General features: G+C 34.5%; 3 protein-coding genes and 2 long non-coding RNA genes across 7 annotated transcripts; 3 read left to right on the top strand and 2 right to left on the bottom strand.

Moving 5' to 3' along the window:
- Positions 1–25,375: 25,375 nt before the first annotated feature.
- On the top strand, positions 25,376–26,626 carry LOC119066029. The gene has a single exon (XM_037168247.1). The coding sequence runs from the start codon at positions 25,376–25,378 to the stop codon at positions 26,624–26,626; it is 1,251 nt and encodes a 416-aa protein (XP_037024142.1).
- A 14,981-nt stretch (positions 26,627–41,607) lies between these two features.
- LOC119066147 (protein O-mannosyl-transferase TMTC2) lies at positions 41,608–114,868 on the bottom strand. 3 transcript variants are annotated; one of them, XM_037168442.1, is made up of 12 exons: positions 114,194–114,868; positions 113,595–113,840; positions 59,655–59,741; positions 53,857–54,406; positions 52,685–53,630; positions 49,401–49,515; positions 44,205–44,290; positions 43,808–44,052; positions 43,601–43,741; positions 43,453–43,537; positions 42,960–43,117; positions 41,608–42,902 (listed from the first exon to the last, which is right to left on the bottom strand). In XM_037168442.1, exons 2-12 carry the CDS (start codon positions 113,624–113,626, stop codon positions 42,726–42,728), a joined length of 2,622 nt encoding a protein of 873 aa, XP_037024337.1. In that variant the 5' UTR covers positions 113,627–113,840; positions 114,194–114,868; the 3' UTR covers positions 41,608–42,725. The 3 variants fall into 3 exon arrangements, with proteins under 3 accessions (XP_037024337.1, XP_037024338.1, XP_037024339.1); XM_037168443.1 differs by having other exon boundaries at positions 114,411–114,868; XM_037168444.1 differs by having other exon boundaries at positions 114,529–114,868.
- On the top strand, positions 46,185–58,957 carry LOC119066160. The gene is made up of 3 exons (XR_005085710.1): positions 46,185–46,197; positions 51,583–51,588; positions 58,777–58,957. It is a non-coding gene; the product is annotated as an uncharacterized LOC119066160 (long non-coding RNA).
- On the top strand, positions 80,521–84,076 carry LOC119066148 (probable glucan endo-1,3-beta-glucosidase ARB_02077). The gene is made up of 14 exons (XM_037168445.1): positions 80,521–80,665; positions 80,795–81,155; positions 81,224–81,303; positions 81,366–81,495; positions 81,563–81,660; positions 81,723–81,779; positions 81,852–82,098; positions 82,160–82,372; positions 82,432–82,671; positions 82,735–82,904; positions 82,965–83,147; positions 83,241–83,355; positions 83,414–83,599; positions 83,829–84,076. Exons 1-14 carry the CDS (start codon positions 80,597–80,599, stop codon positions 84,032–84,034), a joined length of 2,355 nt encoding a protein of 784 aa, XP_037024340.1. The 5' UTR covers positions 80,521–80,596; the 3' UTR covers positions 84,035–84,076.
- A 14,978-nt stretch (positions 114,869–129,846) lies between the features above and the next one.
- LOC119066158 lies at positions 129,847–131,504 on the bottom strand. Its single transcript, XR_005085708.1, has 3 exons — positions 131,312–131,504; positions 131,159–131,240; positions 129,847–130,180 (listed from the first exon to the last, which is right to left on the bottom strand). It is a non-coding gene; the product is annotated as an uncharacterized LOC119066158 (long non-coding RNA).
- Positions 131,505–144,179: the final 12,675 nt, after the last annotated feature.

Genomic DNA, 144,179 nt, shown 5'->3' with positions numbered 1-144,179 from the left:
TAAGTGAATTTCGAATTTTTATGAATAAGCACCTCCAACTAAGGAGAACTTATAAATATAAAATGAATCCATGTGAAATAAAATCGCTGATTTAGCCTATCGGTTTAATCAATGGGAATTTTTGAAAAAAAAGAAAGACAAACGAGAGGACAAAGCACTAGTCTTCAGTTTTAGGACGTGTGCTGAGAAAATCACTTTTCTGTTGAGGTAGAAACAACTATTTATGCACAGGACAACTGAAATAGACAAACGCCCAAATGAATCAAGACTCGAATTTATGCTCCAGTAGATCCAGTAATCCAGTATAGCTCCAGCAATCCAGTATATTTGAGTATATCCACTGTCTATAAATGTGTTGACAGAATCGTCATATCGTTGATTGTTTATTTAATTTAGAATTTTTGTCTACAACGTGTGTCTCTGAACATACATAGATTTATTGAAATCTGTAGACTAGAACATTCTGAAGCTAGTGGAAATGAGATGGAAAAATTAGCTTGCCTTTTGACGACACAATTTACAGAACAAGTTGTGCTGTGGTGAGAATAACCTCACAAACAGCACGTGGAGCACATGCTCACTCGAAACACATTTTTTTTCGGGTAACTCCCTTTACCATTCAAATAGACACGTTGTAGACAAAAATTCTAAATTTGTAAGTTGTCCCAAATTTTCTAGTTGTAAGACAATTATTATTGAGAGTCAAAAATTGCGCAACCAATCAGAGGATGCGATTTTATATTTGTTCCAAGTGGTTTATGAAACAACAGCATGAGACAAATATAAAATCGCACCCTCTGATTGGTTGCGCAATTTTTGACTCTCAATAATAATTGTCTTACAACTGGAAATTTTGAGCCATAAATAAGAAGTTAAATAAGATTGTCCACATAACAGATTTTTATGTAATTACACCCGCTACTCGTAAAATTCACCAGCACTGCAAATGAGGTATCAATGGAAAGCTTACAACTAGCATATTAGGTTCACATTAAGCGTCATCAGTACCAGCCCAGACCTGTCAAAAGTTCACACAGATTTTGAAAATTTTTGTTGTACATTTTTTACAACATCTATCAATGAATCTAATGAAACTAGACATTCCCCGAAAGTAGTTGAACTCAGCTTTATAATGAGCCCACTCTCACCCGGAACGATCGCCAAAAAATTAGGTTAAAAACACCCTTCATCTTAAAAACACATCCATCTTCGGATATCTTCAGCCAGGAACCAAGTGTAGCTCGAGACTGTGTGATGCCTGTGTTGAGGTCTACTGGCAAAGACCTTTCAAACCATGTGTATATTCATCCCAGACGAAATAATAGCACTTTTTCACTGCTAAACTGCTATTATTTCACCTGAAAAAGTGAACCGAAAAACACATTTCAACGCTTCCTTTTATGAAAATGACGCTATGTTAGAAAGACCTCCGCACTTTCCATTTTGAATTTCGACCGCACTTACGGCGTGAATTATATTTTTCTACTTCAATTTAATTTCTGTTAAAGTACTTCATAAGTATTTTGAATTCTGCCACCACATAACACACCATGATTTGTGAACATATTTACCCATCCCGCCTCATTCACAATGATAAAATTTTTCCGTGTCAATATCGTTTTCGTTATTGTTGGAAATTATTGGTTTTGTCGTTATTGTGTGATTTGCTAAAGTTCTCTATTATCGAAAGAGCACACACAATACTATACTATACATATACCGACGATGTTATAAAGTACACTTAAAATATTTAAGATTGAATTCTTGAGTCAGGATATATAAAAAAACGAAACGAGAACAATTTGATGATGTTATGAAGAAAAGCAATAAAAATTCCATTTTCCCAGAAAATGTTAAATATATAGAAAAAAAAATGTTTAGTGTTCTGGTACTTCCCATTTCAAACGAATGAAATTGCCAATTAGACGGCTTCTTATTAGACATTTCGAATGCGAAGTAAGATTATCAGATTACAGCAACGATGTTTTTTTTCGTGTGTATTGTATTGTATGTGCTTGGCTTTTAACGACATTTGGAATTTCTATAGAGAAGATCATGGGGAAAAATGTGAATTGAATATGCCAAGTAAATCTGGAACCGATGTCGAGAGGATGCCAACCATTTTAAAATGAAACTATAAGATCTACGACCACTCTCACGATTAGTGATGAATTTACTCATTTTATCTGGACGGAAATATTTTACGTAACACTCATTATCACACACGCGCGGTGTTCGGAAGTCAAAATTACTTAACTAGAAGAATAATTCAAAAATTACGCTTCAGGTCGATGTTGTTGTCTCGTTTTTGCTTATGTGATAAAATAGAGTAGACACAGGTCACTATCAGTCCCGGCAAGCCTCAACTTTGTCATGACAAGTGTGTAATATATATTATGTCTCTGGGGAAAACCTATTTCGATACATCTGACCTTGGCAGATAAAATAGCGTTCGCACCTCTGTCTAAAATGTTTGTTTTGAGGATTTGTATTTGGACGTATTCGGCTGATAAATGTATTTTTAGGCGCTACATTCATTTTCTCAACTCAGTGTCGAAAATTAAACCTTTCGCTGCCTTACTGAGTAATAGTTATTTATGAACTAGGAATCAAATGTAGGTATCGTATCGCACTAGATGCTGAGTGTAATAAAACGCCTAGTAAAATCCTTTAATACACTAGGGCAAGGTTACACTAGCGTCGCTAGTCATTAGCGACGCTACTAGCGTCGCTAGTCATTAGCGACGCTACTAGCGTCGCTACTAGCGCCGCTAGTAGTGACGCTAATTTTCAAAATTTGTCGCTACTAGCGTTAGCGCTCGCTAGAATATCATTAGCGAAATTTTTTTCGCTGATCGCTAATCCCTTCGCTAATGAAAAATAGAACATTCTAGGTATTGAACAATTTAATATTGAATTATTAGAATTGTTATTTGCATAACTAGAAGTGAAGCGTTGAAAAATTGAGTTATGTACTTCACATTCAAAGTCCGCTGAAAGTTTATGAAATTTCATGTATTAGACCAACTCCAACTCGCAATCGTGTAAAATACTTTTCATGCTTTAGATTAACAAAATTCACATGAAAGCTTGACTTTCCAATTGTTCATTCTCATACTCAATCTTTTGCAACTCCCGTAAAAAGATAAGCTTCAACATAAATCTTCAACATAATCATAAAATCTAATAAATTTTCCTCAAAAAACGATTGAACAAAATGCAATCAAAGTTCATCAAAAACAATATTTAAAAAATTATTGATATTTCATCATGTTCAGCATGATCCAAAATGTTAATAAATTTATAAATTAAAAAATCGTCTTAATCATGAGATCTCTTAGCGAAACATTAGCGATCGCTATTAGCGGCCGCTACTAGCGCGCTAACTTTTTTTCGGTTAGCGAATAAGTTTAGCGACGCTAACATTTTTTGAAATTAGCGTTAGCGTTAGCGTCGCTAATAAAAATCGTTAGCGATCGCAACCTTGCACTAGGGTGATGAAATACGTTCATATGACATTGCACGCAGATGGCGTAAGTGTATGGAACAATTGGATGAGGATGGAACAACTGTGTGGTCAATGATAATTATGACTCTACGCAAGGAGTGTGAATTCTACTTCTGCGGAGAATGTGACAACCAGTGCTTAAAGCCAATATTCCGTTATTAAAAAAGAAATATCGTAGTGACTATTCGCAGGCGAATGCCAATAGCCAAATTATTACTAAAGATGCTATTGGCTATTGGCTATTTCCCTTATACAAAATGCTATTGGCAGGCGAACTTACCTGCGAATGGTGTTTTTCCTTTTACGGAGGCTATTGGCAGGCGTCTGCCAATAGCATTTTCTCTTTTACACAGGTTATTGGCAGACGCCTGCCAATAGCATTTTTCCTTTTACAAAGACTATTTGCAGGTGAAATGACCTGCCAATAGCATCTACGAAGAAATATTTTTCCCTTCGTATATGTTGAAGTGATTTACGGTAGGTCCTAAAAGGTATGCGTAAGTAACATTACCGGTATTTGACGTTTCAATTTCGTATTAAAATTGTGTGCTTTCCTTAAAATATAATTTCATTAAAAGTCTTGCATTGACCCTAAGACAGTATCGTTATTTAGTGTTAATGACGTACTAATCAGCAGATCGAATTTATACCATCAAGATATTGTGTGCATTGTCCATAGAAACTTTCTTGTGAAGGCATTATGGTTTCAAATATCTTCACTCATATTATATCAAACATCAAATGCAGGAATTTCATGAGCATGGTTTCCAATTAAGTTAATTACAAAAGGATTTACATGCGATCCGGTGGTAATAAAATCCAATCATATCAATATCAGCAATCAGCAATCAGCAAAGCTCCTTTTCCTTTGCAGATTTGTAGAATTGACAACCACATATTATATGCCAATTAATGTGACAAATATAAGACGGAGCAGCAGGTATTACAATTGATTTAATATTCAATTTGACAAAGGCATTTCGTTTGTATCAAAAACATTGTTTAGCAAGACTCAGGTAAAATAGTAGATCCGAAAGCCACTTTGAGTATTTTGATTTAATAATCCGAGTAGTTGGATAGGGATACGCACAGCTTTTATTCCATAACCTGTTACATACGGCTATTCATCTGTTATCGATAATGACGACAAAAATAATGACAAGAGAGTCATTTATATAGTAAAATGCATGTTAAAAAAAATTGAAGTAAAAGATTTGAAATCAGCAGATTAAAAATATTTTGATCGATGGAAGTAATAGACTCGATAATAATACTGGTCATGTGTTTGCCGCCTGTAACATGATAATATTTCCAGAAATTATATAGCGACTCTCTGTGCTAGTTTTAGAAGACTATAGAACATAGTACGTTAGAAATCTTTTAAAATTTAATTTATCTAAAACACCAGGGTGGGAACATTTTTCAATTTCAAACGTCAGAAATTTTTCTGGAACTGGACCCTGTGTCCAATTTTAGGTCGAAAAAATTGCAGAAGTACAAACCACTCTTTGTGACATGGAGCCAAAAAGCTCAAACAATTCGCAAAACACAAGTTCATTCTTTGTCCTAATCGTAAAATAATAACCTTCCTTTGCAACCAACTCTTAATAGATGCATAGCACACGTGCCCTTCCGTTCCGCAACGGTATAGTGAAGTAGATTTGCAAAATGATGCTAGATTTTTGAACGCTAGTTGTTCACTGAGGGGGGCAGTTGGAAGGCTAATCACTTCCAAATCCGAATTAGTGCAATATAAATGAAAGTATACTCGCAACCTAGGCAGGGAACTTTTTACATTTACGGACGGCTATAACTCATCTGCTATCGACAAGGGAATATTTTTAAGCAATGAGCTCTTTCTAACGTCGTCCTATAAATAACAAAATATATGTTAAAACAATTGAAGTAGTAGATTTGGATTTGGATGGGATCGGAAGATAAGTACAGTAGACGTGAGTCAAACTCTCAGACCTACAATGTTGTGTGAAGTATTTTTTTGAAAGGGATATAGTTCATAAAGTCTTACGACTTTTACGAGGATGGGTACTCCACCTTAATTTTTATCGCTATTTTTGAACTTATTGCTAGGAAGGTCATTGTTCGAGTGATGTTGAGTTGAGTGATTTTCTAAAGCGTAAAAATTTGAATATGGTTTCCCGTCTGCACACTGTTTAATCCTCATCTGACACAATTAATCGAAAATAAAAGCGATAAACAAATGCCATAAACAAAAATCGATTTTCGACATGTACAACCTGGTAAAACTATAGTTTGAAATATTTATTTTTTCTTGTTCCACAACCTGGCTACTGACAATGACATTTGAATTTCCCATCAATCAATGTTCCAAACTCAATCCTCTATTAATCCATATCCATCATTAATTAATTAGCCTAAACAGAATACTACACAGCAATTTTAAATAAAAGAATTAAATTTGAATTGCTCGCTGCTACACAAAATATACATAAACTTCACTGGCAGCAGCAACAACAACAACAACAACAAAAAATATAAATCCAATTTCGCATTCACAGAGAAAATCCGCGATGATATCTCGAAATTAATTACACGCTTGTTGCTCAATGGTTGAGCCAGAGGTAACCGACATTTCTTGTTGTACATCAAATAAAAACCTTACATCAAGGCACTATAACTGTAGTATTGTAGAAAATTCATGTATATAGCCGATATGGAATGGAACAGAAAAGAAAATTAAATTCATTAAAGGGTTTTGAAAACCACATTACTTTATCGTTTCAACGCACGCAATTGTTTTTCATTTTGTTAAATAGTTTTATAAGCCAGAAGTACCTAAACCATGTATCCCGTACATATAACCGATGACTATATATCATTTTGAACAGAAAAACCCAAAGGACTCTTTTTGCAGTGTACGTTTCTTTTTTGCCGAGTTCATTCTCGTGCTGAAAAGAAAAGCCACTAACTTACCCTCATTATTAAACGGTATCAAATTGTACAATAAATATGTTAAAATCATAAATATTCCGCTTCCGACACTAATAATACGTTTTTTTATTAGCGTTTGCACTTTGATAACGTAATATGCGAACAAAAAATGTCAGCGAAAACATGGCTAAGTAAATAATTCTAAGTGATTTGCAAGTGCAGCGTATTGTTCATGAAGTGGATATAAGTAAGAAAATTGAACTCACCTAAAATGGGGGTAAAATGGTCGAAATGAATGCAATCACAGAGTGTGGTGTGCAATTTTATGGTATAAATTCAACTGTTATTATTCACACACAGAAAATTTAGTTAATTTGTGCATGTAGTTGATTGGGAGTATTCTGACCGGTAATTGTTATTACCTTTTAGATCATTGTATCTGTTACTGATTTTGTTGAAAGTATCGCCTAAATATCCAATATGGAAATTCTTCATTCGACATACATTTCGCTATACAAAACAATATAAGGTATTTCTTCAACTTAATTACGCAATTACCAATCGGGTTCCATCGAACATGTCATGAGCAATAAACAAAATTGATGAAAATTGGTCATGTAATTACATGAAAAGTCCTGAGTATCGCTCAGAGTTTCAGTAAACAGCCTCGATGAAGCGGGTAACAGTGGCAGAGTCGTTTTGTCGTTGCGTCATATTGCGACAAAGTGGTACAAGGAAAAAGTGACAGTTGAGAAAATTCTAAATTAAATTTCTTGTTTTGATGTGGTTGATTCTGATGATTTTTCGGTTTTCTTGTGAAAAAGTGTACAAAATTATGATTTTATTTATAATAATTGTTTAACAATGTACCATCCGTGTACAGTGTTCTCATAAATATTAAAATCGTTGTTCAATGTTTTCAAAAACATAAAATCCGTGGCAAATGTTCTCGCTTCCAAAAACATTAAATTTGGTTTTATGTGAATAGATCCAAATAATTTGTTTTATTGAGATATGTACCAAGGATAGCACACGATCTGATTCATTTCTGTGATCTAAACGGTCTAGATTCTAGAGCTGAGATTTTTTCTGAATCAGTTTATGTGATGATGATATTTTCGCTGATTCAGTTCCTGTGATCAATCAATTCAAAGCCTAAACCCAACCTGATTTAAATTAGATTTTCTCGTTTCAGGCGAGGTTTGAGCTGTAGCGAGCATTAATTAGGAAAATTTTGATTATTTATTGTGTTCAGTCAATTAAAATCGAATTCTTAAATATTCAAATTCAAAAATGTCGCGCTAAGAAAATGCAAACTTTACGACAGAACCACTTTGTCGCATTTTCTCATGTCGCATATTTCTTTCTCTGCCACTGTTACCCGCTTCATCGAGGCTGTTTAAGTTTCAGCGGACCCAAAATGTATAGTTTAAACTCAAGTGAAACTTACATAAAATCAAAGAAGCAGCCATCAAAATTTAATTCGTCGGTTAATTGATTTTTCAGATTCTTTTCGTTGATCAATTGGCATTACTGATCCAAGTTTATATTTTAACTAGGAAACACACGCACACATAAGCACTACACATAATTTTCATCAATAAATGAACAAACCATACAAACCGGAGGAAATACCGATTTCAAACAAAGTCACCATTCAATGATTTTCATTGATAGGTGAGTTTCTCTATATGAAATCGCTATAGGTTTGTTCCAAGGCCATATGAATTGTCAAATTTCATCCATATAACCATAACCTCAATAATACCTCTGTGTAAATCGCGTAGGCGACGTTGGTCGATTTGTATGAAATATCACGTAAGCGACGTTGCTATGGATGAAATTGTCGTTGTTCGGGTTGTCAAAGTTCGTGTTTACAGTTACTTGGAACAAACCTATTTCCTCCGCTCCATTGAAATTTTGACATTAGACCATACTTCCATTCATTTTCATAACTGTCAGACATGTCGAAAAATATCGAATGAAGTGAACGAACGATTTTCATGAAACCAGTAAATTGAACGTAGTTAACGTCAGTTAATTGAGGTTAAGGACTACTTGACGAAAAATTAAGTGAGGTCACGTTGACGAGTACCGTATAATGAAAATGATCTATTATATAATATAGGACTATTCCATTCATTTCTATATATTCAATATATCGAGTATACTTGCGTATCGAGTATACCTGGAAGAAAATGATATTTTTTACGTGACGGATTTTGATAAAACAAAATGCAAGTGTTCAGTCTCGTTTCAGCCGTCGGCCGGTGAGTTCTTGCGGCACTTGGTAAATGCTTCGGGTTCCCAGGTTTCCTCAGTGGAGTGTCGTATGTTTGAGCCAGTCTTGGGGACTGGAGCGAGCTCAAATTGTGATGTAGTCATGGTTAGCCATGATGGGCCGTGAATTGGACTTTGGTTATCCTACCATCTAAAAGGGAAATACGTGAAAGACAAATAATTTAGACTTTTGTTTTACAAAATGGCGGTGACGCCATGCCATCTTAAATTTTGTGAAAATTTGTACGCGTGATCGACGTAAGCGCGTACGATATCTTAGACTCTTTTTTTGTAAATTGACCTCAGGAATCCGTCAAGGTAATTAGTTTTTCAATCTTCTGAGCGATAAGACTTTGGAAAAACGATGTTTACAATGTGCAAAAAAATTGTTTCCAAAGTCGTATCGCTGATTTTTGTTTTACAAATTTGCATACAAAATATGACTCTATTTGGCAGCTGTCACTACGATCACTCATGCTTGCAGTGCGTTGGTGTCAGTTAAATCAAAGATCTTTTTTTTCAAACTCTGTTTGCATCAGCAACACGATCAAGTACTTAATATAATTGTTGTTTGCTGCTGCTTCCTAAGACGCAATACTGGAACATTAACGACCATCATCATTTCGAATATTCAAAGATTGTTTTAATAACATCCAGAACACATTTGAATAATTTGACAGTAAAACTCGAGTTTCGAAAGACGAATACTTCCGTGTACATCTGTTACAATCGTAAATATTTTATAGCTAAAGAGCTTTTAAAGCAAATTGAACACATTTCGGTCTACCGGCAATATTATTCTATCACTACTTTATTGCATTATTCAGGAAAAATTTTCCATGTTCACATGGTGGATGATGAAGACTATAGAAAACTGTATGTGGTGTAGAGGTGTTGCATATACATATACCAGTCGACATAGTTTTATGTGGAGAAAGCATAATATTCAAATGAAATTAGGTTATTGTTAGTGTTTCAGTTCTTTGCAGAATATTCCTGTGATTTATTCAAATGAAACAGTAGTTTGATGATTATGGAAATGGAAGGAAAATATATTTCAAGAAAATGCAGATGAAAATAACGTGAGTTAAGGAAACAAATCATATAAGTGTTTATGGAACAGGCAGCGCAACTAAATATTGTTTAACGGTTTGTGCTGAAATACTAACCTGGAAAGTGTAACGAATATAAATGAAAACTGAAACGACCAACGTGCCCATAAATCTCAATTAGAATATAAATAAAAGAAAACGAAATTGTCTGTAAAGACATCCACGGCAAGAACCAATTTTCCACCATACAAAGCACATAATGCACATGCAATTGCAATATGATTTTCACTTGACCTAGTTGCGAATGACTTTTCTTAATTATTTTTCTGAGTTTCCGTTTCCATTGTTGCTGTAATGACTCTGCTGATGTACAATGGGAACATTGACTGAGGATTGTTATATTATTTTACGAAATCACTTCATATATGTCGGAGACAGACTTTTCACTATTTTCTCTGGAGTGAAAATATCACTCTTTAATTCACGACGAAAATATTCAAGAGAAGCTACGAATTCAATTTAAAATTTAGCAGAGCGAGCAGATATCAGTTTGCTGATGATTACAACGTGTATGTATATGTGAGTGTTTGACGGTAAATTTCATTTAATAATTTTTAAATGAATTATAATTGTTGGTGTGTAAAGTGAACAATTTCTGGGACATTTGTTAAGTTTTGATTTATTCGTAATTATAGGGAAGAGCTCATTTGACTACATTTTTGAATTATGGTAACAGTCCCTAAAAGTGCGTGCGGTAAATTTGGTGAATTTGTTGTATTTAGCAATGAAATATATGTGTGTGACGGTCTGTCGGTCTTCAAATAATTGGTAGTTTTAGATATCAACAAAATAAAAATAAATATCCAAGGAATGGGCTTACTGACACTAATTGTTATTATTCGCAGATTAGAAAATCTTTTCAAATCCACGATAGGAAAACGTGTCTTTTCATGACTATTTTACGGCGTGAAATTGCCCCATTCTTGTCTCTTTTTTGAATCCGTAAAAATCTTTTGCTGTGCTTTGTTCCATGTCGAAACTTTCTATTTCAGTGCACCGTCATACTTAACCTCTACATCTGATATCATCTGATTTCAAATTTTTACAGACCATTACATCGAAACAATTGACATAATAGTTATTTACGCAATGAGTGTTTAGCTTATACGAGGCGAAGCCGAGAATGATAATCACACGTATACGTGACTTTTCAATTTTATATCTAGTTATGTAAAATTTACATTGTAAATAACTATTACGTCAATTGTTGCGTTTTGAGAATCCATCACACCACTGCATCACTCATGAGAGGTGCAATAGTGTTATTTACCTCACAAAGACCGGTAACTTTCGCGTGACGCATCAAGTTTTTCATTCTTGTTATGGGAAGCAAAAGTAAAAAAATTGACATTTTTACTTTCAGTTCCCATAACAAGCATGAAATAGTATTTTACATATGCTACATACGTCAAAAACCGTACTTTTCATGTTTTAAGCACTTCTTTCGACGCCCTCAGCATGTAAAATCCATTACATAACTCGGGATAAAAATGAAAAGTCTCGTTTTCGTGTGTTTATTGACCTCGGCTTCGCCTCGGATTAACAAAATTCACACGAAAACTCTACTTTTCATCTTTTTATCCCTAGTCATGTAAAATACTATTACATATGCTACATGCGTCAAAAACCGTACTTTTCATGTTTCAAGCACTTCTTTCGAAGCACTCAGCATGTAATAGTTTAATTGATTACGTCCTTGTGCGGAAAATCGTTGTTTTGAAGAGTGTGGAGTTTGTATGCTGAGCCGAAGTGTACAATCACACGAGTCAAAACAACGATTTTCGCACAATTATGAAAGTTATTTTACCTCTTAAGTGCGGCAAAAGAAATTTTTCTTTTCCGGGCCCCTGCGAAAAATAAATTTTCGCAGCACTTAGCATGTAAAATCCATTACATAACTCGGGATAAAAATGAAAAGTCTCGTTTTCGTGTGTTTATTGACATCGGCTTCGCCTCTGATCAACAAAATTCATACGAAAACTCTACTCTTCTTATTTTTTATTCCTAGTCATGTAAAATACTATTGCGACAACCTGTTGAAAAATGATGTGTCTGCCGTCTGTGAAAGATTAGAAGCTGAAACACGCGAAAGTCGTGGTCGAATAATGCTTTCCCAATGTAAATTTTTATATTTTTTTTTTAATTTTGTTATTTAATTCTCCGTCGCGCCAGTTGGTATACACAGAGTCACTATGCTGTGGTGTCATAATAAGGTGGATTATTTTCTAATCTTCTTATAAACACTTTGTACACGAAAAGCTCATTAACGCTAAATAGCCAGCTACGAAGGCAATATTTACCGTTGTGTCAAAAATATCTCCTGCAATGATTTATAAAATCGTCTGCAACCAATTTACTATGCATAACCAGTAGCTGTGCTTTATCTCAACATGAAATTATGAAGATGAAGAAGAGGAGAGAAAAAAAATCATAAATAAAATAGTTAGCCTCCATTCATTGGCCTTCATATTCGAACCCGAAAATCTGTGCCAAAACATGACGATATAATCGGGGCCAAAAACTAATTTCTATTCAAAGCAACCTTTCGACACTTCATACATAGTTAATTCATGAGATCAAATATTTCATCAAAACTTTTCCAATAAATTGCATAATGTTTTTCCCTAACCCAGCAAACGTTTTCTGGCGTGTTATGATGATATTCGGTTTTTATGTTATATTAGTAGTGGGTACCGACAGTAAATTTTAGTCATTCGAGATTAATTCTTCTCTTTTCTATTAGAATAAATTTTCGAAATTAGACGATTGGTAAGGGCAAAGCTGAGTTTGTACTTTAATTGAAGAAAGTTACGTTATTTTTTTAAATTACCCAAGGGGTCATTTCGTGCACAAGTAGGGAATTTCACTGTCGGACCGACAACTGAATATAATTGCCTTTTGCATAAAAAACTAGTTTCTCTGGAAAAAATCTCACTTTGTCAAGAGTTAACCATCGCGATTAGCATTCATATTATTTTAAATAGGAGTACTATCTTTGTCTTTACTTTATACATTCGCTCATATTGTTCAAACAGAAAAAAAGCTTTTCTGTACGTGCTTTTTCATCAGCTTTTTTTTCCATGTTCATGAAACTCTCTTGGTTGAATGTCTCGCACAGAACATTTAATGGAAATACAATTCTGAACACGTAAAATGCATTTGTTCTTTCCTTATGTTGTGTTTGTTTGTTTGCTTTTTTATTATTTGAGGAGTAAAGAAAACAAATGTTGAATGTACACATTATATTACATATCACATCACTACGACGTACATACCAAACGTTGAACTGAACGCTGGTTACATACCTCAATCTTAAAACAAACAACTTGGTGGGTTTTTCGGCATACATATTCAACGTATAAGGAGGAAAGGAAGAAGAAGAAAAAAAACACTAAACACATGTCCTTTTTAACGTTTCACTGTGTAGTACCTCATGCCGAATTTACAGTAAAAATAAATTTTTATTCAAAATGAATTTCAACTTAAAGGAATGGGAGGGTTGATTTTAAAAATTATTTGTCTTGTTTAGTGTGCAAGTTAGAATACAAATTCGAACAAGGATATTGCCTTCGTGCTGCTTCTGAAAGTTTGGAATTAGTCAGTCAGTGGGGCAAACAATTATTCTTTTCCCATATTTCTTGTACAATTACTCACAATATGCATCAAGCAATTGCGAATAGAAAGTCATGAAGTTAATAAGTTTAGGTAGAATTAACAGACGAACATTACCTTTTAAGAATCGGCTAGTCATCTGTTATTGTTAGCGACGGCAAGAATGTACGTTAAATTCTGGTTATTGTGTTCTTACATACAAGCGAATAAATAGCTAATGAAGTAAAAGATTTTACATCAAATAATAGGCGTTACTATAAACAAACGAAGTAATAGATCAAATGGCTGTATTGCGATACGTCTACAGTTTATAAAAGTTGAATGTGTACAAATGAAGATTTTAGAAACAATTCGATTTTCTCTGCTTCACAGTTTTTCAAAAGTAGAGTTTGACGCAGTGCCGATTTTTGCAATGGGCCAGGTGAGCCCGGCCCATGGTTCTGGAGCACTTAATGGAGCACTGGGATGTGAGAAAAACTTTTCAATGTAAAAAATCGCACGCGCACATTTAACTGCTTTATAAAGGTTAATGGCCCAGGACGATGTACTGTAACTAGAAATGCCAGCCCTGGTTTGAGAACAAATGACGACGATTTTTCAATCGGTTTGATAGTCTGAGAAGAAGTGGTGAACGAATTTTTTCATCAACGGGGTAAGTTTTTGTACCGATCGGTAAACGTTTCCTTCTTACACTCGCGGAATTTTGAAAATCGACACTGTGTTTTGTGTGACATTCATACTGTGTGACATTGTGTTTTACTGGTTTTTTTTTGTGAATTTTGCACGTCTTTTTATATGGAGAAGTCATAAACTCAAGTAAAACACAGAAAATGTGTCAGTTTTCAAAATTATGTTCATGTATGTACCAACGAATTTAATTTCTAGTTTTTTTCCCACTCATTTTGCTAGTTATATTAACTAAACTTAAGTGTCCGAGTCGATACGACTTCTTTGCAAAAAATTAATCTCGTCAAGTGTAATTTGGCTTTTAACAAATCTAAATAACTAAATAAAGAGTGGAAAAGCACTTGATTTATGCTCTCGTCATTTCATCAACAGATTCTGTTTGAACATTATGATCGCACACAGTATAGGCTAAGAGCCTATGTGGAATACCTCTTTGTAATCATTTCAATGTTTTTAGTCTAATAGCCTCGCGCTGTGGGTGAGTTCTACTGTTGCATTTAGTCCGTTGCTAAATCGTAACGTAAAAAAACCCGGCACTGGCCTTTCTATTTATTTATGAGGCTATGGTTTCTTACTGACAGTCTAGTTTTTGAGTTCTATGTGTTACCCTAACCAGAAACGAGTCAGGCACCTATTAAGAAAACAGATGGAAATAATCATCTGTTACCGACATTTACAACAAAAAGAAGAGAAGTGCTCAGACTGGTTCGGTCTTGAAATGAATGTTAAATCTGTTGATGTAAAAGATCTTCTAACAATCGTACGAAATTGTTCAGATCAAAAGGAGTACCAGATTCGATTTATTTATCGGCAGACTGTGAAATGGTTATTAAAAGTCTCTTGAATCTCGCGAGCCGAGCGACCTTAAAAATGACTGATTGATATAACGATTGGTTTTCTCTCATGTACACTGACAAAAAATCTTACCTGTAGCATATCTTTATCTCCAGGTAATGTACATTATCTGCCACAGCTGCATTTTTTGTGTGGGGCACTACAGCAGTGGCACTCTTTTTTGTCAATGTAGGCTGCTCGGCACACACTCTACTACAGATCAAGAACAAATGTACCTGAACGAACAATTCGTCGTCTTGTTTGTGTAGCAATTCGGTATCGGTTTCAATCCGTGTAGATTTGAAGGTCTATTATGTACATAAGCTCTCGGACTAGTATGTAAACCACGCTAAATGTTTTTTATTTGTAGGTCGCATATGTATGGATGAAACAAATTCGAAAAGATTTTGCGAACAAAGTTAAACGGTGCCTGTGTATGATGAATTACACATTTTGTAAACAACTCAATTTATTTCGTTTAACAACAATGAAAGAGAATTAGTGTTTCACTTTAGCATAATCTAAATAAATAAATTTATCATCGCGCCGTGCATCCAACAGCAAAATTGAATTAGTATTCTGTTGAACGTAATTGAGTTAAGATTTTCGTATCCATTGGTCTTGTGAAAAAAGCTACTGTTGCTGATAAAAATTTTTTGGAAGAAATATGAACTTGGTCAAAATCAAATGGTTTTTTGTGGTCTTCTTGATGGTCCTTGCCAGCGTTTGTGTGGTTGAATCAAAAAGAGGTTCGGTTGGCGGCTCGGTCAGGGGATCCTTGACCTTATCATCATCGCATCGCCGCAACAACAACAGACGTAAGTCCTAATCAACTGGAGGATAATGCTCGTTTAATACCAACCCTCGGTTCCTGTTCAGTTAGAGATTATTAAACAAAATATTTAACATGGATCGACAACGGAGAAACTAAATCAACCGTCAACCATACAAAGTAACCCTGAGTGAAATAGAGTGCATTTTCCATTTTATAATTATTATTTTTGAGTGTTTCAACCTTTCATTGGTGCAATAGTGAATTCCATTACTATTAATTGTTATTATTATTATCTTCAGTTGAATAAAAATTATTGATGCTTTGAGGCCGACTACATATTTTATCAATTTCGTACATTTACGGATGGCTGTGACATCTGTTATCTGCGATATCAGTCTTTTAAGGTAAACTGTATGTTTCAATTAATGAAGTAAAAGATTTGGTTTCAATTTGCCGGAAATACTTCAAACAAAAGAATTAACAGAGGCGATACTGCAGATATGTTTGCCCATCTGGAACAAGCTTCTCCATTTGCGACCACAAGAAGGTCTTAAAAGAGGTTTGTTTGAGAAGTTTCGTTTTATCCGAATTTACCTAATGACCACGGTCAATTACTCCCGAAATAGAGTAATAGTACACCAATTAGTCAGGAAACAATTTTTTTTTCTATTTTTATTCGATGCTACTTCGATGCGCAAAAAATTGTTCTACGTCATGTCTTGAAAATGTACCGTTATTTTTGAGGGTGATGTAAACGCCCTCATGTTCAATTTGTTCTATAAAAAAATCGTTAAGTTTTCGAGAACAATTTTTTAGTTAGAATGGAGCATTTCTACCGATAAAGATGGAAATTTCTTGTGTGAGAAGCCGAGGTCGGGAAACACACAAGAAGTACCACTTCCATCATTTACTCCATTGCCAAGTAAGGTACTTTATTCGAAAACTTGAGGTGAACTTTACCTCACGTTTTTGAATAAAGGGTTTTTATTTGGAATTTTGATTCTGAAAATTCGGAATAATTTCGAATAATTCTGACAGAATTCCGAAAAAAATCAGATTTTTTTCGGAACTTTCTCAGAATTATTGGAAATTAAAATTCCCAATAATAAGCCCTGCCTCAACTTGAATAGTGGTTTCATAGGTTTATTTAAGTTGTCGAAAGCAGGTCCATCCACAGCACTGCACCTAGCATGAACACTGAGTTGATAAGTGTCAAATTTGGAGGCATCCATCTAATTATTTATCATCGCAAAGTCTCATAGTATTTGAATCTGTGCCTCTCAATATTTATCCCAACCTTTTTTCTAAAAGAATTTTTATATGGACGGTACACTCACTTAGATGAATAAAAGTTTTTTTTTAAACACAAGTGGAGTAATAATGAGCTAAAATCCTGGCAGTATTGATAACACAACATACAAACAGCTTGTAAGATAACATTGTTCAATAGTTACTTTTGATGTAATTGTACGCTTGTAATACATGTCGTCTCCCTACTAAACTAATTTCGACGATGTTCAAATAAAAATTGGTTATTCTACGCTACATATATAAATCACAATAACCGAGTGTTTATGTCCAGAAAATAATTTTCAAAATTGGATTGCAGTACTTTCTGAGGACTCATATATTTTCCAACAATTCTGGTTTCATTTCAAGCTGCAGAGAATCATTTTGCTCAAAAATATATTAATTTACATCAATTGCAAAACAGTGAACAAACAGTAAGTTTTGGCATCAAAATAAAAGTACAAATAAATTCCATTTCATATACTCTCTCGAGTTAAAATATAAACAGTTTTCGTTTTGACCAGGATAGTTGTCCGGAAGGAAGTCAAATACAAAATCAAACACATCAATTTAATTCCGAATTGAATTTGTTGCCGTAAATAGTTCGTTAGTAAAGTTGTATTCAAACAGTTTACAGCTTTCGTTCCGTTCAACATAAATATGTATAAGTTCAGTAGAATTTATGAACTCAATTTTTTTTTTTCATTCAGATAACTTTATCGGATTATTTTCGTTTCTCTTTTTTCAAATGGAACAGCATATCAAGCAAATTAAAGCTAATTTGTGTCAAAGAATTTTATTTATAATATTTTTTTCATATTCGAATTAGCTTAAAATGCGACGAATGTATCTTTTGAAAAGGTTCTCCTTATACTGTGTTTGCAACTCTTTCAGCGTCATAATCATTATGCACATTTCCACGTTTTATAAAAGCAAAATTCAGACTTCAAAGTTCAAAAGATATTTTTTTCCTTGAACCTTTTACGCCATTCATGGGCAATGGTTGAGAGTACACCATGTGTAACATTAAAATGACGAAATATCAATGTAAGCAATCAAAAAAGTGCAGAAAAGTCGCAATCTTTTTTTTTTGCTCTTTTTCCATAAAATGAAATGGTTTTTGTACATCTTTTTTTTGCTGTTAATAGGAAGAGTAAGTATATGAATGTGTACAAGAGTAATAGATATGCAAAAGCACACAGTCTTCGTTGAAAAAAAAAAATGAATAACAAAATGGTATGGTGTATGCTATGTAAAAAAACGAGTTGATGACAAGTTTTATACATGCATTCATGTAATGAAGCGCAAATTACTCTAATGGATGGATATGGATAGCCTTTTTATCTGTAAAAAATGTTAAAGCGGGGTACAGACGAGATTATACTCGACGAATTGGCAATGAAGAATTCAGATCGGCGAAGTTGTTGTACGCTTGTAATTTTAACCTTTCAGCGGTCAGGTCAATGAAATAGATCGGTTTTCGAAATGCGATATTAACTAGACACAAGTGGCGCTTCAACATTATTACAGACTTGGCTTTTTATCATGAGTAACACTCGGGAAGAAGGCTATCTCCAGACTTTTTTTAAAATATTTTTTCTCGTGAAATCGAACAATTCAGTTGTTCATTCCTACAGTACCATTCCCATTATTCACAACCTTTGTTGTCGCTAACAATACCTCGGCTTACAATTTTAGAATTGACTACTCACTTGGTTTTCAGAAAATTGCTGCTATGCATGGAAATTTTCAACGACAGAAAAATCAAACCTCCACGAAAGTATTATATTTGTGAACTTAAGGTGGATGAATGTCGTGTATAAATATAGAATAAAATGTGTTGTACCGTACTACGCCATTGGTATTGAATTTCGAGGATTGTGATAGCGGAGAGAGGGAGAGAAAGAGAGAGATGAAAAAAATGTATTAATAAAAGTTCCCTTTGGCGGTTTTTATTACTTTTTCAATCAGAATTCGATATTGCAATCGGTTTTATACGTCTTAACTTCGATGTGCTGGTGCTGGTGCACTCTACAGGACTCTTCTTATTGATTTAAAATATTTCTTACAGAAATCATGAAATGGGTGGTTACGACCAGCAAATCGATGGGTTGAAAAGTAACGAGAAAAGATTTTTTTCATTAATGTCTAGACATATTGCATGTATCTTTATATCCTAAAGTGTTTCTGAATGTGCAAAAAAATCTCTTCCTGTCTTATTATACGGGCTCATATTGAGAATGGAGTGGATTCTTGTGGGAGTGTTCGATAAATCTTGAATCTACTTTTCCGTTCTTTTTTTGAGTTTTTTATTTGTTTTAAAAAGGAACAAATACAAAATGAATCTTAAAACAGAGTTAATGGACAACAAGTTCTACTTTATGGTGGAAGTGCTTAATGCGAATTATATAATATCACAAGAGCTATAATTGAACAGAAGACTGGGAAAGGAGACGAAATAGAAAATTAACTGTGGAGTGCAAGTAAAGCTGAGCACAAATTAAATCAACAAACCCCAAGAATTCGTAGAGACTGTACCCAAAACTGGCACGACCGAGAGGGAAATGGTGTTTGGGAACTAAAGCTCAAATGGAAAAGATTTTCGTAAATTTCTATTACATTTCTAGTGCATTTCGTCATAAAATTACTAATGTCATCGATCTTTTTTTTGTAAACCAACTTCACTTCGATGATATTTCATAGATATTTACCAGAGTGAAGATATTTAACCCAAAAATAAAGCGCAATGAATGAAGTACTAGAAAAAATTGTGGCGCTTCTGCAGGCCAACCGAAGTTTCCTATAGCTAAATGGAATCATTGGTTCGAATTGTAGACTCGTTGACAGAATCATTGAAAATAGGTTATTGGTCCATTGTCAATGAGCGACAAATTCAATCTGACTACACTTCGAGAGTGTAAGGCTTTACGGTGAAAGGATACAATTTATCGGTATTGGTTGAAAGTGTTTCACTGTTACCCGATACTCGTTCGTTAATCATACCCAAAAGATAAACGGTAAGTCTACAATAAAAAAAGAGAATTGTCACCCAGACAGTACATAATCGATTCGGGCTTGAAATATTTTAACAGACCTACAAAGCCAACAATAACAAAAATATGATAACCATCAAAAAATAATGTGTGGCATCATAAGAAGAATTTTTCTTTTTTTTATACTGTCTGGGTTTATGAAGCAATTTATTAAATATAAGAGGACAAACGTGTGCAATAAAAAAGAACATTTTCGACGTAGGATGTTCTTTATAGTTAGCTAGAACCTAATTTGTGCCAGTGATGAAAAAATAGATGAATTTCATAACATCAAACGAATGTTATGTTCCTTTTTTGCTTTTCTAGTGTAAATATGAGTGGATGGATGGAATAATGTTTTCATCTTTTTTTGTATACTTTTAACAATGCATCCATCCCCAGCAAAATTCGTATTTGAAATGAGATTCGAGGTCAGTTTTCTTTTGGGAATATGAAATCTAATGCATCGGTAATTTAAATGATAAATGTAAAGAAATACAGCGAGTCAATATAGTTCACTATAGGAAAGTCCGTGTGGGCGCCGTAAATCCGTAAATTAACTATTAACAAATGATCGTCAGCATCATTTTCTTACATTGGAGTACGATGGATTGCTCACCGAACAAAAAAAAAACACTTTTTTGGTCGAATGCAAAATGTAGAAGACACCATGATCATTATGGCTTTATGGTAAAAAATCCATTTTACGAATTTCTCGGCCAAAAATATGTCACCAAAATGTCTTTGAAAGAAAAACGTCTTAACCCTCTCCAAATACACTGACATGAAAGTTTCGAAAAACTCAGCTGTTGCAGGTAACTTTGTCTCCAGGTAATCTACAATAGCTGCCGCAGCTGTAGCGCCCATACAAAAAATACAGCTGCGGCAGATAATGTAGATTACCTGGAGACAAAGTTACCTGCGACAGGTGAGTTTTTTGAAACTTTTTTGTCAGTGTTGGTCCAGCAAGATTTAGCTTCTTTCCATCCATCTAATTCTCTTTTACACTGCGATATTATAATGAATCAAACTGTAAAATTTCACATCAAGAAGAACAAAAATTCACACCAAAGAAGAGAAAAAATGGAAGATTTGTAATATCTGTAAAAATCATTTTCATATTCTTGAAAAGAATAGAAAGAGTACTGATAACGCACTGCCTTCTAGTTGAGTGATGTCAAAGTCAGCTTCGGTGCTTGACAGTGCTTTGGTACAGCGCGAACCGCAACGCCAGATCCAGCCTTTAATGCCACTTTCTTAAGTATCTATAAATTTTACTAAAATTTGATTCGACGACGCTGTTTGCACCTCCGAGTGTGGTGGTGGGCACAGGAAAGAATACGAATGTCCATCATAAGTTGCTTCCATCACACTCGTTCAACCATATAAAATTACTAATAGTAATTTACTATGAACAAACCTGCAACCTATCACAAATAAATCAGTCAACCAACCACAAAATCGGCTCCTTCAGAAAAGTAAACCAAAATCTCATTTTCTGTAAGAAGTAAAGCCGGGAAAATTATCATTGGAAAGCAACTTTGTAAATTAAATTTACATTTTAGACATTTTAGAAATATCCCTATCTCTTATAGCCAATAGACCCTCCAGCGCAGGTTTATATATTTTTAGGAATTAGGGAGTCTAGACTTTCCAATGGAACCCTTGACAGCCAGGATTGTTGGTGCACGCAGGCGTCACTGGTCAGAGAAACATTTTTCTTAATACAGTCAGTGGAGCCAGTACAGCCAACGGTTTGACGTATTCGATGTCATGTGTGATCGGTAATCCCCTAAAATTTGAACGGAATTTTTCAAATAGCTCTACCACGAAAATGACAATAGGAGACGAGAAATACCTCGTTGAGCTCGTAATGAAGCAAGGATTTCATGGGTACGTTGGATTTATCCTCCATACAAATTGTTCGTAATTTCATTCTTAAGATTCTTTCAAAATTGAAAATGAAGTCTAAGAAGTCACCTCAACTAGTGTGAAAATAAAATCTAGAAACGCGAAACATGGATACAAGGTAAAACGTGAAAACGTACTCAGTTTATAAATATGCTGGCAAGAGAGGCAGAAGACAACACAAAGAAATTTTTTTTTTTTGGTGTATATATACAGAAAATTTATTAAAGGAAAATAGTGTAAATATATAGATATTAAAACTAAATCTACTACTTTATTAGTGTTGGCATAGATTTTCTGTATTAAATAATATACTGGATATACTCAGAATATACGCGATATACTCGATATACTCAGCATATTTAAAAATGAAAGGAAGAGCCCTAACATTCGCCAGCTTACATCGAATATTTTTCGTGTATATCTATTTCGCCTTCATAGCTGTTGATCACTAACCAATACAGATTGCGTTGATAGTTGACATTTCTCATTCACTCTTTTCAATTTTGTTAATGTGTCCGGACCAATGTGGTATTAGCGAAGGATACTGAAAACGAACAGAAAACAAACGGTTTTACACACATTAAATAAAGAATTGTAAAGAGAGATACATCCATATACGTACATGGTACACATAATACACTTTAAAGACTTAGTCCCGTAAAAGTATAATCTGCTCTGAAAAAAATCTCCTAATCTTTATTCAATCCATTAAATTGTAACATTGTAAATAATGGAACTGATATTCCTCCGGGTTCTTTTTTCTGATGGATTATGTTCCATTTTCTTGATGGTGTAAAAATTACCGTGCTACATATGTTGTGTCGTATAAAATGACATAAAAAGCTAATCTTTTCTCAGTGTTAGTACTACATGCATTAAATAAATCTAATATAAAAATGTGTGAGTAGTACATATACATTTTGATGATAATCCATTTTACCCTATTGAAAACAATTTTTTTTTCTTCTTTTTAACAACCAAAAAGTAAGACATCAGAATTGTATAATAGCACGCTTCCTTTCGGATAAATTTGCTTTATGCTTTAATGTGAATGCGAATATATACAAGGCAGAGCCTTTTAAAAGTCTTCTTACTTCTAATTTCCGTGAATTTATTTTCCCTCGGTTTTTTCTTTTCTCTCCTTCTTCTTTTCTATGAATAAATAGCAAAAATATTCTTTCAGTGTGTTATGTGTGTAGTATTATAACCAAATACCTAATATCGTTTCGCATTTTTTTTTCTCTGCTTCATTCATTTGAAGCAAGCTCTATCTGCGTTCGCTGGTTATTATAATTTTTTGCTGTTGTTGTATGTGCTGGCTGCTACCACATATAAAACCATTTACGCTGCTGAATGTATATATATGTTCTAATGGTACAAGTACACCGTGCCACACATAATAGACGAGTAACAGAGGAAAAGCATTTTCATTTTGTATAATGACGATGATTGATGAAAATTTTACATATAATAAACGTAAATGCGTTCCAATGGGTAAGCAAGCACCATAATTTCTTGATATAATATGAAATTAAGGAAGAGTATAATTTCCGAAAGTAGGAACTGGTTCACGGCGCGGTAGAATATTCAAATGTACTGTAATGTGCTGGAGGACTTATGGCGTATTGTTTCACTGTGGATTAATACAAGTGAATGTTCCGAACTGACGATACGTTCAAAGAACGGAATGGTGCATTTGAAATGGCTTAAAGGTTTACATTTTATTGGATTCTTTGTGAAGAGCAGAACGTTCCAGGTAGACACATTGCACAAATGATCTTAGTAAGTAGACAGTAATAACTCTTGCAGAATAGTCCTCATTGTTTTTGCTTTACGTTATTTTCCCAGTTGAGGCTGTCATTTTAGTTGATTTTCTCTAAATGTCAAATCAACCGTTAGCCCTACAATTATCTTACGTTTCACAGACACTCATTTGTTATGGACAACGATGACAAGAAACGATTAGTTGTCCTACATAACCAGATACATTTTAAGCATAGTTAGATAAAGCGCATCACATACGGCTATTGATCTGTTATCGTTAAAGACGACAAACATAAGGACAAGCTCTGGGTAATATGGTCCGTTATATAGTAAAATGTATGTTTAAACAATTGAAGTACAAGATTTGAAATCGACTGATTAAAAATAACTTGATCGATGGAAGTAATAGACAATAATACTGGTCAGATGCTTGCCGTCTGTAACAGGTTAAAGTTTCTGAGATCAAAAGAAGTCACAGAAAAAGAATATCAAACGGGTACTATGCATACCGTCTGTGAAAGATTACGCAAATGTGCATGAACGAAGATTTTTGTTCTGGCGCAACAACTTGAACAATTTGTCATCACTAAAAATCCCAAGATGGATGGGTAGCATGGATGGAAGTAAGAAATCACTTCACATATTCACTGATGCAAGCAAGAGGGCATACGCAGCAGTCGCCTTTCTGAGATGTGAGTTAGAAGGTGAAATAAAGATACAACTGTTATTGGCAAAATCAAGGGTCACGACAATAAAACCAATAACAACACCAAGGTTGGAGTTAGTAGCCTGTGAATGTGGAGCAAAAATAGCAAACTACCTTCAAAACATTATGGGAACAACAGAGATAAAGCTATATCTTTGGTCAGACTCGGATAACGCACTGAGTTGGATAAAGAGAAAGGAAAATTGGCAAGTTTTCGTCTTTAACCGCGTAAAAACCATAAAACAGTTTACCGATGCCAATGACTGGAGACACATTCCTGGACATTTAAATCCGGCTGACCTTCCATCAAGGGGATGTACAAGTAGACAACTAGTGGAAAATAGATGGTGGGAGGGTCCAGATTGGTTGAAAAGAGAAGAAGAATTTTGGCCGAAATCTGTAATTAATTGTGATGAAAAAGTGGTTATGTCTGAAAAGAAGAAGATTGTTGTGTCACATTTAACGCAAGAGCTCGAATCCGTACGATATTTTCGTAAGTTCAGCAATTTGAGGAAGACTATTCGAATGATTGCTTGGATGAGGCGATGGATAGCGTACAAACGGAATCAACCACGTCTTGGGGACTTATCGATGTTGGAAGAAAACGAAGCAGAAACATGTCTTTGGCGAATGGTACAGAAAGATGCTTTTATGGAATCAGACAAAGTGCTAACTCAACTAAACGCGAAAAAGGATCAATCGGGCATATGGCGAGTAGAAACAAAGTTGTTATTTAGAAAAGACACAGAAGGCTTCCGACGTCCAATATTGTTGCCAAAAGATCATCCTGCAGTAGAACGACTAGTTCAAAAAGAACATCTCGACATGAGACATTGTGGTACACAAATACTAAGAAGTACTCTTCGGGAAAAATTTTGGATTATTAATGCACGAGTAATCACTAGACGAGTAATACACCAGTGTAAAAGGTGTATTCGGTACACTGCAAAGAAGATGACAGCTCCAGAACCATCATTACCAGAAAACAGAGTGAGAGAGGCAGTACCATTTGAAGTGACGGGTGTAGACCTTGGAGGACCATTAACATTGGTCAATGGCAAAAAAGCTTGGTTCGTTGTGTTTACGTGTGCCGTTTATCGGGCTATACATTTGGAACTAATAACGTCATTGTCAACAATCGGGTTCATCCAAGCGTTACGACGATTCATAGCACGGAGAGGCAGACCGGAAGTCATTTACACGGACAATGGTACAAATTTCACGGGTACAGAAGGCTTAATGGATAAATTGGACTGGGAAGAAATCGCTGCCCAATCAGAAGCTAGAAGAATCCGATGGATTTTCAATCCACCAAGTGCACCATGGTGGGGAGGATGGTGGGAGAAAATTGTTGGCATGGTAAAACAACTTGTGAGGAAAAGCTTAGACAGAGCATTATTGGATTACGAAGAGATGTCAACGGCCTTATGTGATTTCGAGCAGCTAATCAATTTGCGACCTTTAACATATTTATCCGAAGACCCCAAAGAACTTATTCCGATTACACCAATGATGTTCCTCAATGAAGCAAAGAGTTGTGATGTCATCGATCTAGATAAAATAGAATCGAGTTCATTCGGCGAAAAATTCAAACAGCGTCAAGTAATTAGAGAAGAACTACGTGAAAGATTTAGAAAAGAATATTTAAGTCTTCTGGTGCACAGGAACATTCGGTTAAGTGAATACAAAGAAATAAAAACGGGAGATGTTGTGATTGTAGAAGAGGAAAACAAAAAACGAGTACATTGGCCTGTTGCGCGAGTCATTGAAACCTTTCCCGGTCAAGACAAATTAATTCGAAGTGTAAAAATTAGGCTGATAAGAAATGGTAAAATTGTGGAAATTGATCGGCCAATTCAACGGTTATATATGTTGGAGTCGTCTACTGACAATGTCAAAGATTTGGTGGAAGATGACGGACAAATCAAGAAACCAATGACAAAGCATATGGAAGGTAACGAACCATCGTCATCAGAAGGTAACGAACCATCGTCATTGGCAGAAGGTAACGAACCATCATCATTGGCAGAAGGTAACGAACCATCGTCATCAGAGACAAAGAAACAATTAACGTTGGGAAACAGTGAACCATCATCATCATCATTAGAACTTAGACAAAGTAATAAGACTGACATGAAGGTACAAGAAGTTAAGGTGACACGAAGTGGCCGGATAGTGAACAAACCGAATAGATTTGGATGTTAATAATGGGATTATTAAGGTGGGAGGATGTTAAGAATAGTTACATCTAGACACTCTACGATGTAATTCACTCTAAAGTTGTATAGAAATTATATTAAAGAAAGAAGGCCAATTGAATGAAATGTGATCACAGAAACCAGGATTTGGCCCTTAAATACAGAAGAAAGTGTACAAAACAGCGCAATCAATAAAAGTAATTTGTACGGGACACAAGTCCCAAAGTAAGATCTTTTATTTCAAGTAGAAATTCGGAACACATGCAATGCGGTTGAAGATAATCTATAATCCGCAATTGACAGATGAAAATGACAGATGAATAACCGTTGCACAGTATCATTAAAGTAAGCTTTGTCGTAAATAATTGCAGAATACACTCGCTTATTAAATTAATTCGACATCAAAGCGAAATGGTTTGGTTATGTTTGCCCACACCAGAAAATTTGTTATCGCTGATTTCGTGTCCACCTGTTCATGTATCCACGCGTCCACGTGAATATGCGTGATCACAAAGCCTACCACCAATTATGCGAAAATAAAACAACAAACAACCTAATATCATTTGCATCAAAGCCCCCACGCGTAATTACACATAGTTAACAGGGATAGAGAAAATATTTAAATTCGACTACATACGGAATTTTAACCATCGCATCAAACAAACCGTAACATTTGTATTTCAAAATAATTTTAAGTTTTATCAATTATTAATGGTCCGGCGAACGCAAAACACAACAACAAATTTATATGCGGTAACATAATATTCGTTTGTTTGTTGACCAAGCATCACCGAGAACACCTTTCCCACCATATAACCAAACAAAAGCTCATATCACCTGGAAAATTCGGTTATCGTGCAACACTTGTTTCATTTACAGCAAATTATCTATTTTTTTGGTTTTCTTTTTTTTTGCAAACAGAAAAAACAACTGACAACCACAACCACCAGATTTCAGTGAATATGGACAAAACATACGCTGGTGGCCAGTAAGTAAACCGTGTCACACATATATTTATTTATTTCGTATTATCATTCGACTGCCTTTTTTTCTAACTTTGATTGAAATTCATATTTTTTTGGCAAAAAGCAACATCGACTTCGTGATTTATTAAAATGTTTTTAAAATTGCTCTGTGTATACCCAGTGTACAGTGAAAAAGGCAATTCGGTGATTTATAACTTAATTTATTCAATGTTCATGGGTCGAATAAATTGAGGGTGGAAGTGAACAGAAAAAAAATTATATCTGAAATTCTATTTATTGAAAATGCTTGTCTTGTTTTCTATAAGCAAAATTAGGAGAAAAAAAATATTTCCAAAAACATTTGTGTCGCTGTATTATTGATAATGAACGATAGATTTAGAATATTTTGTAACAACCTCGTGTCACACATTGACACATTAATTTTATCTTAGGGTACTCTAGGGTACTGAGACTTGATTAAAAAAACATCTGAAAGTATGAGCCCGCTTAAAGAATCAATCAAAGAAAATGATTTTGGCCTTATCAGAATACCAAAATTATAATAATTGTATTAGTAATTGTTTGATATTAAGGGCCGTGTCACAGCACAATGGGCCCAAACGTTAGCCCCGTGCGTGTTTTACTTGTTAAAACGGCTGCTTTTAATAAAAAAGGGCCATCATTAGCATACCGCCCGCGACACAGATCCCCTTACAAAAAATAAAATAATTCTCGTAGATTTGGTATATTTTCCCTTTTCTTCCAAATCTTTTAATTTTATTTTAGATTCGGGAAGAGAAACTCCTGAAATGCGAAATTCCGAGTTATCGGGAATGAAGGCTCAAATTGTTTCCGTCTCGATAACTTCCTAGGTTTGTGTGGTCGGGCAGGAGCGATTGTAGAGTTCGGGGCAAACAAAGTTTCTAAAAAATTAGGCTGGAAATAGGGTTGAAAGTGATAAAACATGTTGGTATTTCAAAGGTTTTTTGCAGGACCTATATTCCTCGAAAAAGAATGTCCTTGACAACCGCTCCCACCTGTAGAATCCTGCGATTTTGTGTACTTTAAACTTTTTTTGGTTCCTTTCTAGACTTTTGGGATTATTGAGGTGGTAGTATGTTGATTCCAGCATTTTCATCACTCTTCATGATCCACAATCTTCCCAGTTCTAGAACTTCAGGATTTTGAAATATTTTACTCATTTTTATTGGTTCCCTCCTCGTCTTTTGGGATTTTTGAAGTGGTAGTTGGTTGGAAGAACGAGTCACCTAAAATGATACGAGTTGATTTGGAGTATGAACCCTTAAGGTCTTTGACCAATTTGAGGAAGTAACATTTAGTTTTATTTAGCTTGAGTTCTCGACGATCGTAATTACGATTTTTACAATATTACAATCCTTCAGTGGTCAAATATAAATCCTATTAAGAAAATCTTTTGAAATTTAAAAAATTTATAATTTTTCACCAGAAAGACCTAGCCTTTTTAAGAGAAACAGTAAGCGTGCGGGATAGTCATGAGCTCTGTTACTTGTTTTGTTTGGTACCAAATCTTTTACATCATTGGTTTTAACAGTACTTTTAAGTAACACCACACAGCCGTATAAACTCTCTTTGTGACTGTTGTCGTTCACAGATAATAAGCCGATTATCAGAGATAAAAGTCGTCGCAGTTTCCCTTCGGTGTCTCAGTTAAAATCTCCCCTATTTTTTACTATCGTATAGCTTACTTTCTGGTAGTTGAATTGCAAGGTGTTTTCGGCAGACACACTTATGAATGCACTTGACTTAAGCCCATTAACTTTAATTAATGGTATATTTCACTAATGTCAGCGAATAACGTAACAAGTGCACCTATTAACTCTTCAAACAATCCACAATATTCGTACTTGAGTGCGAGCAAATATTTTATAACATGTTCTGCATTAGTGTTCTTGTTATGTGGACTACTTCCACCCGAATACATACAGCAACCAAACCCAAGAGTGACACTTATTGTGTCCTGCAGAGAAAATGTTTTTATTCAACGAAAACTTTTCTACTTTGCCACACATTCTCCTGTTTTTTTTTTTATTTTTACTTTTTTTTTTCATATATTTTGTGTGTATATGCAATATTTTTCTATTTTCTTTTAAATTTTTTATATTACAGTCCTTGCGTTGGGTGTGAAGTGCAATGTGTTAGATTGTGTGAATTCATGTGCTTTCTCAATGTTTTTTAAATTGGATGCAAGTTTAATGGCTAGCTTTTGTACATTTGAATATGTCTGGTTTAGGAATAAATTTTCTGTTTATTTTTTTATATTTTTTCCTCATTTCTCTTTGGGGATTTAACGAGAAATTCTTTCTTTTTTATCTTCTTGATTTGTTGTATAAATGCACATATATTGGAGATGGTTGGCATAACTTGAATATTGAGTGTAAAATTTTCGGTACTGGCACAGCACAAAATGATATTGTGCACATATGGACAACAAAGGCTAAAAAAATTTTTGCAGAATATCGAAATGTATAAACTTTATTCTCGATTTATACGATTGAGTAAAATAACCGTAAAAATATCCTTTTCACAATGGAATGATGATTTTTCCCAAATTTGCGATAAAATTTTATTAAAATCTAAAAATCGATGTGCTTTTTCACATTTCATTTGAGTCGCTTGTTTCTTAATTAATATTTGTCACATAATAGGTGATAATAATAGGTGAAAATCTCATAAATTGGCTTTGACTGACGAATTTTTCAGTTGATTTGATTGATTTCATTTTTAAATGTACCATTTTTCCTATATACCAGGGCCTAGTTTTGGAAAATTGTGTTCTATGATTTTATTTTTAGCAAATTTGAAGAAGTTCTCTAGTAAAATTCATGAAAGTTTTGGCAAATTGGAACGAGCTCTTGAATAGAATTAGCCAGAACGCTAGAGCCTCCGGGTCTTTTCAGAGACGACGACAAAAAACCGGACGGCTTGACCCTCGTTCCTTGGGCTCGTGGTCGTTACCTCGTTTGGGACGCTACTTGTTGGGACATTCTGGCCCCACGCAAACGTTTCACGCAAACAAGCCGGTCGCGTAGCTGAGCTCGCATCAAATGCAAAACACGAAAAGTACATCGAACCGAAAAGAGGAAATTACATTTTTAACGCTTTCGCCGTAGAGACGCTTGGTCCCTGGTCATCGGACGCTCTAGATTTGATTGGCACGATCGGTCCAAAACTGAACGAAGTCAGTGCAGATCCCCGATCACACGAATACTTAGTTCAGCGCATATCGTTAGCAATACAGAGAGCCAACGCTTCTTCCATTCTATCTACCATTCCCGCGTCAACTCGCCTCGATCAAATATTTTATTTGTAATTTTTTTGCTTCGTTCCAACTTACAACCCGTATGCGCCGTATGCGCCGTATGCGCCCGTATGTCAACCAAATTAATTAAATAAATGTTAAAAAAAAATAGCCAGATGGTATAGCATTCATATCAAATTGATTCCATTTTGGAATCATTTATCAGACTGTATGAAACGAATGCGTAATTTTTCAGGAATTTTTCACGAACTGTGTACAAGCCTATCAAAAATATTCTAAAATACAAGATTTTTCAGAGAAGCATGCATGCCTCTTAGGAATTTTGTAGTAATTCTGAATCGAGGGGTGGATAAACGTAAATTCCGTTCGAACGTTGTTTTTAGCCCCGTACGAAGTACAAAGGGGCTTATAGGATTACGATGCCGTGTGTAATTGATGGAATTCGAAGCAGACGGTAAGGGCAAAGTGTTTGCCTATGTTCATAGATGACGAATCTGCAATAAAAATTTTGTCTGTCCGTCTGTCCGTCTGTCCGTCTGTCACGTCGATATCTTGAGTAAATCAAATCCGATTTCAAAAATTTTTTTTTTCCCTGAAAGATAGTCGAAATAGTGAGGCTAAGTTCGAAGATGGGCATATTCGGGTCGGCCCTTCGTGAGTTAGGGCCACCTAAGTGATTTAAGGTCTTTTGGTGATATTTATGGCAAAATAAACGATGGAAATGTAATAACACGGCAAATGATAGGTATTGTCAATACCAATCCAGGAAAAAAAAGTTTTTTTAAATCGGGTGAGTGGACCGTGAGTTAGGGCCTTAGAAGTGAAATGCTACTAGGGCCCTATGTGTATTTTACATAGAACTCGAGTAAATTTCATTCGTTTTTCGTAATTTTTGTTTGATTTGGAAGGTAATCGAATGCCGAATAGAATGTTGTTGAAAAAAAATTAAATTTGGGTCCTTGGCCTAAGGCCGCTACTAGGGCCCTATGTGTATTTCACATATAACTCGAGTAAATTTCATCCGTTTTTCGTAATTTTTGTTTCATTTGAAAGATAATCGAACACCGAATAGAATGTTGTTGAAAAAAAATTAAATTTGGGTCCTCGGACTAAGGCCGCTACTAGGGCCCTATGCGTATTTTACATACAACTCGAGTAAATTTCATCCGTTTTTCGTAATTTTTGTTTCATTTGAAAGATAATCGAATGGCGAATAGAATGTTGTTGAAAAAAAATTAAATTTGGGTCCTTGGACTAAGGCCGTTACTAGGGCCCTATGTGTATTTTACATATAACTCGAGCAAATTTCATCCGTTTTTCGTAATTTTTGTTTCATTTGGAAGGTAATCAAAGGCCGAATAGAATGTTGTTGAAAAAAAATTAAATTTGGGTCCTTGGACTAAGGCCGTTACTAGGGCTCTATGTGTATTTTACATATAACTCGAGCAAATTTCATCCGTTTTTCGTAATTTTTGTTTCATTTGGAAGGTAATCAAAGGCCGAATAGAATGTAGTTGAAAAAAAAATTAATTTGGATCCTCGGACTGAGGCCGATACTAGGCCCTTCAAAAAAATAAAATTTTAGGGCGATTTGAAATTTTTGTTTCATTTGAAAGGAACGACGTACGGGGCTTCGTAATTGCGCTATGCGCAATTTCTAAGATGTACACATTACATAATAATTTTACTTTAACTACTTTAACCGGCGCAATAGGCTTACGGTCAAAGTAGGGTGACAGACGCACTAGGGTCACGTACGCAATAGATATACGGGTTTGTACGGGGCTCAGTCGCAGCAAACGCTCCGACTGTTCTGATGACTCGTTTTTAAACAAATGTTTTCTTGTTTTTTTCTGTTTTTTCTTGTTTATAAACAAAGAAAAAAACAAAAAAACATGATACTTCTTTCGGGTTTTGTATTTTTATTTTTGTTTTTCTGTTTTCTTTTAAATTCTTTCTGTTTTTAATTTGGTTTTTCAGTTTTTTACAGTTGTTTTTTCGGTTTTCTTCTTGTTTTTTTCTCGGTTTTTTCTTGTTTTCTTCGGTTTTTTCTTGTTTTCTTCGGTTTTTTCTTGTTTTTTTCTTGTTTTTTTTCTGTTTTTTCTTGTTTTTGTGTTTTTTGTTGTTTTTCCGTTTTTTATTTGTTTTGCAACAGTTTTATTTTTGTTTTCTATCCCTTCGAACCTTGTTTTTTATGTTTATCCACCCCTCGTTCTGAATCAACTTTTATTAATTCGACGTATAATTTCTCTGCAGATATGAGAAACATTTGTGAAAATGAAGAAAAATCCCACTCACTTCAATTATATAGAAGGAAATATCTCAGAGTCTGCTTACTTTTTTTGGAATGAGTAGTATCCTCTGAGATCTTTGGTAGATCTTTGGTCTATGATTAAGAACTATGCAAAAGCAAATGTACAATTTGTCTTAAGTTTCGTAAGAATTTGAAAAGTGTAGGTCCATGCACGTGACAAACCAATCCACAAAATATCTACAATTAACCCATAGAAGAGCACTATGCTTGAATGTTGAGTAATGCAAAAGCTACTGCGGCCACCACATCCTGAATTCGAACAAAGAAAAAAACAGGCACAAATGTTCTCGTATTTTCTTGGTTTAATCTTAATTGCATGTCATTTCAATCAACTAAATGTTCTCTGAATGCTGGTCCTGTTGTTTGGTTTTTGATCCGAACAACAAATAATTATCATTTCATGCTCCATGTTACAGGGAAATTCATTAAACGAACCGAGTACAAAGGAATCAACATAATAACACAATGGTAAATAATTTGTCTACCTAAGAATTTCATGTATCCCAATAAACAAAATTGCAGACTATGTGTTTATGCTGCATCGAAATACGTAGAAAGACAATGCACAGCATAACGCTCAATCAGTATCTACAGAAATGCAATAATAATGGGGTGCACCATATACACCTCAAAATGGAATCCCATTGAAAATGGAATTTCGAAAGGACTTGGCCATTAATTACCTAATGTAAATTGATGTAATTGTGATTGTGTCTTCTTAATGTGCCATGTTTTGCAGCGTGCTCTAATTTAAATTATGCGGTTTGTTATATGTTTGTTTATTGAGTTAGTTGGTAGAGTACGATGATTGTCTCTATGATTTTGAATTAGTCATGATGATGTTTAGTTTTCGTCGTGTATATGGGATTGCGTTGTTGGAAAATGAATTATGTGAACGGTAGTAAGGATAGAAATCGTAGATTTACCAATAATTATACTAGAAGGCAATGTAGATTTTAAGTGACATATGATTCAAACTGACGGCACGATAGACCGATTCTGTTAAAACGATAATTAGATAGGCAGTATGGATATAAGAAAGGATGGGTCTGGTTTAACGACAGGATTAGGATGGTCTGATCGGGATGAACCCTGCACCTTTGCTTCTAATCGGCCTATTGTGCGGTACTCTTGGCGTATGAGTCCAATGGAGCTACCTCTGGTTTTATGATGAGGTTATTTTCATGCTTGGGTCGATGTTAAAATGAAAAACATAGTGTTTGTGAAGTGTCACAAGATGTTTCTATTCAAATGCCAAATAACATATGCGATGTCCGTTGTTCCGTTTTGAAATTGTTTCCACAAAAAATTTGTCTAACAAATGAAGACCTAGATTATCGATTTCGGTTGTTATAGGTACGCACTATCGACACTATCGAACCTGGTGACCACCGACTTCTAGGGATTGTTGTAATTATTTTGCGATTGATTTGAGACATCGGTGAATCTGGCACACAGTGCTAAAATAACGCACTCTTAAAAGGTGAACTCACACGCGTAAGTTTAATGCTGCAAATGCTTTTTAGCCGTGTCATCAACTAAATGACTCCTTTTACAAAATGTTGGTATCGAAAAATCGTGTGCGAGTTCACATTTTACGTAGTTGAAAAATTCGTTGTTTTAGCACCGTGTGTCTGATTACCCCACGCCTAATTTGAAGTCAGTGACCCCTCGTCTCGACCCGCAACGAAAGACTGAAATATAAAATCTAGATCTTCATTTGTTAGATGAAATCTATGTGGAAACAATAACAAACAACAACAACTTTCAAATCATAAAACCCAATTTTCCGTGAGGCTACATCAAATTTTCTACAAATTTGTTAAATTCATTGAAAGTTATCACATTCCTTCCTGATTTTGTTAAGTTTGTTGGTAAAATTACCTACGGAAATCTGAATGCCAGACAGTACTTTCCAACTAATCCATACTAAAAAAATGGACAAATTCGGTTTAGTTGACTCGTAAACCAAAATCTGGCAATGGAACTACGAATTTATGCACAAATGTTTGATATTTATATCAGATCAAACCAGAGTTTGTACATGGTCAAGGCAGATATATATTTACTCAAAATGCAGGGGGAATCATCTGAAGAGACAGACAACCATAATTAGACTGCTAACTACGGAACACCACCCAAAATATGCAAAATTGATAATTGCTATAGATTGTGCTAACCTTTGAATACTTTCATATATCGTAATGATACCAAAAAATCCGGCTATCATTATGTTGCATTGATTTTACGAGATTTCTGACGACTATGTTCGTCCATATTTTAAGAATTATCATCGAATTCGATTTTTTAAATATGTCTTTGAAAAGAAATTAAGGAAAAAATGTTTACAATAAATATTTTAAATCCAAAATTTGAATCAATTATATCGGAATTCGGAATGGTTCCGTTTAAAGCAGAGTAAGCATAACAAACGAATACGATCGAACTTGAATGTATATGTGCGTTGTGTTATAGTATCAAATTTTAACTTCGCGAATAAACCTAAAAGTTCAATTTAAATCTTTACCTTTTCGAATCAATCAAATTAAATCATTCAAATCATTTTCCGTAACGAAATGATTCGATACAAATTGTTTTCGAAATGGAAATTGTATTATCGCCCCGGTGTGCACGACAGTGATATTTCGCTTATTCCCTCATTCGCAGATAAACTCGTTTCTGCAATACAAACACACCATATTGAACCAACTAACCTAATACAAGAATTTTGTCAAAGAATGATAGTAAAGTACTAAACGGAGAAAATTTTGTTGCATCCTGAAAATGTTCTCTTAATTTCCGACTTGACAGTATACCATAATGGGACGTCTAACATTTCTTAGGGTGAACTGATTCTGTTTTTTTTTCTTGGATTTTTTTTATTGGATAATAAGCTACGAGCTCAAATGGAGATATAAAACTTATCAGACTGCTATTTTATCCGATAACTACAGCGGCGATAGGAATAAGCTATGTTGTCTATGTCGAAAGAAGTAACAGATTCGAGAACTGTATTGGTGATTATATTACATTATGATTGTCATCTGTGAATATTGTGTAGTCATTTTATCCTACTAACCACCGTACTTCAAAAGTGGTACTCTAAATAGGGTACTGGAACTTGACAGTGATCCATACAAAATTTTACATTCTTTCAACGATGGGAGAGCATTTATTAAAAATGTAGCCTCTCGTAAGACTGCGCTGAACGTAAATAAATGTTCGTTCCTCTTTAGTAAGCTAAGAAGACTTTGCGAAGTCTAATTATGCCACCTCTTTGAATAAAAATATCGGCTGAGTTCTAATAGTTCTCCGCTGAGCTTTAACAAACCTCCGCTGAGCTCTAATAATTCTCCGCTAGGCTTCAGGAAGTGTCCGTTGGGCCTAAGCAAGTTGCAGGAAGGCTTAATGGAGCGAGTCGGACACTCAGCGGAGATCTGCCAAAGCTAAGTGGAGTCTTATTAAATCATAGCAACAATTATTAGGTATCCGCTGATGCTTATTGAGTGTTCGCTTAGCTTCATTGTCTTACTACAACGTGCTAAGATCTGACGGACTCTTACTGAAGCCTAGCGGAGAATTATTACAACTCATTAGAGGTTTGTCAAAGCTCAGCGGAGAATTATTAGAGCTCAGCGGAGAATTATTAGAGCTCAGCGGAGGTTTGTTAAAGCTCAGCGGAGAATTATTCGACCTCAGCCGATATTTTTGTTCAAAGAGGTGGCATAATTAGACTCAGCGAAGTCTTGTTAGCTTACTAAAGAAGTGGGAGATGTTACAATTTTAATAAATGTCTACCATCGTTGAAGTGTCGGGCACTTTTTTGAATGAAAATATTTTACCGCCGAAGTGAACACAGCAAACATTCATTCTAGTCCTTATAATAGCGGAGTGTCACAGTTGTGTCGAAATATTTTCTGTGTTTTTGTCGCGACAAAACAAAAAATAAATTTTGTTTTTGCATCGAGTAAAAAGTGTTTTAGTGTTTAAATATGCCTTGGGTACCTAAAGAGACGGTGCACGAATACAATGGAAAGCATCATGGGTGAGTTTCTTTGAATCTTTTCGGTGAATTTTTGTGATAAAATTTTCCATACATTTTCGGGAAACTGTCCTGTCATTTCCCAATGACGGGCCTTAACAAATTTTTTAATTTAAAACTCACATCGTAAAATAACTTAAGTAATTGTTTGGAACTTTATATTTTACGTTATGTGGTTGCATCACTCGTCTTCAGCTGGAGCTGCAAACGCCACACGTGACAAGGACGTAATCTGATATTAATATGTATTCCCGCAAAATTTATTCACGTTTTTGATAGGATAAAGTTGTTGGTTTAAAATACTCATATGTTGCTAGCCTCAACATTCACTAGAAAGTTATAAGTACGTATCTATACAAAATGTTTGCTGAGTTGATTTATAAATCACAAATTTTAGGTCGTCTTAATAACGAATGAAAATCCCAAAATTTCAATCAGCTTTCGCCGTCAATAAAATGCTGACATCTGTTGCTCGGGGAAATGAGTTTCTGCGAAATTCCATTATGTGGAATTTTGTGTCTCTTGTGCATTCTTCTTGTATAGAATTAGCTAAATACACCTCATTCTGTGCTCCTCTTTCAAGATTTTCTTACTTTATTCTTAGTTTCCTAATACATTCAACAGGTGCACCACTTTTTATATATCTTCCTGTAGAAATGGCAAGATCTATGAATTGCTCAGAATCAAATGACTTCGGTCCTTCGGACTTTGGTTGGTGTTCCAAGGAAAGCATGACAGTCTGTATTGATTCATTAACTTTGGAGTACATAACTACAGGGGTCGTACTACTCCTTATTTTCCTGATTTTCCTTATTTTTGAAAAAACCACCTTATTCCTCCTTATTTTTGAAAAAGTTCCTTTTTTTTCCTTATCTTTCAATAATTTTGACGAGAAAACTACATTTTTGGATAACAGATAATAAAAAAAAAATCGCTGCGCGGCAGAATACTGAGCAATAGGGTCATCGTAAATCTTCACCCGATCTCCTACTGCTAGTAAACAAACCATAGAAATGTAGTTCCTTGTTGTCGATTTTACTGAAGAAAAATATCCACGTGGATTACAGTAATTTTGCTACCTTCCCACTCAATGGATTGAAGAATTGAAGGTAACGGACGAATGTTTGGAAAGAATTGCCTCTGTCTCACGCTAAAAAGCGCGGTCATACTAAGTCAGTCAAAACATCGACTTTACAAAAAGTCAGTCTAAGAAACAATCTAACGACAATAGAGCACAGTGGGGGAGGGGGTCCCAAAGTTTCAAAATTTTGGTGGACGCCACTTGTGTGCTTGGAGGCTTGAAAAGGTCAATGGAATCTACCTGTTCCAAGTCATCTATGGGAAGAATCATTATTTTATTATTTCACTGATGTACTAAGAGGGAAACTTTCCCAACAAACTATTTGGTGGTAGATCACACAAAAAAACAAGACCTACATAAACTTAAATTCATTTGATCAAATTATTGTGTTGTTTACAAATTTGATATAATTCTGACCTCAAATCTCTACTTCACCTAAAAGAAAATTAAGGAATGTAGCATATTGAGAAATGTACAGTCTTATCCTGAGGTTCAAAACACGACCTACAACCAATGGAATGTTGTAAAGAGCCATAGTCTTATTTTGTGGGTTGTGTGGATTATTTGTATTAATATTTACACGTAAATATTCACAGTCCACAAAATAAACAATTGACATGGTATAAGAAAGTAGCGGTAAGCTAAGGTTAATAATTTCAAATTAACTTTTACTATTAAACCATGGTAATTCGTTCAGGCCACGTTCAGGAACGAAAAATTCTTTACTGAGTGAACATTCGTTTCGTTGAGTTAACGCTGTCAAGTTTAACTTTGAGGTTAGATTTCTCACGATGTACTTTGGTCGTGAAAGTTTACCCAGATGTCATGAACGTTTCGTTTCTGAACGTGGCTCATTGCGTTTAAGTGGATTTAAGTGGATTAAATTAGTGTAAAATCGTTGAATATGGGTATGGGAATTTTTGAAAAACTTCGTAATTTTTGATTATGAGCCTAAAAAAGCGTGCAGGGGGTGTGCGTATAAAAAATCATCAAGATTTTTACCCAAAAATTTACTTCCAAGCTCCTTATTTTCTCCTTAATTTCAACCGAAAAATTCCTTATTTTCTCCTTATTTTTTTAAAAAAACCTCCTTATTTCCTTAATAAGGCACGCCATTTTTGAGTGCGAGGTCTGTAACTATAGTGACAAAATAAACTTTAATCCAAATTTATAATAGGCTAGTGTCGAGCGGCTTTTTGAGTCGCTCATAAGGCCACGGCTCATGATTGAATTCATTGGCCGGGATCCTTCGATCGAGCGATAATAGCACAAGTATGTCTTCATTGGCAATAACGTGCTTTTCAATTTTAATTCAAGGCGGCTTTATTCAACCTACATGGTTACAATGTACACCATAGGAAACCTAGGCTTTCAGTGGTGCCACAACTATTTTCAGTACTGCATTCTTTGCGCTCTATTTTCTCTTGAAATAACTTCACACTGGTAAATACACATGCATGAAATGTCGTAGTAGTGAAATTGGTTCGCAAAAAATAGTTCGCTGACTGTAGGAATATTATAACGAAATGCATTAGAATTTTACAAAAATGTATTACAATCGAGTCTTAGGTTCAGACAGCATTTCCCAATATGATAATAATTTGTTATAACAAAAAGCTCCAGCTTATGTTCCACAACTTCTGAAAGCAATGATGCGTTGAAAGCTATGATACGTTGAAAGCTACGACGCGTTGAAAGCTACGACGCGTTGAAAGCAACGTCGCGTTGAAAGCAACGTCGCGTTGAAAGCAACGTCGCGTTAAAAGCTACGATACGTTCAAAGCTACCTACATTTCCGCAGTAAACACTTTTTTGGTAACGTATCGTGAAAATTGAAAAATGAGCCATCATAGCTTCATGGTGAAAAATCGATTTAAAGAATGTCTTGGCCAGAAAGATGTCAGTAAGTTTTATGATTCTTTCGAATATTTCCGTAAATGAAGAGAGTTATGCACTAACCGTCACAAAAAGACATTTCCGTAAAATATCAACAGCAGACTCAATGCCATCCACCCTAATCCCGGCAAATAAATTTATTTGGTTCAACGTACACCACTGGCTAGAAATGGCTTTATATGTACATACAGCTGAACAAAGAATGGAATGTCTGCACAGAGTGAGTGTTATTTCGCAGATTACATCGAAATTTGTATTTTGACTTGCGCATTAAAGTGTGCAAATTTCGGTTGTCGGTTGGATAATTTTTTTGTGTGTGCCTTTTTTCGGGTGGCTTTTATCGATTTTCGTGAACATTTAATTTGTAAATTTTTTCCCATGCAACATTGCCTAATCGATTTGAAGAGGTGTGAGAGGATATAATATGTATATATGCTGACTGAAGTCACAGGCGTTTATGTACTTACAAGTAAATTTATCGCTGTGAAGAACCTTTTCGAACAGGGGAGGAAGGTATTAAAAAGAATTGGATTTTTACTTCGTTTTTTTTATTTCTTTTAAATTTTACTTAAATATTTCTTTTTTTTATTTACAATAAACTGATTTTATCTCTTCTGGGTTTTCTTTTACTCTTTTTTACAGTAATAATATTCTTCTATTTACAACTTTCAATTTTATTTCCATTTTTGTGTCATTGCTAATTTTTAATATCAATTTTTATGTATAGATAATATCAATAATGGGTGTGCTTTTTAAATCTGTTAATTTCGGCTTTGGGTTTTTTTTCCTTTGTTTTGTTTTTTCATTTATTTAAATATATGTTTTTCATTAAATTTAATTAATTGTCATTGATATTCAGTTTCGTATAAATATCTAGTTTTAAAATTAAATTCTCTTTTTTTTGTTTTTATAATAATTTAATCCTATCTACAATTCAATTTTTTCATGCTTCGTTCAATTAAAAATAAACAAAACGAGAGTGTAAACCGTTAATTAAATGAAAAAAATATAATAAAATGATATCATGAATCATTTGGCGCTATGCTGTGCGGGATAGCTCACAGATTTTACGTTGATTTGAAGAATTAAAAAGTTTTTGATCTCTAATTTTTTGGTTAGAAACAATAGTTTAGTCAAAATGCACTTACCGATGTCATTATTCGATTGAACACTTTTAGAAGCGAATTACTCGAGGGACAGATAGACATAGAAAATTGTTGAATTGTTAATTGTCAACGTTGATCTAGTCGAAAATGTCATTGTACATGCTACTGATGTATGCTTTAGCTTTAGTTCTGTATCGATCATTGTACTCAAACGAAAATCCTCATTGTTAGGAAAGTACTCCAATTCGTTGAAAATTCTAAAATTCTAAAAAATCTTTTGAAATCCTTGAAAATCCATGAAACTCCTACAAAATCGTGTGAAAATCCTTTGAGGATTTCCTATTAGAAAATCCTTTTGCACTCAAAATACACGATTAGTGCTAATAAGTGAAGTTTACAGCACAAGACAGCGGAATTTTCACTTAATTTAGGAGTAAAAATTTTTTTAACGCCGATGATTTGTCGATATCGAAAAACTCGAATGCATGGTTAAGTAACTGACCACTTAGAGAGCGACGTATAGTGTCAAAATTGACATTAGAACAAAGGAATTCTGTCAATTTTGACACTAAACGTCGCTTTCTACATAGCCAGTAATAAGACTGTGCATTACAATTCTTTTACAAACACGCTTCGTCATGTTCCAATACTCTCTTGGCTCACAAGCACACCTTGAATTTTCCATAACCATTTTTTGAGTCTTGTTGTGTAAATGACTATTTTAAGTGATATTTCGTACTTCAGCTTAAAGAATTCTGTGATTGACCTAATTAACATCTTTAACGTCCATCTATCATCAGATGTTTGAAGTATCGCCATGAAGCTGACTCGTCGTTTACAAATTTGAACACGATTTCGTGAATGTCGTAAAAATTTTAAGGACATATACTTCCGGATTGTAAATGTCCTGACAGTGCTGCCAAAAAAATTTCCATTCAAATTAGTAATCACTTTTGCATGAAATTTGAATGGGCCCATTCGATATACGACAATTGGCAAATGTGCAATGTTCGAAGTTTGGTACTGGAGTAAATATGCAAAGTGAAATAAAAGCACAGCAGTACCGTTTTGTGTAACGGAATTACAGAATTTACCAGATTTTTATTTGAATACTAAAAATGTAATCTAAATGAAAAGAAAATAAGAAAAGACAAAAAAAAATGTTTAAATGAACCGATGATGCAAAACCGTATGTACACACTCTTCAGTTTTAGATACAAAAATACACAAACATAAACGTCTGTCGTTTACCTTTTTCCTCTCTCTTCGTATTTACAATTTCCATTCCTTTTATTGTTCATTTGTTTTTTGTTTGTTTTTATTTCCACATTTTATGCAACAGGAAAACCATAAATTCTTTTTTACTTAGAAAACATTTTTACAGTTGGAAGATTTATAATTTCATGCCACTTCAACGACGCCCAATTTAGCCAAATTGGCTAACGTTGTCGGATCGCCGGGTTGTATTTTGAGTGCATATCGGTAGCTGGCAGCTGCTTCAGCACTCCGTCCGAGCAGATGCAAAATGGCTCCAAGATTTGTATGACTTCGGGCGTCATCCGGTCGAAGTTTAACGGCCTGTTTATCAATTATACGGTAAATACACTGGCTAGTCAATTCACACAATCAACTTACCAAGCGATACCACCTTTCCGCTTCTTGTTTTTTCTCCAATAATCGCAGTGCTGTGGCCGCTGAGACTACCAATGAATAATCGGTCGGAGATAATTCAGCAGCACGAATTCGCTGTTCACACGCCTCGGAATGTCGCGATGCTGTTGACAGGAATTCGGCTAGAGGAACGGTGAGTGGATTAAAATTCAGTTTGTTGGATAGGAGACACACATATAAGACATCCCAGCATCAGTGTTGTCAGACAGAGCTAGCTGTTACTCAAAAGGTATATGCCATTTGGGAAGTTTGAAATTTATGCTGTACCCCCCACTAAGATGGTCTATTTGGGGGGTCCATCGTACATATATCTCAGAATTGCAATACTTATGTAACCAACGATTTCGAAATTGTATGGCAACACTGATTCGCGAACGCCCTTTTTGTGTTACCACAAAGTGATTTCAGTCATTTAATGTTCCGATGGAAACTGTTTGGCGAAAGAAATTGGACTCACCATAATGATGTCGAACGCTAGAATCCAAGGGAGCCAACTTTAGGGCTCGTTTGAACCATTGTTCCGCTTCCGACGTTCTACTACTCTGAAATTGTGGATAACATTGAAACAAAGTTCAACAGAGAAAAATGACGCAGTCGGTACATACATTACGAGCTAACATAGTGCCGTACGACACATGAGTAGCCACATGATCCGGTTGAACCTCTAATGCAGCCTGATGGAATCGTTCCGCTTCAGTCCATTGATTCAGTTTTGCTAATGTGTCGCCCAGTCGATGATAAATAGCCTAACGAGTGCAAGTGCACACAAACGTAAATGCTTCGTTCGAAATTGAAATAAAGTTAAAAGCAACCTGTGGAGGGAAACTCTCCGGTATGTTATGTAATGCTTCACGATATACAGCTAATGCACGTTGCAGCTTTCCCTGTTCTGCATATAAACCGCCTAATTGCAATAAAGTAGACACACGTGCATTGTTGTGGGCAGTTCGATCTCTTAATCCAGTTCCATCCAATTTGGAGCCTTCACGTAACACCGAAGCCGCTTCCTGGCAACGACCCAACGATATAAGCGATGTACCCAAATTCAAATATGCCACTGCACATACGATGGCGAATATAAACAGAGAGTGAGGGAGGGAAAGAGAGAAGGGAGAAGAAATCCATTAGTTAATTAAACACACGTTTATGCCAAGGCAAATCACCCCGCATTCATTTATAATGCGAGGATATTATGGCAAAATCACGTACACGCTAATGATGGCCGAAAATGGATTGCTTTCTGGAAACACTCAACGGCTCCCTTATAGTCATGATGATTTTGGAATAAAATACCCCTGCAATTAGACAAAATGTTCTTGATTTAATTTTTCATTTTTCACCCGTTTGAAAAGTCCGACGAACGGTTCCTTCATTCACACTCTAATAAACAAAACACATCAGCATTCGCTGCCGCACAACGACGTAGCATTAAAATCAAAAACAAAATCATGTGAATTTCGGTCGAGGATTAAAAGTTGGAAAAAAAGTGCCCAAAATGAATATTTAAACGAATTTCCTGTCGTTTTGTGTATGTGTATGCGCTTCCAGTTTTTCGGGTGTTTTGAAAAATGAACCATTGATGACAGTGCAAAGCTTCCGCATGTCAGCGCTTTGTACAATACACTTTTCATGTCATCATGCAATTAACTAATTTCTGTCTTGAGCAAATTACAATTTAACTTCCGACTTGTTTGAAAATTAATTAATCGTTAGCTGTATAATGGAGCAGAGTGTAATTGTAGGTCTCCACGATACAATTTTTTTTTTCTCTCTTTTTCTCCCCAGTTTTTTTTTTATTGTAATTCAAGGAATTCAGCAAATTCACATTTCATAGAAAACTACATTTCTGAAAAGGTAGAAAGGATAAAAAAACAACACGCGGTTTTCATTTAAATATAGAACGGGTGTACAATCAAGCATAAAAATAGAAATTTGTTGAACTAAAAAAAGAAGTTTACACGACACAGCAGAAAAGTTTTCGATAACATCAAAAGTTCGTAGCACGGAATATGCTTATGCTTAATGCTTATGTCGGAGAATTCCTTTTTCCTTGTACATTTGATAGGGAAGAGGAGAAAAAAAAAATTGAATAAAACTTAGTTCTATAAAAGAGTAACACTATCGCACTAAAAGTTTATGAACAGTGTATTTTGCACTTCGTTATGTGCGGTTTTTCAATTGAAATGGAAAATTTGGTTAAGGAAATTCAAAAAGTTTAATGAACTAGTTTCGTCCACACACACTGCTTTACGTTTGACTGTTTGCCACTAGCCGCAATGATGTCAATTTTTTTTTTCTCCAACAGAAAGTATTTTTAAGTGGCGTAAAATCGTTGCGGAAAATATGAAAAATAACATGAAATGACATTCCATCTATCTTCAAGGTGTAAGTTTTCTGTTTCGGAAGAGACGATCGGTGTTTAAGAGCATTTCATGTTCGGTGTTTCAAGAGCAGTGACTTGAGCATAAAGTTTAAGTGCTAAACTAACTCACTATAATTGAATAAAGAACGTGTACCGAGTGAATCGCATTAGGATCTTCATGTATGTAATGTTCGTTCAACCAATTGTATTTTATTGGCAATACGAGAGCGACACGTGAATGTGCATCAGTAATTGATTGAAATGATTGAATAGCTGTTCGCTTGATTAACATCAAACATATAAATTAAATTTGTCGTTAGAAATTGACGCTGTATTAAGAGTCATCTTGCGAATGTGTAAATTTTAATAACAGGTGGATTTTCAATCAATGTGCTTGTTGCTCTCAAAGTATAGTATGCGAACGTGTTACCGTGATGAATTATGTGAAGTTGAAATGTTTAAGTGCTTATATTGAATCGTAGATGCTACCAAACTTCCGCAAGCTCTACTTCTCCTCAAAGTACATGCAATTACCTTTCATATGACACCCCACACGACCATGAATGTTTCGTGTAACTCGAGAAATTTTTGTAAGAAAAGTGTGAGTTTTCAGTCTTTTTTCGTTTGAAAATTTCAACTGCACATGTCTCAGTGTGGATGAATTTTAAACCCAATAAGACCCTATTTGCCCCGGAAGTACATGCAATTACCTTTCTAATGACACCTCACACGACCCTGTACAGCTCGTGTAACTGGAGAAATTTTTGTAAGAAAAGTGCATGTTTTCAGTGTTCGATCACCTCCCACCAGCCACACAAGCTTCGGAGAATTTTTTTGAAAGTGGTTTTAGGTTCTAGGGACCAATACCAATATAGGCACATATCAAAAAGTCCAATGGAAAATGCGTTCGATTTCAAGATTCTGTTTTTCAAAGGAATCCCTCAAATTCATACTGTCCAGCCGTCTCGCGCGCATAAGTGTATGTGTAATCGAGCATTGTTTCAATGTGATTTCATATGGATTGTATTTGTGGATTGAATAGCGTTGAAAACAGAAACAAATTTCTAACGTAAGTTCATCGGGTGTAAACTTTAACTTTTCTTAATTTTATGAACTTTTAGGAATTACCAGCAATTTTTAGGAATTTAAATAATTTTTAACAGTTAATTCTTTAATTCTTCTCAGAACGTTTACTAAGGGAATTCACGAAACTGGAAATATGTAGAAATATACTCAGTTGTATATTTCGTATATCCTGTATATCTCGCTTATTTTGACAACTGTCAATAGAAAAATAATTCTATTCCAACTCGACGGATTTTGGTGAAATAAAATGCCAATGTGTTGTGCTCCATCACAGGACTCCGGTAAAGTAATTAGTTTTTCTATCTGACCCACATCTGCCGAGCGATAAGACTTTGAAATCGTGATCCGTCAAAATCCTTTAAAAGGGTAAAAAGTGATGCAAGTCCCTGTTCATACTTCCAAAACAACTAAACAACTGATATCGCTGTAGGTACATGCATTCTGCGCATGTACGCAAAAATTGAAGAAGTTAAAATTTGAGCGAAAAAATTCTAGAAAAATAATTAACAAAAAAATGTTTGCATCACAAAGTGGCAGATGATCCGTTTTTTTTCCGTTTGTCCATTCTTTCCCTATTTTAACAATTTTGTTAAAAGTAATGTCCTCCACTTGTGACACAAAATTCTTTTGTTAATTTTTTTTCTAGAATTTTTTCGATACGAGAAAAAAAAATTCAAAGTTTTATCGCTCAGTAGATATTGGACGGATTAAAGAACAAATTACTTTGTCAGTTTCCTGAGATCGTGCGCTACGCACTGGCATTTTGTTTGACCAAAGTCGAGCTGAAATTTAAGTATTTTTCAGTTGACAGCTGTCAAACTTATACGAGATATACAAGATAGGCGAAAAATATTGACTGAGTACAATTTCGTATATTTCAGTTCGTGTATCCCTTAATAATTTTTCAGAATTTTTTAGAATTTAATTTTAGTTTAGTTTTGATTTACAAAAATTCCGTTGGAAGTGTTCCAGCAGTGCTCAAAGTTCGCCGACGATAGCAAAAAAAAGATGGTCAAAAATTGTCCATTAGAGACAACATCTAAAAATTAGCTACTTGTGGTGGATAGGGCTCTGTCCATATCAACAATCCGAAACTTCCACAATTGCTTCCTTTCGAAGATATCGCCCATTGAAAATCGTGATTTTTCGATTACTTGGGGCTACAGCTGCCCAACCAGATGTTACAATGTGAATTTTTTAAATAAAAAGTCTTAGAATTAGTCCCGCTACCGCTCCAAATGCAAGTCAGAATTAACCGCTACTCTACCGGCCGTGGACGACACAGCTGCTGGTTCTCAGAAACAGCTCAGCCATTCGGTCTGATTTTTTCCTGTGTGATGTTCTTGTCCGTCACTGATTAATAATATGAAAACCAATTATTGGTGGTCGGCATTCTCTATTTAATCTCGTTTCAAACCAACCGTGATTAACGACAATGTAAATTCAAACATCGCAGTCGACCACCATAGAAATATTGTGAAAACAAATTGTCCGTTGTGATAGAAAAATGATGTTTTTAATTAATTTCATCAAAATAAAACCTAATTTCAAAGAAGTGAGATCAAATTTTCATTACAAATATATGGTAATGATTCGATTAAACATTGCTGCTTGTGCGTCACTGTTGTTGAATTAACAGAAAGTGTACCTATCGTGAAATTTTGTTTTGCCTTGCAGAAGTAAATTAAATGTGTCGAAATCAAGTAATTTACTAAATAGGAAGCCAAATTCGTGAGAACTAAGGTCCAAATTAAGTATTCGTGACGTGAGTTTATGTGTTCATGTCTAGGTCTGGCAGATTTATGTATCCAAATATGACCTATTTTTCTTCTGTTTTTGGTAGTATGTCTAAGCTGAACGCTCTGAGCCTCTTAATAAGCAATGTGAAGGTTTCAACAATTTGCAACCGCAAAAAATATTTAATTCATTTCATTGGAAATATTTTTACTGTCAGACCCTTTGACTAGGCACTCATCAACTAGTCTTTTCAGGTTTACAATTAGTTGAACAATGAAAAATTCAGATTCTGTCTACCGAAAGTAGACTCACTAGACACTCTAAAAATAGTGCAAAAAACCATTCACGGATTTATGAAGAATAAAACTTTGATGATTTCATGAAGAAATGACCGAAAATAGAATCGAATTTCTCAACTCAATTACGAAATCATTGTCCCATACTATTATTCAATTCAATTCGAATTTAGATTTCCATTCATCCTTCCTTTTTAATTCATGTACCGAGTTCAATAATTTCCTACTAATTAATTGCCAATTATTTTCCTTCTTCATCATCCATCCATTTCCATATAAAAAAAACGCCAAACCGAAAAAAGAAAACCCCAAAGAAATTAAATATTCATTGGATTCAAAATGTAAACAATTTTTTCACTTGATTAATTCAATGGTTAACGTGTTACGGGGGGTGGTATTTTATAAAATATATATTCACTTCATTGCTGGCGAAAGATATACACCACCAGCCCAGCACATTGGAGTGTGTGTATAGTAGTCGAACAAGGAATATGCTTTCCTCATAACACAGTTATTCTAGTTATCACACATACACAAACACTGGCGTTTCCAAAACCACCTCAACAACCTCCAACTCCAATTTCACAAAACATATTTCTTTTATAATCTCATTAAAAGCATGCTAATTTTTACATGACTCTCGCGTTTCAGTCTGTTGTTTCTTATAACGTACATTTGTTGAGGTATACATACACACGTAGAAGTTTTCTGATGTGCATAATTGAGTGAGGTACAACTTGACTACGTTAAACAATGAACGTGTTCGAAAAAAAAAGAAGAAAAAAAAGGTAAAACTGTATGTGCGGCGGTTAAAGTTATTATAGATTTGAATAGAAAACGTTTTCCTTTTTCTATTCACTCGTTTTATTTACTTAATTTTCCCAATTAGTTAATTAAAAATGGAACAATGGTCAATTTACTTACAAATTATAATGCACATCAGCCATGTTTGGTCGATACTTCAATGCCAGTTGAAGGGCTTCTTTGGCCTCGATATATCGTCCCTGTGAACTAAGGACACTTCCCAAATTTCCTAAAGCTGTAATGGACATCAAAGTAAATATATTAGAAGTTGTTGTGGTTGTTTGTTTGATATGGTAAATAGCAAAATGAAAAAGAAAAATGTTCGTTCAAACTTCCATTAACCATTTCATACTGACGATTCGACTTTATTTAAAGTTTTTTTTTTTTTTTTAATGAGGACAAACAAAATGGTTAAGTAAAATGGTTGGAGTAATTGTCAAATAATAGAAAAAGAAAATCAATATAGGGAATGAACGAGGGGTAACCGACTCGGGTAATTGACTGCACACCCTTTAAGGAATTGCCGGAGTATCCGGTAAATAATTGTAATTGATGGAATTGACCGGAATTGACTGGAAATATGTGGAATTGTAAGGAATTGAAAGTAAATGAGAGTAAATGCTGATAAGTGTGATTATCGGAAAGAAGTACCAGCGAATGCGAAACCACATTATTTCCTTTTTGTTTTAATTTTAACAGCGTACAGTCTTGATCTGTTCAATTTTGGAGCAAGTCCAACGTTCTTTTATGTTCAAAAAAGGCACATTAAAGGTGCTTTTGTGATGAGACAAATATTGTCATTTCACAAATAAAGAGCTTACATCGAATTGTGAAACATATAATTGAATTCGTGTTTCTTGAGTGTTTAGCCCGAGGGGTAACCGACTCGGGTAATTTGACTTCACACCCTTAAACGAATTGCCGGAGTATCCGGTAAATAATTGTAATTGATGGAAATTGTAGTTGACTGGAAATAAGTTAGTAAATAAGGATACAGCCAAGGACAGTCAAAAAAGTGTATTTTTTTGATTTTCGTGTTGTTGTTTTAACAATACAAATTACAATGGCAAAACAGCTGAAATCGATGAAACACATATAGAATAAAAATGCACTTTTTTTCCCAGGCTGTAAGTATGACGATCGGAAAAAGTTACAATTTCCTGGTACTTTTATCCGATCATCATACTTATCTGTATTTAGTTTAATTTACTTTCGATTCCCTTACAATTTATTGTATTTCCAGGCAATTCCGGTCAATTCCTTATAATTCCATCGATTTCATGTATTTCCAGTCAATTCCAGCCAATTCCTTATAACTCCATCAATTTCTTGTATTTCTATCAATTACCATTATTTAACGGAGAGCGGAGTATACGGGAGGAAAATATCGTGGAATTGTAGAAATTAATTGGAATTATAGGAATTGAAGGGCGAATCCGGCAAGTATATGTATTGATCCGGTAATTGAAGTAATAAAAGGAATTGGAAGCAATTAAAATGAATTAGGAATTGATTTGCCACCATTTTGACCAGTCGGTTACCCCTCGGGAATGAAAGAAACTCTTGTCGATAACAATAATGTATTAACGACAAGGGAAAATAAATCTTCTTCGTGTAAGTCCATTAATAATATCTTTTCAAACAGCCCACAAATGGCAAAGGAATTCTGTTACCTGATCTGTTTAAAGAATCGCTTGGTTTTATATGCCAAATCTAGAACTTCTTTTATTTTACTATGCAGTACACTATAATAAGAAAAAATTTGTTGTACCGTACCATTTATTCTGGTCATTGCTATCGACAACAAATGTAACGGAAAAATTTGCAAAATAGTGCTTCACCAATTTGATTTCCAATTAAAAATATGGCAATAATTATCGGAAACAAGTCAAATCAAAAGTTCAAAGGTGAAGGTAATCTTAGGCGGATCACAAAAAATGAGGAACCTTACTTTCGGGTGTATAGTGTTGACGGAATATGGTGAATACGATAGCATAAAACTCTTATCAAATCGTATTTAAGTGCTACAATAAAGTGAACGTGGGCTGCACTGGATACTTTGGTCAAAACATTTGAAAAAAAAATTTATTAAAAAGTATTGGAAATGGGTCGAAATATCGAAACAATTGACTAATTCAGCAGGTTTGCTTCAGCTAGACAAACTCCAGTCCGTTGTAGCTATAGTATTTCGATTGCAATATTAGTTTCCGCGGATTCGTTTGATTCGTCGATATCCATTTAGATCGATGGATGGACATCATCAAATTTTTACATGTTCATCTGTTTTCAGCAGTAACGAAAGAAATAAGTCAGTAGCTCGAATGAAATGGTTCTTATATTGCAGAGAGTAAGTTAAAACAAATGAAGTAAAAGATTTTGCATCAAGCTGTTAAAAGGCTTCATTTAGAGGAATTAAAATGGGTGCATATTGAGTGTCGCGTCCATTACATCAAATTCTTCACATTTGGTCGTACCTAATACGTTCATCCCTCGAGTCAATTTTATTTCTTATAGAAATCTAAACTTTGCGCCGGTCTTTGTGCTCTTTTGTTCGAATTGTTAAACACTCATTTTCAGAGCACAGTCTATCGCTGAAAGTAGTTAGTCAAACATTTATTTTTAAACTGGATGCGGAAATTGACCTTTTTCAGTTATTAAATTCTTGAGCTTGTTTAATTTGACATGAATCACAGACAAAATTGAACAAAAGTTAAACTATTCTTCAAGTTTATTGCCATCGACTTTATGCTCGTAATTCTGTTCGCATTGAATAATCACTACGGAAAAGTTTATTGAAAGTTCTCGTGCAAGTATGTATACGAATGCAAAGCTTTAAAGCTATTGACTAGATTCTGAATTATTTGCGGGTATATGCAAAATAAAATCCGCACAACCATCTCCATCCGGTGAATGGAGCCGAATAATCTCGCTGTGTACAATAATACCATACAGTGCATATAAATTGTATGATGTACATGTGTTGTGTACGGTATACCCAATGCAATCATAAAATGCTCCCGTTACCCAATTAATTTTAATAAATTTCTGTTTCCATTGCCGTAACGTATGACATATTTGATTTAAATTAACAACCAAATGATTTATGTAGAAGCGTTTATTATTGTCATATTGACCGTTCAAATAAAACCATTTATAGTTAAACAAACAATTTCCAGTGTGTTTGCCTTTTAAACTCAATAAATAGTCTGGCCGATATTTATTAGCCAATCGATTTATTGTAACAACGGCACAACGAAAATCCAACTTTGTTAATTCGATTTCGTTTTGCTGAAAGAGGACCAGGTATGGTATAGTTTCAAATAGAAGTCCGCACAGATATCGATTGTATGCGAAACAGAAGAAGAAAAAAACCAAAAAAGAAAAATATTTTCAAACCAAATTACCTTTCGGTGGATTAACTCCAATTGCACTGCGGTATAAACTCTCTTCATCCCTCCAGTCGTAGTTTCGATAGATTGTTTTCACACTACACGCTATCAACATAACACTAACACACGCCATTACTGCATATCGTTTTCTTTGGCTTCTTAATGGCCCCCGTCGAGGGTCCATCAATTTTCCCACACCTAAACCGACCAATAAACAGTATCCAACACTGGGTAAATAAAGTATTCGTTCGGCAACCACAAATCCAACATAAAAGAATAAATTTGCTGCAGGTAGAAAGGGCAACGTCAATAGGGCTATTGACAATAAAATAGCTGCTGATGTTGGCGGTGTGATTGAGTCGTTGGTCGCCATGCTGCCCGCAGTAGATACATTTGATTTGGTTGAAGGCGTTGGAGATGGTGATGGATGTCGTACAGGTGGACAGCCGCATTGAACGGATGGTGCCGGTATATTGTTGTTGTTGATGGCTCGACAGGAGCTTGAGTGCCTCAGGCTTAGTCCCTGCTTGCATATGACGCAAACACAATCGTTCAATTGACTTTGAATTCGTTTTTTGATTGCGCGAGCTGTTCTTCGTTGTATTGTGTGCAATAGTAGCTGCGGAAGTCGGGCTTTTAGTTTGCTCACGTTGGTGTGCACAATTTTCGTTAGCGATGCATAGAAAATTAACGAGATAATGTTGCGCGCATCAAAGATTGTGGTCAGTCTTGGTAACGCATCCATTCCCCAATCAAAGCTAAGCGTTGACGGATACAGGAGCAATTTAAAATTAAACACCGGTAAATAGGTGAAAGTTAAAAAACGGGTCCATATTGATGTGGATTTGGCAACAGGATTGTCAGCAGTGGAAAAATCAGTTGCTGGTGCGGGAATTGACAATCTTAATTGAACTAACGTTGCTAATGCTATTCCCAGAATACTTAAGCTTCGTATCCGGTGCTGAAACGAAAGTAGAAATATTTCGTTAGTCGAAATCTACGTGACACCACTATCAACCCGCCGCATGACACATTGATAAATTTACGAAGAGTTTTACTTTCTCAACAAAATCGATTCGACCAGAAGGATGCGACAGACGACATATGATTTTCTGATCAAATTTCAAAGAAATTGGAATGGGTGTCACGCGGCAAATCAAAAAGTATCAATTAGAACCGGTGCTTACCTTGTCTTGATAACTAAATGCTCTAATTACATCGTATATGGCACACACTAACAAGGCAGTTACGGCTGTCTCTTTGAACAACATAGCCATTGCGGCTAATAGTACAGCACCACCCAAAGCTACCCAATGTCTCTGGTCGCATTTCTCTCTCCACGTAACATGTTTTGAATATGCCAGAAATGTTAACAAGTAAAAATTACATGCAGCCAAATCGGCTCTGCCAACAATTCCAGCCACAGCTTCCGTATGTATTGGATGTGAAGCAAACAATGCACCAGCAACAGCTGGTCCCCATAACGGTGGCAATAATTGACGAGCCACTTTAACTACCAAACCTGTTGCTAAACAGTGCAACAGGACATTCACCAAATGATAACCGACCGGTCGAAATCCACCAAAAACATGATTCAGTTTGAAGCTGAGCACACACAATGGCCGATACGATCCGTGGGAACCGGTGTCGCTCAGATCCGTTCCCCAGAAATCATGGTGGATTAATTTTCGCCAGGGTGTGGTACCAAGCACATCCGGATTGCCGAGAATGGCCCGTCTGAAATGATAGCAGAAATGTCGTTCGTTAATTGCAGTCGTTTTTGTGGGTTTTCATATTGGAAAATCAAATTTACAAAAAAAAAATCATTTCCAATGGACACGAATTTAATGATCAAAATATCAATTTACACACGCCCCCATGAAATTATTATAACTTTTCAAAATACGAAAAATCGGGAAAAAATTGAAATCACTTCACATTTGTATGGCTATACCTAACCCCAGGTCATAACCAATACGTAAATTGAATAAAAAACGCACAAATTGTACCCTAGCTATATATATAAAAATATGTGCGAGGTGTGTACGTATAACGAGTACAACATACAATATGACATTGCATGTTTGGTTTCGGTTTCATTCATTCTACAAATTATATAGAAAAAACAAATTTGTTTCAACTATGGAACGATTCAATTAAATTAATTAAAACATTACGACAGCGAAATTATTATCACAGCACGTGACTACGGCCATATTATACATATATTGAAAAAAAATTTGAATATTAAATTGGATTAATGAATATTTTTGGTATCATCTGCATCAATGTGATGGCGGAGCTATTGCAATGCTTCTCAGGGCTGATTCTACAGAATTTTAACTCTGAAAACTCCGAAAAGTTCTTAAAAAATTCCGATTTTTTTTTCAGAACTCCGAAAACGTCTAAATTAGAAAAAAAAACTCGTAATTCTTTTGGATTTTTATTTTTGAGATCTCCGAAATATTTAAAAAGTTTTTCGAATTCTTTCGGAATTATTCGGAGTTTTCACAATTTTTTAGAAGTAAAATTTCTCTAAAGGAAAACCTGCTTCATTTATATTCATTTATACATACGAGTCTGAACTGTATACCTAGTGCCGTCATAATGTTCCTAATCCGATGTCTGGATAAATAATAATTTTCAATTATACACTGAGGTAATCTGAACCGTCTGAGCAAAAAATAAAATATAATTCACACCACTCGCCCGAAACCATCGTCTGCATAAGATATCGTTTATAACGAACTTTATATTACAAGAGTGTCAAATCTCGATAAAACAGTAAATTGTGCCTTCTATACGAACATTTAGCATAATATACGTCTTGCCTAACACACAAATCACCCATTTCAAAACACCAAGCAACAAAACATTCACCATTTCTGCAGCCAGCAGACATACATACATACATAGACTCTGCCTCGGCAGCAATATTATTATTTTCGTATGCCCTTAAACATAAACAAAAACATAGAGCCGGAAAAAGGGTGAAACGGTTCAGAGCTGAATTAATGTGATTTTATTTGGCAAAACCGGGTAGTTTTGAGTTGGTGTAGTAAATGGGGGAGGAAGTTAAATGACAACAATCGCAGAGCTAAACATTTTCTTTAACCGCATATTTGGCAAAGTTATGTTCACTTCAGATGATATTTTAGTTTGAAGTGGATGTTCTTTGTGTCGCTTCAACTTGCACTTAGACTATGTACATTTGCAAACAACATTTAACAATCTTGAGAATCACAAATGGATTTTAAGAAATTAATATTTGAGATAGTAGAGGAAATGAATGTGAACTTCAGCTTTGAGACAGTTTTGGCCATCAATCGAACAATTTCATTTTTGCACCGTAATGCTGTGTGTGGTGTGGTATGTGTATTTTATATCGATTCGAATGACTAATAAGTCAATGTCATTTCCTCAATCAATTGGTACTTTAACACTACTTACTCGATTGACAAAACATTACGTTCAGCTTCGGTATAACGTAACCAGAGTGAACAGAAAATTAATTATCCCCGTAGTGTATGTGGGGGGAAACTTTTAGCTGTCACTGCAGGTGACACCTCATGGTTAATTTGTTTTTAAATCACTTTTTTTCTTTGGTGGTATAATATACACTTGATCTCTATAAAACTCACACAGTTTCCGGTTATATTTGAAATAATAAATTTTCAGCATAACACCTTAACCCCTGATAATACCGTATTAACAACAGCAACAGAAACAACAACGTCACCCCATGTATAAAGGAGCAAGCGGAAAAAAATATAACAAAAATAGTATCGCAATGTTATGGTGATGTTCAAGTAATCGTTTTATATATCCCAAAATGTATATCTCCCTCTGGAAACAAAGCATCAAAAAAAAATATCTAACACTCACTCCCTGCTAAAGCTCTCTCATCTTCTTCGTCCCGTATTACACAGTTTTGTATAAATAAAAATCGATTCGCCCACTGTACTATTGTACCGGCACACATTATACTTTTGCACTAAGACTTCGTCGTGTATAACGTCTCCCAGAAAAGATATAATATAAAGAGGGTGTACGGTGTGACGTAACTTTTGTCGAAATATGTACTTAATTTCCGCTAACGCCTTGGCCCCGAAATGAGAAATGGCAATGGCATTTTGTGTACATATTTTATGTCTACATGTAGCGTCGTGGTACACATAATATTATAAACTTAAGTAAATTGTTTGTACATCTCAGCTCTCCTCTCTTTTGTATATTTGATGTATACATATATAAAAGGTCGGGTCATTAGCCTGTCACATTGCCCCCCTTAACACATAATAGTCATTAAAACAACAAAGACTGGTGTGTATAAGTTACCCATGTGATTGATGGGAAATTCGGAATTAAATTGTTAGACGAGGGACTTGATCTTATTGTGAGATGACGAGAAATATCTTTCACATTTCACAGGCAGTGTACACGCAACATGCCTGAACACAGGCCAAAACATAACCGCATTGGATATTTTGATATTGGGTTTAATCAGAAGTAATTGTGGTGAAATTATATTGTTTGATGGGTTTTACAACCGAACGTTGTAGAAGAAGAGAAAGTGGAGTAGGAGGAGGCTATATATGTATATAATACCGAGAATATTTCGATTGGAAATAATTTGGTAGAAATGACTAATTTCACATGTTTGATTTGAAATTCCAATTTAAAGTTTAAGGAAATTTATTTGAAGTCTAAGCCGTTTTGGAGCTTTATTTCAAACAAAGTTACGGTATTTATGGTAAATCTAATGCTTTATTGCTTGTTTCTTGTTACTTTGCTGAGCGTTTTCTGATTCGGGATGAGCATAAATGGAGCGGAATATCGTCAAAACAGCTTCAACTTCAACGTTCAGTTTATATTTTGCTGTCTCAGTTAAGAGAAAGTTTATTATAACATTTTCGATGGCACAAATTGGCAATTCGGTATTTAATACGAGTAAAATTGAGCCATTGAGCGATCATGTTGGTATAACTAAAATCGAATATATCTGAACATTATGCCAAATAATAATTAATTGTTTAATAATTGCAATTTCTATCAGAACAGGTAAGAGTTAACGGACCTATCTTAACTCGGACAAGATATAAAACTCAGGAGTTATGCTAATACGCTCTGTTTCAGATTTGTTTTTCGTTTGCATTTCAAGTCGATCTTGTTCATAACTTAGGTCCGAGTTCCTTGACTTGACTTGACTTAAATAACCACTAAGCTGAGTAGTGAGTGTACACCCAGCACACCTATTATATTGATTTTTATAGTCTCACATGAAGACACTGCCCTGATTGTGACTGTTCGAAAGTTCGAGACATCATAAAACTGTTCTTTATGGTTCCGTTTTTGTGCGTCATTTCGTATAAGAGGTTTTGAACTTGTACAAGACCTGGAACGTTCTCCATCGAACGTGTAGCATGGTATACATAAAGAACTCATTAATCTTCTCGAAAACGGTTTTAAAACCTCCAAACACACAATAAAACCGAAATTAGCAACACATTTTGGTAATAAATCATTTTTTTTCCTTCGCATTATATATATATAACATCCACCAAACAACAAATATCATTTGGAGAATCCTTTTATAAATTATTCACAATACAGAGCGTACACTACACAGTTTCAAAACGTAATTGTGTCTGGTGAGGAAGATTAAAAAACGAAAGAAAACGAACGAAAAACAAAAGGGCAAAAAAAACTTTAGATAAATTAATGTTATTTTGCATGTCTGTCTGCTACTGTTCGTTTCCATTCAACGTTTTCCATATTTATTTCCACACTTTTACCATACAGTCCATATATCATTTCGGTGTAGGAGCAGTTTAAGGAATCGTAAAATCTTGTAAATATTTCGGTCAATAAAATGCTTAGAAAATGTTTATCAAAAAAGTTTAGCTAAACGATTTATTTCGCCGTTGAGAGTGCTGTAAAAAGAACGATTTGACAATTTGAAAGGTTCTTCACGGTCCTTCAACCTTAGAAATAAAAGATGTATCTAGAATCTAGAGGGTCTTAGAAACGAAAAGTCGTCTGTTCTCTGCTGTCGACAACATCTTTTTCTGTTATATAGCAAAATATAACGTAAAAACTAAATGAAGTAATGATTTTTGAATAATTGGATTAGTGGTTTAGTGTTTAAAGTTTTTTATTAACCAAGCTTTCGACAATCAACTGTTGTCATCATCAGGGTAAAACTATAAATGAAAATTTTGTTTCAAAGCTTTCTTGTTAAAATTGGAATAATTGGGTTCCATGCATTGCTTAGTTTATATCCGTTGTCCGTGTAGTATGAAGTAATAGATGAGTGAAAGTACTTTAAACAAATGAAGTATTTAATTAGATTACAGAAAGCAGTCCGGTTGCCGTTTGAAACGTTTTTTGTCTACAATTTCTGTTTCTGTTTCATAGAAAATCTATTACTTCATTAGTTTTCACCTGTATTTGGATAACAATTTCTAAAAGCTTTTAATAAAAAAGAGAGATCTAGTGTACTAATGATTTGACAATCGATTTTTAGCTGCAGGGGACCGATGGATGGGAAAACTACTTCGAAAAACGCTCTACAATGACCACCATGACTTTGTGACTTTGTTTTTGTATGAAGCTGAGGGTCAAGGGCCAATAATTTTAATTTTACGTGTATTATAGTGTAGTGACTTTTCTGGTATTAGTACCAAGACGTTCTGGAGCAGTTTTTCTCTGGCAGGGGACTAAAGAATTTCTCTGTGCACATCTAGCAACAACTGGTTTTCTTTCATCTCTGTTATGTTAGTATGATCTGCACTTATCGTACAAACATATATACTACACTTATCGTTTGTCACCAATCATAAATCCTATAAAGATTACTGTACAATAAACTCAAGGTAAACCACCCGCCAATATTCACCGGCTGAAACAAAACCGGCACCCCGAAATAATTTACTCCCTGTAAGTTCACAATTTTAATCCAAATTATTAACAACACTACACTCACCTATCATCATAAACGAAGCCAGCATCCAAGGTGTTAAGATACAGCACGAAAGCAAGCGCACAGCAACCCAAGCCTATGTAATCCATCCTGAAACGAAAAAAAGAAATGAAATTAACAAAAATTCTTTGAAATAATAACATTCTTCGTAAATAAGATCTTTATCTGCACTCTCATTCGTCCTCGTTTCAATTTGTTCATATCGCCAGGGCGATGATAAATTCTCAATGGAAAAATGAATGTTATTTTTACGTGACATTGTCCATAGTTTGGCTACGTGCGGCTTATCCATGTGGACAAAATTTTCTTACTTCTTTTAATAAAAAGGACCACACGATGAATGGATACAACATAAAACATACAGTTGACTAGTCTTTATCCACATTATATATATGCTATACTTGATTTGTACAAAAAGATTTATTTCGAATTTCGTTACAAACATAAGCTGTCGTCCTTGTTTTGGAATAAACAAAAAAACTATTTTTCATACATTTTGGTCTGGATTTTTTTCGATTTTTTTTTTATTCGTCGAGTGAAAAAAGATTTATTCACTCTGGTGAAACGTTTTCATTTTGCTACAAATAACTTAGGTAGCTCTCTGCAACATCATAAGAAATATATCAAAAGACAAACGTGATGGTTTAAGTCAGAATGTTATTCTGACCTTCATAAATAACCGACGATTATTTATGGGTAACATGTTGGAAGTAGAATCCCAAATACGTGTTTTTTCCAACTTTCGTTCGTTATTCGAAGAAAAGGAAATTCGTATTCGCAAATTAATGAAATAAACAAACAATTAAATTAAAGCCCATAGCATTTAGAAATGTCGATGTTCATTAAAAATATACTTGTGCGAAGCTTTCAACATTTGTTTCCGACAGAGCCTATTGAAGTTTGTTTTTAAAGTAGACAGTTTCATGAAGTGTTCATAACTCTGCCAAAAAAATAATTTAGTTTAATAGATTCACTTCATCAATAGAAGTATCGAAAAAAGATGCCTCATAACCATTACTATGAAATATCGAAGAAAATCTGTTTCCTCGCAGCACACCAGATCGATCGTTACCTGACGACATTTGCGGTAATTTACAGTTTCAAAGTTTTGCTGGGTTCAAGAAAAATCGTTAATTTTCACAAAATGGGTGAAAACTGAAAACTCAGAAAACCCGTGAAAATTCACGAAAATCAATAAAACTCACGAAAATTCGGGAAAACATTTTCACAATTATCTACAGTCAGCGACTTTGAAATAGTGACATATTTCGTTTCAACTGTTTATCAGCTGATCCACTCATAAAGACTAGAGTTTTTACGTCTTTAAACGATTTAAACCACTACAACGCGTGTGTGTGTGCAACTATTTCACCCATATAAGCATGTAAGCAATTTTAAGGGATTTTCTTTGCATGAGTAGCTGAAAAACAGTTGAAAGAAAATGCCACACTGATTTCAGAGTCACCTACTGTATCATGTCTTAAATAAGTAGCAAGTGGGTTGGTTGGAATAGAAGAATATTTATACAACAGTTAAGTAACTTCTCGATACAAAATGCATTGAAAGCTCATCTATAAATCATCAGTTTTGCGTCAACTTATAATCATATGTGAAAATGGGAATCTCCCCAATGTTTACCGCTACAACCGGTCAACATAGAAAGTATAGTCTTCAAACCCCATTATGTACTATGCTGTCACAGACACCACCGACAACACACTGTGCAAGTTACTGCAATTCTTTGTGTTTCACGTTACAATACCTACGAGTACAGCCAGAAATTTCATAAATCAAATCAATTATTGCCAGAAATCACGCGAGCCAAACACATTATCGACGAATCGCATATAGACGGGGAAAAACATTGTTGATCATAAAAACACTTTCACATCCATCAATTCCATCAATTTACTGGAAAAACATTTTGCTTGTTCGAAAGTCACACAAAATGATTATCGATCGGCTTCTTTTATAGCGGCACCTTTCTAAAAACAAAACAAATATTATCACCTCTCATCCTAAAAAAAGAAAATTTAGTAGAGCCACTTTGGGAAACGTTTTCATCACTTTTGTTCGCATGTGTTTTACATAATACACCGAAAAAATTGCCATTTCCTGTTCAAATTACTTTATGCCTTGTGGGAGATGGTGGAACTCGGTGTGGTTTCGTGTATATATATCCCATATAGAAATACAGTCTATTATATTCCTACTTGATTCTGTTACACAATAAAATATAAATTTATTGAGTCACAATAAACAACATTCTCCAATTCTGCCTAAGACCCCGAATACAACAACGGCCTACAAAACGATGTGGCAATATATCAAGCTGGTGTAAAGTTAATAGCGTGTCACAAAATATCAACAGTTGAAATCAGGTTGGCAGTGCCAAGTTACTATATAATAACAAGGAATATAACAAAATTTTTGGTTTTTATATCCCTCGCATTAGGGGCGAAATCAGCCAACAGCTAAATGTATTGAAAATAATATAAAACAATAAATTTTCGGTGTAGGAAACGAAAACTATTTTCTGTGTTGTATTTGTCGTAAATTTCCCTTGAGATTTCAAACGACAAAAACGCTTTCGGGGAAATATTAATTAGGTTTTGATGTATGATAGGTACTTTGTGTGCGAATCGTTTTTCTTGTTAATTTCGTTTTTCAGGAAAATGATTCGTATTTTAGCGGTAGGGTCAATTTACGGATAGGAATCGTATGGTATGTATTTAAGAGGACTAGTCATCTTTTATCGAAAGAGTCAACAAAAATAAGCCATGAGTTCTAGCCGTTGTTCGTCTAATATGACAAAATGAATGTTGCAACAAATGAAGTAATAGATTTTGCATCAAAGACTAAGCTATACCCCCAACAATAGAAGTAATTGATTTATACAGTGAGAGAAATTCGACATGTTTTCTAATTTGGTAGTTGTTGTGGTTTGTAATTGATTCCACAAGAATTTCGGTAAACAAATGAAAGTCTTCATTTTTATTTTGTGAATTTTGGTTAGGCGCTCGCTCTGAACCGGAATGAAATACTAAAATAATAAATCTAGATATTCATTTGTTAAACAAATTTTCTGTGGAATCATTTTCGTACCACAACTCCTAGCTAAAATGATTGAAATCTCTTGTCTTGTACATCGATGGTTTTGAAGGTGCGAGAATGTTAACATATAACAAATACAAACACGACAGCTGATTACACGAGGCCGAAAAAATATGCAGATCGAGTGATAAGTAATTATACGGTGACACTAAACGGCCTCAATGTCTACGTAGACATAAAGGCTGGTTAGATGCAACGCCTGTTGCTTTTAATAAACATAATGGTGATTATTCATCTCGGCTCGGTTGATTGCCTGATACAGGGAAGGGTCATCAAATTTCAACGCTTCAATCCGTATAACACTCATGAGCAGTTCGTTTATATGAGTAAAACAGGGGAAAATCAGCTGAAGCAAATTTCGGTTGAAATTTGATTGCCTTCACTGTAGCTTGATGCTCACACCAAATATTCCCTTGACACAATTTCTTCTTCCAATTTCTCCGATGAGCACAAAGTAGTAAGAATCCATAATTATTACAAATTCCACAAACAGACATATTGATTTGGTTTTCTTTCTTTTTGCTGAATAAACGAGCTAATTAACTGTTCCGAAATTAAAACAAACATCGCCCCAACAACGTGCACTTCAAAACGGGCATCCACAAACCCAGAAAAAAATCTAAATTTTTTAATGGAAGCAATTAAGTGCTCTTATTTGCATCAAAGTAAAGTGAAGTCGTTATACAAATTCAGATATTATTTTCGGTATCTTATGTAGGTATGTGCACTGTTCATTTCTTAAGATAATTTTTTTCAGTTACATTTTCCTTGTAGAGTTTCGGCGACGTTGTACATATTTACCAACCGACTTTATTATTAATTTCATTTTCTCCAGCAATTTTTCATTTCAGCAAATGTAAAGGAAAACGTAAGAAGCTAGAAGCATACATACATACAGAGATTCAGTTTTTCGTTTATATTTATCATGATTTTTATTTGCACTGTAAGTGAACAAGAAATGTATCTTGCCATCCGTATAGGTATATAATACGCTTTCTTATAGAAGAAGGGAAAAAAATGGTAAGACTCAATTTTAATCAAGAAGCATCTCATTAAAAATATGAGAGAATTAAATTCATGGTAATATTTACAAAGAAAATTTTATTAAGCACTTGGTTTGAGTTCATTAATGTCAGTCGCTATATAATAACACTTGTCACCGACGAAATAGAATTAAAATAAAATAAAAAAACAATGGAAAAAGAAACCAGCAAAAACATGACAAAGGAAAAGGAAAAAAAAAATTGAAAATTTATTTATCTTTTCAATATTTCAGCTATTTGTGTGCCATTTCATCGACGATATATTTATTTAATTCATTCGATTGTGTCTCTGAAATCAATTGGATTCAATCATTTCAATAATTTACATTTTCTATTTTATATAGTAAAAGAGATTTTCTATTATATAAAATATTGACTAAAGTTTCTCTGCATGACTGAATACAACGAATGATTGAATTTTCTAATATATTTATTATTTCAATTTTACTTTCTGTGGATATGGAAACCTGACTTGGCAATATACTCCTATTTATGTGTACAATACTCCGAATCTTCCTCTGTCTTTTTGTGAAGAACAAAAGGAACGAAAATACAAAAGGGAAAATTTCTTGTTCTGTTTGCATTTCGAAATGCGAGTTATATATATATCCAGTGGGTATATTACCTTTAAAGAAATGAATTTACTTTGAAAGGACGTATTTATTTGAATAGACTAGACTGACATACACACATACAAGAAATCATATTTTCGCAATTTCTACGAGCATTCGAACAAACTGAATGGGACGCGATTTCTTCAGAGAGATTTATAGAACCGAAGAAAAGAAAAAAATGAATGTAAATATTTGTCGTCAAAGACGGCTGAACTGTAGTCTAATTTATGTTTTTACTCAGTGGCAATGGTTATCATCAATGGGTTGATCTTTTTTCTAAATAACCAGTTCACCGCTAGCAGAGTATGTGAGGTCATGGAAATTATTTCCAACAACCAACGTTTGTAAATCGTAAGGTTCAATATTCTCACGTAAAACATTACCGTCAGAGTCATGTTTGAATGTAGGAGACAAGTTAATTTATTCATCCTACAAATTTTTTGCATTTCGTACAGTTGTAATGGTAAGAAACTCTTAAATGATGGATCTGCCGTTAGAGACTTTGAATAATTTTTATAAGGGTAGTGAAACCTTTGTTCAAAACCTTTTCAAGCTGCATCTTCTCATGCCCTTAAACGTCGAAGGAAGTGGGAGTTATATTTTACATCTGTTATCGACAACGTTGAAAGAGTCAATGAAAGTGTAAACCAGGTATGGTCTATTGTCCGCCCGGAGGACATAAAAATTTGATTTTCGTACTTAAACGCACTCATTTTCATATTATTTTGACATAAAATGTGAGTGCGTTTAAGACGAATTCGCCAATCGACCACACCTGTTCTCTACTTTCATTGGAAAAATTTAATACGGATCTGAGCTCACTTATATAGAAGAATACGTTGAAAAGTCTGATGTGGTAAAAGATTTTTTAATATTCTGTATTAACACGCTACATCAGAAGTAGTAGATTCGGAGATGAGATGGTAAGCAGTGGTTTTCTCAAGCTCTCGCTTCGCTTTGGCCGCGAATATAGCAGTGTTTAAAAGGTGAGATGTCGGTTTATCGGTTTTCCGATAGTCATGCACAAGCGCACTTGACAAGGACAGAGTATTTTTATATTCTGTGACGTTTTGAACATTGTCAAAATGATTAAAAAACTTAAAATTCTTAGATTGGCTGGTTTTAGAATGTAACTCACTGAATTCACCTCAAACAAAGTCCTAATCGCACTTAACTGTACGAACGCGCATGACATGAGGTCATTTGTTATCGACATCGACGACAAAACTATGCAATAACCCCTGTCTGATGTGGCATGATATAGCAAAATATGTCTCAATATATCAATGAAGTAAAAGACATCAAACACTCGTCGATACTTTAAACAAACGATGTAACAGATTAAATTATTTGTGATTTCGTTAGTGTCATCTACAGGGTCATCTAATTGAAATTGTGAAAATTTACTCGCTGTGATACACAAGAAAATTATTCTTATCCCAGGACTAAATCTTCTACCAAACACCAATACACCAAAATGTTTTCTCTGAGGCTTTCAAGCGATGAGCTTTCACAAATTCCTTAAAATATGCGTGTGTGTTGGTAAAAAAGCTCTGCAATTATTGCGATTTTTTTTCCTCGTAAAATGGTACATGCGCTCTACAAATGGTACATTTCTCTAAATTCTTCTTCATTCGATTTATTGTGCCACTTCTCATTTATTTTGTTGTTTTAATAATTTGAAACTGATATGTTGACATCATCAAGATAAATACGTTGTTGAAGTGAATAAACAACTGCAATGGAGATGAGATCCGAGAACACAACAGAATCGATTGAATTCAGAACACTGCTCCTACTCACATTTCCTGCTACATTCTGAAATTGACTTGTGCTTTTGCGTTCTGTATGGTACATCGGGTAACCCCATATACAATCGAAAGCAAAGCAAAATGTACACGGCGATGTTAATACAGATCAAGATATTTATATCGGGTGATTGGATGTTGGGAAAATAAGGAAATTGAAAAATGACAAACTTAATAGTTGCAATGTATAACTTTGAATCGATTTTTTTTCATTCGTACTGCTAGCAGTATGAGTGGCATCTAATGCGTTAAAGTTGGAGATGATCGTCTGTACGTACAATGAACATTTAATAGAATTTCTGTAAAGTTAAAGTCAAGAAATTCCGCATTTATATTATCGTCGTTTGGTGAACTGTCTGTTCTTTGGTATAGAACGATTCAGTTTGAGTTTTCAAGATAAATTAATTATGTTGAGTCTATGCAAACTTACAACAATGACTCAGGCTTTTACGTTTTGTTTCATTACCATAAATTAAGTGAATTAGTTTGAACTAAAATGATATGGAATTTTCCTGAGAAGAGTACAGGGTGTTCACCTCAAACGTTTCTGTAAAATAGGCTGCTTTTATCTAAGTTACGTAACTTTCAGTAAAACAACCTTCAACATTATATTCTAATGAAGTGGCAGGTAATATCACCAATTTTTAAAACGCTGTCATTACAGCTGATATAATGACATGATATTTGGAAAACTTTGAATTGAACACAAACGGTTTTTCTCATGATATTTGTATAATTCTGTTATAACGAATACATAACGATGTTCTTATTGGTAAGGCATGTAAGGGTAGCGCGTGTAATTTTGAGACATCTGTTCTTAACTCCAACCAATTAAATGGAAAAGATTTGTGGGTATAGGTTTTGGGAATATAGTAATAGTAACCAAGTTACGGGGCAGAGTGAAAGAGAAAGGGCAAACAATTTCGTGAAAGGGTAAATTAATTTTTGAATATAAATTTATTATAAAATTAGATCGTAACGCTGGTAAACCCCGGACAGAAACTAATGAAAAGCATGATGTTATTGGTTTTGATATGTTGTTTTTATAGGTATGGTTAATCATATGATATCGACGAAACAAGTAAATGGCGACGACGGCGATTCGCTTCATTATAAAGAATTTTAATAAAGTAAAAGACTTGTATCGTTAAAAATTCTTACAACAACAGAAATAACAGACTTACGTGTTACTTGATATAAATGCAATAACTTTTTACGAAACGATACGCGACGTAATCTGTTACTTCTATTGTTCAAGCCTACAGTTTGATCCAAAAGCTTTTACATCATTTTCTCAACATTCATTTTAATTGATGTCGATAGCAAATGATAAAATACGGAGTGTATGTATGATGGAAATAATTGCTCGCAAGGCTTCACAAATACAAATTTTGTGCACAAAATAATCGTATAATTATGATGCACCAGACATTGGCCTTATCGTCGATAGTGGAGTAATGAGAAGAATAATGGTTGACTGGTTCGTAAATTATGCTAGTCAGCAAAATGAATGTTTAAACAATTGAAGTAGAAGATTTTTTGAACCAAATAATAGGCGATACTTTAAACAAAATAAGAGATATATTTAATCATCCAAAAGGGTAAACAACCAGTAGATTATCGAAAATATAGACCACAGTTTCACAACATTTTGCCTTTTCGTTCACCCTTCAATATATCCCATTGAATCGAAAAGCCTTTTCTTCCAATTCTTAAATACCGTAGTCCCATCGATAAGAACAATCGTAATACATTAAAATTATTTACGTGGATTTCTATATGCCGACGATGCCATTAGTTGATAACAAAACTATACATCCAGGTTTCATATTGTATTGTGCTGTTATTCGACACAGCAACATAAAACCAATAAGGTAACTGCTTTCCAATAGCTTGGCCTGTACAATAAAATCCTAGTATCATGTCTAGACAAATTGTCGGATAAAAGCGAAATAGAAAAAGTTGTTTATTTCAATAGAGTGATGTCACCAGACCAATTTTTTAGATGGCTTTAGGTGGCTTTAGCAGAATTTGAATTACATACTTTTTTAATTAAAATTTTTTTTTGAATCAACATGGACATCGTACAATGTACATTAATCAACATAAAATCCCTAAAGTCCTCGGCGAATTGCCATGTAACAAATCCATTATTTATTCGATGATGCAATATTGTTGTACAAAAATGTTACAGAATTTCATAAAAGCCCCAAATCAATAAAGTTATATCAAAACGAGCATCCAACCCCTTTTATAGTTTTTTTTTTTGGTCGTCATTTCTTTCTGTCAATCAACTGTTTATCCGTTTATGTCGTTCTATCGACTAAATCAAATTTGTCGATACAAACAGGAAAAGTGAAAATTCATATTTTTATCGCATGAATATTTTAATCGGAATTTTTTTCGGGCCGTGGAAAATAAATGATTCACTGAAAGTTTTCTTTTTTTTTGTCATGTTTTAGTCTCTCTCTCTCTCTCTCTATGGTAGTTTTCGACAAATATTTAATTTAAGTTACATTTGTGTTATATGCCATTCAATAAATTATTCCATTCAATCAGCGAACGCCGTTACGTTTTCCTCAATATAAACATTGATATATCATTCAAAGACGCTGTTTATTTAAGTTTGTGACAAGGTATTGAATTGGTATTCATTGGTTTTGATATCGACATGTCGAGTGTCTATAGCTATAAATTTAGGCACAATTTTTCGTGGAGTGAACAAAGAAAAACTTTAGTTTCAAAATAATTTCTTGTTAAATAACAGAAATGTACGTTGTACGAATATAGCAGCTCCTACTACGACATTAAAAGGATCGTAAATGAGGAATTACATTACGTTTCTTTCAAAAACGTGTTGTTGCTTAACAAGACTCGAAACTCGACACTTGAGAGAATAGTTCCAAGATTTAGTTTGAACTTTTTCCATAGTTTCAAACTGATCTGGGGTAAAATGGCCCTGCAAAAATTTTGCGAGAAGCGGGGTAAGCGTTTTTAAATGTATATGTTATTGAAGGTCTTCCGTTATCAATAGTGGTCATTGAATGTATTTCTTCAAATTGCAACGTTTCCTCACAGATAGAAATATGGACATAGATTTGGAACTTTTAGAGACTAACAGAATGCGATCGAATCTTTCAACTTAAAATTTAATCCCTCAGGAAGTACAATTCAAAAAAGATTTCTATGTACCGTATATCATCAGCTGATCAACTAGCACACACTTATTGTATGCTAGACAATCAAAACTTCAATCATACGTGTTATGTGCGTGCACGGATGACGTTAACGTAGAAATGCACTGTGTGTAGGTTGCCTTTGAATTGTTTCCAATACAAAGTGTTTTCGTTTGTACACCAGCTGGTGATATTCAGCTGGTGCTTATTCGGCACATGGAAATATTTTCAGAGTTGTACTTTCATAAAAAAATGTTTCACGTACTTGACGACATTTGTACCCGCTGAGTCATTACGTCATTCATCCCTTTCCCTTCGAAGTTTATTTTGAACTGTTGTAACGGATTCGAAAATCCCCGCGAGATTAAAATTCGTTCGTTAATCCCAAGTTGTCCCTAAAAAATCAAAAGTTATTCCGCACGAACCAAAAAATGTATCCCAATTTTTTCTATCTGTGCGGCATGGAAAATTAGACATACAACAGGCAAGAACGCTAAAGTCTGACGTCTTCGCTGTATGACCTTCAGCGTTATTTGTGATGATTACTCAGCGTTACAGTTCATTACATAGCATAAAAAATTGGATGTCTTGTAATAAACCACGTTGAATTGAATTTATTCACCAACCGATATCATCGAGGTCGATCGTATTTCCATATTCCTTACCACCAACAAAAAGCAACCGAAAACCGATTAAATTACGCTTTTTACTGTCAAACAGAAAATATTCTGTGCCAGAGCTTGAATAAAGATACACGTTCATGTATTATCAACCACATCACACCCGGAACTCGAGCAACCCTTATCACACAGAAAAAAGAGAGAAGAATTGAGAAACCCAAAATATGTATGAAATTCTATTATATTTTACAATGCTTTCCACATAATCTACTTTCCTTTAATTTAATATGAATAACATTATGCGATGATGTACTTCTACTACACAGTAAGTTATGTGTCGCGTCTTTTTCGTACACAAGTTATGTCACTGACTCGCTATATGTGTGAACCCATAACTTTGTTTAACAATGACGCGACAACATCCTTTTCCACATATATAATACGGAGTGTGTGTGTAACTACAGCAGATTCGCGAAAAAGAAAATTCGATTTTCTTCACTCACTTCAATGTATTTTTTTTTACTTACTTGGTGGATATGTGTGTTGTCAATTTCCTTCTTTGCGAAACAGAAAAAAAAACTCGAAAATTTCCATCATAATAAAAGAGAATTTTCTTCGTTTTCGGTTTATGTCCCATGTATTTACATTGACAGACTTCTTAAGAAGTTCTTGTTCTATTTATTTGATTCGATTTTAGTTATTTTACGGTGGAAACTTTATAATCGAATTGAATGGAATGGGAACGATGTGAAATGTCATGTCAGTATTACGGAGAACGATCCGATTATCTTAGACATGTTGGTAGAGTCGCAGCAAAAAATGCACTGAAAAGATGTAGTCTAGACCTAACGTTAGCGTACGTTTATGAAGCGATTCGACTTTCATTTTGAGAAATTATGATTTTTAAAGTATCTCAACAGATGCACTTACTTCAACTAAATTTCCACTCAAGTGGAAAATTTCAGTTTTACCACAAATGTTTATAGTATTTCTCCTGCACGTAACGCCAGTTGTCAATAGGTTTCCAATTGAGACGTAACACCAACGTTTCGTACTCGAGAAAATATTGCCAGATTTTGAAAAATTGTAATTATGAAGGCGAAGAACAGGTCAAGTCTACAGGACCAGAAACATGTGACTTTTATCAAAAACATAATTTGACCTGATTTGATTTCTTAAAAAATACCCGATCTGACCGCGGTCAACCTATTTCCCGAACATGAATATAAGTCCAAAGATGGCAAGATGAATATGGCCGAAAGCTGACAATAGTTCCAAAGTACTGTTCACAAGCTGGACTTTCGAAGGGTGTATAAAAACATGTCACGAAGCACCGTACAACATATCTGTCGGTTTATAGAACTTTATTCAGAAGGACGTTTGGCATGGCTTATTTTGGAGAGTTTTATGAAACCTCCGAATATTTTGGAGACTCCGAATATTTTCGATAATTTTTTCGAATTTTCCGAATTTTTTGAATTAAAATTCTCCAAAATAAGCCTAATAACTTTGGTCTATTGATAGAGCAGTTTTATCGTATTTTGTGCCCGTTGTTCCGTGGACACTGACAAAATCCATGAAACAGAAATGGCACTACAATTGGTACGTACGGTCAGGGGCTTATCTTGGAAATTTGCTATGACATAAATTGGTTCGAAAATGGGTATTATCGAAGCTAATAGCGATAAAAAATTTTCATTTTGTAATAATTGGTAAAGTTGAAATGTAAACTGACAATTTTTCAACTATAACTTAGAGAGCTTATTAAAAATACCTTTTTGAAATACACAAAAAGTGCTACGAATATCACATATTTCGCTGAATTGAAAACACATCCCCTCGAAAATTCGACTCTGTTTGTGTTCAGTGTTCGTTTACATAACAAAAAAAAAAATGGAAAAGTTTTTTTTAATACGTCGAAGAGTACGTAAAAACATTCGACCAAACGTGCAACATGAAAAAGCTTTTTACATTTTCGGTTTGTTTTAGTTCCGAGTAAACATTTTGGAAAAAGTACAAACAAAAAAAATTAATAGAAAATTGAAAAACGCTTCTAGTCCGTTCCTAATTCATTCGTATTCCAGCACTCGAAAAATCATACCTTGCAACATAAAGAATTATTAACTTCAATTGGCAGGTAATTCACAAAATGAATTTTTCAATATATGTGTGAATAAATTAGTACGTGAAACGAGTCTGTTTGCACACTGGTTAAATAGATGAAAATTTTCGAAAAATATCTTTTAGTGGTGAAAATGGCGATGGGTAGATTTAATATTGATTTTGAACAGAAAACCAAATTGTCTGCTCTACGAACTTACTTACTTCCACAATTGCTAACAAGTCGCTAAATATTTCACATAAATCAATATGTGGTTAACAGTTTACTTAAGAGGGGTGTTCTTCCCTCCAGATTTTCCTCTGATAGACTTTACCTATGCATTGAAACACTTTCAGAATATCGTCAGTAAACGTTTTCAATAAAATAATCAAATTTACATGTATCCGCACCGCACCACCACCGCGCCACATTTAATGAATATGCTTATTAGTTACTTCAAAAATGAACACTATAAAGTCAGAACACGAAAAATTGTATATAATCAAAATGGTGGCAATTATATTATTATCTTTAATTGAATTTACACGCTACGTATAATCAAAGGACTCATCAAAAAGTACATACAATTTTCTCATTCAAACAATATACATACATGTATTCACGGTCCGGCCTGTATCCTAACTCGGCGGTCACAAACAGACTTTTATTTTTATATTTTGTTTTTTTCATTAGCATTTTTTTTTTGTTGAACACAAACGCAATACAGCACGCGGAGGCAATTTTAGATGATTGATAACACTGATGGACAGCTTGTTCTCTGATTGGGAATTTCTATTTCGGTTTCGGAGAGTTAATTTAATGTTCGGTTAGTTGATGTTCACAATTTCACTAATATGTTTTTATGTTAGCTATTAGATACAATTACGTTGTGCGTGTTTCGAGTTTGGGAACATAGATTACCCCCTAACCGAAATTCACATATAAGTGGTTTTCGATCAAAACTCCGTGTGTATCAGATTTTAGACAAAAACTAATTGCTTACATAATCCTTGACCTATTCATATTTTTGTTGGTTGTTTGTATTATGGTTCGGTGTAGGTGGAGCGGAACCCACATACCAATGTTGCTAGACGTTCGACTATAATTTCGGTATTTGCTTTGTTATCGTTGTCTAACCGAATAGTCTTGTAATTGTTTGGAATTATTTTTCTTTCCTTTTGTTCTGGGTTTGTTAAATCATTACCCAAAAGGACAAAAGTTTACCAAAAATACGTTTTGTACCTAATAAAATGCCGTTAAATCATTAACCCTACTAACACCATTAAAAGTATAATTAGATCGAAGAGACACCAAAAAGCCTTTTTTACCCACTCGGTTAACCTACTACAGAATATGTATCAGATCTTTTACTTCTTTTAATCCAAGCCTTTTATACAGAGTAATGCAATAGTATGTTAAGTTACTAGGAACAAAAAGGTGCGTTTTTGACCCAGGTGGTGAAAGCATCTGAGGATGTAGCGGAGTTCCGCGTGGACGTGGCTACACAAGTGACGTGATTGGGAAGGAAAAGTGACATGATTGGGAACGAAAAGTGTAAAAAAAAGTGAGAGATGTAGTGAGAGAAAAAGTTGTTGTTTTGGTGCTCTATCTGGTGAGAAAACGTGACGTTTTTGGTCCGTCTGAATGAAAAATCTTTTACTTCATTAGTTTAAACGTCAATTTTGCTTTATAAGACCGCAAGAATTTTTATGTAGTCTTTGTCGATAACAGATTACAAAATGCTTTTGATCCGACTGTTGACCATGATTGAATTAGAAATTGTCAACTCAATTCTTAACTGATTGTTAACGGACAAAAGGGGGTCATTCATAAACAACTCAGATCAAAGACAGTGAGAGTTCGTTCAAGCGTTACACGTCCCTGGAAACTAGTAAAACTCGACTCTAATCTGTTACAAGCATATGACCAGTATTATTATCGGGTCTATTACTTCCATCGATCAAAGTATTTTTGATCGATTGATTAAAAATCTTGTACTTCAATTGTTTAAACGAACATTTTTCTATCAAGTATCATATTACCCAGAGTTTGTTATTATTTGTGTCGTCGTTATCGATAACAGATGAATCGTAGGCCGTAAGTGACAAGCAAATTGAGAATATTTGATTATCAAGCGAATCGGTGTAAATACAAAATGTACAACGAAAGAACCATCTGTGTTTTATGTGCTTCGGAAACATCAAATATACTTTCGGCCCAGTTCATATACCAGCCGATACAGAAGAAAAAAAATGGACGAATCGATTTCCATAACGTCTCCGTAGGTCAATAATTTCAATTGTAAAAATAACGAAAACGTTATTGAAATTGAAATTGAAATTTATGTCTGTAAGAATTATTGTGTCGTTCTATCTGTAAACGACATACACTACACATCTATTATGTTTACCCATTGGAAGTTGTGTATATATGTTACAACCATGAAATACACAAATTGCGGCTACGTAATACAAAATGTTTTTCTTTTCCAAACCAACATATACACAACGTAAGTAATTACGTATTCACGACGAGTATATCGCTTTTCCATGTACACACAATAAATTTAATTATCTCTGTTTACCCTTGCCAACTTCACGCCGGATAACCGGATATCGAAAGCGCTATCGTTGCAGTTGTACATTAATTTTCTTTTTACCATTCCCTGTGCTTTGAGCATATATAATAGGTTGGCTGTGTGTGGCTTATACAGCGAGAACGGAATATAAGATGCCTTTAAACGTATATACGTAAAAGTATGTACATAATTGGTAAACTGTGAAAAGGATATGTCTTAATTGCATACACTTATATGGGGTGGTACATAATTATATATGAGTACGAGGTAATGGGTATATAGGTTCACAATTACTCAACTGATTACTTTTTTTTTCTTCCATCTGCTAAATTGAAAAATGCAATGTCATCTTGTGCGACAAAGTCAAAAACTCATTAAGAAGAAGCGCACGTGATGGAACTATAAATATTGTGAAATATGTCCGAAGGGATAGCATTTTTCCGGTATGGGTTGGTTTGAACTTTAGAACATGACAGAAGCTATAGTCTTAGAGTTTTTATTCTTAGTTGTGTTGGAGACAAGAGAACGGCAAATTTTTCCCGTCTCAACGTAACAACGACGACAAGATAGAACCGTCTGCTTTGTAACCGTATAGTCTACTGTATTACATAAGTTTGTTGACTTTATGGAAAAAGTTTTTTTTTCTGTGTTGACCATCGATGGCATGAAAATAAAGAAGGTTTTTTCATGTGAATGGTATTATATTGGAGGAAATTTCGAAGCAAATAGTTATTTCATTCCGTGCTTGCTTATAGATTGTATTTATACAAGGGAAATTGGGTGTATTTTTGATAGCTTTTTATATAAAAAAAAAAACTTTAGAAAGGAAATTGACATAAATTGGACGTTGTGTGTGCATATGACTACAGAAATGATTGGCTTTTGTATCTGCATAGTTTTGGGGAGAATGAAAATAATTTATTTTACCGAATTTCGACTAGTTTCTGGATTTTTTTCCGACTAATAGTGGAAAGAATTATATGTAGACTCGGAGTCGAGAGAAGCTGCGTAGTGCAAAAATGTATCCTGAGGTCATATATACGATGGCATTTTATTTCATTAAAATCTTTCGAAAAATGGCGAACCGTTCTCTATCAGGTGGAATTGAGAAAAGCGAACCGACGCCGTAATCCCTCTCCAGGTTTGTTTTTGTGAGACCGAAATCCCGGCATATCCGATCAATTTTTCCTGTTCTTTACATTTGTTTTCGCAGCATAAAATAAATCTGCAGAAAAACGGTTTTGACTTATGTAAGAAGAAAGTGGCTGGGTTTAACGATACGATTTCTTTCATAAAACTCAAGAATATTCACGTCCCTGTGCAATATTCTTTCCGTTAGAGTTCAGTTCACACATCAGCACATCGATCAAGTCAATCAATGAAAATAAAACAAGTGAAAAGCAAAAAAAAACACATTTTTGTCCTATATCCCTACATTTTGTTGTATGTACATTATGGCAACCAATTTTTTGAGTTTGTGTAATGTTTGTTTATGTGCTACTTTCTTGATTACATGAATTTCCTTCTTTTTTCGCGCTAGCGAAAAAAATAATAATCGGGAACTCCATTTCCCTTTCGCTTGGAAAATATATATACGAAATACCAACCGCACATATCGAGAACGTATCTCCTTTACATAAACATTATTGGATGAAAGCTAAACTTCCAGAGTATACTTCACATAATATTTTCCTCTACAAAACAGAAATATGTTTTAAAAGGAAAATTCAATGAAAAATATAAAGTTTCCTTTTTTAGCTAAAGTAAATTAATTTATTTCTATTCAAGTGTATTCATTAGATGTATTTGTTCTTAGTTTTGTGCTGAGAGGTACGAAAATTATGTTAGTCTTTGAAAACGAGTTCTGAACTTGTCTTTAACTTACTCTTTAGAATTATGAAATAAGGATATTTTGTGTGCATATTTGAGCGGATGCGATTGTAGTGGGGTGGATGTGCTTAAAGCCATTAGGAAACCGAAATATGTTTTAATTAAAAGTGTACCGTGGAACCGTATATATCCATCGAAAAGAAAATTCTGTGAAAAGCGGTTCAACTCATTGAAGCGGTTTTTTTTACAACACACCATCATGAAAGGGGATTACGGCGTCAGTTCTCTTTTTACAGTTCTATGTCAACTCCACTGATAGAGAATGATTCACTATTTCATTGAAAGATGTCGCGGCAACAAAGCCAATGTCAACAGAAAACAGTTTTTTTTTAATCGACCTCAGGTCTCTGGCAAAGTAATTAATTTTCAATCAGCCCTATATCGGCTTGGCGATAAGGGTTTTACAAAAGGGATATGATGAAACGACAGCAAATGTTTTTTATACCCTAATCTCCAAGAAAATATAGGGCCGATTGAAAAACTAGTTACTGTTCCGGAGTCCTGAGGTCATGTGACATACAATGGCATTTTATTTCACTAAAGTCCGTCAAGCTTTGTTGCAGCGACATCTTCCAGTGAAATAGTGAATCGTTCTTTATTGGTAGAGTTGATAAAGAACCGAGAGAAAAGAGAACTGACGTCGTAATCCCTCTACAGAATGTAAGCTTCGACTAACGACACAAAAACGAAATAAACATTGAAAAATGAAATCGATCACAGGTCTGGTAAGAGTGTATGGTGATTGGTAGGTAAACTTTGTATAGTTTGATTACACAAATTATATACAAAGCATTGCGTTGGTTTCTCTAATTCTTCTCGTATTTCTTCGTTTGCAGTTTGTGTAATGGTTGAAAAAAAAAGAACTTTGTGCAATTTAGTATATACAGAACTTCCGTTGTGGCTGTTATGCTCTTCTTGTTTATAACCACTATGCTTCCTTATTCTTATACCTAAAATAATCTTTCGAGTTCTAAAAACTCTTTTCCAGCGAAATAGTGAAAGTTTCGCATTCTCAACGAAATTAACGAAAAGTTGATAAGGAACAACTCTACGAAAAGAATTTTTTTATGAAAACTTAGACTTTTTCTTCTTCTTCTTCTTCTTCATAATTGTGAACGTCCATGCATGTAGGAATGTAGCTTAGACACGGTGTAAGACTACTTTGGATCAAAACCGTAGTTTTCAGAGGTTTACGTCGAACTTTCGGTTCAGCCAACTTCTATAGAAATTTCAAAATTAAAATAGAAGTTTCATGCAACTCACAACCGATGCTGTTACTGTTCAGTTCGATGCACCGACAAGATTAATTTTGTATGATGTTTTCGAATAACAGACGAAAATTATGTAAATTTTTTCGGGATTGTTCACTAATGACGTCAAACGGGCGAATGGGCGGGTGACATTATGACGGTGGTTTGTTGGAATTTACAACACTTTTGTTGTCAAAAATTCAATAAAATTGAGTGACGTCATTTCTGCTCAATCACTCCCTTAGTAAATCAATTCATATTACCTTGACTATCATCAAATAAATGCAATTTGCACGGAAAGGTTTCACTTCTCATAGCTTTGCTTACCTGGAAAGAAAAAGAAAGAAAAATTATTCTTGGTGAAAATATGTAGGAGCTTGTTTAAAGACATTTTTTAAATGGTAGAAACTTGGTTATTACAAAATGGTGTCCATTAGGACCCACGAAATTAATTGTTTTGAATTTTAAAGAATTCGTCGTTTCACTAACAAATGATTTTCTATTTAGATAAACAAAAGTTCAACCAAAATCTCATTGTTCTTCACTTTCACTCTATCTGTCGTTTGGTAGAGTTCCGCTCCAACAACAAACGTTACTAACTCATCGTAATGATAATGTCAACTGCACGCCACCGGTGGTGGTTACTGTATACACATCCGAAATAATGAATTTTAAAATTATATTATTTCACTAATCAAACTCCACATTCAATTCATTGTCAAAGTTCTGTTCGGATTAAATTTTAATGATTTTACTTCTGTCGTATTTCGGCTTTGAAATTTTATAGCGAAAACTTTCCATTTCTCAAACGAAATGCCTCAATTTGTATTTATGATAAATCCACCGGAAAATTCTCTCTATGGTTGGTTTGGTTCGGGTTTTTTTTGTTCCCAATGTATACACAAAAAGCATTTTAAAGCAAAATTATTTATTTTTAATGAAAATGGTGAAAATATGAAAACAAAAACCCTTAGAAAGTATTGTGTGCGTGTGTATATTTTCGGTATACTATCTCTTCTCTGTGTATATACACATTTAGATTTTATATGCCGAATAATCTTAATTAATAAACGTTCATCAAAAAAACATCCATCTCGAGATTTATATTCAAATTATATTTTCTAACTAAACAACGAGAAGGAAACTTTTGTTTTGTTTTAGCTATGCGTAATAATTTCGTAATTGAATGATATTAATTTCAAATAATATTCCGCACAACCAATGTTGACTCCATCTCTATAATACATTGTAGATATTGTTTGAAAGGGGATTCATTAATAGGCAAGCAGAGGCAGGCAGGCAGAGACTGGCATTGATCATTAACTGAAATTTTGTTATATTTAAATGTAGAGGTAGGGAATTTGCTATACCGTTGGCATTTGTTAAAAGACAATTGGCTTATGACAACATCCGTCTACGGTTGTACTTCTCACACTCGCACAAAAACGTGGGTAGTGCACACCGAGAATGGCTAATAAATACCGGAATTATTATGAAGATCACCTCCTGAAGGGAAGCAGCTTTTGCAAATTGTGCATACTACTGTTTGAATATCTAAACATCAAACAGTCGTTCGAAGATTTTGATGCATTCATTGGTGATTGAAAGAAGAATTTCTAAAGTTTTCCTGTGTTTTGAGCCTTGACCTTCCATCGTTCAGAAAACCTGATTATCTGATAGTTAAGACTTTCAAAAAGTTATTTGTTTGCCAAAGAAAGAAAATAGGAAATTTCAACAAAACTTAGTTTTGTGGTCAGAGTGGAGCGAGGTCCGCGAATCGCTCGAATCGGAATTTTCTTCGAGAGGTGACCACAGCGTTTTTCATATGAACGAAGTTTGGTTAACCGCTCCACGAAAACATCAATTTGTTACAGCATTTTTCCAAACAAAAACAAAGATGACTGTCCGGCGTAAAATGTCTATTTTCTACTCTGTCAAGAGGGAAGAAAATGATATTTTCTCAACCGATCTGTCATCAGACAAACCATCTTTTTCTAATGTTCAAAGAAAATGTGGAGAAAATAAGGTTAATCATTCCGCATATATATGAAAATGTGTCGTCATCGTTAAAGTAAATATTGTCTCACCAATTTTTAGATATTATTTTTCGAAAGACAATCAATTCAAGTTGTGTACTTTGCTCTCACGAAAAGTTAGTAATCTGTATTGCTACCTGTGCTACCTACAATCTTTTCTTGCGTTTTGTAAAGTCATTGTTATCGATATTTTTATACTATACACGATACAATTCATAATCTGTCTGCTGGAGAGGTGTAGTAATTTATCATCTAAAAGATTAGTATTCAATCAAATTAGACCCAATCGTTTTATGGGACGGACTTACAGAATAAAAGTTTTATTGTTTTGTACTATGAAGTGTAAGTGTTCGATGTTTTTGTCTATTTTAAGAAAGATAGGCTGCACCCTGAGTCCTGACAAAACTTAAACCATTGACAAACATACCTTAAAACATTTTACCGAATCCGAAGAGTATGGAGATCAAATTGAAGTACGTTGTCAAAGAACCAACAACACTTTTGAAACGATACATTAATGTATCGGACTGTTGGGAGTTCTGCCTACCACTTAAACATATTCGGCAAGGTTAAATCGATGTAGCATGTGAAAATGGAGTTCACTTATCTTCTACTTTTACTGATACGAAATGATAACCGAAACCTCAACAAGTATATAAATACAGACGCGCAATAACAATAATCATTCTAATCGCTAGTGGAGAGAGTAACTATCATGAGAGCAGCAATTTTTTTGGTGGTTTTCGTCGCGGTTATGGCCGTTGACGCGACGGTGTCGTTTAATGTGAGTTCATTTATCAACATTTTGCGAATTTATATTCTCGAATGGAATTGAATGCATGTGATTGCATTAAAATAGAGAGTAGCGTGTTACAGCGCATTAGAAAATTATTCAAAATTTTACCACTATCAGGAAACGAATTGGATCAATGATGCCAGAAATGGTGTCATGGCCGAGATGTGGTTTGATGGTGTACAACGCGGTATCTCCGCTTTCCATCCAAGCCCTGCTGGATATCAAGTATACCGAAATGTTAAGGACTTTGGATGTCGCGGAGATGGTGTAACTGACGATACGGTTTGCATTAACTCGGCAATATCGTCAGGAGGAAGATGCGGCTACGGATGCGGATCGTCAACTGTTACGCCTGCCCTTATCTATTTCCCATCTGGTTCTTATGTGGTGTCGTCACCAATCGTTATGTACTACTATTCTCAACTTGTCGGAAACGCTAACGATCGTCCAAGAATCATTGCAGCACCTAATTTTGCTGGTATAAATTGTGGTCTACCACTGGTAATCGAATAATTTTTTGAAAAATTATTTGCTTTTTAATTTAAGGAATGGCCGTATTTGACTCAAATCCTTATGACGGCACCGGTAACAATTGGTTCACAAATCAAAATAACTTCTTCCGTCAGGTAAACCCATTGTTTAGTAAAAACTGATGTGAGAGTTCCAGTTGTATGACCTTTCGACTTAGGTGAGAAACTTCATCATTGACACAACTCGTACACCTGCTGCAAGTACGACCACTGGCATCCATTGGCAGGTTGCGCAAGCAACATCCCTTGTCAATATTGAATTTGTCATGAGCACTCAAGCTGGAAATGGTATGATTTAACGACGGTAAGACTCTATGGGAAGCACTTAAATCTAATTCAATTTTGATCGAAACAGCGCACCAAGGTATTTGGATGGAGAATGGTAGTGGCGGTTTTATGTCTGATTTGAAATTTACTGGTGGAAGATTCGGAATGTGGGTGGGAAATCAACAGGTGAGCCTTTCAGTAAAGCATTCCTTTGTGAATCTCATCTTAAATTTTCGATTCGTTCATAGTTCTTGTCTCTAGACCTTGAGTTTAACCAGTGTGACACTGCCATCTACATGAACTGGGTATGCCAAAATTGTTTCTGATGATTAAGTCAAGTATTAAACCAGATTCCATTTTAAATCTCTATAAACCAGAACTGGCAATGGACATTCAAGAACATTCGAATTGCCAACTCACGTATTGGAATTGATATGTCGGCTGAAGGAAATGGCATATCGTCGGGAGTTGGATCCATTCTTCTAATGGACTCTTCGATCACAAATACCCAAGTAGGCATACGCATTAGAAATAACCCACCGCCAAACAGGAACGATGTCTCTGGCACACTTTTATTGGATAATGTGCAGGTCCTAGGTGTTGGAACTGTTGTACAAAATATTGGTATGGTGTATGGTAGTTCAATGAACGTATTGAATGTTAAAACGATTTCTTATGTGGGTAGATGGTGGTGTAGTTCTTCAACACAATGGAGTAATCCCAGCATGGGGTCGAGGTTCTCGGTATCAAGACGCTAGTGGAGTTGGAACATACGTCACTGGTCCATTGCCCATTATTACCAAATCAGCAAACCTTTTGGACAGTCAGGGCAGATTCTTCCGAAGGACTCGTCCACAATATGAAAGTTTACCGGCTTCTTACTTTGACTCCGTAAAACGTATGTCGATCACTTAAGCAATCACTTAAACGTTTTCAATATTAATCTGAATCAAATAGATCGTGGAGCGACTGGTAATGGAGTTTCCGATGACTCTGATGCCGTACAAGCAACAATCAATGCCAATGTCAACACAGGACGAATCGTCTACTTCCCAGCTGGAACATACGTTTTCTATAAAACAGTAACAGTACCACCAGGCGTCAGAATTATTGGAGAGGCATGGTCGGTTATCATGGCCGGAGGAAATTCTTTCTTCCAAGATCAAATGAACCCAAGACCTGTCTTACAAGTTGGAAGTAATTTAATGGAAATAACTTTTGATTTGAACGAATAACAAAATGTTCGCGTTTATCGTATAGTTCCCGGTCAACAAGGTAACGTTGAAATCTCAGATTTGATGTTTGCTACAAAAGGAGCACAGCCCGGCGCCATTTTGGTTCAATGGAATATTAGACAAGGTAGTCAAGGAGGTGCTGGAATGTGGGATTCACATTTCCGTGTTGGTGGAACGACTGGATCCAATCTTCAAGTAAAGGACTTTTTTCCGGTCAAACGATCTCATAATTTGAAACTCCTAAATATGTTTTAGGTTCCACAATGTCCCAAAGGTCAAGGTGCAGTACGACACTGTGAGGGCGCACACACACTACTTCACGTAACCGCAACTGGCTCCGGATATTTTGAAAACGTATGGGCATGGACTGCAGATCACGATCTCGACAACCATGTAGCACAAGGACAAATTTCTATCTATACTGGACGTGGTGTTGTAGTAAGTTTATTTCGAAATATTTTTGTCGATCTCTGTTCTCGCAATGCTTGGTGACAACGTCCGAAACTAATTCTATCTGTTTTTGTGGAATAGGTTGAATCTGTTGATGGTCCCGTTTGGCTTTATGGAACCCAATCCGAGCATAATGTATTCTCCCAATATCAATTAACCAACGCTAGAAACGTCTTCATGACTATGATCCAATCCGGTAAGTTTTTCAATTTACTAATTGTTGTTATTGTTATCGTGATTTGCGCGTAATCTAGAAACTCCATACTGGCAACCTGCACCAAGAGCACCAGCTCCATTTACTCCAAATGCCGTATTTAGCGATCCTTCTTACAGCCATTGCACAGCTGCAGATTTTAGATGTCCCTTATCTTATGCACTTATAGCGAAACGATGCTCCAATGTTTATCTTTACGGTGCCGGCATGTACAATTTCTTCAACAGTAAGTACAGAGTTTCGTGGAACCTTTTAGAAACGGCTTATCATCTGTTACCGACAACGATTATAAGCGATGACCAGTAGAGTGCAGTAAAAGATTTGATATCAAACACTTAGTGAAACTTGAAACAAAACGCGTAACAGATCTAATCGTCATGTGGTGATACGCTTGCCGTTTCTAAAAAATTAACGTTTCTTTCTGAGAACTACTTGACATCAGCAAAACATTTTAGATTACGATCAGACTTGTCTACTCACTGAAGACTGCCAACGAAATATGGTTAGCTTGGCCAACAATTCCGCTTTCTATATGTACAACATCAACACGAAAGCTTCGATTAACATGGTTATCTTCGATAATGATAGACCATTAGCTGTAGCGGCTGATAATCGTAACGGTTTCTGTCACACAGTCAATGCATTCACAGCTCAGGTTTAACTTTCAGTGTAAAGGTTTAAAATAAAAACGCTTACGAAAGATTGATGGACTTTTGATTGGATTTTTCTCAGAGATTCTCTCAATTGAAATGCGATTTTGTTCCCTTGCCAATAATAAACCAATTCATTACTACGGCTGGATGTTGTTGGGTCTCTTATCTTCGATCTTTGATTTGATGCATACTGAATTAAGTATAATCAACTAGGCACAGCAACGGTGTAAGCTAAGGTATATTCAGTTAAACGTTTCGCAGCCTATTTAAAATGTAATGGAGGTCATCACACTTAATACTTGAATAGTTAAGTGTAGAAACGGACGTGTCATATTAGCGAATTATAAGAAAAATAAAATTTTGTTGATTTTGTTCGGTTTCAAATTGGCCTACTGACTCAGTAGAAGCTTTTTTGAAAGTTTAAACCAAAAATCATAGTAAGCCGTAGGTTCGTTTACTATCAGCATTCGTACACATTTGTCAATTTCAAACATCTTCATAACAGTAAGCCTAGTCGAAATGGAGCTTAATGAATAACATTTCATTTTTCTTATAAGTCGCTAATGTGGCATGTCCTGTTTCTGCATTTAATTCTTTAGTTGACCACAACCAAATTTGTGATGCAATTTGCTTCAGCTATTTTTCAGTTGGTTCATTCATATAAAACCTCACCTCACCTCATACGGGCGTATGACTCTTAAATTCATGTAAACACGTATCAGGTAGTGAAGGTGTATTTGTGGACCACCTCAAAACCCACTGAAACAAATTGCGTCACAAATTTAATTAGGGTTAACTGTAGCTTTAAGCTCAAAAAATTACAATGAAATGAAAACTCTAATGGCTACAACGAACCATTCAACACATATATCCATGTAGACGAAGAAGTTCAGCTCAACAAAGAAAAGTTAAAAAAACAAATATTCAAATAAAATCTATAAAGCCGTAGCACAGTCAACGACCGTCATAACAGTTATATAGCTGTTTTAGATTATAATACACAGAAATTCAATTTAATAATAATTTGTCTGTAATACACTCAATTTATACAAATCAAACATAGAAATGGGATTAAAATCGCGTTTTTATCGTGTTTCCCAATCATAAAGAAAAGGATTTATTTTTTACGGCGCACCTCGAATAAATGTAATATTACAATACACATCAACCATGAAATTGGTATCGAGCATGTACGGAAACATTAAAAATGTGTAATATCTTTAATTCCATTCATTTCCCAAATTCGATTTTAATGGAACAATTGCTAAGTATAATACAAATGTAACAAGTAAATTATGGTAACCTTATAAAGCGGAAAAATCAAAATATAAAAAATAATATAAATTAACACAAAAACGAAAATATATAACAAAATAAACATTAATTTCGGCGGGCATAATTAATCATATTTTTTTATGATTATATTCGCACTGAAAATAATTACTAATGACTTCTGACTAAAGTTTCTTTTTTGCTGTTACACATTCCATTTCTACCGTCATGCTTATTTCATTTCAAAATAAATAAATTGTCATAAATGTTTATGTTATTAACACGCCTACACGCCTTTTGAGGCGAATGTGACATCATTTATATGGCCAGCAATTAAGACGGAAAGTCTTACAATTTTCCTCGATGTTTTGTTCGCACTTCCATGACTCTCATTTGAAAACGTTGTTCGTCAGATTCTGTTGCATGTGTTCTGAAGGAATTCTTTTGATAATGGCATCGACGAAATCCGATCGATTTCCCGCAAGAGTATGCCCAGATGAGAAAAAAACTACGACAATTTGCCTCTAACTCTTTTCATCTTCTCCTACATAGGCAGTAGTGTAACCTTTAAGGTCAAAATTTAGGGTTCTGTAAAAAAAAAACTAGGCGCAGCACACTGACAAAAAAGTGTTAAAAATCACCTGTAGCAGGTAACTTTGTGACAAAGCTCTATTTTTTGTGTGCTACATGTGAGATTTTGAACTCCTTTTTGTCAGTGCAGAGGAGAAAGTAGGCAAGTTGGTAACCATTGGTTCATTGAAAAGCTCTGGTTGCGTGGATATTACGTAACCACGGTTAAAAAGGTGTTGCTGTGTGTCTGGAAACATAGAAGACACTGTACATTCAGCGTAACCTGTATGCCTCATTGCCAAAGACTCGTTTAAAGTTTGTCAAAATTTTTGATTTGTTTCATTCCTTCTTCTTAAGGCGGCATAAGTCTCCAGGCCTACACCAGTAGTCGGACACCTATTGTATTTTCATTCATAAAAACGTTTATCTATTAAAGAACAATAGGTGTACGACTACTAGCACATGTCGGGATACTGGTATTCCACCCTATTTCTGTATTTTTTGACAGGCAGCAACAACTTGTTATTCAAAATATCATTACATCATATAAACTAAAAGTTAGCTTTCCAATGAACCCGTCATCATTTACCCCTCCTACTCTGTGAAAATTTGAACAAAGAAACTAACATTTTAGACTTTTTAACATTTCACAGACGACAAGCATCTCAGATTCATTACTAGCTAATCTATTACTTCATGTAATCTAAGTATCTAAGTATGATTTCGAATCTTTTACTTCATTTTTTTAAGATGCACTTTGCCATATAGGACCGCATTTGTTAGAGCATGTCGTTCACTCTTGCAGTCGTATTGATAACATATGATAACCAAGGCTGAAATACCCATTAATTAGCTTAGAGGCAAAACGGTCCGATTTCGCCGAGGCCGTCCGTCTTCAAACGAATCCCTCATTACTGATAATGATGAATCGTAAAACCATTCTGAAATCATACCTGAAACTGTTTAGGTTTAGTCAAAAATAATATGGCTGTTTCATCGTTGTTTGTCTCCCATGTTCCCATTTTTAGATAAATAAAAAAAAGACATGAAAAACATCTCAACAATATTTTTATGCTGTGCATTAATATCCACATTCTGCACATATTGTGGCGTAACAACCGTACACACTTAAACATAAAGCTTTTACAAGGATGCTTATTCGTATTTTGTAATATATGAAGTGTAAGGATCTATTCCGACGATGTAAGCTTTTTGCACAGATATAATAGGAGTAGATATATATATGTATGCAGAGCTGCATTAAGTATTCTTCACTGTTCACATTATCGTTGCTATAGAAAAATGTTTGAAAAATGTTTGCGTCGTAGTGCATCGTTATTTGGAGAATCGACAATTTTCAGTAAAATATCGACTATCAATTTAATGGAATCAGAAAGTAAACGAAAGAGGTATGAGTGCATCCGAGTTGATTTGTTGATTGAAAAAATGAACTGCACTTTTCGAATGATTTTTTATTCAAAAATTACCTTCCCTAATTATTTCATCAATGAAAATGTAGGTCGAGCTCAGATACGTTACCAGCATGGATTTTTTTCTCTTTCAACATTTTGATTAATCGGAAACAGTCCGACAATAAAATCAGATTCTTTTTCAATTTGTTTTTTGCTTCCCTTCGTCGAAAATATTGGTAATCGTTTCAAATGCAAAATGGGAAAAAAAAGCTCCGTCACTGGCTTACGTTCAATGCTTTCACCGAATACATTCACAGCGTTGAAGTAACGCTTCAGGCAACCCAATTTACACAACAGAAACATAAATCTCAGAAAGTGTTCGCTCATTATGTAGATTTTCCAGCGCATTTTCCTTCAGTTTTTTTTTTATATTCGTGCAGAATATAACCGAAGTGTTGTTATTTTCCATCTCCTCTCCGTTACTTTTCTCTATACCCAATTGTAGATCGTAAATGTAGGTTAGTCACACCGAGAGTTTATATTGTTCGTTGTAATGGGAAACAAAAACAAAAAAAAAAATTCAAAAAATTTATGTCATGATTCATGAGTGTTAAAAACAGACCATTTTCAAGTAATTATCACGACCATTTTTCAATTAGTTTACTTTTAGTTGATGTATACATTCAGATATGGACTACACAAAATGTGTTCGTTTAGATTATTTAATGAAAAATAAAAAAATGTTTCAGCTTTTTTCTTCGTCTCTTTCTCTCTTTTTGTCTTGTTGGTTTTGGGTCCCATATTTATGCTACCGAGGATTCTCATCAAATGTATTAAATTCGTATATCTATACACAAAAACCCATCTATATACGACGCATTTACATTATAATGATGTGGTATAATACCCTTGTGCTTGCGAACAATCTCCAGGGTATGTGGCATGGTGTCCTTTTTTTGTGTGTGCTTGCTATCGCGTTCGGCAAACGCAAGCTCACAGCCAACAACTTTTTCTTTTATATTTTATATGCAAATTAATGGCACTTTAATTGGTACTTGTAAAAAAAATTTATTTTTAATGTATAATTTAAAAATAAACTTTTTTTTATGGTAACAATATACAAACATTTTTATTGGGGTTGTTGGTTTTGCTATTTGCTGTATTGCGATTTAGCCATATTTGCGGATGTAGATATTTGGTTTTCGTTTTTTCTTTCCATTTTTTTTGGCAATAAAGCGGAGAGCATATTTTTATTTAGATTATTAAGGATAATTCCAAAGTATTACATAAAACAGGAAATAAACATAAAGTCAAAAAGTTTTTTTTCTCTGTTTGTTTGTTTGAATGAAAACAGATATTGTTTTTGGTTTGGTTCGACACAAATTGTAACGTTCGGATGTCAAAATAAAGATTTTTATATTTCGTTTATGGCAGTTAGGTGATGGTATTACTCAGATTAGTTTCTATCACGTCTATAACATGAATGGGTGAACATACGGAACATAAAGCATCTTTTGTGCCACATAAAAAAAAAGTTTACGATACAAAGACGCAAATGTCGAATTGATTGATGTTTACAACGAAAGTTCTCGTTTTTCTTACCCAAACTTATTGCGATTTGATGGACTAGATAAATTGGTATTGTGTCTCTCGAAAATTTACATTTCCATCCTGAAGCAGAGCGTATTTTTGGAAAATTGATTTTTCGAAATCGAATGTGTCTACGCGACCGAAATCTTGTCTTGTATCATCTGTTATCGACAGAGTCGACAAAACAAAAGCTAATAGCTAAGACTTATTCGGTCTTATAATAGCAAAATGTTATCATAAAACTAATGAAGTTATAGATTTATAAATAACTCAATTTATTAATGTTAGGAATATGTGTCGCTGTCTGTGAAGGGTTGAATATTTCAATACAAAAAGCAAAATTGTTTGAACCCTGAACAGATTTGACATGAACACACTTAGTGTTTTTGATTGTTTTAACACTGCAGACGAGAGATACTCAATCAAAGTAACAAGAAGCAACAGGACAACACTATGTCGAATCTATTACTTCCTTTGATCGACAGATTGAAGCAAAATCTGTTAATTCATTTGGTTTAACATACATTTAACTATAATAGATCTCAACATCCGCAGCACATCGCTTTTGACTGTCGTCGTTGTCGGTGGCAGATGAAATAGCAATATATAAAATATTTTTTGTTACTCCGCCCGCCACTCTTCTCAGAAACTGAGTCATTACTTCATTAACCTGAGCGTTGAAACTTATTTACTGTGAGTTTTGTGAGTAAACTAACTTACGTAAGTGTTTGGAACTTTGTATTTTCCTTGTGTGGTTGAATCACTCGACTTCGGCTCGAGCTTTAAGCGTAACACTTACAGTGAAAGAATTATAAGAAGTTACATTTTCAACAATTACAATCCAATCGACGTTATTCATTCCAAACAAGTACGTAATCTACTGTTCCACGATAAAGCATGAGACAATGAATGACGAGAATTTGTTCCAGTATATGTCTTTCTTTAGGCAAATAATTGGTAATTGGTACTCTCTCTAACAGCAAGTTCGGTTAAATGTTCAGACAAGAATGTCTAATGACCTTAATTATATTAGACGTCAGACTAATGAATTAACCTTTTTGTAGAATTTTATGTGTGTCTGGGTTTTGAAGATTAAATTTTTAAAAAGGATTTGTCATTCTTAACTATTTTTAAGGATTACCGCTTAATATCTGTGAAGCCAAAAATGGATTTCCAGACAAAAAGCAGAACTTAACGAACTTTATGTTGGAAATTTCAGTTTAATTTGCACATTGTTAACAGTGACTTATGTGGAAATTAGTCGAAATCGTTTATTAGCTACGCAATGATATTATATAAATGTTCGTTATTTGCGATTCAATGAAATATGACGAAACGAGAAGCTAGTTTAAAAAAAACATTTCACATTCAACCGAATGAAAACAATCCTCAATCCGTTTTGAACACAAAATAAAAGTAATCCACTAAGTCCAAATGCAGAATATATTTTAATGCTCCAACCATTCTCAAAATTTCATTTTATTATTTTTTTCCCTCTTGCGTTCAGTCGGATTTAATCACATAAAACTGGCAAAGTTATGCGAAAAATATTTTAACAAAATCGTCTTTTTTCCTCCATCCATACTCTTATCTTTCTCATGGCTATGCCATAAAATGTGACATCTGCCATAGTTTGCATTTTTCTGCATGTCAAGTCTGTATGTAGAAGCGCCTGTCATGCAGCAAAAAAAAAATTGTTTCCGAACAAAGTCGCAATTTCAGGAGAGAAAAAAAGTGTTGAAAATTTAATATTTTCAATGGAAGTTTGGAGAATGTTTATAGTTATAATTTCAAGAGAATTCAAAGTTTTGCTCGTAATAGAACGTAAATAAAAATGTTTTAATTGGTTTTCGTAATTTTTTTTAATTAAATTCATAAAAAGAAAGTTTGAGCTTCATTTTTTTTTCTTTAAACAATTTACACCATTCTTTGTTTTCATGCATTTTGCCATCAAGTCATTCATATGATCCCAACGACCAACATTAATTTCATTAAAAGAAAAACAAAAAGCGTAACATTCCCAATGGTATGCACATAAATTGATTGATATTTCAACAAGTAAACGAAGTGGATATAGACACCGACAACATCAATCTATTAAAATTAATTACTTAACGTGCTCACTTTAGCCGAACCCATTCCTGTCATTGTTTTCTTCTCGATCCCTTTTATTTTTAGGAAAATTCCGTTCGAACTAAGCAAAAAAAAATTAAATTAGAATTTTCAAGAAAGTAAATAATGAAAAACCATTAATGTAATTAATTTCTCATCTGAGATAATTACTTCTTCGGCTCTCTACAATTTACGACTATTCATCGGCAATGTTAAACAGGCAGCTTTTTCTGTTCTTTAAATTCGTCGAGTTGGTATCGTGTTTCAGCTTTTCATTTAAGATTTTGTTTACTGTTCCCCAATTAGTGTACCCACGCTTATTTCTTTGTAAAGATGAAACGTGTCAACGGAAAACATTTCATGCATATTAGAGCGGAAGCCTGTCTGCATGTTAGTCTTTCATGAAGCCATGGTTAGTTAGCTGTATTCTTTCACTGACCCTTACGAAGAACACAATTTGTTCTATGATTAAAAGTCACAAATGACAAATTTCCATTTTCTACAATGTAACAGTTGAAAAGCAAAAGTCATACAATAAATGATTTTGTATCGGGTAGTGCCCATGCTCTTGGTCTATATCACCCACAATATGTTTTCGTTTGTACTTTAAGAAATCATTGGTTCTTCTTAATTTTGTATTGCTTGGTCCGTCATTGGTTCGCAGACACAAAAACATCACCATTTTTCAGAAATTACATTGCAATTTTTTACTAGATAATGTAACCATGGACTAACCATGGACAGAGTACAATAATTCAATGGTTGTGACCTGTTAAAAAAGATTTTTCCACGAAATAATGAATCTAACTTTTCACAGACGGCAACCATAAGTTTTAATATCGGATCTATTACTTCATTGAGCTAGGCATTTTTCAAATCTTTCACTTCATTATTTTGAACTTACTTTTTACTATTTAACATCGCATTAGTCAGAGCTTGTCGCTTATTCCTGAAGTCGTTATCGATAACAGATGATAGCCGTCCGTTATAGAAGTCAGTCTTCTCCCCCTGGCTGACGATTTACGGGTCATACACGGTCGTAACACGATCAGATCATTATGATAGAAAATGTATAAAAATGTTGTTAAAAACGTTAAATTTAACTTTTTTGTGCCTTTCTTATCAAGATAACTTGAGCAATTCGCAAACAATTTTAATTTTTTTTTTTTTTTAAATTAGATGAAAAGTCGATTTCCTGAGGTTAAGTTTTTAAAATAGATTATGAACTGACGATCCAGGTGGTGATGCTGAGCGAATTTTGGAATCCATTTCCATAGAATTTTTATGAAATTTGATTTTGACTGGTTAACAAAAACGAATAAATAGAAAAAAATAAGTTTGCGGACAGAGCGAAGCGAGAGCCGTAGTTTACACGAGTTTAGGTTCCATTGAGGACGTACGCTCCAGTGCAAGCATTTAAATTTATTTGATTTAAATTACAAAAATCTATTGAGTAGTTCAGACACTGTCTGACAGACAGTCAAGTGATGTGACCCACCCAAAAGGTGGGACCTAGTATTTCATCACATTACACTTAAATCAATAGGTCGAAAGTTGGACACATGTACTTCGCATGTAATTTGTTATGTGGCTATCTACATTCAATGTTCAACCAATACTTTTGTTCCAAAAAAAAATTAATTCTCTTTAAATGGGTACATAACAATAAAGTCACAACATTCCCATATAATTCAAATATTTCATTTGATGGTGACATTTTTATATGGACGCAAAACAAATTTCGAAACGAATTAAGGTTTTGTCGTTGGAAGCCACCAACAAAAAAAAAGTTTATAAATACACCTTGCCGAATGTCTCCCTCGTAAGATGAAAGTATTTAACATACCGCCTAAAATAAGGAAACCTGTTACTTTTGAACTTTATTAAATTTTTATGATTTTTTTATGCAAAACAGCTTCTGCTTTTCTTTTTTTATCAGTTAGAAGACATGAAGAATAATAAATTGCAGAAAAGAGCATTTTCCTCTGTGTCTGTTGCTTGCTTTATTTTCTCATCTATTCAACGTACCAGTTGTTCTACAATAGGTTTTGCTCGTCCATCAAGTAAATAAAAAAACGTAAAACTTTTGTTATAAGAAGTTCTAAGAGGAGTGAATAAAAATCAAATTTAAGAAATCTTTATGGACTCATTTAATGAGAAATTTACTATTGTTGAGAGTTCTTTTAACGGTTCCTATGAATAATTGAACTTTCTTATAGTACGGTGTTTTTTATGCGCTTTTGTTTGCAATACGAAAATAATGAATCCATTCAGCAAAATACAGCGAAAAAAAGGGCAATTTACTTCTCTACTACAATTATTCAATGATTAAATTTTTAACTTTTTTGTTGTTAATTTCAGTTCTTGATCCGATTTAAAATTAAATTAACAACCAGCACATGTAAATCGATACTGACTGACTCAGTTTTCACAATTCAATTCCTCAAATTTCCTACATTTTCGAGAACTAATTTACATCGAAAGTTGATTCAAAATGTAATATTATCAATCAACTTTCCGAGAAGGAAATAGTAACCACTTTGCGTATGGCATATTATTCTCATTAATAGTTTTTATAGTAATTGCTACTGGGTATTAAATCATCAACCTATTCAAGGAAAATTTATTTATACCCGGCAGCAGTACAGATACTTTATTATAGAGGCTATAATGAAGGATCTGTGCCCAATCGGCACTGCCCATTGCAAGGTCCAGCTCATAGTAAAGTTTAATACAATTCAAATTTATTAACAACGAACAAAAAGGAAAAACAAATGTATTTCTCGGTAGTATCCTGATGAAACTAATTTAGAATTCCAATGCTGAAATATGCAGCAATGTTTTCGGGCGACGCCGGTTCGATGTAAAAATCCTTTGTTCTTTGACAATTTTAGAAAAGTTAAAATGAATTTAAAATTCTGAGCAACAATGCCGAATGTTAAAAAGTTTGCCCAACAATAAGCATTCAGTTATGGCTAGCGTTCTCATATAAAAAGCAAAACGTGTGTTTAAACTAACAAAGTAAAAAATTACTTTAAACAAAAGAGGTAATAGATTGTTAGAAAAGTAGACCGCTTTGCTCATAAAAAATCTTCATTTGCATTGGTGAATCACGTAATATACAGTATGTAGTGCTTCCAAATTTTTATTTGAGGATTAGTCCTCAGAAGAAAATTTTTGAAGTACGTGCGTAATCTACCATATCGTTTTGGCTAGTTTGATTACTACACTCGCATTCGGCTCGTTCCACAAAGGTCACACGTACCCAAACAACGAACTTACAAGCGAGAACGTAATATACTATTAAGTTGTCGCTTCAACTTTAACCACTTTCAGTTTCATCGATATTTTCTTCATAATTTTCATTTCAATTCGATTATCCTTTGGCTGATGTTGCGACAAAACAAAGTGCCACACATTTTCATTTCGTTTTCCTGAGATATCGTCAATATTTGCACCAAACTCTAACCATCATCTGCAAGAAAATTCGAACATGAAATTGTATAAATTATGCATCCGAATCTTAACTATTGCCAACTTCTGTGCGAAATAAAATTCACGGTAAATTGAAGGAACATGTGTCACCCAGAAATACTTTCCGAAAAACAATGAACTTATGAGATCCATCTAGATATAAAACCATTTCCACATTCAAATAATGCGACAGCTAAACCCAGTTTTATGTAAATAATTTAATATTTACATACACAAGGATTCGAAAATCAATTTTATATTCAATTGTCATGAGTAATCTTTGAGGTAGTACACAAAATTTCAGATGTCTTACTCGGCTTGGTGTTACGTAACATCCATTCAAATTGGTAACAATTCCGCCATGGGTTACGTTGACTCGTGTCGTTTCGCTTTTTTTTCTGTTCCGGGGGGGTTGAATGTAATATTAGGTACACGGCGTTTGTAACGTATCGATTGTGATATGAGAGTGAAATGTGTGTTTTATGTGTTCAGCGAATTATAGATTATGGAATCGTGTTGAATATCATGCTGATGCTTTGATCGAATTTTGCTTATCGATAAATTTGTTGGAAATTAGCGCAACAAACAATTGCGTATTGTGTCTGTATTGTGTATACAAAACAAAATCAAACTTTTTGGCTTTACAAGTTATTACCTCACATTATGCTAAACCAGATATATTCCCAACAAAAAGGAAAAGAAAAAGAAATTATTTTTAAATCAACCTTAGTCACAGTCATTTTTATTCTCCCTTTTTTTCAACCTTGGTGTACGTTTTATACCTTAAATTCTCATGCCATTCAGATATATTTATATGTACACCTGAAAACACCCAGTATTTTTTCACTGAAAAACTCGACAAATATAACCTACTTACCCGCACCGAACACAGAGCATCAAATATTCAACCTTTTCTGTATACGTACACAGAGTACATCATATCGACATCCTCCTATTATTACGAGTACATACAACCTCCTGTTCCTATATAATATACCGAAAATAAAAAAAAATGTCTATCCTTGTATCCCATTTTCTTTGTCTTCGTCCTACATCCACAACAATTTTTTTTTTATTTATTTATTTATTCATTCTCTCTTTTCGTGTATATTCCTTAATTATTGAAGCATAAAAAGGATTTGATGGGAATAATTGTGTTCACATTAACAACGTAATTGAGATTTATTTTTGCTTGTCGTGGCTATAGACATTTTCGTAGAGAAAAATTCAACATTTTGACGCTAAAATTACCAATCAATTAATAAATAATGAATGCTGAATGAGAAATGAATTGATTTTTCTTTTCGGGTTACGTTCTACAGCTACACAAGTCTCTCTGTTTCTTTTATATATTGCCCCTGTGCCGGAAAATGCGATAGGACTGATTGCTGATTACATATACAATATTTGTAGGCATAAAAGGAATCGGGTATGTATTAACCAGCAACTTTGGTCGCAGTTCTTTTTTTTTTGCGCATTTCGAAGCAAGAACAAAATGATGTGAAAATCTATGAGGTTACGGGTAAAACCGCCTTTAATGCCGAATGAAATGGAAAAAAAAGAAAATATTCTTTGACCTTTTCCGTAATACATAATCTTGGGTGGAATGGATACCTGCCATATATACATTGTTGTATATATGCTCCAATATAGGTAAAACTCTCGTGATCAATATCCATCATGTTGAATAAACACTTCAGATTTGAGATATACGACGATATGATTGTGCAAACAAAAGCAAATCGAGAAAGAAAAATATATAAAAAAGGGGTGAAGAAAATAAAAGATTTCACCTTGGCGATATGCCACACTTTGTTTGGAAATTGGTGAACTGATTGATATGGAATTATTGGCCAATTACTGTCCATAAATTTACATGTCTGAAATGGAAATCGTTATTATGGAAATAGAGAGATTATTAGGTTCGCCGAGCCACAGTAAGAGATGAAGTGCTACGAATTGCATATAATTTGCCAACACACAAAGTCTTTGATGCAACATAAACCATTTAGCATTTATACTACGATAGCTGTGGGCTATATGAGCAAGTGATTAGGAAATTATTCGAAAGCGTTATAATTTATGGTAATTGCGCTAGTGCATTTCATTGGATATGCATGCATTGTACAGGTCTTTATTTTGCTACAACACTTTCAAAATTTCACAATCGATCAGTTTCTGGAATATTTTAGAAAATTTGGCGAAGAGAATTTGTAACAAGGTTTCAGCAATGTAAAATTAGATCAATATTCCGTATAATGTAAATGGACGTCTTTCAACAATTCCGTGTGGCTGTGAATTTCGGTTCTGCGGTTGGAACTAATTTGAATCAATGGATATTGGCCACATTAATTAAAATTAAATCAAATAAATTGTTTTGAATCACTCGCAATTTTACAATATTACCGAAATGGCTCGTTTAAATTTTGAGAATGTTAAGTGTTGTTTAGTTATTGTGTTCTCCTACTAGTTCAATTGATGTTGCATTAGTTTCATTCCGAAAACATCGGAAATGCAGTAATTAATCGAAATTACATTATGCTAGCATGCTGGATTTGAATGGGTGTGTTGCGATTTTTTTCTGTTTGTTTGCTTTATTTCGCGATGATAAAATGCGATGTGACGAATTAATGATATTTTGTTCAATTTTGTTGGTATTTTGGTGTAATTAAATATTATTATTTGTGAGGCAATAATTTCCATACGTGAACCAGAGTTTAACAAATTTAATTTCATTACACAAATGATTTAGAAAAAACCAACGGGCTTCAGTGAATTTCACGTTGCTGAAGGCTTTACCCTATCAAATACGGGTATTCATTCGCTGGGTAATATGGTCTTTTAAATAGTAAAATACATGTTGAAAAATTTGAAGTACAAGATTTGAAATGAACAGATTAAAAATAGTTTGATCGATGAAAGTAATAGATCCGATAATAATAGTGGCCATATGCTTGCTGTCGGTAACAGGTTAAGAGATGAGATGGGATGAGAAAAATAGTTATTTACATGACAAGGGATGAGAAGTTGAAAAGTCGAGTTTACGTGTAATGTTTGCTGATACGAGGCGAAGCCAAAGTCAATAATCTCACGAAAACGTGTCTTTTCATTTTTATCCGGAGCTCTGTATTGGATTTTACATGTTGAGGCCATCAAAAGTTTATAAAATTTGATGAAAAGAACGATTTGAGACTCGCTAGTATGTAAACAAATTGTTGTGCTTTAACGAATGAAATTGATTTCAACAATTTGAAACTTCCACTTTTAGAAGGAAAATTCTTTTTTGGTAGGGTTCCAAACAGATACAATTTGTTTTATCTTAAGAAAACACAATTTTAGATTTATCAAAGTTACAAAAGTCATTGATGTTACTAGTCAACTAAGTGATTCCCAGTTTATGATATTTTAGCGCGAAATTTGAATTCTTTAAGAAATTTTCAAATTTTGCGCCAAAATATATCATAACCTGGAAACATGGAAAAATCTCGAATATGTTCAGAACTAAAAAAAAGTTTTAAAAAGATATTTAATCGAAATCTTAAAATAACAGGTTTCGAGAAGAAGGGATGGAATCCGAGGGGAATTTCCAATTTTTTCGTCCAAGGTGAACTTAACGTGTTATATGAGTGCGCGGTGTGAATAGCCGTTTTTCCCCACGCAATGAAAACATCAATTCGTTGTCGCATTTATAAAACCAAAAAACATTTTAACAATTCAGAGAAGAAAATTTTCTATCCATTGGAGAAAAGCAATTTGGTTGTTAGGGCCAAAGAATGGCTTTAAAATCTAAACTTTATTATTTAGCACTCACCACTAGGCACCTTATAGTTGTTCGAGCGTAACAAAGTAGCCTATATTCCAAGAATATTTCCGAATTCGATTCTTCGAGACCATCAATACCTTGACACGTTGTCAATAATTCACAATACAAAGTTTGTTGATCAAGTAAATCCAATATACAAAATTCATGGGAGATGCGCAAGGCAACTAATCAAGCACTTCAATTCTCATGTGGCAGACATAGCCGCGATGAGTTATGATTATGAGGAACATGATAATCATATTCGAATCCACTGGTTAAAGTTGTCCGAATACGGAACAGGCCAATTAGAGGCTTATATGCTGGCTCATAAACCTAACAAGATAAGCTTTTAAAGAAATATCTTTTCATCTGCTGTCGACAACGTCGATAATAATTACCGATTACTGTTTGATATGCTCTTATTTATCGAAATGTATGACAAAAGTATTGAAGTAATAGATTTTTATATCAACGACCAGATACTTTACACAAATGAAGTAGCAGATTTAATAATTTTAAAAAGTGAAAAATATCTCATTGAATTCATATTTTTAACTTCTCAACTGTATGAACACAATCTGTTCAACACATTGCGTTTCTGACAATTTATCCGAATCTATTTTGACGAAAAGAAGTTTTTTCGTGTCCTTTAAACACCATTTTCACTTTGTGAAATCAATCAATGAACCAATTCGTCTGAATTCCCTATCTCAGCATCCGATATCTTTTTCACAATGACGTACAGAGACATACTGACATTCTCAGCAAAATCGTTCCCTTTTCTATGGTCTGGCATAATTAAAAGAAGAACACACATCAAGGTTTCTTTTCAATAAACTTTGTTAACGATGTACTTGAACTACGGTTAATTTAGAGGTTACTCTTATAGTCCGAAAACCTTACTCAGTATTTTATTCTATAAACATAATCCCATGCTTGGATCGTACATTGCACAGCTATACTATCTAACCTTTATAACATAGAGGAGGCTATCACATGTATTGAACTATAGATATACACTCGGTGCTATACATTATAGTCTGTACCACTTGTATTCAGAAACCCATGCAGCGTCTGTTATATACGTCCATATACACAAACAAAAAGACACAGAAGGAGAGTATTTCACTACTATCTCTCTGGTTGGATAATATAGTTTTATAATCTTTTGATCCTGCTTAAATGTTCTATCTTACCACACTCCAAATATTATTATAAGAAAATTTTCAACAATTTTATTTCTTTAATGAATGAAAGCAGCAGCAGCAGCAAGAGCACAGCACCAAAAGTATGTAATAAAATTTATAATACGGGTGCACGTTATACGTGTATGTATTGTACGCTAAATACGTAAATAGGTTTGTTAATGATGTTGAATAATTCTCTTCTTCTTCTTTTTTTAAGTTTAATTTTGGTGGAACATTCTGCTGATAAATAAGAGAAAGGAAATCCCCATTCTGAATCCTTCGGTTGTAATGGGGGGTAATTTGATTGTTCATAGCCCACCCTAGTAATCACCCGCGCGCGCTACAACGAACGGTAAAGCCGTGTTATGACGCAGAAGCATTAACTAATTACATATTATACATTTCACTTTATCATTGTAACAACTGGAATCAAATTATGCAAATATTTCTTTTTCGTCGAATTCCGAAAGTTGAAGAATGTTGTGAACCCTACCCTATATACCCCATAAAGGCAACGTTGACTTGTTTATATGTATACCATTCCATCAACACGATATCATTCATTCTTCGCACAAATCCAATTATTCGAAATGATAAATTAGAGTTATGTATTTACGATGACATTTTGACAAGACCGTCCACGCCATCATCATACGCTAAACGCTGCGAAGTAAACGGTTTTTTTTCACTTACGTGATTAAGTTCAGTATATCATATTATCTACGACTGTGTTTTTTCTGTTTTTTTAATTAATATCCAGCCCGGTTCTTTTTTTTTAATTTCGTGAAATGAATGATGTTTTATGTATTTTTGTGACATAACAGCGACCGGGGTGTAATAAAAGGAACGAACTGTTTATTGTATGATTTAAAAGAAAATGATAGAAAAAAATGTATTGAACGAAAAGCGACATAAATTTGAAGGAAAATGTTTTCACTCGGAAACAGGGAAATCAATAATTAGAAACAGAAGTTTGCGAAAGATTTACGAGTATTTGAAAAATTAGCTTTCAGTATTCAATCAATCATGCTTCAACTGTTTCCCATAAACTGCAGTATGCTTCTGGCTTTTCACCACTCACTCAGCGTAGCAAATAATGAAAATATTTTCCGATTCGAAAAATTTTCATCACCATCGGAAAACATCCTCCGAACAGTCACCACGATAAAATTGATGTTGTATCATTTGTTATAACCAAAATAACGATTTGTTGGTTTTTCTCTTTTTTTTCCCTTGTACAAACAATCAAAAATAACCAATTGAAATGATCGCCATTCGCCATAGTAAACTTCGTTAAATTTCTTCGGTTTTTTTGTTTGTGTCATGAAACGTTTCTCGATATTTACCATTGCCCATAAATTACTTATACTTTTCTCTCGTTCCGGAGAAGAAGAAAAAAAACCATGTTAAGGAAACCAGCGTCTTACGAACACACCATAATGGATAAAGAAACTAAGTTTTATAGGATATCAAAGATAATGGTCAAACCGTTTTATTTGTTTTATTTCTAATTTATAGCCTTCGGCAAGATATATCCCCGTCTATATAATACTAAAATTCTCACTCTATTCACTGATAATGTTTGTACACAATTGCGAAATATTTCGAATAGACATTGAAAGTGTAGCGAAGCGAAATCCTGTTGGGGTAACACAAAAAAAACAACAAAATGGAACAGGACAAGTTGATATCCTACTAAATAATTTACTGGTCGTGTTCAGACCTTAGGTCATGATTTATTTTCGCTTAATTCCACTGTAAGAACTCTGGAAAACGGTGGAGACATATAAGTTATCATTCAGTCGTGAAAAATCAACACTAAAAACACCCATGACGCATAAAAAGGTGACTGGAGTGGATGAATGAAAGAGCTCTCAGTGAATCAATAAAATTGCAGACAATTTTTGTTGATTCATCGAACCGTTCGCTTGTCCAAACTGACAAGGCCTATCTCGTCTAATGACTGTAACTACGACTACCGCATCCTTAATAGCACCCAAAATTTTTGTATTCTGTCGAATCATATAATTCTCGCTTCAACCGTATTAAATTGTGTACCAGTTGGAGCAAAAATTTACGTAACTTTTTCCATACATGAAATTTTCTTGCTTATGACTTTCAACACTTACTTTAGTTTCAGTTTTTATCACTACATTTTGATACTTTTTCCACAAACATTTCAGCATAGAGTTCTCAAGACTGGGGAGTCAATGCTTCTATTAGGTAACACACAAAATGTAGTCGTATGGATGAAGGTTATATTAAATCTACCATGGTTGAGAGGTTTTTTTTCCTCTTCTTCCCATATATTCCACGGCTAGCTTTCCATTCTTATCAACTTCAAATAAATCTAGACGAGGAAATTTTTTTTTCTTCTTACTATTCCTTTCAGCATGTATGTTATTTGTGAGGGTTATGTATGGACCAGAGGTTTATATGATATGCTATATAGCTGATGATGATGATGACACACCATTTATTCTTAGAATGTGCCAGTGCAAAGAGATATTGAAATTATAATGGCGGTGAAGGAAAGTTTCTTTATGAAGAATATTTTTTCTTTCCCTTGAAAATATTGAAAGATGGTAAAGCGAATGGTTTATTTGAGAAGAAAATTTTATTGATTTGTAACGAGGAAAGATTTGATATTTGATGGGAATTTGATTTAGAGGAAAACGTTATGTGTGAATTGATTTATTTAATCTTTCAGCACGACAAGGGATATATGTAATTCACTTTGATCAAGACATCATTTTCGTTTGATGGAGTTGTCAATTCCAGTTAAATCAGACAAGGGCTTTGCCGTTGAAAATGTCTTAAATACGGCCATACATCGGACACATCAATACGGCAAACATATTGATTTTATTTTCCATTGATTCGGATGACCACATCACAACCACAATATTCTTTCGGTTTATTTATATATATCCAATTCGAAGCAACAGTTTCCAAGCCACAAATACCGATGAAACTTTAATATTGGACGGAGAAAAAATTATACAATCAAATTTACTTAAAATTGTAATATGATTCGGTATTCAACGTATCGTCCCAATGGTACCCCAATTCAATTCCGATTCTATATCCGAGAATGTCTGGGTCTTGATGATTGTAATCATTCAATAATAATAATATACACTTTCGGCTACATCTAGCTGCTGTATATGTATGTGTACGAATACGAGATATATGTGTGTTTGGCTGATGGATCCTTCGTCTTATACATGAACCGAGCTATACACATTAGATGGGATGAATATGGCATATAAAAAGGGTGCGATTGCTTTAAATATAAATGACAAATATTTTCATTTTCATATTATGAATATATAATGTTGGATGCTTCAATATTGGGTTGTTATAGCCTTGTTATTGAAATGGAAACGTATTTCTCGCATTCGGGGCAAATTTTCTCCGTATATAAATACAATGTATTGATTTTTAAACAAATTTATTTAAAGAATATAATGATTGAGTCAATGTTACCCGGGCGGATAACTAATTAGAAATTCGTGTTATTTTCACATTTTACGATTTCTACCCCCTTTGTACTGATTCGATTTAAAATGCGATTTCCGGGAAAAGTAAATTTGAAATGATACGGATAGTTTTACGGAATCGATAAGTGGGTCGAGAGTACACCGTGAGGCGTTCAAGGACATTGTTGGATCTGTTATGTGCGTAGCTTCGAATATAAAAATACTTTCAACACTTTACAATGACGATTCGTGGGACATCAAACGGGCATATAAGTTTGAACAAAACGCTTTCGTAAGTATAGTCAGTCACGATCATGAGTCCCATGCACGAGTCTGAATTCTTTATTTTGTTTCTATTGTTATCGTTGGTGCTACTTGTATACAATGACTATTTGCACCCGGTGCAAGTCGTATAAATATACTATTTACACCTACTCGAGGGGCTGCTCACTCTTTTTTTCGAAGTTATAAACGTGATTAATAAGTGATTAACCTGACTAACCAGTGGTGAATCATTGATGGTTAATCAGCAATTAACTAGTGGTTAATCACTGAGTGACCTAAAACGTACTGAAACTGGAACTTCAATCACTGAGCATCACAATTTCGTCTTCGCCTTTGGGAAATGTCTGATATACGAATCTAGTGGACATCATTAACGTTAAACTTTTGGAAGTCAAAAATTGAAGATTTTGAGAGTTTTCCACCACTTAAACATTTGGATTTCGGAGTTTTGTAATTCATTTGCACAACACATCTTTCAACTGACACCACAATATAATCAAAAGACTATCGATCGTTTTACACTACTAACTGGTCCCTACAACATGTACCAAATGCTACACAGACCTATGCCATGGGCAAATAAACCGATAGGTCGTACCCAGTCCATTTCAAACATTTTTGAATCTACTGCAGATCAACTTCAGTGAATCTTTGTACTTGTTTTGTTCCGAAGTTTAATGATGAACCCGAAGTTAATCAGAGTGAGCAACTCCTCGCTGAAAGTACTATAAAGTGACTATGCGCACCCGCTGCAAGTAGTATAAAATGACTATTTGCACCCACTACACGTACTATAAAATGACTATTTGCACCCGGTTAATTCTAATAAGCCATATCGGCTGCAGCTCTATCTATGATCCATGGATGGAAGCACATATACCAGATTTTGAGTCTCCTTGATCTCATTCCATTAGAATTACAAACTACGACGACTATTCTAATCCTAATCTTAACATTGAAAATTACCGCTTCAGAAAGAAACATCCCGATCATCCAGAATATTTGTACTTACAAGAGAGCAGCTTAATCTCCGAATCCTCTCTCAAATCAACAAATTCGTGTTTGCATTTCGGCTCTTTCCTCAAACTTTATTCGTGAAACTAACAAAAATACGGAGGGTCAATTTGCAATTCTTTCACGAAACATGCACCACATCACCATTTTCCACATTTTGTGTATGCTATATGCCGCTTACGTGCACATGTTGTCTTTTTTTAATTCATCAAGATTATCTTCCGATAATAAGGGTGTGTCACACAATGTCACACATGACTCATTTAAACAATTTTTTCCATTAAACTAATAACCGACAATGTAACGCTTCGGGCTATGGTTTGAAATTGTTCTGTAAATAGAAAAAAATGCGCAATAAACTCTCACAACCTCAGTCCCCTCTCTCACTATGGTTCCATCGAAATTTCCATTGTCATATTGGAGACGCTTACCCCATTTCGTTATAGACATTAAATCATATTCTCGCTCGTCTTGCAACCAATATATATATTGTTAAAGCAAAAGGGAGAGATATGTTTGACAATTAATTCAAGCAATTATTTGAGTACTTCATCTAACCATATTACATCTCTGCCTGCATACACTTTCTCCATACACCTCATTATAAATATTATATACGAAAACAAGGAATATAACCCCCTGTGGTACACTACATTCTAATATTATATTTTGTTTCTCAACAGTGAGTGTATAAAGTGTATAAAATATTAAATAATCCACTTTTTTGGGGTGGATTTCCTGCAAAAATGCTCTTGTATGTTCGGTTGTATTTGTGCGCACTGAACTTATCAATGCAAAAAAAAACGTATGAAAGTATGACTACAACAACACATTGTTGTAGCCGCACACACAACGTAGCCGAGATATCAACTTAACGAATACATATTTAGGGTTATTCGTCATACGTCCCTAGTGTATAAATTTATTGAAATATATACGACACGCTCCCATATGGCTGATCTATGATTATGTGTACGTATGAATAGACAAGGAGATTGAAAATAAATGTAAGCACTCAAAATACAGTCACCCCTAATTCCTTCCATTGAAAATCAACAATCTGCGCTCAATCAACTGTCCTTAATTTCAGTATTAATTTTACGTTTGTTTGCATACCGCACATTGGAAATTTGTTGATTGTTGCATTGTAGATAAATAAAGTTAGGAAAAAAAATCGGAAAAAAGTCGGTTTAATGTTGGCGTTGAAGTTTTCTTATATTCAAGTTTTTTGTAGGAAATTTTTTGTTGGTTTATATCAAAGCGCTGCAGGGTGAAGATTAACATATACATATAAAAGTATACGATGTGGGTTCCGATAAAGGATTTGGTTTAGACTATATCGAAAGTCTACAACTAGTGAGAGATTTATAGGGAGACGAACTACCGTTTATCGAACGACATGCATGGAAAAGTAAAATCCGCCCTCACAATTTCTGTTTTTGAATAAATTATGGATTGTTGTCAGAATTTACAGACTCAGAGTCACCAAACCAATAATGAAAAGAGAAACAGCCGATGATATTTTCATGTGGATATGAACATTTAATAAAGACTCTGGTCCCAAATATAGCTTTTACGAGTGATTTGAATGTCTTGATCGAATCATAATTGAGACGTTTCTCTATAGATACAAAAATATCATAAGTTCGTCGCATACTTCCGACACTGATTAGAGAAAATGTTGTTCCTAATTCCGGTTCTGATACCTGAGTCAAAATCTTTCAGTAACCAATAGTGATTTGTCTACCGAGGAAGAAAATAGGAAATTCCAATAAGAACGATGTTTGTGGCCAGAGCGAAACGTTGGACGCGATTTCGCTTGAATTGAAATTGGAATTGCTTATTTCTCCCAGACACAACGTTTTACATGTGTGCGAGATGTGATTTACAGTTTTTATCCTGGAAACAAAAAACATCAATTCGCCAACGCCAAAGTGACAGTTCAAGTGTGAAAAGTTCTCTTTTCTCCACACGGTAGAGAAACGGCTACACTTTTCTCACTTGAAATGTCATCCGACCTATTGTCAACAGAACGCAATTTTCTCATGACCTATTGAGGAGAGAGAATAAGGTAAATCACTTCGCAAATATGAAAAAACTTATAACGGATTTTCAGGTGTGTACATTTTCCGGTACTTTGTTCGGTAAAGGGTCGATTTTCCGGTATCCAAATTTTGTACGAAAAAATTTCCCGGTAACAAAGTTACCAGGGTAACGCATTATTTCCTAGCCCCGATGTGGATCAGATTCAGAATTATCATGTCAGAGAAAGTATGGAAGGTAAGACCACATAACTCGGGATAAAAATGAAAAGTCTCGTTTTCGTGTGTTTATTGACCTTGGCTTCGCCTCGGATCAACAAAACTCTACTTTTCATCTTTTTATCCCTAGTCACGTAATAGTATTTTACATGACTAGGGATAAAAAGATGAAAAGTAGAGTTTTTGTGTGAATTTTGTTGAACCGAGGTCAATAAACACACTAAAACTAGACTTTTCACTTTTTATCCCGAGTTATGTAATGGATTTTACATGCTAAGGGCGTTGAAAGAAGTGCTTGAAATATGAAAAGTACGGTTTTCGACGCATGTAGCATGTAAAATACTATTTCATTTGATGAAATTGCAGAAGCTTGACCGAGGGGTAAACCACTCTATTTTTTGACGTGATTAACATGATTAACATGATTAACTAGTGATTAACATGATGACGAATTGCTGATTAACCAACATTTGACCGGGGGAATCGTCGCAAAACTACAAATAAACGTAAAATATAGCGGTTAATCAATGTTAATCACCGATTAACCGTTTGGATTCACAAAACTTATGTTTCTGATTAACAAATTAACTGATTAACCATGTTAATCACAAAATAGTGGTTTACCCCTCGAGCTTGACATTCAACCACCCGAGTGAAAATACTCGGCTTTTCGAAAATTTTGTATTTATACGAAATTTTGAAACAAAGCCAATCGCCAACAATGTACCCAATAAACTCTCAAGTAGACAACCAGTACATCTATTTAAATAGTGCCGAAAAATATATTGATAAATTATGCTCTCTAGCCTAGCCGAAATTTAAGCTTCTCATTTTAATTATTGCCCGTACACGCATCGAAAAACCCCTGCAGTCATTTTTCACCATTTTCCACAACCGAAAATAATAATTTAACTCTGGGTGACGCAACCGTTTCTGACTAATTTAGTTAGTTTATGTTTTTGAAAACAACAACAAATTTATAATTAATTTTGCGTTGAATATGAGAAGCATATTTATAACACCGTAGCCTCTAGGTAAAGTAGGTTATTATTCTATTTTAATAGTATAGATATATTTACATGCATGTTATAAATTTTCACATACATTACATGAACGATACCCTATAAATGATTGGTGTACACACATGGATGGTTGCGTTATTGTGTTTATGATTTATAACACCCTCTTATGACTTGAAGAGATTGTGTACAAACACAAAACGTTCGTGATATATTAAACACGATAAATTATTGAATAATAGATATATTAAATCAAATTAGGTTATGTTCAACGTCATGATTCTCAAATGCAGAAAATTACTTAACACTACGACATGACACCTTGTCTTGCCAAAACCAAATCGTTGCTCAAACATTGATCGAATTCGGTATCAAATCCGTCGGGGGAAAGTGCACTGCAATCTATAATACGGTGTGTAGCCGGGGCCCAGGAATGTTTATCAAATGTGATATGACCGCACATATATTTCAATTTTCGATCGATGTATTTCTCTCATGTGCCCACGACACGACACATATGTGACATCATATATTTTAGTGTGGCCCATATGCACAGTCACTATAATATATTATATATGTATATGGAGAAAGAGAGATAATTTCGACATTCAGTAAGGATTTATATTAAAACATTGCTCATATGGAACACAGTTGTTTGTTGAACACGTCCTGGCACATACATAGAAATTTATATCCATTTCCATGTTACCAATTCAATTGCGTATTTGGGGAACATTTTTTTTTTTTAAATATTTGGATCCAACATTTTACGAATACAGTTTTCCCAAACATAAGGTTTTCCAAACTACAAAATTCCACAGCATGCGATGTATTGAATTCACACACCACACAGTTTTGGATGTGTTTGTCTGGTGTATAGATCATCATTTTCCTATTTTAACCAAATTAAAGCTTGATGCCGTAACCGTGCCGGCTTTATTATATCCATAAATACGTATTGGACGGTGCAAAATATGTATATAATATGTGACTAGACAAAACTATATTCCATTTCGATTCCAAACAAAGAACTTTAATTTTCAGTTTTCGAAATGGCCATTTAATCGTTCGTTTTGCAAGTACAAACTAGTTTTCTAATATGCATACAGTTATACACCCAACGTATAGAAAATGATAAGCTCCTTTACTGCCGGCTCTTCTGCCATATACGTGTATATTATACCGATGGACAGGGCAATCTATCTATTTTATACGGAAAGTTATAGAGTGTATTCCCATGTGGGTACTATGTAAGGCATTATTTTACACCGACTGACCTAAATCACATACGACTGTACTGTATAGAGAGAGCGTATATATGTGGGAAAGATTCTGAGGTTAATGCCAACACATCACATGGCATTAACTGAAAATGCATTATTTTCACTCTGATGAATATTCAAGGTTTTTTTTTCGTTTCTAACGAATGAATGGGTACATTTTGGTGAATATAAAGCAGTTTGGTTAAGTAAGAGGATAAAGTGTTATATGGAGAAAGAGACTGTTAAACGAATGAATAATAAATTCTGAAAAAATTAATAACGCTGCGTGTGTTTTTGAGTAGATTTCGAGTTTTTTTTTGTGGAATCGAGGGAAATGTATTCAAAACACTTTATTATAACGGCATTGTTCGGTTAATTTTTGATAACTTTTTCTCGTTTTTTTTTTTGAACATGGTGAGCTGGAGTGAAGTCAAATTAACAGCATAATTTACAAGACATATGGAACATAAACTGTAGAAGTTTCTTCGGTTTGTCAAATCATTATTAAATGTTGGAGTAGAAACATTTTTCTCCTTGATCATGAGTCCATCTAACAAGTTCAAATTGAAAACATTACGCAGCTGCAAAAGTTGTTGCGAAAATATTTTCATTTTACAAATTTTGCAACTACTTTTGCGACTATTTCAGGTGGTTACCAGCCTCTTAAAGTAGTTGCAAAAACATTTTCCTTTTACGAATTTCTTTCTTTATGCGTCGTAGGTTGTGTAGGGCGTGTAGATCCCATTATAGACTCTAAGGCGTGGAAGGAGTTTATATAAGGAGTTTTCGCGTATCTATCTCAACAAATTCCAGGGGAGATGAATTGTGAATCAACATGCAACAGCCTTTGCTAAGGGCTATGTCATCTGTTATCGACAGCAACGACAATAACAAGCGATGAGCTCTGACTAATACAGTGGTATATACAGTCATATACATGTTAATTAATGAAGTAATAGATTTTACATGTGTCGAAAGCCGTAATTTTCATGTTTCAAGCAATACGTTCGACGTCCTTAGCATGTGAAATCTATTACATAACTCGGGACAAACATGAGAGCCTCGGATCTACAAAATTCACACAAAAACTCTATTTTTCATCGTTTTATTCCTAGTTATGCACATGGCTATTATTTCAACCTCGTCAGGCAGTGTAGGTCGTGCAGGACGTGTAGGTCATACTAATTTGACTGTCGCCTTGCAGACTCTGAGGCTTGGATGGAAGTAATATAAGGGGTTTGCGCATATATATATCTCAGCAGGGTCCTGCGGGAATAGTATATATTTGATAATTTTATAAAAATTAAATAGAACGACAAAGATGTAGACCTGAGCATGCATCAGTATTTACAACTATGTCATCTGTTATGGACAGCAACGACAATAATAAGCGATGAGCTCTGACTAATACAGTTTTATACACAGCCAAATACGTGTTAACTAATGAAGTAATAGATTTTGTTTCTACTGGCAAAAATATACTCAGATCAAAGGGTACAATAGATTGCTAATGGTTTCTGTTTCTGTTTCGATGGAGATGTAGCATTATAATTTTAAGAACTTCAATGTGTTTGTAATTGCATTGGTTCTCTTAGAAAGACTTTATCGCTGTGCAGTGCCTTAACCATTCACCAACATCAAGTACAGTTTTTACGTCTCCTAGTTGAGCTAAATATTTTAATGACATAATAGTGGGACTATTATGTCAACGAAGTATTTAAACAGATTGCTGTAAATGAAAAATCTTCTTCTTCATTAGTTCTGAGTTCAGACATAAATTTTCCTATACGAGATCAAGCTGGTCCGAGACCGACGCTTATTTTTAAACTCGCTGTCAATAACGTGAGATATTTCTCCGTAAAATATTCATCGATAATTTTCTGTATTTAGTTTCAATTAAAACATATTGTGATTTTCCCGTAAAAAACTCTTTCCTAACCAGCCGCTCAGCAATATTTATTTTGCATTATAAATAACGACTCCAGTTCTCAAATCTATACTTAACTGTCATTGATTAAGGGTTATACTCTATGTATACGCTTTGAAGAGTAATGGTTCCATAATCGAAAATAGATGACCTATTGAAAGGATGTTACAATCAACAGCACAGCAGTAATGTTGACGTTTATTTATATTTTGTGTGGACTATCTGTGTGTATGTATAATCATCTATATACAAAATCTCTATCGCCAGTACCAAACATGAATTTTGAAATTATTTTCTCGTTGTCCAAATTCTATCTTTTGTTCATTTCTGTACCGTTTGATAAATAGTTTAGTCCTTGTGACCGAGTACTGACTAGAAAATATGTGGAAAATCTATTTCATATTTCGGCCTTTTGTTCAAAATTTTACGTCCATTCGATGGTTTGAAATAAGAACCATTTAAAATATGAAGAGAATGTTAATGGAAAATCCATTAAATTTACAAACAGCAGCAAATTTAATATGTTCGAGAGTTGTTGGCTATTTTCACAATAATTCACATGTGGTAAATTGCAATTTGATGCTTTTAATTTTTAGTTCTGTTTTAACAGAGACGGTAAATGGTATTCGATGTCGGATTTTGTTCGAGCAGAAACTATTTTGGATTAGAACCATTTCGTTACAAAAACGGCTACAGTTTTAGATTTAGATTCTGGAATTTTCCTTTTTAGTTTATTTATTTATTGAAAGAGTGCCAATGTAAGTACTTACATTGTTCACGAAAATCATTATCCCAGTTAACACAATCACACTTTTTCGACGATGATATTCATATTCAGTGAACATTAAATGTTTAGTAAAATCCTCACCAGCAGGAGGATTTTCACATTTTTTCAGATACTTTAGTGAATATACATTTTGTGCGAAAGGAATTCTCGAAATGGTCTTTTTTTGCACAGAAGATATATGTTCATACTGTGGGTCCACAAGATCTGTGTGGTGGCACCAAAAATTTAAAAAAATATTGTGGATGCCTAAGGGATCGTGTATTCCTAACAATCTATGTGATTTTCCACCAAAAAGAATTTTCACAAGATCCAATGAAAAATAACTTACAAAAACCTTAAAGACCCACACCCCACTTGGACTTTTTTTGTTGAAAAACTAGACATGTAAAAACATTACCTTCGAAAATGCGTGTTGTGTTAACTGGGTAATTACTTAAAGGGACAGCCATAAAATATTTTCAAATAAAGTAAGAGAAGTTCCTCTGCTACCAAATATGTCCAATCTTTTCTGTAACTTTTATATATTTGGTCGTTTTTAATAAATAATGCCGGACATAGTCATAAGTATTCCATATTTTTCTCACATTTTATCGACTTTTATAAATTAACTGAACGAAGGAACCAAAGAACGAAGTCATTGTCTGTAAGAAAATCAACAAGTGACACTTACAATTCATTTTTCTCAACTCAGTGACGAAAAGTGAAACGTTCGTTTTTTTAGAAAAACGTTGTATTTTAGGCACACGGCCCTCTAGTGACAATTACCTCATGTTAGTACCTAAAAAAGTATTTATGGCTCGGTGGCATAAATAACTATTCATTTTGTTACATTGCAGTTACAGTCAACGACGTTAGAATAAACTTTAATGCCATTGATTGCAATCAAAATGAACATTTAACATGCTACGTATGATCTGTAACTTATTTTCACATGATGTGACCAGTTTCTTAACCCCTTTTTTCGTTAAGTATAGAAGACAAATTTAAGTTCTTGAATTCAAGTGAAAATTCTAATTAACTATCAACATTAATTCATTAACATCAAAATCAACAATTTCTTTGTCTTAATGAGCCCACGTATATACCGGTCTGCGGCGAGACAACAACAAATATCAAATTATGGCGATAAATTATTATCAAAATGACATATCGTTTCATAATGACAGTGAAAATTATCGATTTGTCGACAGTATGGCATAACTTTGAAACCGTTGTCTTATAACAGTGTAAACTGATATGCACGTGGACTCACGGTCTATCTGTCTTATGTAGTTATATATTTCAAAAAAACCGTACACATCAACGAAATCTCCTTTAATTTTGTATACACGGACTTGGTCTACAATATTTGAGAATTTCATCACGTATAGTATCAGCGTATCGAAACGATATTACTAAGTGCGTGCAATCAACATCTTAATCTATTTAATAAATCAAATTGTTTCATCAATCTAATAAATTTTCAATAAATAACAAAAACTCAAAAATTCTATTTCGGGCAAAGAGAAATGTAATTATCAAATCCTCCGCTCTCAATATTCGATATACAAAAAAAAACAAGCATCTAATCGTCAAAAAGAAATTAATTTCAAAAGTACAACTAGGAAATAATGTTCTTCATCGTAACACTGCGAAAATCGAGCCTCTTCGCCATAACAACAATTTCATCTCATCATAAAGTTTCAAACAAATAAATCGTTTTAATTTTCCTCAGCTAAGCGTAATTGGTATTATATTTACGAAATTGGATGCTGCCTTGGTAGGGAAAAAAGATTGATTGCTTTCGGGTGCCCATTATACAACATTTTCCTCTCGACGAAGAACGGAAAAATGTTCTCGAAATACAACAATATCAAACGAAAATTTTTCAAAATGAAAATTTCTTGTTCCAGGACGGGCAACACAACACACACCAAAAAAAAAAAATACAATACGAAATTGAAGAGAATTATTGATGAGGCTTTAATGTGTGCTGCTTTGTTTAAAGGATCCAACCGTGGGGGTTGGGTGAATCGTTTCGTTATTTATTTTTGTTTGTTTTTTTTCCTACTTGCTTCCCCTTTTTATTTGTTTTAAATTAAATAATATTATCGTTCGTTTGCGAGAACTTACCTAGACTTGATGCGGTGCGCCATGGCTAACATATGATACCAGATGTTTGAAAAATCATATCTCAATATAACTGGAAATAATTTTAATTTGCTTTTACGTAAATTGATGTTGAACCGCAAGGAAATTCTGTACGTTGTCGCCGTCGTCGTCGTCGTCACCGAACAATTCACTGACTCTTTTATTGAGATAGTAAAATCTTACAACAATGTGTAACCGTTTCTTCTTAAAATGCCATCACACATTCACCTAATGCACAATTACATTTGTCGTTTATCAAAAATAATTTCGAACGACAACAAAAGGAAAAAATTTTCATCCAGCAAGAGAAAAAAAGGCTGTAATGCTTTAAGCTATACGTTGTTATGTGTGTTATGTATATGAAAACTGTAATATTTTCCTTTTTCCGTCGATATCATATTCAAAGGAAAAATATTCACAAGAAGATTTTCTGTAACGTAGTGAAATTTCGTTTTTTTTTACATAATAATACAGAATGACTGACAAAGTTTCTCTATAGCATCATCAACCCTTATACGAGACACCCAGAATATGTCGAGATAAATGAAAATTTTCTTTTAGCTTCTGAGTCGCTCGTTTACCCTTTTTTGTCGTATTGGAGTTTTTTTTTATTTGTATATTTCCAACACTCTCTCTCTTATATTATATAGACAAAAATTTTCTGAATCAATAAAAATTTTGCCTCAACAGTCGAAACCGAATAAAAATTGTTATTAATTTTTCAACTGTACTGTGAAAAAAATACCAATTTCGACTTATTAATTTCGAAAAGAGTAGAGAGAAAAAAAAAGTTGTTACATTGCTGTGGTATTGTGCAATTCTTTTGTCATTTAACACTGTCACTATCACTTGGTCCCTACATGCGGTGCCAGATACGAAAATTTATTACCGAAATTTAATTGGAAAATTTTCTTACTATAACGCCAACGGTTTACAGTGTAACTGAATATATTTTTATGATCGGAAAATGTTGTGGGATTTTGAGATTAATTTTTTTTATTTACACTTTGAATGGATACACATTCATAAAGTTGATTAATTGAAATTCATTATCTGTATTAAAATGTCGCAAGCTAATTTAATCTTTTAATTCATTCACGATTTTCATTCAGAATGAAAGATTTTTCTTTTCAAAATTTTTCCCTTTTCGTTTTTGTCACAAACTTCCGAATCGCACATAAAAACGTTAAAGGACAAAACTCGATTGAATATTTCTGTTCTTCTGTTTTGCTATACTCCCTTCCGTTCGATTTGAAGTCACGTACACGACTGATTCGCGCAGTGGTGTGTCGCGCAGATTTATATGAAAACAGGACGTGTACGATGTCGGCACGATGTTGAATCGTTTTTCGAAAGCACACGATGAAAACGAATATCAAAAGCTACAATTTTGGTGGGGACGAAGCCGAATGTGTGCTGAAACGTTCGGCTTTTTGAGATCGCATGCGTTTTGAATTGGTTTGTGGAAATTTGTGAGCTTTTCAACGGTCTTGTTTTATATACTCGGCATTTTCCCAAACGAAGATAATGTGTTAGTTAGTATATAATGGGCAATGCAACATGTATGTATAACGATGATGATGGAATGGGAAGATTTGGAAGGGAAAAGCTTGGATACAGGAAATTATAAATGAAAGTTATTGGATCACTTGTTTGATAAATCCAAAATGTGGCTATGCATAACATATACAGCTTTTTGATTTGATCCGCTGTATTTACTGAAACAGTATATGTGGGTCCTTGTTACTTTTCAGCTCTTTTTTTTGGTTGATAAAATTACCATTTATTCATGAACGTATACGATTTGTTGCACAACTGCACGGTTTCTGATTTTATCGCCGCTTGAGTGGGTAAAAAATATTTTTCATACAACAAATGTGAAAAGTTAAAAGTTAGCCTCGGGCGTTGAAATGTGAGACCGCAAACTGAGTCACTTTTGTTGCAATGTTGTTTTTTGATCGCTTGCTTAACAAGTAATAACTAAATTATAAAGTCGAAAGGAAAACAAACTTTCTATACAAAGAAGTCGAACTTCGGTTGCTGCTTGGGTTGCCGTTTGACCCCTTGATATATCTCACCGTTGAAATTCATATTTTGTTTATTGTAATTTTTTCATTTGTTATTCATTAAAACAGCAAATTGTAAATCAAAAAATGATTTTCTCTAGTAAAATTCGTAGTTTGTCATTTCAACCACTTTTCCTGGAATTCAACTCTGAATTTGTACGGTAATATTACCAAGAACGGTTGACATTGACAATGTCAACGTAAACGATACTCTATCGATTGTTCCTAAATAAATCACTTTCTGAAGATGAAAAATATAAGTGTGGGAGAAGAATCATTACGACCTTCCATTAGTTGTTGAAATATAAGAAATATTATTTCGATGACCACAATTAACCCTCCTTTCAATATTTCCTCTAACATTAATCTGATCCAAATACTTACCAAAAACTCTCCCTATCTTTTCTTCTTTCATCTAATTCAGTTGTTTCTCCAACTCACATAGTTCTTATACATCCGAATCGGTGGTTGTTGCTGTGAAAAGGCTCTCGTAGCTATGCAGTTTGCACAAGTCTAATAACAAAGTGGAAAGAAATAACGCAAATCGGTAGAGGAACATTTATGACATCGTTTGCATATTTTTTTTCCCTGTTTTTAAATAGTTTCACAAAGAGGAGATTTCGAAATTCAATTTATTGTTTCTTTCTGAGATTCAAGAATGAGAAAAATACTTTCGATGCAATTTATTCGTAATTTGCAATCGAATTTGCTTGGCTTTGTACTTTTCGGATATATGTACGGGAAAATATGATTGTTTGCGATTGTCATAATGTTGTTGTCGACATTGTTGTTGACGTTGCAATACAATAGAATATTGTCTGAAATTTTACAAAAGAAGGAATTTTCTGGCTTTCTGTTTGGAGAAATTAAATTTTTGGAATGCATGAAAGAAAATTGATGGCTGACAGGTTATTCCAATCATTGTTTGTATAACAATACACGTCACTGTATGAGCATCCACATTAGTTTCGATTTAGTGCAGCATTATTAAAGTAAATTACGTATTGATAGGATAAGGACGCAAGCTTTCGACTCGTCAAAACCGTGAAAATTCAGGTCTCGTCAGGTAATTCCATAACGATAAACTTGACCTGATTTGAACCTATTTTATTTAAATTTGATAGGTCAGGCGTAAGGTATAACTGAAATTCTCCTACAATTTTTTTTAAGTATATCTGAAAACTGACAGGTCGATCCTGATGACTATCTTCAGGTTGGATATTGATTACATCAGTATCAGTACCAAAACAGGTTTCCTGTTTCTTATGTCATTCTACTCGATTTAAAATTTTTTGATTTTTTTACGACGGGACATTTTTTTCTTGGGTGTGTTGAACCGGTAAATAACGGTAAAAACAGGTTATAAATAAAATGAGAAATTACCTGAACTTTTCCAATGTTATTTTAACCGAAAAAATTACGAGAGTGAGGTACCTTTGAATGATCTCCCACAATATGACTATTCTTGAGTGTTCTCCAAGTACTCCCAACGCTAGACTAAGGGAGAAGTGAGCTTCCATCAGTTTTTGGACTCTATTTTATATTTATGGAAAGTTGAAGGTTCTAAAATCTCACCATTACTCAGTGTCTATCTTGGTCCCAACTCTAGAACTCAAGGATGATTTGAGCTTCCATCAGGATTTTTTCGACTCTATTTTGTATTTATGGAAAGGTGAAGGCCTGCACGTACAGGCCGGTTCCTAAAATCTCTACATAGAGGCCTCGCAATGAACTTTACACCCCGAAAGGAGTAATTACCACCGCTAGCATTTTTTCCCATTGACATTAACCGTATAATGCTGTGAATTATGATTAATTGTCTGTGTGGGTGTTAAAAAGTTAAATATCTTTTGTTCCTCCATCCATGTCATCGGACAATATTCGCTACGACCCCGAAGATGATTTATTCGTACATCCCCATTTCTCACATTTCAAACAAACTTCAGCAAATAAAAATTTATGAAAAGAAACTCAAGACTACACTGCATACTATAATGACTCAGACGTAATGCACATCAAAAATGTACCCTTTACTTAACCTTAATAACCTTTTATCTGATGAAAGAAGAGACGCTAGCTAATCAACATAAACAGTTGATGATCTGTTTCACCGATAATAATCCTACGGATGATTTAAATAGAAAATCACACTCGATGTACCTATTTATACAGGGATAACCTACCCACCCATCGTTCAAATATTCGTGATTTTTTTTACTCTCTCGTTCGAACGTTCGTGTGCTTCGTATTGACACTAAAATCATTTATCTCTGTTTGATCAGAAAACCCCCATTGCCAAACAATAAAATAATTTCAGATTCAAATTCATGAGCATGAACGAATCTATTAAAATTCATTTATGCCCCTCAACCGTTGTCACTCAATTATTGTTTTTATTATAAAATCGCACGAGTGTTACCTAAAATATGTAAAATGGAATTAAATTTATCTATTTAATGGATACGAAAGATATAAAATGCAAATAAAATATTCTGGGAAAATTGTCAAATGACAACTGTGTTTCACAATTCGGAAAATTTGAATGAAAATCCCACTTCTACTATTATTGTTCGAAAGTATAAGGTGTTTTCAACACTCAACAGCACGCAATAATAATAATAACAATAATTTTGTATTACTCCGGGAAAAAGCCAGTATCATATACAGACACACACAATGCTAATAAACCCTTCGCGATGTGTAACTTATTCAAAAACGTGTATTATATATAATAAATGTGTTACGTATAGTACATAACCATCGTGTCGACGTAGGACAATATTTTTACATTTTTATTGCACCTGATCCGTATAGTCAAATTTATAGGCAAAGCACTCTCTTATGACATAGTTCGAGAAAGGGCAAGGGCACATACACATACACAGCGTGTTGGAATCGTAGATACGAACGGGAAACTCACTCTCAGATAATTCTTTTTTTTTCTCAACTTTTTAAATATCTTTTGACAATATGTGAAAATTTATTCAACTTTGTCTTGTAATATTTATATCGTTTTTCTTTTTTTTTTCCTTCCCCGTCCGGATTTGGGTTTGTTGTTTTTTGTCATCTCTCCGGTTTTACTTCGGTGTTTTTTTTTTTTTGCTTTATTCAGTGTTATAAATTTTATTTTCTTTTCAGAGAAATCTCAAGTTATTGTAAGCTAAAAGTTTCCATGGTTGAGAATAATAATATATAAAGTGACAGAGACAAGAAAGCCCAAACGTTATTATATAGTTACACTGTTACAGTGTTTTGTATATGGAGGTCTTTTCTTATAACATTCTTTCGTTTCTTCTTTCTTGAATATAATATATTATTATGGAATGGTGGATATTGTGTTGTGCGGATAACCAAAAAGTTAACAAAAGTAAGAAAAGAATAAAAGTTTCGTTTTGGTGACAGTTTGGAGAGTTTTTGGTTTGTGTAATAATGTTCTACGTTTTATTATGATATTTTAATCTTTACACTGTGACTTTCGGGCGGTAGAAACTAGTGTATAAGTTTAATGCGATGTATTTATGTGATTTAATCTTTATTGCCTAAATAAAGGAAAGTAAACGGGGAGGAGGATTTTTTTTTTATTATTACTTCATTCCTTGATTGTATAAATATTTATAAAGACTAACAGATAATATCAGCCACTTTATTCGGACGCGTTCGAATCGGATATTTTACAAATTATAAATAAATTGTGTTTTGCATTATTCATTCTTCTCACCACAGAAACTATCATTCAAAAGTATTCGATCATTAGGTGTATTCAGTAGGAGAGGTGGTGGAGACGACGGCAGTTTCGATGGTAATATGGTGTCGTAGTCATTTTCGTTCTGATGGGTGGTAATATTTCACACGAAGCATGAATGGATTCCAATGTCTTGGAGCGTATTGAAACCTATAGGGCGTTAAAGGAGAGAAATTGAGAGCAACGAATATATAGTTCGTCTCGGGGTACGCGTCAAAATGAGCGTAATTTTCATAGTACTATTTTGACAAGTGACCCTGAATTCTTTGTTAAAAATTTGACAATTCACACTGTATAATGAAGTAACAACAAGGTCAGTGAGAAGTGAGATTATTGGATGGAAATGAAATGTGGGCTCACCTATGTAGTCAATCAACTAGTATGCTGAAATATCTCTCTGACAATTGGTTAGTGGACGAGGGGTACATACCAGCTGTTTTTAAAATATATCCTTAAATTTTCGTCGTGAGATTTTTCAAATGTAGTGTTTATGGGAAGCTTACACAAGCAGCACAACCAAATTATGTAGGTTTGTTACGAAAAAATTGTCGTGAGTGTGACTTAGATGTCGCTGAGTTTCACAATTATGGTCAAATAACAGAAAAAAACACAACAAACGTCTAGAAGGTTTTCAAATAGTTATTTATGCAACTAGTTGCGAAAAGTGGTAGTTTTTGTCACTAGATGTGATGTCGAGCAAAGCGAGTTTGATAAGCACATCGTGTGACAAAAACTACCACTTTCGCAACGTGTTGCATACAACGTTTTCTGCAACCAGCTGCGAAAAATGATCTTTTGAAATGCGAAGGCGATATTTTAATATCTGACAGGGACTTCGTCGCACTTTTAGGGTTCTAGGTATGAAAAATCCATTTCACCACTAGTGACGAAAAGCATATATGAAAATCCATTTCACTACTAGTGGTGAAAAGTAAAATATAGAAAACTAGAGAAAAAAAGACCATTCGATCGCCACCCAAATCACGCATGAAAAAGTTCAATTTTCGCAGCGCAGTTGCCACTCTACTTGTACAACTAATTACTACCTCTTTGAGTTAAGTATCCACGCCTGTAGAACCATCAAAAAATCGTAATTTTTCAAATTCAACGAGTCGTGACGAGTAATATCTTGCACCCACGGGACTAATTTTTTATACCATGACATGACTATTAGAATTGGTTGCAACCTCAATCAGATCTATCGCACGCATGAAGTGATCTAGGGAGTACAGGTGCTCCGGAATATCCGGACTAAGAACATCCAAAAATATAAAATTTGTGACGAAATGTTTAATAAAACTCCATTCAACCCCGTGATACGCTATCAAATTTGAATGTTTTCATTCAGAATCCACTCAAAACGGTACCGTCCTTTCGAGTATTTCCCAATTGCAAAGCCACTATGAGCAAATCAACACCAGGCAAATAATAATTATCTGTTATTATGGGTGAGAGTACCTAATGTAATCTCGATTTTGTCTTGATCGTGAACAATTCAAATACAATGATAGCTAACATTGTTAACAAAATGGCTTCTCTCGTCAAAACAAAATGGTGGTCGTCCATCAATTAGCTATGTCACATAGCATTCAAAGCTTGAGATAGAATTAACTTTGGAGTATGACCAGTTTTACCGAAGATTGTTCATAAAGAACTTACAACTTTCGGTTCAGTACCCATATCAATATATCAAGTTGAATGACTTGACTGACGATTGGCACGATATGACGAAATGTTGATGCTTCAATAATATGTTCAAGAACACAACTGTTCTAGTTGAGTTCATACTGAGCGTCATTAAATGACAAAAATTAATTCCATTAAAATTTCTCTCAAGCTATGTTTGCCTGTTACCACGGCAGAGTAAAAGTAACTTTTACTCTGCCGTGCTGTTACTCCTCATTTGATCGAAAAATCTAGTAAAATCCAATTTCTTCATTATCTGTTATCTGATAACCGATAGCTCACAGTTGACATTGCAATTCGAAAATTTTGTAGTTGGTAGCTGACTACCAAGATTATTATTGACTAACAAACGTAATGTTCGACAGAGATGTTTACTGTTCAAGAACTAAGTACCGACTGACGATATGATTCTACTTGCTCGCCTATTTATAAACAGAAAATTTGGTAGTCGGTAGTTTTTGTAGTTGCGAGCTGGATTGACATTCAAAATTGCAAAGACACCATGAGTTGATATGCAGAAAATTTGGTAGTCGGTAGTTTTCGAAGTTGGTAGTTTTGGTAGCTGGATTGATATTCCAAATTGCAAAGCAACTATGAGCAAATCAACACCAGGCAAATAATAATTATCTGTTATCTGATAACCGATAGCTCAGAGTTAACATTGCAATTCGAAAGTTTGGTAGTTGGTAGCTAACTACCAAGGCTATAATTGACTACCAAGCGTAATTTTTGGAGAAGAGATGTTTGCTATTCGAGAACACCACGACGACTGACAAAATTATGCTACATGCCCGCCTATTAAGCTTTAAACATTTTAAAGTTTTTGGTAGTTGACTACCATACTGGTAGTTGACGACCAAACAGCTGGATATCGACTAAAGATCCTGCTTGCCTCCAGAAAAAATCTAGAAAAAGAAAAAAGACCTCACCAGGCTTTAGCCGGTCTATTCTTGTTTCTTGTAGTCAGCAAGCAATTTTGTTGAATTTTGCATATTGTGAGCATTGACTGATTTATCGTCAAAAACAATATGACTCTCCAAAACCAGTCGCTTTTAAAGTATGCTAAAGAGCTAGCGTTCTAATTCCCATCACTCATCTAAAGTGCAAAGAGCCTTGAGCAATGAGCATAGCATCGGTTCCCCATTAAACACTGGTAGTCCACTACATTGAAGTTATGTACTTCCGGGAATGGTTTTGATGACGTTCCAAATTCGTTTCCATGTGTACAAATATTCGCCTTTTTCCTTACTGTTAACGAAGCTATTTGGACATGTCACCCATCTTTTAGACCACTTCATTTGCAAATGTCTGCTCTCAAAATTGAGGTATTGGTGATATGTATCTTTTACCACTTCCTTTGCTGGGATTTTAAACTTCAAAGAAGCAGTATGTGATAATCAACTCGAAAAAAGCATTGTCTGGAAAGGCATTGTTAAATTTTGTTATTAGCCGCAAAAAGACTAACCCTTACAGGATATTATGGTTAGATGATGAATAATGGTTAGATGATATGGAAGACGGTCCTGCTTGATTGATTCTGTTAATGATTCCTTTGAAGATTTGAGCTAGAAATCGACCAATACTCGTGACCTTGCGGATCTCTTCTATTACTCATGTTTTTTTTAATAAAACCATTAAAGGAGAGATGACATAGCCGTCGTCCGTGAAAGTCTTCGAAAGGTTTCAATAAACATTGTTTTACAGAAACTTAAAAAAAAACTTTGCACACTTTTCCACGATCTGAACGTGTACATGAGTTATAATTTATAGCCAACGAAGTGACTACACGCCATAAGGATTCCCTTTTTTTCAAACTGATGTTTATTTTTTCTCGCTAATTAAAGCTTATTTTCACATTGAAAAAAGTAGGTTTAATAAGTGAGAGAAAACAAACAGTGCGGAAAGATGATATATTGGGCGGTACAAGGATATTCTGCAAAGTGTACGCTTCTCCTATACGTATCTAAATGAATAAGTAATTAAAATTATAATACGGTAATGTGTGTTTGTGCTATCTCATGAGACGCATACTGTCAGCAAACATTTATTTCACCTTTCTTCATTCATTAATATTATTCATTGGAATAACCCCCCCATCCATAAGCATACACATACGCATACATTCATATCTCCACACACTAACCGTATACACCAGTTCCATATATACATTTCGATGCACAGAAAATATTTTCCAGAAACCGTTCTTTCGGATATTTAAATCGTATGTTAATTTCGAGGTTCTCGTCTCACTTGTCATGACGATAAAACAACTTGGAAATTGAAACGAGTCAATATTATTCCATCTTAGATCGGATAAAATTGAATAAAATAAACTGGGAGTTGATGTGGCGGGTACGGTTTGATAGATATATGAATAAAATTGTTGGATATTCCTTCAAATAGATACTGGCAGCAGGGGTAGGGGAACGATTTTCGGTGTTATATATATCTATGTACATTCGGGAATGGGAAAAAATATATTTTCCTGATGGTTTTTCCATCTTAAGTGGGATAATAATATTTATTTATGTAAAACCGGTAATTTGTTGTCTTTGATAGAAACTTAATTGAATGAAGAGAAATTGTACTGATGAACGGTAATGGATCAGTTTATAAAGTTCGGTTGAGTTAGTGGTATTATTTAATTTATGCAGGAAAATTTTAATACTCCAAGAGTTTTATTGCTGTTTGATGATCCTCCTTCAAAGAGTTTTCCCGTATTCTGTTCTGTGATTATACTTTAGAACAATATTCATTATTACAGCCAACGAACAAAAGTTTGTGAAGTACGAATACCGAATACATAAGGATATAACAAACGAGGCATCCCACTCATCCATATTTATCCCCGGTCTTTTATTACTCTCTTCTCGTATATAAAATTGCAATATACCTTAAAGGAAAATTGAAATGACTTTGTTTGCATAAATTAAGTAGTTTTTAACAACATCAAATTGACTATAAATTAGTTTAGTCCCGATAAGTGGACGTAATATATAGTTTGAAGAGATGGAATGGCCAAAGCGTTATGGTTTTATGGAAATTTTGTTGAAAACTTTAATCGGAAATTAGAGATGTAACATGTATCCCGTGGTATCGTGGTCTTTTGTTGAAGCAGAAATGTATGCAATTATAATTTGAGATGAATAATTCAGCATGCATTTTCAGTGAATATCTTACAATGCTGAAACATGGTATAACAATAGTTGACTTACTGAAAAGCTTGTAAATATTTATCTCAAATACTTGGAAAGATTGCCTTTGATACTCATGGTTGTGCTGCATATTTTATAGTAAAGACTAGACATTTGACATCCGCGTTAAGAAAAATTCATACAAATGAATTACAAAATACCTTAACGTGTAGATTGATAATAGAGAACGTTAGCTAAACGGCCGCTAACGCTAATTTCCAACGCTAAATCCCCCGCTAACGCTAAAATCAACGGTAATGCCCTGTCAATAAATGGCACCATTGTGAATGCATACACATGGACGACGAAATTTTCGATTTTTTTTTTCATTTATTATTTTAAAAGGTCATCCGGATCAATATTTTATTACTGCAATCCGTAGACCTAATTTGCAGGAAGGTAGCGACACTGAGCTGGAAAAAATGTATTCACTTTACAATGCGCTGTTCGACGACAAACATTCTCCACTACACAACAAACGCGTGGTTAACCTGCAATTGAAACACCTGAAATTAATTTTGTGATTATTACTCTCACAATGTGATCGGATTAACATTTTATCAATGGAATTAGTAGATCTGACTTGTAGGAAGCAAGCAGTATTAAGCTGTAAACGTTTTTTATTCTCTTTTTAATGTTACAAATAGTATCCTCCACACGACGAACATGCAGTTGGAAAATGTGATCCGTCAAACCTTTTATTGCAATCAAAAGTGAATAAAACTTTTCCAGCTTTATACTGCTTGCTTCCTACAAGTCAGATCTACTAATTCCATTGATAAAATGTTAATCCGATCACATTGTGATAGTAATAATCACAAAATTAATTTCATGTGTTTCAATTGCAGGTTAACACATACGCGCGGTGTTCGGATGTCAAAATTACTTAACTAGAAGTTTAATTCAAAAATTACACTTCAGGCCTATGTTGTTGTCTCGTTTTCGCTTATGTGATGAAATAGAGTACACACTTGTCACTATCAGTCTCGGCAAGCCTCAACTTCTTCGTGACAAGTGTGTAATATATATTACTTCATTTGTGTTATCATTAATTTTACAATAAAGACTAGATGAACCATAGGACAATTTTCGTTCTGCTCCTATGTTACAGTGCGTTTTTTTTAGTTCGGCCACGACAGAGTAAAGTTAACCTTTATTTTACTCTGACGTGGTTCGGCACATATTTAAGATTTTTTAGAGCTTTGAAAGTCATCAAAGTTCCCAGTCAATAAAGTGTTTCCAGGTTACGCCAAAATATCATAGACTGGAAAGCAATTAATTGGAAATTTTTGAAAATTAAGATCGATTTAAAAGAAGAATAAATTGTCTAATCATGGCAGAGTAAAAGTAACCCTGGCAGGAGCGGTTCATTATTGAAAAGTCAAATGAGGGACCTAATGCACTGTATGAAAATGAACTGAAATGAACACTGACATAAGTTGAAAAATTTAATTCGCAAAATATATAAGACTACTAGATAATTCAGGTCCCTAGTCAAACAAGCGCCAACTGATTCTTGTTGACGGTTCTGGACAAAACCTAAGCCTAGAAGTTTTGAAAGAATTTTTAAGATCCGCGCTAACTTCAGTCTTTCAGCCATTCCTAAGTCATTACAACTTGTAATGAAACTTTATTACGGATTTCTAATTTTACTATGATGATCTCAACAATTTCTCCGTCAGCAGCATTGCTACACGATTGCATCTCATTTAAGTCCGTGTTTAGCACTGTACGAAGTACAAAGGGGCTCTGGCTCATAGGATTACGATGCCGTGTGTAATTATTGGAATTCCAAGCAGACGGTATCTTGAATAAATCAAAACCATTTTTTTTCTGAAAGATAGTCGAAATAGTGAGGCCAGGTTCGAAGATGAGCATATTCGGGTCGGCTCTTCGTGAGTTAGGGCCGCCTAAGTGTTTTAAGGTCTTTTGGGGATATTTACGGATATTTACGGTCGATACCGATCGAGGAAAAGGTTATTGAATTCGAGTGAGTGGACCGTAAGTTATGGCCCTAGCTGTATTTGGGGAGGTCACGCAGATCGCCATTTTATTAGAAACGGTGGAGCACACACCACTTCCGATGTAAACATGTAAAAAAAGTCACCACATCATCAAGACGACGAGAATCATCACAAGAGGTGAATTATTGTATGAAATTGGCCATTTTATCATCAACTGTGGTGTGTAACCCGCGTATCTGTATATAACTTAAGTAAATTTGATCCGATTTCGCTAATTTTTGATTCCGGTAATTTTTTAATTTGGGTCCTTGGACTAAGGCCGCTACTAGGGCCCTATGTGTATTTATATTCAATAAATTAAAATTTTAGGTCAATTTGAAATTTATGTTACATTTTAAAGGAACGTCGTACAGGGCTTCGCAATTTCGCTATTCGCAATTTCCTAGATGTACACATTTCATAATAATTTCTCTTTAACTACGTTTACGGTCAAATTAGGGCGACAGACACACTAGGGTCACCTACGCAATAGATTTACGGGTTCGTACGGGGCTCAGTCGCAGTAAACGCTCCGACTGTTCTGACGGCTTGTTTTATTTTATTTAAGCTCTGCATTGCTGATGTACTAGTACTTGGCAGAGCATGGTTATGTTTCCAATACTGATTACCTTCTGCAGCTTCAAATTACTGTAAAACAAGCATTTTCTTTCCTTGCCATTTCCGTCTAATATAAATATGCAATTTAGTGTACATGAAAATCTCTACAATCGCAAAACCAAAATCCTTGAGGCTATTATCTAGTCTTTTCTACTCACCATGGACTTTTAGCACATACATAATAATGGCACATCCTTTCCGCAGATACGGTATGAACATTCATATATATTTATTAAAAAAATATGCCATAGGTAAATACACCATTTATACAAAGTGTAATACCATATCGCTATTACATAATTTTCAGCTTTACAAGTCTTCCCATACAAAAGATGGTACTAAAAGCAGCCAAGCATATATTTAAAATATAACATTTTTCATACTTCACGTAACATAAAATTTATACTTACGAACATAAATGCGATACCTTCCATCCATTCAGTTTTCCTTCGTGTATATCTCGGTTTATTTTGCGGTTCGTAAAATGCGTTCATTATAATATTAAAAGTATCATATTCGTTACACGCTGAACTAAACAATTGCCATCATGTTAATGGCATAAGCGTCATAATAATTTGATCGTTTTATATTTTGAAGTCTACGTAAATTCACTCACTGCTTTCAGGGCAAACCTTAAAAAATATTTGTTAAAAGCTCGAATAAACAACTGTTCTCATTGGCATTAACTACATCAGGTAGTAATGGATATCTGCTGGAGCCGAGTGAGCAAAGTTAATCTCAACAATTAGACTTGATAGAATGGCTAATATACTCAACGGGTTTTATTTCAATTATTGATTCATATTAAAAAAAAGAGATTTCTATATAGACTGAATGGAGCTGTTTTGTCTAGATCTAGCAACTGAATTTCGACATTGTGGGCCATTCAAATTCATACCTTGTCTGGGGGGAAGAATATTAGAGTGACACCTGCGCTTCTTACATTTTGAATTTCTTCCCCATTGTGTTTTTAAGTGCAGGAGTGGCGAACTATTTGAATGACCCCAAAATTGACAAATGTTCGAAGACATTTACTTAATCAAGGGCAATAAAATCAAAAGATTATTTCTTTCCGTAGCTAATTTTGATTCATTCGTGGGATCAAGAAATAGTAGATTACATACCCTTCTTTAGAACTTTTTATTTTGCTACGTGTGCCGTTTGTAGCTCGAGGCGAAGGCAAGGGATGCAACCACACAAGGCAAAGTACAAAGTTCCAAACAGTTATGAAGGTTTTTACTTAGCCATTGGGAAATGATTTTTGATGTTCAATTGAATGAAATAATAACTCATTTCCAGGAGCTTAGTAGTGAGTTAACCCTTTTTATCAATGAAAGTAAATAGATAGGTATGGTCAAACGTTCAAATTTGTTCTAGCCGGAGCACATACGGATTTGCATGGCGCCACCTCAAACGAACTCATTTCTAGTGCAAGAGTTCGTTTGAGGTGGCGCCATGCAAATCCGTATGTGCTCCGACTTGTATGGACTGGCCATACCTACTTATCTACTTTCATTGCTTTTTATTACTCGCCGTTAGAAAACGACTCATCACCGCTTCGCTCAAAACCAGTTTTTCGCAATTTTTGGCAAGCAAACAAAAAGCGGTGCTGACTTGCTGGGAAATTTTTTGTTTCGACATGTGAGATATATTCCTCGCCTTCGGCTCGAAATACAAAATTCCTACATCCCTCAACAAAGGTTGTCCCAGCATGAGAGTAATATACTATTCATATGATCCATCCTGTTCTGACATTGTAGTAATCTAACTTACATTGATCTTCGGCTGATTAACGATTTCCACGCAAGACTTTTCTTAATCAGTAAATGTGCATTGGTAAAAATGATAGGGCAACATACATCACATCTTTTAGATACATCCTGCATACCATGGGTAACATCACTGAGTGTGATAAGAGCGTGCAAAAAACAACAAAGCATTGGTGTCACTCCTGGAGACAATTAATACTGTACTACGATGAACCTTATTACAAAGACTTTCTATGTGCTTTTGTCAAAGCAATAAATAGCCAATCCCTCAATTATATTATCTCACTTTGGCACTGCCTTCGTAAATTTTGAAGACTTTCTTTTCAATGTTTGTTCGCTTCAATTCGATAACGAAACAATTATTTATTCAAAGTTATTGCCTATCATCCCTTGTATAGAAATCAACGCCGGAACCACAGTTTATTACAATCGGAAGTAAAAATTCCGTTGCGGGCTTTTATTAATAATGTAATGACTCTTACATGCATAGATATCTGTCTGTTCCATCGACAGAGCGAAGATCAAGTTTACTTTAAATTATTGAGAAATGAAAAAGGTTTTTTGTGCTTGTCCCAGGCCTCGAGCAATTGTATTTTGTTTTCAGTATAAAATTATCTTAATTTACCATTCGTTCTTCAGATTATTCGCGTAGCTTCGAATTCGCTTCGACACCCTGCTCTATGTTTACTTTTTCGGATAACTTTTCGATTCCGGAAGACCACCTAAATGTGCAAGTTCACCATTTTACGTAAACAACGATTTCGCTAATTTAAAGAGCAAATTACATGATTCGGGATTGTAAAACTTTCTGTATCCGTGCGTCATTCGCACGTACTTCATAACGTTCTTGGATGGACAACATTTAGGGGCAGGCAGTGTCAAGCAATTACGTTTCCGCTGTTGGCAATCGGCTCGGGGACAATCATCTTGTATACCGTTTCGTCGAAAGCATTCACAACCGCGATACAGTATTCCAGCACGCAGTTCTCGGGAAGGACAACGCCGACGTACTTGTGTCGCCTAAATAAAGAGGATTCATTTAGAAAGCAACTTTCGAAGAACTCTTTCTACGATTTGAGTCACGGGGATACAAAAGGTCATACAAAATGACTAATAGTTCGATCCTTCCAGCGAAAGGAAATCAATCAATTCAGAGAAGGTTATAACGATTGTTGTCGACTTCCATTTATTTCTCATTGACGCGTGTTATAGGCAACAGGCGACAGTAAACATTATAAATTAACTGAAAATTTTCCGCTCGCAATCTTTCTGTGACCGTGCGTCATTTTGACGTACTTCAATACGTTCTTAGATGGACAACAGGCAGGATTCGGCAATTTCAAGCAGGTGGATTTCACGTATTGACATTCGATTCTTGGGCAATCGTTTTGTAGACCATTTCGTCGAAAGCAGTCACACCCTCTGTAGAGATTTCCACCGCGTAGTTCACGCTCCTTACAATCCTGCTGGAACTGTACTTTCCGTTTAACCTAAGTGGAAAGAAACTTTGAAACAGCAACGACGTTGATTGGTAATGCAAAATCCCGTTGCAGTTATGGTATAGCGTTCAAATGCAACGATTGCATGTCGTTTATCGCAGGGAAAGTGTAATTTGAACAATTCGCAGGAATGAAATTATCGTTTTGCGTTACAATTTTATTAGTGTTTTGAGTACTAAGTACGAACACGGGTGATTCGTTTTAATTACAATTAAAATTGATTTTAAAAGAAAGAAAAAAAATATGCGAAAGTAAGTATAGGCACTGGAACGATTGACATGTGTACACAACTGGCACAGCATTTATTTAATCAATTTTTACGACAAAATTTATTTTTTTTATCGAAGATTGCATGTTGCCAGAAATAATAATAATGCAAAATAGGAACCTATCCCATCAAACACAATATTATTCATAAATAGAGCAACACAAGACGACACGAACATAAAATTGTTTTGGCGAAACGAAATAACTTATGACCTTGAAACTCGGAAACAATATAAGCAAAACGAAACACTAAAATTACTCCGAATAGAATTTCAACTCAAATAACAATTCGCTTCTTCTCTACCTTTTTTTATCTAACGATTTTGAATAAACTTTTAAAAACGTAAAACTTTTGCCTTAGATAACTATTTAACAATTGAAATAGATTAACTTTGCTTGAAACAAATCAAGTGTAAGCAATCAATGCGAAGTGAAAGCGTAAGCTTTTTTTTAAGATTTCCTTTTCGACGCTTAACATCGTCAAAATCGTTTCCCTCACAGTCAACTAATCATTACTGTAGATCACTAGTTGTTGGAAGAAAAAAGTTCTCGCCCATCCTCAATTTAGATCGAATGCGACAGATAGCAATATTTGTGGTCGCAATATTTGTACGAACAATACGATCGATACGAGCAACATCGTCGATAGCAGCTATGATAACGGTAGTGACGCTTTAAACAAAGATAGCAAAAATACGAAACCTCGCTTGGACACAGGTAGGAACATCCGTGATGGGAGGACAAGCAGCAACTGTCAGCACACATTTTGTTGTTTGCAAGTTATCTGAATTTGGAAAAGAGAGAAAAACGGGAGGTCACTTCACTGCTTAATTTTTGCAAATTTTCACAACTCACTTTTCTTAACGATTGGAGAAAATAATCGGTGAAATTATGCGTCGTTTAACAGGGCAGCGTTTCCTTGCAAGCTCACAATGAATTTAAAACTTTTTTTTATTATTAAGGTGTAGGTCACCAAATTTTTGTGATTTTTTTCCGGAAAACTTTTTTTGGGATGTTTCTTGTTCGAAAATTGAATTTGAAATGAAAATTTCTCGTAAATTACATGGCCTACACACTAAATTACAAAGTCGGTTGCTATAGTTTTCTCGGCATTGATTAAACAGCTTGGAAAGCATGATGAAAATTGTACCGAAAATAAACAGCAAGTTGTTTATCGATATGCTGTTCGGCATGCTTTTAAAAACGGTTGCTTCTTGTCTGTCCTTGAATCGAAAGGATTACGTTACGTTTTCATAAAGTTTGTTTTGATGAAAAAGTTTACTGACCTATTTTACTGACGATATTATTGAAACACACGAAACGATTTATCAGTTTATTTGCGTTCCAGAATTGTGGTTTGTTTTGTGGATAATTTAGCAAAAATTTATCTGTGAATGTACCATCCTAAATATACATTTTTATTAACGAAATTTTGTGTACATATTGAAGTTGATGGGAGAATGGTGAAAAGGCACCACACACACAGTGATTTTTTGTAAGGCCATAAAAATTTCAAGGAAATTCTTTTCTAGTTATAAAAAACGTAAAAAAAAATTGGGTGCGTCGCGGCGTCAAAAGGGATCCGTTGTCAAATTAAGTATCCTTAAAACCTTAATTTGTTCACCATAAGTGACACATTAAAATTCGGGTGTCGATGCTCTGGCAATAGGTATCAATTTGAAATTATGTTGTAATCAATAGATAAGGGCATCACATACATTATAGATTCAAATTAGTTACCTTAACAAGTAGATCCTGCCAGATGGCCTGTTTTTAATCAAAAGAATGTGATATCTAACGAAAAGAGTTATTTAGAAATTGTAGAATAGCCAAAATTCTGATAGATTTTACCTAATCCTGTGAAGTGCTTAGCTCTTTACGCCATACAGAGTTACACACTTCCAGAAGGTTTCTACGTTTAATATTACGCAAGCGGCAAACATTATCACATATCGAATCTATTACTTGATTTGACTAAAATCTTTCGCTTCATTTGTTTTAGAATGTGTTTTGCTTTATAGGACGACCAGAACTCATTTTTTACTTATGTTAGGGGCTAGATCATTATGAACTAGTTTCACTGAGATCCCTTACAAACTTGACAACCGTTACGTAAAAGGTAATCTATAGTTTTTTCACCTTTAGAATTTTAGATTTATCAGAGTTTTAAAAGTCAGCGATGTTACCAGTCAATTAAGTTATTCCCAGTATGATATTTTGGCGGAAAATTTGAATTCGCTAAGGGATTTTCAAAATTGACGCCAAAATATCATAGAGGGATTCTTCTGAAAAACAGCAGACCAAAAATGTACATGTGCTCAGTAAGGTGTTCGACTTTAGAAGCCAAAACCACTCTAAAAAAAATTCTTCGAAGCTTGTGTGACTAGTGTGAGGTGATCAAAAACCGAAAACATGCACTTTTCTTACAAAAATTTCTCCACTATTATGACGTCCTGCGGCCTCGTGTATAATTACACATCTAGAGCCTAATACGGCTTGGTGTCGAAAAAACTAATTTTTTATAACTAACGACAAAAATAACTAATGACAAAAATAACTAACACCTTTCTGACTAGAGCACAAATAATTGGAGTCAGAAATTACTAAATACACAAATTACTCTCTTACAAAAATAATATGAATTTTATGATAACACATGATAACAATCTCCCGAACATTCAAGGGGGGATACTCCCCCCTTGACCCCCCTTTGCGGGGGCTGCCGCCCCTCGACCCCGCTTTTTTATTTTTCCATGTTCTTCACGGCCTGCGGCGCTAACTATTCCCTAAAAATAATAATAGTATTTACATTTGTGATGTTGTACCTATTAGTATACAGTGAATTCTGGTTACGTTCTAGTCACAACTTTTGTATCTTCCAATCACAGTCGATTTCGATACGCCCTAATATACTCTATATACTCGAATACTGTCGGTTTAGTCGAGTATAGCCTATATTCTCTCGAATATAGTCGATATAATCTCGAATACTGACAGTATACTCGAATATAGTCGGTATGCTCTCGAATAGTCGATATAACATCGAAAACGGTAAGTATACTCAAATATAGTCGATATACTATCGAATATAGTCGGAATATTTTCGAATACTGTCGGTATACTCGAACATAGTTGATAATCTCTCGAATATAGTCGATATTCTCGAATATAGTCGATATTCTATCGAATATAGTCGATATTCTCTCGAATATAGTCGGTATTCTCGAATATAGTCGATATTCTCGAATATAGTCGCTATTCTCTCGAATATAGTCTATATACTATCGAATACTGTCGGTATACTCGAACATAGTCGATATTATATCGAATATAGTCGATATTCTATTGAATATAGTCGATATTCTATCGAATACTGTCGGTATACTCGAACATAGTCGATATTCTATCGAATATAGTCGATATTCCAGCCAATATAGTCGATATTCCATCGAAAATAGTCGATAATCCATCGAAAATAGTCGATATTCTCTCGAATATAGTCGATATTCTCGAATATAGTATTCTCTCGAATATAGTCGATATTCTCGAATATAGTCGCTATTCTCTCGAATATAGTCGATATACTATCGAATACTGTCGGCATACTCGAACATAGTCGATATTCTATCGAATATAGTCGATATTCTCGAATATAGTCGATATTCCTTCGAATATAGTCGATATTCCTTCGAATATAGTCGATATTCTCTCGAATATAGTCGATATTCTCTCGAATATAGTCGATATTCTCGAATATAGTCGATATTCTATCGAACATAGTCGATATTCTCGAATATAGTCGCTATTCTCTCGAATATAGTCTATATACTATCGAATACTGTCGGTATACTCGAACATAGTCGATATTCTATCGAATATAGTCGATATTCTATCGAATATAGTCGATATTCTATCGAATATAGTCGATATACTATCGAATATAGTCGATATTCTATCGAATATAGTCGATATTCCAGCCAATATAGTCGATATTCCATCGAAAATAGTCGATATTCCATCGAAAATAGTCGATATTCTCTCGAATATAGTCGATATTCTCGAATATAGTATTCTCTCGAATATAGTCGATATTCTCGAATATAGTCGATATTCTCGAATATAGTCGCTATTCTCTCGAATATAGTCGATATACTATCGAATACTGTCGGTATACTCGAACATAGTCGATATTCTATCGAATATAGTCGATATTCTATCGAATATAGTCGATATTCTCGAATATAGTCGATATTCCTTCGAATATAGTCGATATTATTTCGAATATAGTAGGTATGCTCGAATATAGTCGATATACTATCGAATACTGTCGGTATACTCGAACATAGTCGATTTTCTCTCGAATATAGTCGATATACTATCGAATACTGTCGGTATACTCGAACATAGTCGATTTTCTCTCGAATATAGTCGATATACTATCGAATACTGTCGGTATGCTCGAATATAGTTATTTTGTTATTAGTTATTTTGATACATTAGTTTAAATGGCCTATAGTTATTTTTGTCATTAGTTATTTTTGTAGTTAGTTATAAAAAATTAGTTATTTCGACCGAACGCCCCTAATACAGTACTTTAAACCTCGATTGCATAAATTACTATTTTTTCAAAGGAAAATTCCTGAAACCGATAAATTTTAGTAACTCCAGGCATAGTCGTGTTTAATAATTACACGGAAACACGATTCCAGTTTTAGATCTTAAGAATTTTGAAGGATTTTTGAAGTTTTTTGGATTCTCTTCTGGACTTATTCAATTATTGAGGTCAGTTCCTAAAATTCTGACACTGCACATGGTCACCATGCTGTCAGCTTTAGGACTTTAGTTTTACTAAAATTCCAATACTCCACATTGTATATCATACTCTCAGTTGCAGAATTCCACGAAATTAAAGGATTTGTCAAGGCTTTTCTTTGGTTTCCTTCTGGTTTTTTGGAATTATTTAGGTGGTAGTATGCTGGTCCGCAAATATCCTCCATTTTACATCACCACCTTTACAACTAATGAAGTGATTCGAGAACAAAAAACATCAAACGATATATTTTCAATAAGTTTTGAATGATATAGTATTCTGTGTTAATAGCAACTCCAATAGGAGCAGAACGACTTTTAAATAAAGATTTTATCTATCTATCATGGTCTACCATCTTCCCAGTCCTAGATTTCCACGGACTTTGAGGTTATTTAGGTTCAATATATCTAAGACCACGTATTCCAATTGATAACAACGAACATAGTATCACTTCAATAATCCATCTATGAAATGAAATGTCATGATATACAGTTATTATATCAGTAACAGGAGTTACTTAGAGATACGATGCTGGTTCAGATTCCTCAAACTAGATATTCCATGGTAATTTACGAAACTTCACGTTTTTATGCAAAGTTCAATAAAATTTTCGATTTGTGTTACAGCACACACACACACACAGAACATGCAATAAAAATTTTGAGATTTCACAGATTTGGCTGATCACTTCAAGTATATAAAAAGGACAGAAGTTTCAGAGTTTCTTTATAAACTTTTTGCCGTAATTTTTACAATTTAATGACCATTTTGTACGGATTTATAGCGTCAAAGTTATATAACCTCTCTAAAATATAAAGCAATCAAATAATACTTGTCCGACTCTCCAAAGTCCTAGCTCTCTGTATGAAAACTTATTTTCGCAATTATTTTCTTATCTTAATTGGATGAACAAGAATTTGCTGTAGGGAATTTTATGATATTGAAAATGTTAAATGTAGTTAAGAGAATTAACAATGATTTTCTCTAACTCCAAATTGTTGTATTGTATTTTCGATATAATGTGAAATCCCATTCCTTTCAAATGTACTCTTGCACCATAAGAACATAAGTCTTTCGTTTTTTATTTTTATTTTTTATTTTAAATATTGATTAAGTTCGATAAGCTCGATGGATGATATAAAAAGGAGGCAAACTGTTATATGTCTAACACGTAATGGAATCCATAAAAATTTAATCTCATGTGAATATGCATGCAGATCCTAGCATATGGTTACTGTGTGTATGTGTATGTGTATATATCATTATTATGTGATGCCAATGGGAAATGGTGAATTAAATTTCATCCAACCGCGTTCATACATGTCAATTCTGGCGCCTCCACAGCAGGAATTTTAAAATAAATTACAAAACAGCGACTTTTCGCTGGCTGCTGCAATAAGGCAATTTGGTGACTTTATCATCGCATATATTACAGTCATGGTGGTAGCTGGAACATGTATATGTGTATAGTATAATACACCATCTGATTTTCACAAGGATAAGAAACCAATTTCATCCGTCTATCGGAGAAAAGTTATTTTTCATCCAAAAAATATTTTTAGGCAGCAACGCCCCTTGGCATTATTGGATGTGGATGCGGTGTGTGCTGAGGCTTTTACCAAGAGAATTTTCATCGTATTATTACAAATTTAGGGTCAATTCATGCGGAAATTGAGGAGGGAATATAAATTCGGCTAAAATAAAGTAAAACTTGAAAAGTTTTTTTTTTGTTTGGTTCGTATATTGTCACATATCCTTCGAGAGAAGACCGTTGCATCCCATACACTAACATGTATGCCACTAATAAATATTATTTGAAAGTTTTAAGATTGTTAATGTAGTCTCATTTTGGTTTCAGAGGGGGGGGGGTTTATTCGATGTGTACAGTGCCAACATTTTTAAATAGAAATTCTAAATTTATTGCGAAATTATTGGATTTTGCTGTGGGCTATTTGGCCCTACATTCACATTTAAAGCAAGAAGAAAAATCATCAAACTATGGAATTCGTTTTTTCTCTGGTATCCCCCCATATAACCAATCATATTTTTCAAAAATGATGCAATGCATTCGGAGTATACAGGCATTTAACGTGGGTATGCTACACACATCCCCACAAAAGGAATGCTTCCTTGAGGCTACATTTTACTTGTGCTTTTACATTTTTGGTTATTTGTACAACGAGTACTGCGACTATTGATTCAAATTTTGCCTATTGCACTTTTTTTTGTAAAATGAAATCATTTCCAAAAATGTAATTACCGTTACTAACTTCTTGATATCCAACTGATAAATGATTCATATGCTTTAGTGCGGACCGGTTTACCAGAACATCTTGCAAAATATTATATGTCTTTTATAAACATCTGTTACCGACAACAACGACAGAAAAACGAAGACCTGTAGTTGGTGATCTCTTAAGACAAATCTACACATGGCTAAATTGTTGCCTACTTTTCGGGGCAAAATTATTATTATTTTGATGATAATTTTGGACTCGAAGTCTTTTTCGAAAAAGTACGACCATCGTATTGGTGTTAAAATGAGTTAGCTTTCAGCAGAAATTTTAATGTTTGTGGTGATGTAACCTCAGTCCGAGAAAACTCAAAATATGTGTCAATTTTCGTGAAATACTGAGTTTTCTCGGATTGAGGTTACATCACCGCAAACATTTAAATTTTTGCTGAGAGCTAACTCATCTTAACACCAAACGATGGTCGTACTTTTTCGAAAAAGACTTCGAGTCCAAAATTATCATCAAAATAATAATAATTTTGCCCCGAAATTCGTAGATGTGTAGATTCGTCTCAAGAGGCATCGGTGCTTTTCTGAAAAACACACATTAGGGCGATTTTTAAATACTGGATTTTAGTTTACTTTTGATAATATCTTTCCATCAGAATCCTTTTTGAAAAACGTACAACCGCAATTCCAACCATGAATATGGTAGCTTTCAACACAAAATACATTTAGTTATAGAAGTTTGACCGGCTCTGAGAAACGTAAGCAGTTTATGAAAATTTCGATGTTTAAAAATAGTCGCAAAATTCTTCAAATTTCATACGATGATGTTTCGGTCAATATGGACAAAGTTCTGAAAGAAATTAGGACATTTGATATATTTAACGTTGCGAATTGGCAACGGACCATTTGTTTATCATATGAGTGAGTGTTACGTTCGCTTTCTATATGTAACACTCACTCACATGATAAACTAATGGTCCGTTGCAACGTTAAATATATCAAATGTCCTAATTTCTTTCAGAACCTTGAATATGGGTTCAATAGGTGAAAAAATTTCTTTACGGTCAGTTTGACGTCGACAGTCATGTAATGTCGGTAAAATATATGACCATACCAGTAAAAATTGGAACGAAAAACAAGAAAAAGTGCGTAAACTACAGTTTCTTAGAACACAATCGCATGACCACGGCAGAGTAAAATAAACCAGGCAGGAGCGGTTCATTTTCGAAACGTCAAATAAGGGACCTAATACACGGGATGAAAATGAACTCAAATGAACACTGACATAAATTGAAAAATTTTATTCGCAAAAAATATAGGGCTACTAGATTATTCAGGTCCCTAGTCAAACCAGCGCTCCTGCCTGGTTAACTTTACTCTGTCGTGGCATGACAGATCTTTGAAATTTCACCGCGAATTAAGAATTGCATTGAGACAGAGAGATGCTAATATGACGGCTGGGACGCCGTTTCGACGGATAGAGGGAATTTGTCCATCATTTCTGAAAAAAATTGAACCGTATGCGACCAGCTGTCAAATTGAAAAAGACATAACCACAGATTTTTTTTAATACTTCCAGCATCACCAATTTTAATGAAATAAATTGCTAACATGATCCTTGTGGGATCAGACTGACAAATTCCCTCTATCCGTCGAAACGGCGTCCAGCCGTTATCTTAGCATCTCTCTGCATTGAGAATGTAAAATTGATTGCGGATGGAGGCTCCATCTGTTTTTTGGTTTGGAAGGATCAACCGATTTGTCCATAGCATATGAACCAAGGGCGTGGGGTAATTCGGCACACGATGTTAAAACAACGTATTTTTCAACTACGTAAAAGGTGAAAACGCACACGATTTTTCGATACCAAAATTTTGTAAAAGAAGTCATTAAGTCGATGACATGGCTAAAAAGCATTTTCAGCAATAAACTTGCGTGTACGAGTTCACCTATGACTTAGTTTAAAAGTGTGTTCTTTTGGCTCCGTGTGCCAGATTCCCCGATACCGAACCAAGCAGTAGAACAGATATTCCAATAGGGGCCTGCTTATACAACCCTACTATGTTGTCATTATAAATGATCAGAGCTGCCGGTGTACTATATTTTGGACACACATGCTCTAGTTGTTGACAGTATTGTGGTTTTGATAAATGAATGTTTCATCTGATTGTTTATTAGCCTATTTTCACCTATTCACCTACTTGTCTACATTTTAAAGTAAACTAACAATTTTAAATTTGTGCCACTCTGGAGGCTCAAATTTTTATACTTGTAGCGGTTCGTTCTAGTGCTTGGTTCAGATGCTATGATTTGTCCCATTTGTCCACACACTGATCTGTCATTTCTCTTGACCAAAATCTTAATATTATTTTGATTCTCTTTCGATAGTCTTTCGGCGCTAACGTTTTCTATTATGCTGAAGCAAGAAACTTTCATTTATAAACTTTGTCTACGAAATGTTGGAAATTCGCAAAACCAAAGTGAAAATTGAACAAGAATTGACAATAATCGACAACGATGGACAGGACAAAGTGAATGATGCGGTAAAATAACGAATTTATTTACTTTTCTGAATAGCGTTATCGGATTTCACTTCTTCTAAAGGTAATTCGTATGCAACCCAGAGTGTCGACATTTCGTAGTACTTGTCAGAACGAGGCGGAAAATTATGATGAGGAAGGCTGTAAACAAAACGATTCCAAGTGTAGCATCGTTAGATTGAAACAAGAACCGGAGCTGGAGATTTTCGATGTGCACGAAAATGTTCCTGTAATTTTTGACGCAAATCATCCACGTGTGGTAATAAGAGTTCTTTATGAAATGAAAATGATTCGGTTCCATTGGTAAGGTAGTCGTTCCATTTACCATTGCAGATACTGGGTGATATATCAATTGACAACATCTTCACTTCGAATGCCAGCAAGTTGCCGTCAGTACAATCGTTCCCACAAAAAGATAAGCGCCTCAATACAGGCGAACCTACCACCTGCGCATCACCATTTCCCCAGATAGGGGAGCATCCCGATATCATTGAATTTGAGAGTAATCGTTGCAATAAAACGTTCCTCAGCCACCGATCTCAAGTCCAACACTTCAAAACCCATGAACGAGTCAGAGGGCGAACATTTCAATGTTACAATTGCCGTAAGACTTTCAGTGCAAGCAAAGAGTGCAGACAGCATATGTTCCATTCATTCAAATGCATAAATTATGGAAAAACATCTCGACGTCGCCACGAATCCCGACAACACCTGTTGCGGCACGTTAGAGAGAAACTCGTCGACACAGCACCAAATCGGTATACACAAGAAACTGGCAAAAGATTCGTCATTGTTGTATGTTGTCATCATTTTCTCTGTGGATTATTTGTCCTCAGTTCTCATTCAAATTTTTTCGGAATTCCAGAAATTGGTCGATGGTTTAAAAGTGGACGGGAAATCTCATACCTTCGAGTGCTACATTTGTAAGCGGATATTCGTCAGTGCAGATGCATTACCGAAACACTTCACGGAAGCCCATCCATCTGAACGAGATTCGAAGAATCAAGTCGACCAGAAAAGAAGATTTCCGTGCGAGTATCCTAACTGTAATCGTACATATTTGAGGAAGATTTACCTTGCCCAACATATGCTCAACCATACTGATGAGAGAAACCACGTGTGCGCATTTGCAAATTGTGACCGGAAATTTCTAACGGCGAAAGCTCTTTACATGCACAAACGTATACATACGGATGAAATGAAGTATGTGTGCAGTCATGGTGGATGTGGGAAAAGGTTTAAAACCCGTGCCTACCTCACTGAACACGAGTACACTCACGCTGCACGCCGATACGCATGCGAGTTTGAGAATTGTGGAAAACGATTTATCAAAAAGTCCAAATTGACTCGCCATTATATCTCTCATATGACAGCAAGACTCGTTTCATGTACTCATTTGCAATGCGATAAAAAATTCAAAGATAAATCTGCACTCAAACGACATATGGTCACTCATTAAATCGAGAAAAATTTTGAATGCTCGTTCCCACACTGTGGGAAAAAGTTCAAGTCCACATTACTTCGCAATACACATTCGGCTAGACACAAAAACGATAAACCACACGCGTGCACTCATCCAGGATGCGAAAAACGGTTTCAAGACTATGGCAACAAGCTTCGCCATATGAAAGGACACTTGGAGAATAGGCCTAGGCCTCACTTGTGCACTTTCCCACAATGTGGCAAAAGATTCGCAATCAAAGAAGTTCTGAAGCGTCACACTTTTACTCATGCGAAGGATAGATCTTTCGAATGTGATCAATGTGGAATTAAGTTCAAAGCCGAATCGGATGTCAGAACTCACAAGAAGCGTATGCACACGAATGTGGCAAGTCATTCAAATTCACCACTGGTAACAGGATAACAGAAAAAGTCTTTTGTGAAAAACGATTTACCTTTGTACGAAACGACCAACGTGATTCGAAAGAAAATATAACTTTTTTCTGCGCTACGTCTTCCTATCCTTTTTTTTCACTAATGTCAAAAAGAGTGTTCCCCCATCTAGCTCACTTAAATTAACTGGTTTATTCCTATGAAATACTTATGTACGTATCTCACTTCGTTCGGGCTACAACTCGCGAAATTGCCTAAAATCTACGTCCACAACATATGCGTATAAAAATTTTCATTTAAGTGGCCGAAAACCCGAGAAAATTTCTGCAAAACCGTTTTCGGCACCGAAATGTTTTTTTGTTTGCCAAGGGGAGGAGATTGGAAATTCCAACAGGAACCGTAATTCTACTGTTTTTTCATGCGCTCGTTATGTTTTGCCTTACTTTCTCTATAGCCAACGCACTGCTCCTAGCATGAACACTACTTTGACAAACGTCGAATTTGGAGGCTTTTGTGATGAGAGCTACCGCTTAAGATTGATTGTATTGTGTGTTTGAACTCACACAACTAAAACAAGTCACCTATCTTCACGAAAGAAACGCAGTGCCTACTGTGACTTCATCAGCCTCCAAATATTTCTTATGTTCATGCTAGGAGCAGTGCGTTGCTATAGCCCATGAGAAAATTGCGTTCTCTTGACGACTGGTCGAATGACATTTCTAGTGAGACCTTTTTTTATTCAAACTGTCGATTTGTTTATGTTTTCGAAACGAAGTGACTACTATTAGCAGTCAATATTAATTAGGGAATGCAATCCCGTACCGATTTTTGAATCCCGGGATTCGGGATTGAGAAACTCAGTACCGGTACCAGTACCGGGATTTCCGGTACTGAAAAGATATGGATTAATTATCAGTAAAAGAAATTATTTTCATTTTATTCTCATTTGTTTAAGTTTTTTAATGGTACAGTTAAGTGTGCTTACTCACAGTGAAACACGTATCGAATTTATTTTGTTCTAAATATCAAATTTGACACTACGACAAAAGAAATTCGATACTTACGTCGCTGTGTGAAGGCCGGGTAACTTTAACTTATGTTTGCAACAGCGTAGATGTCACATTGTAAATTCAATTTTCTCTTTGGAAAAATGCTCACAATGCACTTAACGTATCATCGTTCAATCTTGAACGTATAAGTTGTGGGACTTGTTGTCGTCACAATCGCAAATTTTTGTGCTTTGTGATTTAAAAATTAATTGATTTGTTAGGTAATGTAAATTTTCAAGCACGCTGCCTTTGAAAATATAAATCGTGTGAAGTGACAGAAGACCGACTTTCCGACAGCGTCAATTAGTTGCAGTTTTGTGAAATATCGCCTAAATCCACAATATATTTTACTACGCAAGTAACGGCAAGCCGGAAATGCACGTTCAGATTCAACGCTAGTTGGTTTGATGAGCAGCAGACACTCACCAGAAAGATTTTAAACACTTCAAGCATGGATGATACTCTAAATAGAGTACTGAAACTGGACAGTGTATTATACAAACGTAGAACACTATAAAAATATTTCCATGTAAAATAGAGTACTTTCTGCAGCCGACCACTATGATCATGCATGCGTGAAGTGCGTTGCTAGCCATCGTAGTTTTAAAAACGTCTTTTTCTGTGTTTGCAAATAATACGACATAAGAGAAAAACGTTAATTAATCCTATGTTTCAATGTTTATCTTCTATTGCCATTACCTCCAACAGGTGAGTTTTTCGAAACTTTTTTGTCAGTGAAAACTGGACTTTAAATTTCGGTACTAATCTCGGGATTTTTTGATCAATACCGGGATTCGGGACTGGGATTTTCCGGTACTGGTACCGGGATTGGTAACGGGATTGCATTCCCTAATATTAATGCTATTTGCAGTCAACTGCGAATAGTCAACATTGATGCTATTCGCAGTCAACTGTTAATAGTCAATATTGATGCTATTCGCAGTTACTTATTTGAAAAATTGAAAAGAACTAAAAATATCTTTTAAAATAAAAGTAGAGCAAGTTGGGAAGATTGTTGGTTTGTTACTTATATCAAAACAAAGAAAATTCGTTCAGTCAAGAAATTAGAATTGTTCGATAATTTGTAAAGTATATAATATTGCAAAATGCAACGAAAGAAACTGATTATCCATTGTATAAGCTTTGGAGACTGTACACATCTACAAACTGTAAAACTAGGGATTGATCATCCGGGGTAGGGTAATCTCGCACACCACACAAATTCATGGTGTGCGAGATTCACATCTAA

This window comes from Bradysia coprophila, chromosome IV (genome assembly GCF_014529535.1).
Source record: "Bradysia coprophila strain Holo2 chromosome IV, BU_Bcop_v1, whole genome shotgun sequence".
Taxonomy (NCBI): Eukaryota; Metazoa; Arthropoda; class Insecta; order Diptera; family Sciaridae; genus Bradysia; species Bradysia coprophila.
This window is presented reverse-complemented; position numbering and strand designations above follow the sequence as displayed.

What these genes read in the sequence shown, in the direction of transcription:
- LOC119066147 (XM_037168442.1), bottom strand. Translation starts at nt 113,626, where the DNA reads ATGTTAGCCATGGCGCACCGCATCAAGTCTAG. An exon ending in GCGCACCGCATCAAGTCTAG is followed by an intron (nt 59,742 to 113,594) that starts GTAAGTTCTCGC and finishes TTTTCGTTTCAG; the next exon opens with GATGGATTACATAGGCTTGG. An exon ending in CGGAGAGTTTCCCTCCACAG is followed by an intron (nt 43,742 to 43,807) that starts GTTGCTTTTAAC and finishes TGCACTCGTTAG; the next exon opens with GCTATTTATCATCGACTGGG.
- LOC119066148 (XM_037168445.1), top strand. Translation starts at nt 80,597, where the DNA reads ATGAGAGCAGCAATTTTTTTGGTGGTTTTCGTCGCGGTTATGGCCGTT. An exon ending in CGACTGGATCCAATCTTCAA is followed by an intron (nt 82,905 to 82,964) that starts GTAAAGGACTTT and finishes AATATGTTTTAG; the next exon opens with GTTCCACAATGTCCCAAAGG. An exon ending in CATGTACAATTTCTTCAACA is followed by an intron (nt 83,600 to 83,828) that starts GTAAGTACAGAG and finishes AAAACATTTTAG; the next exon opens with ATTACGATCAGACTTGTCTA.
- LOC119066029 (XM_037168247.1), top strand. Translation starts at nt 25,376, where the DNA reads ATGACAGCTCCAGAACCATCATTACCAGAAAACAGAGTGAGAGAGGCA.